This window comes from Ziziphus jujuba, chromosome 9, assembly GCF_031755915.1.
Source record: "Ziziphus jujuba cultivar Dongzao chromosome 9, ASM3175591v1".
Lineage (NCBI taxonomy): Eukaryota > Viridiplantae > Streptophyta > Magnoliopsida > Rosales > Rhamnaceae > Ziziphus > Ziziphus jujuba.
Genome location: NC_083387.1, coordinates 21,749,130 through 21,855,245, shown reverse-complemented (window position 1 = coordinate 21,855,245; position 106,116 = coordinate 21,749,130). Strand labels below are relative to the sequence as shown.

The following is a 106,116-nucleotide window of genomic DNA, read 5'->3' as shown; positions in this document are numbered from 1 at the left end:
ATAGAACAAGTTGACCATATATATATATATAGATATGTATGTGTGTGTTGAATTAATATACCTTTTACTCATCCCCAATGAAGCCATTTTTTATTTTTTTTTAATTTTTTTTAATAACAAATGGGGAAGGAAAATTTTCACCTAAGTCAAAATTTGAACCATCAACTTAAAGGTCTATAGGATTTACCAGTGAACCAAGCCTATGAATACTATCCACGACCAAACTATAAGTCTATAGTTTGAGACTGTAATTTGACCCCCAAGAAAAAAAAAAAGAAGAAGACAAACTTTAGTAATTTGTAGGATATTAATTAGTATGATATTAAAAATTTGTTAAACTAAAAACAATTAATGTAACCTTAACAACCTAAACAAATATTATATATTTTGATAACAATTCTTTTAATTTATACATTCTTTTCTTTGTTGTTATGGGAAAAGCATTAGTAGTTTGCTTTTTAAAAATGTATTGATATATATATATATATATATATACGTTTATCAGTTTATTGTTTTTTGTAAATTTTATATAGCTTAGTGGAAATTAAAAAAAAAAAAAAATTGTAACTAGGTGGTAGTTATATAGTTTCCATGACAAAAGGGTCCTACTGACAAATTAGTGTTTTTGCCATTGAGATGGTTTCTATTTGTTATGAATAGAGTTTTATCGTGGATTGCCAAAAATTAATAAAATAGTTTTGTCATTTGAAGATTCTTCAGTTTAGCATTAACTGTATATTAGAATTTATTCCAATATGATACACGATATGTATATTCATAATAGATATATTTTAAAAATAATTTATATTTAAAAATCTATTTAAAAATTTTATTGTTAATAAGTATATTTGAATCGTTTTTTTTTTCCAACCTACAATACAAAAGTTTATTAGTAACTTTAAATTTAATCTCTATATATAATACTATTTATTTATAAAATTTAAATTTAAAAATATTTACTTATATATTTTTTTCCATCTATAGAATTTTTCTATTCAATTTTTTCTATCTATAAAATTTAAATTCAAATTTAAATACATTTATATAATTTAATTTATAGCTAAATGTTTTCCATCTGTAGAATTTAAATTCAAATTTAAATTTAAATATATTTTTTGATTCCTTGCAAATAATTAATTTCCACGTATTAAATACTTATAATGTAATTTAATTATTTAATTATTTGTTTATTATTATTATTATTATTTATTTATTTATTTAATAAACACATTTTTACCTTATAACATAAATTATTTATGAAATTCAAATTATAAAATATTTGCCTATTTAATGTTTTCCATCTATAAAATTCAATATCATATTCAAATGAATTAATAATTTATTTTAGATATAAATCTTATTTTTCTATATTTAACAACTATATTTATGATATTATATTTTTTATATCCAAATAAAGATATATTTATTAATTTCTATAGAACTATATTTGTATATATAAAAATATTTAAGATATGCTTAATTAAGAAAATTATATATATGCAAATATATTTTATGGATTTGATTTATTTGGTAAATAAAATATTTTGTTTATTTAAAATTTATTTTAAAACAAAAATTGATTTTATATATAATTGGGTACAAACATAAAAGGTAAGATATTAAATAAATAAATAAAATAAAAAATGGAATTCAGAAGAAGATTATGTTAACGCGTGATACATATTTTTCTTCTTTTATATATATATATATATAAGTACATTTTAAATACGTTTTAAAAGATATAGAAAAATACATTATTCATTTTAAATTTCTGATAAAAATATCAATTTTATTATTAATTACCATATATTAGTCTTATTATTTTACGATAAAATTACATTTATTGCATATCCATATATAAATATGTATTACTATATAGAATTTTGTATAAAATATTTTTGATAATAAAAATATATAGATTCTCGTTTTGACCAAAAAAAAAAAAGGTTATAAAATATAAAAATAATTAAAAAATAATTGATAAAATGTACATTTTTTTCAATAAAGATGATTTAAAATATGGAAATCATAGTTGATAAATCAGGTTTATATGTACCTGTATAGCATTCTACGTTTAGCCTTTAACAAACCATAAATTTGATCTTTATATATAATACTATTCAATTATAAAATTCGAATTAAAAAGTGTTTATCTATTTTTTTTTTCATCTATGGAATTTTTCTATCTAATTTTTTTTTCATTTATGAAATTTAAATCCAAATTGAAATGTATTTATATAATTTAATTTAAATTCAATTTTTTATTTATTTATAAAATTCAAATTCAAATTTGTTTTTTGATTCCTTGCAAATAATTAATTTCCATGTATTATAGAGTCATAATGTAATTTATTTATTATTATTATTATAAATTATAGTTGACTTTGAGATAATTAAGTTTCATTAAACGGTCAAATATATAATATGATAACTATAATTTTTCATAGAACGATAATTAATCAATCTATCTAATGACTTAAAGATTTAAATTCAAACATTACTATTATAATAATGATATCTTTTTAAATAATATAATATAATATTGTATTATATAATATTATAATAATGATAATACATAATTTAAAAAGGGTAAAAATATATATTTGGTAAATAAGATAAAATCAAATATTTTATTTATTTTGAATTTATTTCAAAATTATTACCATATGTAATTTTATCAATGTTTGATAGTTATGGATAGTTATATCAAAAATTAATTTTATATATATTTGGTTATATCTATAAAAAGTAAGATAACAAATAATAAATGATAAATAATAATAAATAAAATAAAAATAAATAAGTTACTTTTGCAAAGAATTTGAAAGAAGAGTATGTTGACATGTGGTGCATACACTTCTTCTTTTATATATTATATAGATGATCATTTTGCTACTGATTTGATCAAATACTGTGCACTTTAGTAATAATATTGACTTCAATACATCGGTATGAAATTTATCCCCATAAAAAAAAAATTTGATGTGGAAATATTATAACTAGAAATAAATTTATTGCAGCATATATGTGTATGGCTCAGCACAAAGTATGCATACTCAAGACCAAGAATATTCAAAAAACATGTTTTTTTCTCATGTGATTTTGGACCATATATACATGTGTTCGGATTCGTACAAAGTCCTAAATACATTGATAATTGAGAAGAGAAGCTGAAACTTACATGTATATTTTGATATGAACACACACAAAAAAAAAAAAAAAAGAAAAAAAGAAAAAACAGCCATATCCAAATAAGACTACATGAAAATGTTGACAGAAAACATAAATATTTAGGAAAATATGAAATCAAAACTTGAGTAAGATAAAGTAGGTAAACAAACACATAGAAATATACAAGAATTGTATGGTGGAGACGTTCTGTGAGATCCCATATCGGTTGGAAAGGGGAATGAAGCATGCCTTATAAGAGGGTGTGGATACCTTTCCCTTGAGAGGCCTTTTAAAACCGTGCGGGCTGGGCCCAAAGCGGACAATATCTCATGCGGATGGACTGAGCTGTTACACGTTCACCTTTTTATCATGTGATGTTTGTAAAGATGATGGTTTTTTTAAAAAACCGTAATTTTTGTGTATAGTATTGAAAAATCGTCGTGTTTAAAGAAGTCCACATGATAAAAACATATAGACATCTGCACCATAGAAGACGGATATATATATATATATATTTTTTTTTTAAAAAGGACATTGTTGCCATGAAATATAAATTTGAAATGGATGTATATAATTTATTATGAATTGAAACACTTTTTATTTTTATTTTTTTAATATAATTTGTTGTGATGATCCGTTTCAAATTTAGAAATTAAAATTAAAATTTTATTTGGTTTGATTGGAAATAATTAGTTGCCCTAAATTTGATTTTTTATTGGTTAATAATTTTGATTTGACTAGTACATTGTAGTGTAGAATGCGTTGATATGAGTTTATAGATTGGCGATACATCAAATTCTTAGTTAATTTTAAGTTATGAGTAGAAAGTTATGGTGTATCTAAATTAGTCAAGGATTTTGACTTTTAATAGATCCAAGGTCTATATATACTTCAAGAACTATGCCTTCATTAAATAAATTCAAAAATATCCAAAAATCTTAAAAACTTCCCTAGACCAGTAGAATCCGAATTGGGTCATCTTGTACTCGCGAGAGCCGAATCGGGTTTGTTGGATTTGACCTTTTTCGGCTGTCCCTTACTGACACTCACTGGAGGCTCGACAAGCCCATCTACCGGCAATCTCAAGCGTCAAATTGCATGGCCAACCAGCCAATGGTGCACTGGGATCAGCGTTCGAAAGCCATTTTTAGCTCTCGGTCAGGTTGCTAGAATTTCAATCTTTTTCGAGCCATTTCAGATAGGTTCATATGCCCTTCCATCCTATTCTAGACTCTTTGAATCCATTGACACCCTTCGTTTGTTGAAATTTTTCACGATTTAAGAGATCCATCAATATCAAGTTTGATAAAGTTTTTCAACGTGTTTCCGACCATTGACGATGTTTTTGGATTAAGGGAAGCTTAAATTCTTGTTATCCATCCCACAAATTTCCATTGATATAAAATTTGTAAATTTTGAATGTCATTTGATAGTTTTTCTATTTTTGGCTCAATTAATTTAATGCTAGATAAATTTTGTATGTATTTGGATATAATTGGACAAAATTAAAGTTGGATTAATAAAAATAGGTGTTAGTGGGACCCAATAAAATGTTTAATTTTAAGAAATTGGTCTCTGGGTGAAAAACTCCAATTTTGGATATTGGTTATTTAAGGCTCACAGTATAATTAAACTACTCGTTATCCAATTTTAGAAATTTTAGAGTTATTAAAGTTATTTTGGAATATTAATATGTATTTAGTGTCTTTGGTATGGCCTTTTTTTGTTTTAATTATTATTATTACATAACCAAACTTCTACTTACAAAATAAAGAAGATACATTATATTGAATAAGAAAGTTTAGGCCTGCATGATATAATTCAGTAACAAAATTATTATTTTTCTCAAACAATAATTTCGAAAATTACAATACAACCTATTCAATTTTATTTGTTTTAGTTTGGCTTCATATGTTAGTGATCAATATGCCTATCAAACCATATATGTTTCTCGAAAATAACAATTTTATATCCTTTTACCTTTTTATCTTCTTTATGTATGGGGAAAAAATTAAAAAAAAAAAAAAGGGTATTGCTTTTCTCATATATATATATATACTTGTTTCCTAGAAAAAAGTTTTCTCCAACAATAGTTTCTCATAATATGCAATTATCTTTGTGTTTAAGACATAGCATAATAATAAAATAACCAATTTTCCCTCTAGTAAAAAAAAAAAAATCAATTTTCCCATGTAAAAGTGTTGAATCCCTATTTATAAGATTAAAAAAATGTATATCTAAAGTATTTATTGTTAGAAAACTTAGTGTATGTGCAATTATATATTATACTAAATAATACAATAAACATAAATATGTAAAATCTATGAGCTCGGAATGATGTAAGGTAAGAAGGAGCTAGAAAAGTAAATAATATATTAGATGGATTGTAATGACCATTGTGAGTAGGTAAATGTGGGTGAATGTAGAGTATTGTTAAATCACTTGGCACCCAGTCTCATATTGTTCGGGTGTGAAACGATGATGATTCAAATATAAAATAGTTACTCTTTTAACAACTGAGGCTTTTTTAGAGTGGTTGTGTAAGATCTGTAAATCTTGAAAGATGCAAGGTAAGAAAGGGCAAGATGAGTGAACAATATACTAGGTTGGATTGTGATGACAAATGGCAGTTTGGTGTGAGACTACTAGGATAAGTGTGGAGTGCAAGGCATTGACAGATTATCTTATTAGCAAGGCTAATTAGTGTCCAATCCCATATCGCTTAGGCATAAAATGGTGATGATTTGAATCTTAACAACAGAGGCATTTTCAAAGCGGTTGGCTGATTTTATAAGAATTATGGAGTTAAACATGGTCTAGTGGAAGCAATTTTAAAATGAGTAACCTCCTAAAAAGTTTGAATAAAAAATCCCAAACCGTTTGTATTGCAATGGGTAAATGGCGGATAATATCGGTCAAGAGATAGTGGGATGTTATAGATGATATCAGAGTCTATATTTGACTAGAATCGCCAGCAAGGACGTTGGGTCCTAAGGAGGTATATTGTAAAACTTGTAAACCTTGAAAAATATGAGATACGAAAATAGGATATCATAGATGGTATCAGAGCTTGTACTTGGCTAGAAGTACATTAACGAGAACACTGAGCCCCAAAAAGGGTATATTGTAAGACTTGCAAGCCTTAAAGAATGTGAGACAAGAAAGGGCAAAATCAATGAAGAGGTAAGAATGGGCAAAATCAGTGAATAATATATTGGATTGGATTGTGATAACTAATAGCGGTTCGATGTAAGGTTACCAGAATAAGTGTGAGCAGATGCAGAGCATTATCAGGCTACTTTACTAGCAAGGCTAAATGATGTTTAATTCAACATCACCTGATAGTGGAACAATAATGATTCATATGTAAAGTAGACACTCTCTTAAATAGTTTGATGAGTAACTTGTAGAGAAGTCTGAACAAAAAATCTTATATCATTTGGCATGCGATAGGTCAATGGAGGACAATATCTGTCGAGAGATAGCGGGGGTTACATGTTAATTTCAAGATTTAAAAGAACTTTGAGGTTAAACGTGTTCCAATAGAAGCAATCCTAGTATGGTGACTTCCTAGGAATTTTGAACAAAAGCTTTATACCGTTTGGAGTGAGGTGACTAAATTGGAAGCAATATATTGGTGAAGCAAAAATAGTGAGAGACCCGAAATGTGCCAGCAAGGACGTTGGGTTCTAAAAGGAGGTGTATTGTAATAATGCTGAGCCTTAAGGATGTAAGGTAAGAAGATGCAAAATCGATAAACAATATACTTGGGGGATTGTGATGACGAGTGTGAATGAGTAAGTATGGATTGTGATGATTGGTGTGGATGGATAAATGTGTGTTAATGATGGTTCAATGTAAAGATAGTTACCTTTTTAACAATCGGGATTTTTTTAAAGTGGTTGACTTTAGGGTTCGAAAGAACTTTATAGCTAAACGTGCTCTATGGAAGCAATCTTAGGATTTGTGATGTCTGGGAAGTTCAAAAAGAAAAACATCATACCTTCTTAAACAACTTATATAAGATATATGAAACTCAAATAAAATAGATAAACAAATCAAGGTTAGACATTAGAGTAATACTTTACGTCCTTAAAACAAATTTTACCTCATTTAGTTGGAATGTCTTTCTACTTTGACGGCTCACATGGTTGTAGTGATTTGCTAAGAAGGTTTTACAATTTCAAGAATAAGGAGAAGATGAATAATGTTATAGATACTAAATAAATTTATTAAAATGTATGTCAAATATCATGTATCAGTATTTAATTAGCTTATATTTAATTATATATATCTCTTTTGTATCCATAATTAAATTATATTAATATTAGCTTATATTTAATTATATATATCTCCATAATTAAATGGATATTGATACCTAATACTTGGTATATATCTGGATAAATTTTTTTATATAGTACCTTTAGCATTATTGGGAGAATAGTGGTACTATAGGCATCAAATGGTTTACCAAATTTTTTACTAAAGTATATGGCAAAGATAATGTGTCATTATATTATTGATTAATAGATGTATATTACTTAGATATAAATTAGTGAGCCTTTAAAAAGATAAATGTAATTCAATACAAATTAACAAGATAATACCACTTTTTTTTTTACCACATATAAATAAATTGATTTGATCACATTGGTAATATTGCCGCTTTGCCTATTTAATTTTGGTAGTTTTGCTTTCAATGTGATTTGCAGCTAATATTCTACTTATCATGTTGGCGCTGCTAAATCCAGAACTTCAAGAGGGTAAAACAAAAAGGGAAGGAGAGTAATCAAAATCTTGATGCATATCAAATGTGAACTTTGACCTAAGCTTAAAAATTGTTTGACACTAAATACCCTTGCTGGAAGACACATAGTATGCATATGATCAAATTTCCATCCAAAATTTGAATGTTTGATATCAACTTGAGTAAAGTGGGGAAAAGAAAAAAACATAGTTTAAAATGCAACGTGATGGTTTTGAAAGATTAAGGTGCAAAACGAAAAATATGGGATAGTTTAGGTTTTTTCTTCTCCTTTTTTTTTTTTTTTTTTTTATCCTCGCTTGGAGGTATAGTTTATAGGGTTTACTGATATTTGCCCAATAAATTATTATACATTGACAATGGACGTTATAAACGCAATATATATTGAAATAATATATCATGCAACAATGAATATGTTCCACATCTTTGTCTAGATTCTTAGACCTACCCACAATTTGGTTATTATTATTATTTTTTTTGGGGATAAAATACGTACAGTTCTTTTGATTAGAATAATGAATATAGCTCCTATATGATTTGAACGCATGATTTTTAATATCCTAAAAACTATATGAACGATTTGAGAATTGAGAGAGATTTTTATTTTTATTTTTAATTTTTATCATTAATGTTACTTCAACCCTATATGTTATATGTGTGTGTGTATATATATGTAGAAGAATGTAAACAGGTTGTTCCCTCACAGACTTTCTGTTTGATATTTGTGAGATACTATTATATAAGGTTCTAAAAAGTTTCTTTTATTTTCTTAAGAAAAATGTAGTGTACTATTAAGATTTAAATACCTTATTAAATGAGTAGTAATTAAATTATCATGATTTTTACAAGAACCGATTAAACTACTGAAAGTAATCAGTTTCTTCCAGACTTGGATTGCTACCATTTTCAGGTGGTTGGTAGCATATTCATTGAATCTAGTCATAATTTTGATTCACTGAACATGGACGTATTCTCGCACTTGTACCATACATACAAGATGACTAATGAATGCTCCTAACTTTTGTTGTTGCTGTTTTTTTATTATTTTTTTAATTTTTAGTTTTTAAATTTTTAAATTTTTTATAATTTATGATTTTTATAATTTTGCTTCAATACCAATAATTGTTTAAAAAAAAAAGTTTATATATACATGAATATTAAAAGTACAGGAAAGAAAAAAAAAAAAAAAGGGCCCATCAAAAGAAAACTCCTTTCATAAAAAAGTAAAGGAAAAGAAAGTAAAAAACATGGTACGATCAAGGTGTTTTTTAAGGAAAGAGGCAGAATAATTTTGATAGAGCTTAGGGTATATGTTTTCTTTGCCGAAAGAGCTGAGGGATATATGAATATGTTAAGCTTGACTACTTTGAATTTTGTTTAAAAGTCGAGTACCGTTTTTTAATTCATACAAACCTCTCAAGCAAAGTAATTAAAAAATAAAAAAAAATTAAATTCATTTAAAACATTGGCCATTAAAGCATCTTAAACAAAAACTTGGATGGCTAGCTATACAATAGAAATTAATTTTGTTGATATTTATTTGACCTAAATATAATGTCTAATGTAATTTAGAATTATCGATAGAAAGTAATAGTGTTGCTAAATGACATGTTGACCTTACGAAGTCTATCTTGAACAAAATATATCCAATAATATTTTATGAGCTTAAGTTTGAATCAAATCACTTGTAAAATATCTAAGACTCAGGGCATTAAATTTGCCTTTTTTTTTTTTTTTAATAAATATTGGAGCGAGGAGATTTAAATTCTAGATTTTTATCCGAGTAAAAAGTTACTCTACTATTAGATTGTTCCTATTAAGATGTGATATTCCTCATTATAACAAGAAAATATTGTTTTCAAATTTCAAATGATCAAATCCATATGCATGCATGTTTGTGTTACCCTTCAACATTATCACCATTCCATTATTTAACACTATTTCAATATCTTTAACGAAACAAACAAACACTATATCTTTTTCTCCATTTGTTCAGAGAAAACCCACATCAATACAAGATTGTCTTAACCTTCCACCAACCAAAAAGAAAAAAAGGAAAAAAAAAAAAGAAAAAAGAAAAAAAGAAAAGCGGACAGACAGTATCTTGTGGCAAAAAGATCATTGCAAATAACAAGATGTATTAGCCAATCATTTTTCATATTCATGTCTTGGCTTGGAACCATGAACATGTATTGTTGGAATTGTATAAAACAAAGCCTCACGTTGCACGAATAAGATGAATCTAATAATATTCCTTTAAGGTTGATCGTAACGGTTATAAATCAAATCCCCTATAAGTTTTTGTAACACCTAGTCCACCAATACTAATATCATCCATTTTGAACTCCGTCCACATGGTTTTAATTCGGCTCAAACCACATTAGTTTTTCCCAGAACACCATATATTAGTGGGAGAAATGTCTATGTATATAAATCGTTTAACAATCTCTTTTTTGAGAGATATGGAAGTGTTCATCCATTTTATCCCATTTTGCCTTATATCATTCAAGGTTTACAAATCCGCCAATTTTAGTATCAAAGTGGTTTTGCAAAAGACATTGGGGAAGGATGAAGAAAAAAGAGATCATCTTTAAGGGGGGATTCTGGGGCATGTGTGTGTACTTTGTTTTATTTATCTATTTTTTTGAGAAGATTGTTAAGAGTGATGTGAATAAAGTTCATATTGGCTTAGGTGTTGTTAGATAATATGGTTATTTTTTTTTTGGCTTTTTTAATTGTATGTAATTTTCTTATCTCTAAAATTTGTTAGTATTGATTAGTTTATTAAACATCTAAATAATTATAAATTGGTAAGAGAAAAAGTATTATTCTTCTTCAATTTTGTAGTTAATTGAGATGGTTAACAAATTTTAATAGTCATTAATTAGCATTTGATATTTGATATAAACAAATTATGTACAGTTACATGGGAAAAAAAAAATTAAAGAACAAAACTAAAAGCTAACCATCTTATTAAATAACACTTAAAGAACAAAGCTAAAAACTAACCTGAATTAAAAGTTTGTATAGTTGTGGAAACCTCAATAAACCTACATTTTTTTTTTCCTTTTTCTTTTTATAGTATATTCTTTTGTGCCATATTTTTCAATTAATATACTATTAAATATACCTTTTTATTGATGAGAAAAATAATAATAAAATACCATTATGTATTTCGAAGATAACATGCGTCGTGCTTCCGAAGCCTTGTATGCACATATGGCCTTAGAGGGGTTGAAAGAGCGATGTGTACGATGGAATTTACGTGGCATATTCCTTATTAACTTTTCTTTTTGAAAATAGATTCCTCATTAACCTTATTAAGTAATGTTTTTACGTAGCATATTCCTTCTGGTTTCTTTAGTATTATTATTTTTGTACGGTCCTATATATAATAACCTTTCGCAATCATTCCCCTTAAAAACTTATTGAGCATTTGTTCAAAAAAAAAAAAAAAAAAAAAAACTTATTGGGCATTTGGAACCAAGAAAGCTTGGCAATTTGGAATTCGATAACTCATTTCACGAACATTGCATTATATTCCATACAATTTACCTGTAAACATGTATATATGTAATACCATGTTTTCTGTTTTTTTTTTTTTGGTTGAACGAACAATGTGTACCACAGAACTTCCGTAGCATATTCCTTATTAACCTTATTAATAAATGTATGTACGTAGCATATTCCTTCTGGTTTCTTTAGTATTATTATTTTCGTACGATCCCATAACCTTTCTCAATCTATTAATATTCCCTAAAAAACTTATTGGGGCATTTATTTACCAACACCAACAACAAAAAAAGGAAACAAAAAAACTGATTGGGCCAGGGATGAACCAGGATAGTTTGTTTGGGGTCTTAATGGAAAAGGAAAAAAATTTCAAAACGTAAATATATGTATTTTTTTTAATAATATGATAATTTCAAAATATGATTTTTTTCAAAGAATACAAAATCAGTTTTAAAAAAAAAAAATACAATTAAGGAAAAAATATAAAATAAAGAAAATAGGTAAAAGAAAACAAAATTCGAGAAATTTTTTTTTTCTATTTGAACTAATATTAATATTTTAGCAAAATATTTTATGTGATTACCAAAGAAAAATTACTTACAAGTGAATTTAATTATTAAATTAATTAGTACATGGATGACATTATGAAGAATATATAACAAGTTACACTTATAAGGGCATATAAAAAATGAAACAGAAAAGTAGACTAAAAGCAAAATCAAAATTCTAGATGTGAATGATAAAACGGATTAATAGAAATTCTAAGAAACTCTAATGGTAAATATTAATCAAGCCTATCTTCATTAAAAACATTTATTACAGCTAATATAAAAACTTAAGTATTAAATATATATTACCTTGGTTTATGACAAGTTTTTATTAAGAAGGCCACATGGAATTATTAATTAATTTTATCAGATATTTAAGCTATTAATTAAATAATAATAGAAGCTCATAAGATGAATTAAAACTTATATAGTAATAATCGATTAGATGGGACTCTATTTGGTATTTCAGTCAATGTTTAAAATATCAAAATTTTTCATGAATTTTCTGTAAAATTTTTATTTTTTAAACATATCAAAAGGAAATTTAACTTCCGAGTGAAAATGAATATAATTTTCATAATATCCATTGAAATTTTTGATATTTTTTATAATTTCTATGAAGATTTTCATCCTAATATTCACATCAAATCCTTTATAATCTGATTAAAAAATTCATAATTTTCATGAAAATTTCTAAAGTTTCCATAGATTTCCATGAAAATACATAAAAATTTTGGAAATATTTATGATTCTTTGTTAAGTTTTTTATCAAAATTTTTTATAAATATTATTTATATTTTGTAAAACTTTTTTGCTATATTAATATTATTAATAGTTGTTTTTTTTTTTTTTTACTTTTTAATTGTCTTCCAATAATTAGACATATAAAAATAAAAAAACTTATATCTAACTAACAATGTCGAAAATTGCATTAGATAAGTTTATCTATCATATTTTGAGAGAAAATTAATATTATTATTCTTTTTTACAATAATAAATTTAATATTTGAATAGATATTATAAAGTAAATAAAAATTAGAACATAGATAAAAATTAAAAGATATGAAAGAAATATATTTTTTCAAAACCAATGTTCAAAATTTCAATATCGATAGTATATTAACAATTACATGCAAAATTATCAAGGAAATATATATTTAAATAATTAGTTCTTATGTTTCACATTTTAAAATGAGAATGAGAAAAATACAAACAATTTTCAACCATCCAAGAGTTTTTTATTATATTGAAATAATATTTAAAAAATATAATGTAATTGTAATAATTGTTCTCTATACCTTAATTAATGAATACTTTTATTATATATATATTTTCATTAACAATAGTATATTTTTAACTATTAACGCTCATTATAAATCGATTGATTAAGAGAACTATGATATCCATTCAATAATTTTGCAATTTTAATGGCTAGTTTGATAATTAATTAATTAAATAAGTTAATCCTATAGTTTAATAAAAATAATTCATTTTTTAAAATCAATGTCCATCATTTTTATGTGTTTTTTTTCGATATTCAATAGTTTCTGATATTTTCATAGATATTTTCATATTTTGAACATTCGATATTTCTATTGATATAGAAATTTTTAACATTAATTTTAGTTCCATACTACATATATATATATATTTATGAGGACATCTTGATTTATTCATTAATCCGTAGATTATTTCAAATGCTAAAATTTAAAAATACAGTTGAGATTTAAATAATACTAAGATGGAATTTATTTGACTTTTTTAGGGTTTAGTATGTTACCATACTTATATTGTTCACCAAAATATTTTTAAATCTTATTTTTCAAAGCAATTCAACGATTATAATAATAAAAGTTTTGATAGAAAATTTGTTAAAATGTCCTAAAAAGAAAATTGATTATATATATCTATATATAAATGTTTTATTGACGTTGGACACGTTATTTCATTGACACCCCATTTATCACATACAAGCTAGGGTTATATATAATTAACAGACTTTAGAACAACTTAACATGTCTGACATTGTTCATTAGAAAACTACTATATATGTGTGTGTGTGCGCGTGTGTGCATCATTGAACACCTACAAGGTAGCTATATAGTCTTTTCTAGAAACTTTAATACGTATTGATAAATCGTCAAATATTCATGAAAATTAGAAAGATGGGAGAGGAGAATCGGGAGAGTCATGGAGTAAAAAGAAGAGAAAAGGTGTTATTTTGGCAAAGGAAAAATAATTAAAGAAATTTAGTAGGTTTCAAGTTCTGACCAAATATAAATTGATTATTCTCGTAGAGGAATTCTTTTGTTAGAATTTTCTCGATTAGTCCTGTATTATTTAATAGATAAGATTTGATTATGTGTTAGTGGTTTATTTTTTATATTACAATTTTATTATTTCATTGTACTCATCTTGTCTAATAATACATTTTTAAATATTGATGCTATTTAGTAACATAATTGACTTTTTATTTTTCTCTATCTAATTGTGTATAATATGTTTAAGTTAAGTGTTAATTAATGATAATTAGAGTTTGTTAGGCATCTAAGGTAATAAGTTAAGAAAGATAAAAAAAAAAGGCATAAATATAAATTTAAATACAATTTCAAATTATATTTGTTTTTGTTTTATTTTGTTTTAATTTTGTTCCCTTCATTTAAGTTTATAGTTTTTTATAATGTCTAATAAACTATAACTATCATTAGCTAATACTTAAAATAATAAATTACATACAATTAAGTAGAAAAAATTTAAAAAACATAAACTAAACGCTAATCATATTACCAAACAATTTAAGTTTTTAAAAGTGGTTATGATAATTTAACTATCATGATTTTTTAATAGGAGATCATTGTAAATTTAATATAGGGAACATTTCATTCATACTTCTTGAGGTTTGGAATAAATACAAAAATATCTTTAAGGTTTCCACACTCCTAGGGAATCTAATAATACTTATATCCTTACTTAACTTTCAAAATTCTTTTTACTTTTTTTTTTTGTAATAATTAATTTTTCCATTTTTATAAAAAAAACTATATGACAATTTTAATTACATAAGATTTTTAAGTAAGTTTTATATTTGATAAATTTATTTAGTTGAATATATTTGACAAATTATAATACATTTTAATACATTTAGTAAAATATGACTGACAAATTATCACTTAGTTAAAAAAAATTATCTTATTAAAGTCATCACATAGTGTTTTTTTAAAACTAAAATATTATCGGGTAATTTAAATAAAATTAATTAAAATATAGAGTTTAAAGTTTTCAAATTAGTTATTGTAAAAATAAAAATAAAAAAATAAAAAAAATTGAAAGTATTTTAACTTAAATAAGAGTACGGTTAGACATAAGCTTAATATATATAATAAATTTATATTTTAACAGTTGAAAATTTTAAAATCAGTGATATTTAACAAATATAAGGATAATTTAAAATTTTTAAAAAGTGTGAATAATATTTTCAAAAACTTAAAAATGCTATTTTTATATTTACACTAAACCTAGAGTGTGTGATAGATTATTTCTTTTGACATAATAAGAACTAAAAGTGAACTTTACAAGTCATATTAGCCAAAAGATAATACAATATATTATTCTATAAGTTTAAAGAGAATTGCCGATGATTAAAGTCTTATGTCACGTTCCGTGCAAAAGAGGTAAAAACCTTGAGGTTTAGCCAGAAGGTTCTACACTCTCCATGAAGATTCAAGAGAAGCTCAGAAGATTCTAGAAGGTCCAAGAGAAACCTAGACTAATTTAGATGAGAATCTCTCTAGAATAATCCTTGTAAATATTTAGTAGAATGCTCTAGAACTTCATTTAGATGTATGCCATGTGTACATATCTAGAACCTTGTATTTTTGTGATACGTGCCAAGCCTTCTGTTTAAAGGGTCGGATTCTCATTTGTAAGATATCCAAGTATTCTAGCAATACAAGTATTCTCCACATTCTCTCAAACTCTCCTACTTCCTACTCTACTTCTCTTAGCTTCCGCTTTATGTTAACTTGTGATCAAGGCTTACTTAGCAAAGGAGGTGCTAAGTGCCGTACGGGAGTATCAGAAAAGTTAGGCCCGTGACAGTTGGTATCAGAGCCAATTGCTACTCAAGCATACTGTTGGCGTAACGTGGAAGTAGGCAAGATGGCTGGTTCGGAGGTTACCATCAATGTGGAGGGAGCTATCGAAGTGTGAGGTCATGAAGAGCAGCGCAACCCCAATGCGGGGAGGCAGAGGCATAAGTCGAAGTCTAAGGACGTAATGACTGGCGTAGAGTTACGCCTGGAGGAGCATGCGGCTCGAGTGCATGAATGGTTTGAGGCGCTAGAGAGTCGCCTAGATGGGCTAGAGTCGGAGGATATTGCCATCAATAAGCCGTGAGAGGGTTACTCAATGGGCTAGACAATGCCTTAAGAAGGGAGCTCCGCTTAACACGCGACCAATGCATGGGGGAGGTAGCAGACCTTCGTGCAATATTGGAGAGAGAATTGGATGCTATCTGCACACAAATGGAGGAAATGTAGGGTGATTGGGTTCTTTGTAAGAGGGCGGTGATGTTGGGGACAACCACCATGCGCGAGGAGTCACGAATCGATGTACCAAAGCCCAAGTCCTACTTTGAGGCAAGGAATGCGAGGGAGCTCAAGAATTTCTTTTGGGGCTTGGAGCAATACTTTGAAGCAATAGGCATTGGGGACGATGCTTCGAAGATTAGGACTGCCACTCTTTGCCTCAATGACATGGCCATGCTATAGTGGAGGAGGAGGCAGAGTGACAAAGAGTGAGGTACGTGCATTTTCCATACCTTTGATGACTTTAAAAAGGATCTAAAAGGGCAATTTTATCCGGAGAATGCTGAAGATGAGGCAAGGAGTCGCCTTTGACGACTCAAGCAAGTGGGTCATATCCGAGAATACATCAAGGAGTTCACTAACTTGGTGTTGGAGATCCCAGACCTATAGGATAAAGACTCATTTTTCTACTTCATGGATGGACTACAACCTTGGACAAAGACGGAGTTAAAGAGGCATGGAGTACAAGATCTAGCTAGTGCCATTGCAAATGCTGAAAAGCTTTATCGACTACACCATTCAAAGAGACTCCTCGAAGCCAATGGATAAGAAGACCAACTATGGAAAAGGTGGAAGAGAATCAAGCAAGCCCAAAGAAAGCAAAAGAGAGGAAGGTGCACATAAACCTCAAAGCTCAAAATGGAAGCCTCCTAGAGAAGGTAAGGATGCTTTCAAACGTAAGAACTCTTGTTTCTTGTGCCATGGTCCACATTAAGTTAGAGATTGCCCAAAGAGGAAGGCGTTGAATGCCATGACCACTCAATATAAGGAGAGACAAGAGGAAGAAGCCAACATGGACTCCTTGCAAGTGTTGAATGCCATCAAGGCCGCTCCTAAGGATTCAAAGAAAGGTGGCCTAATGTTTGTAGAAGCAAAGATCAATGGAGTGCTCACCAAAGCATTGGTGGACACGGGGGCTACACACAACTTCCTAACGGTAGAAGAGGCACAACGACTTGGGGTTAAGGCCTTGAAAGAGGGTGGATCAATGAAGGCAGTAAACTCAGCTGCAAAGCCCATCCATGGGGTTGCTAGAGGTGTACAAGCCACCATTGGAGAATGGATGGGCCAACTAAACCTATCGGTAGTTCCCATGGATAACTTCAAGGTTGTTCTAGGCATGGAGTTCATAGACCAAGTGAAGGTCTTCCCACTCCCATTTGCAAATTCTATGTGCATCATGGATGGAGGGATAACTTGCATGGTGCTTATGGAAAGGACTGGCAAGATGGAAGCCAAAGCTTTGCTGGCCATGTATTTTAAGAAGGAGGAGCAAACCTATTTAGTTGTTATTCAAGAGCTCGATGGCCATAGGGACACCCAATATCTTCCAAGGTGCAAAAGGTACTAAAGGAGTTTGAGGGCGTGATGCCTAAGGAGTTGCCCAAGAAACTATCACCTAGTAGGGAGGTGGATCACAAGATCGAGTTGGAACCGAGGACCAAGCCACTCGCCATGAGCCCCTATCGCATGGCACCGCCAGAATTGGAAGAGCTTAGGAGGCAACTCAGGGACCTTGTCAATGCGGGTTACATAAGACCTTCGAAAGCTTCATATGGTGCACCGGTGTTGTTTTAAAAGAAGAAGGATAGGTCGCTGCGGATATGTATTGACTATCGAGCTTTAAACAAGATCACCACCAAGAACAAGTACCCCATTCCTCTCATTGCAGATCTTTTCAATCAACTTGGCAAGGCAAAGTACTCAACCAAGCTTGACCTTTGCTCCGGGTGCTATCAAGTGCGCATAGTCGAAGGTGATGAGGCCAAGACCACATGCATCACGAGGTATGGTTCCTATGAATTTCTAGTGATGCCTTTTGGTTTGACAAATGCTCTTGCAACGTTTTGCACCTTGATGAATAAGCTACTCCACCCATATCTTGATTGCTTCGTAGTAGTATACCTGGATGATATTGTCCTATATAGCAGCACTATGGAAGAACACTTACAACACCTTAGACAAGTCTTCCAAGTGCTACAAGACAACGAGTTATATATCAAGCTAGAAAAGTGCTCCTTCGCACAAGAAGAAGTTATGTTCTTGGGGCACAAGATCAAGGATGGGAAACTTATGATGGATGAAGCAAAGGTGCAAGCTATACAATAGTGGGAACCACCAACCAAAGTACATGAATTAAGATCTTTCTTAGGCCTTGTCAACTACTACCGATGGTTTCTCAAAGGCTACTCGGCAAGGGCTACTCCATTGACCAACATGTTGAAGAAAAACCAAGCTTGGAGTTGGACGGAGAAGTGCCAACAAGCCTTTGAAGATCTAAAAAAAGCAATCACGAAGGAACCGGTGTTGTGCTTGCCTGACCACTCTAGGCCATTCGAGGTGCACACGGATGCATCGGATTTTGTTATAGGTGGGGTGCTAATGCAAGATGGGCACTCAATTGCATTCGAAAGTAGAAAACTCAATGACACGGAGTGGCACTATACGGTGCAAAAGAAGGAGATGATGGTGGTCATCCATTGCCTACGCACGTGGAGGCATTACCTTTTAGGGAGCTTCTTTACCATCATGACGGATAACATCGCCACTAGTTATTTCTAAACCCAAAAGAAGCTCACCCTCAAGCAAGCTCGATGGCAAGACTTCTTGGCGGAGTTCTATTACCAGATGTAATACAAGCCGGGGAAGGGGAATGTGGTGGCGGACGCACTTAGTAAGAAGGCCGAACTTCCATCCATAAGTAGGCCCGAGTGCACCTTGCTGGATCGCATCAAGGAAGGACTCCCACAAGACCCCATGGCAAAGAACATCATGGTCTTAGTCAACGAGGGAAAGACTAGGCGATTTTGGGTAAGACATGACTTGCTCTACACTACGGGGGATCGCATATATGTGCCAAAGAAGGACAACCTAAGAAGAAATTGATCAAGGAGTGCCACGACACCAAGTGGGCTGGCCACCCGAGCACTCGACGCACTCTAGCCTTAATAGGAGCTACATATCATTGGCCCTATATGAGGGATGATGTGGAGGTATATGTAAGGACATGTCTTGTGTACCAACAAAATAAGATAGAGCAAAAGCAACAAGGAGTGTTGTTAGATCTATTGCCCATTCTGAATGGACCATGGGAGAGTGTTTCGATGGATTTCATCACTTGTTTACCTAAGTCGGAGGGCTATGATAGAATTATCGTCGTGGTGGATCGATTTAGCAAGTATTTTACCTTTATCCCTACTTCTATGGATTGCACAGCAGAGTAGACGGCCCGACTATTTCTAAGGCATGTGGTAAAGCTGTGGGGAGTACCTAGCAACATAGTGAGTGATCGAGACTCTCGATTCACCGGAAGGTTTTGGACCGAGCTCTTCAAACTTCTTGGTTTAGATTTGAACTCTTCCACAAGCTTCCACCTGCAAAGTGATGGGCAAACGGAGCACACTATTACTTTATTGGAGCTCTACTTGAGGCACTATGTGAGTGCCAACCAAAGAGATTGGGCTAATTAGCTTGATGTGGCTCAATTCTCCTACAACTTACAAAGAAGTGAATGAACTAATAGAAGTCCATTTGAGATCGTGACGGGGAGACAACCTATGACTCCTAATGCCTTAGCCTCGAGCTATAGAGGTAAAAGCCTTGCTGCCTACAAGTTTGCCAAGTCTTGGGAGGAACAAGCTGATTTAGTTAGAGCACACTTGGACAAGGCATCTAAGAATATGAAGAAGTGGGTAGACACCAAGAGAAGGCATGTAGTATTCGAAGAAGGGGATTTGGTCATGATAAAGCTACTACCTTAACAATTCAAGGCCCTACGAAAGGTATATAAGGGGTTGGTACGACGTTATGAGGGACCATTTCCTATTGTGAGGAAGGTGGGTAAGGTTTCCTATAAACTACAACTGCCTCCTAAGTTGAAGATTCATCCTGTTTTCCATGTGAGTCTCTTAAAGCCTTATCATCAAGACATGGAAGACCCTAGTCGTGCAGAATCAAAGAGGCCATCTACGGCGGTTGTGACTTCGTTTGACAAGGACGTAGAGGCTATACTTGCGGATCGGATCATACGACGTAGAAGAGTGCCTAACTATATCGAGTACCTAGTGAAGTGGAAGAACCTACAGGATAGTGAAGCTAGTTGGGAGCATGAAAGGGCTTCATGGCAATTCAAAGACCACATTCGGAGGTTTAAGGAAGAACACGCGACGAGGGAGTTGCGAGATTAGGTGGAGGAGGGTGTCACGTTTCGTGCAAAAAAGGTGAAAACCTTGAGGTTTAGCCGGAAGGTTCTACACTCTCCGTAAAGATTCAAAAGAAGTCCGGAATATTCTAGAAGATTCAAGAGAAACTTAGACAAATATAGATGAGAATTTCTCTAGAATAATTCTTGTAAATATATAGTAGAATACTCTAGAACCTCATTTAGATGTATTCCATGTGTACATATCTAAAACCTTGTATTTTTGTGATATGTGCCAAGCTCTCTATATAAAGGATTGGACTCTCATTTGTAAGATATCCAAGTATTCTAGCAATACAAGTATTTTCCAGATTTTCTTAAACTCTCCTACTTCCTATTCTATTTTTCTTAGCTTCCGCTTTGTGCTAGCTTATGAGCAAGACTTACTTAGTAAAGGATGTGCTAAATGTCGTACAGAAATATCGAAAAAGTTAGGCCCGTGACATTTAACTATAAAAGCTAAGAGTTTTTTTTTTTTTTTATTTTTTTTGGCCTTTACACTATTATATTATATATGGATGCAAAAATTACAGTTGATGTTGAACCACTAGTTGTGATTGATAACGGTAACAAGACGACCCAAAGTCCTACTTATACTTCATAACTATATATGAGATTTGACAAGGGCTAGTGGATAATATCTTTAACAAACCTTGGTATATAAATTATAGGTTTTTTCCTTTATAAAGTAAAATTGATTGTACGATTCAATCCTTTCACAAATAAAAGGACACTTTGTATTTGTAAACGATGATGACCGTTAATTATAAGGACCCTCGGAAGTAGATCTATCCTTTATTTTTATAGGTCTAGCTACAGTCTTTTCCATTATAGCCTATTACTTTTTCTAAAATAAATTCTATCCCATAAGATAAAATCATATAATAAATTTCTACATTTTCAAAAATAAATTCTATCCCATCGAATAAGAGCATACTTCCTGTAGTGCTAGCGACAATTTGAAAAAATTGTCATTTATGGGAGTGTTTTAATGCTATTGAATGTCAGACAATTTTGTAAAGGGATAACTTTGAGATGTGTCAAAGAATGATCATTGACCTTACTGACTATGGAATCATAGAACATTAATCAAATTGAGGTCCTTTGGCATATTTTTCTTGATGAAATTTTTATAGAAAGAGACAAAAATTTATGGGTATAAAAGGTAGTTTAAAAGGGGTAAATTTTGGCCTCCACATTACTGAAGCTTCTTTTGGACATGAAACGAAACAAAGCATTTAGTTCAGAGTTTTTCGCAGATCTCGGAAACAGGAAATGTACTTTTTTGACAGTGCAAATTGCATCTACTAGTATGAAGAAAACTGTGCTCAGAGTTCTACTGGCCCCTTTAATTTAATGGGTTTTTTTTTTCTTTTTTTTTTTTGTACAACAAAAATAGTCTACTCAAATCAGGCTAATACCTATCAAACTGGTTTACGCTCTTGATCTTTGTTCCCCGTTTCTAAAAAACTTGATAAAGTAGTAATCCTAGTTATATGCAGAAGCTTTCTACTGGGCCTTATTGCCCAGATTTAAGTGACAATGGAACACAGAAGCCACGTTCCATTGGATGATAGAAAGTGGACGCTTTAAAGATTCTAGCTTATTATTATCCCATCATTCTGATAGGGAATTAAATCGTCCTCATAGAATTATGCTAAAAATCTAAAATCAATTAAAAACTTTGATATATCATTATCAGTAGTAGACAGGATAAGAAATTTTCCTGTATTATGGGTGAGTATATATGTTTAACCCAAAAACAAAGAAAAATGTGTGTATTTACTTATTTTTGTTCTTATCCAAGCTAACTACTGATGGAAAAGACAGCAACCAGTTAACATTCATGCACTTTGAAAATTGTGGGTGCTTGGTGACGTGTCCAAACTTAGCAGATAATTCTTGGGTATGAAAAATTAGAGAGAGATCTAGACATAGGATATTTGTAGAAAAATTAAGTCACCAAAAGAATATTCTAGCCCATGACCATTAACACGTGAAAAGCCAGACAGTGTCACTTTCTGTGGCCACGCCCAGCAAGCAGCAATATAGATTTGCAAACCTCATGCTTTGGATACTCATATACCCTTTGAAAATAGTCCACAGTTTTCCTTTCCATCATCAACCACCAGAAAAAAACATTTAAGGTGGTATCCTACTTACAGCTTGGTCTTTGCTCATGTTTGTCTCTCGGAGCTCCAACCTCTTGGGTTTCCATCAGATCTAATAGCCTATGCGCATTTTCTCTCTAGTACCAAATAATTCGCCAACATAGGAAAAATTCCCTTCCAATGCCAAACACACTTTATATACATAGAGCAAGCTCCGTGGAGTCACTTCAAGATTTTCTCAACAACATTTAGGTCAAAACTCGAAATTTCCAATCACATCGTTTTACATTTCTGGTGGAATCCAAATCTATCACTGAGTAATTTATACGGCATGGTTAATGTTATCTTAAGTATTACCATGCACTAAAATTCAAACCAACAATAGGCAGTCCTAAACACAATAAATGGGTTGTAACCAGCGAACATGGAATATAAAGCCATAGATCATGTTAACAAAAGCAATCAAACTTGCATGTATATATATACATACTGCATAAACACGTTATTTGTGCGGATTAATTCGTGAGTTCCGCATCGCCATTTTTTCATCGTCAGTAGCAGCTGATGATATTTCTTGGCCTTTAAGCTAATATAATAATAAAGTTCCTTAGTCCTTACAAACAACATAAATGGATGCAGTCTGCTAACCTACTAAGCTCTAATGACTAACTAGATGATAAAGTTACATAAATAACAAAACAATATTGTACATATATATAGTACACACACTACAACAACAGCAACAACAACAACATCTTACTAAATTACTGCAAGAGTTCTGCATTATCTTCTGCATCCACCATCTCTTCATCATCACTCTCACCCTCTCCTTCTAGAAGCCACTGTTCAAGCTCATCCACTTCATCATAGTCATGCGTAAACAACCCGTCAGAGCTATCCCATTGCTCAGACCCCAGCTCCTCACCATGGCATGCCACATGCAAGAATGGTCTACTCCGAGCTAAAGCATCAACCATGTCTCTATTTACACACCCTGTCACTCCCAACCATCTCAACCTTGGAAAGTATGGTTTCTTTAACCACCGGAAGGAAAGCTGTGTTATGCCACCACAGTTATATAGATCCAACAACCGCAGGCTATTACCATGCCACCGGTCCTCGTCAACCTGCATCGAGGCTAATGCCATGATTGACGTGTCGCCTATGAGTGGGCATTGTCGCATTCGTAATTCAAAAATTGGTATCCTACTTTTTGCCAGTAATAGGACTCCATTGTCAGAGAGATTAGGAAGATTCGATAGGTCCAATTCTCGCAACTCTGTTATGGAGGAGCCATCGAAAAGTGCAGAGAGGCCTTTATCTGTTAGTTTTTTGCATCCTCTAACAGACAATGAAACTAGTGACCGTATAACCCTAGGCCTTAAGTAAGCCAGTCCTGCATCACTTATATCAGAGCCATCCAATAGTAAGATCTTCAACTTTGGGAGATTCCTTATGGCTCGGAGAGCGTCATCCCCAAGGTTTCTACAATGTCTCAAATCAAGAACTTTAAGGTCCTTATTAGATGCCAAATTGGCAACTGCATAGTTGGTTATCAGATTACACCATCTCAAGCTGACATGTAGTAGAGAGAGGGATGTTGCAGAAATATCATGGAAAACCAAATCAGTTAATTGGGTTCCATGAGACACTCTAAGCTTATATAATTTGGAACATGAATGCAAGATCGTTTTGAAACCTGTGTCTGTAACACGGCAGAAGCCACCAAGATATATGCTTTCCATGTTTGCACACTTATCAGCCATTAGGAGGAGGCCTAGATCATTTACTCTTCTAAAATAGGTAAAGAGGAATTCCTGGCTACGGACCAATGACAGATGCTTCAATTTTCCATGCTGATTAATTAGTTGAAGGCCAGCATTTGTAAGGTCAAATGTAACTCTTGGTTCGATGATAGGTGCATCTCGAAGATCCAAGTGACTCAAGTACATAAGACCTTTAGAAATCGTACTCACCATGGCATCAGTTATATAGTCAACTGAAAGGCACAATTTCTGAATGCTTGGCAATATGGAAGATTGAATATGGTTTGGCGATTGATTAAATCCTAAATTTGGGCTAAGCAGTTCAGTCACCATTACAGATGAGATGTAGCCAATCTCAAGAGAAGTTAGCTTTTTTGATGCCAAAGCCCAAACTCGAGCAAAATTATGACGAAGAAATAATGAGACGTCAAACATGAGGACGAGTGCCTACCAGAATAAAAACATATATTAGATGGCCAAAATTAAGTAGTTAAAAGATAAAGCAAATATATCAAACGAGTATATTACAAAAACAGAAATATCTATTAAATATTGGTGATTAAGAAGCAATTAGAACAACAGCCCCATCCTTCCTAGGCAAAATTGTAAGTACTCTTGTTGTCATGTGAGCGCAAAAGGAGGAATATACTTGCAGCCAAAAAAAAGAAAAAAAAGGAAAAAAAAAAAAAAGGAGAAAAAGATTCAGTTATGATAATTCTTTATGAATGCATAAAACTGCATGTGCATTGTAGATATATGCTGAAAGCTTGCTGAGAACCTGATCTATTCATGCTGTACCAAATTGAGTGAGTATTTAATTGCAATGACTGGTCATCTGTTCCAAAAAAGAAACTACTTATAAAAATATAACAGAATTTCATCACTGCAGTTAAGTTGAGCAACAAAGGAACTTCGGCACTTTGCTGTCATTAAGAAAATGTTAAAATCATCAGTTAAAGGCCAACCTAGTCAGATACTACACGTTATGTCTCTTCAGGATAAATTGATGCCATGTTACTTAAAAAATCTTATCAACCACTTGCTTACATAATCTTTCTAAAAGTTCATTTATTTCATTCAATCTTTGATTTTCAATCATTCCTTACTTCTAACTGAGTACAACCACTGAGTAACTCCTCCAAATCAGAAATGTGAATTGCCCGTCCTCTTTTTTCAGCCACCGATCCCAAGCACAGAGACCTGAAGGGAAGTACATACCCATTACCCAGAAAGCAAATAACAAAAGCATTTCAAACAGGAAAGTGGGATTATGATCAACGCTTACACGTATTTAACATCAACGAGTTCATGATCGAGCAAAACATATATACACGTATTTCACACACACACACACACACACACATATAATCCACTATCTTATTAGATGCATATAGCATGAGAGCAAACCTTAGATTATTGCACATGCTTCCAATCTCAGAGAGCAACTTCCCGCTAAAATCCGAGCAATTGACAAGACAAAGCTCTCGCAAAGAAGGCCTTAGCAAAATCTCAATCGCTGAATCATCAAGCTTACCACAGTCTACCTTTAGGCTCCTCAGATATGGATTTTCCGGCAGTAGAGGCCGCAACAAATCCACCGAAGGTGCAATTTCCTTAAACAACAATAAAATTACGAAGACGCATTCAGTTGAAAAATCAAGGGAAAAAAAAAAAAAAAACACGATACCCAATTCCGAAATTGATGATTTTCTAGATACAGATTAAGAGAAAACACATAAAATTCAATCTTTCTTTCATTCCAATTATGCTTCCACGTATGTTCAATTTGAATATTTGGTAGAATCTACAAAATTTCCAACATTTCCTGATTCATACATCAAACTAAAAATTAAACTACAAAAAAAAAAAAAAAAAGATGGGTATGGAGGGGAAATTATCAAAATTAAGCAGATGTATTAAGGGTATTTGGGAAGGAAGAGAAGAATTTACATACAAGGAGGTGGAAATTGGGGATGAAAGAGAGAATATTGGAAACGCAGGACTTGAAAGTTCTGCAAGTGATGGCGACGGAGCAGATTGATGAGACATCGAGCTTCGTCATGATGGTTTCCAGTAGAGTCGAGGGCAGGAAATCCAGGCTCTCAACACCATGACCATCATCGTTTTTCTCCGTCATTTTTTTTTCTTTTTTTTTTTTTTTTTTTGTTTTCCTCTTCTTCTTCTTGTTCTTGCTTCTTGGTACGGTTTTGGTAACGGTGGTTCAGATTGGGATCTGAAGGAAGAGATTGCGTTCCTGCCATTTCATCATGATTCTTTGAACTGGGCTCCACTGGGCCCGCTTTTCTTGTTTTGTTTTGTCTTTTTTTTTTCTTTTTTTTTTTTTTTGTTTGTTTTTAGTATCCAAAATCCACTTTTTTATTTTATCATTTTTTGGTAATGGTCTAAATTTTTTCCTTCCATTTTCTTATTTTTACATTTCTTACTCCCATGATACATTTTTCATCAAATTATAGTATTTTATTTTATTTTATTATTTTTTTTTTTAACTTGCCTCTCAAACAATAGATTTTATCATCACAAAACATGAATCATGAAATCCACAAAAGATTTAAAAAAAAAAAGAACATATTTATTTTGTTCTCAAATTTTATGATATATTTTTCACCCAATAATAACAAATTCTTTTCATTTTTTTCTTTCCCGAATAATAGACTTCAAAAACATAATCATCAAATCAGATGCAGAGGGGTTTTCAAAAAAAAAAAAAAAAAGAAAAAAAAAAAAAGGAGGAACACAAAAACTAAAGCAAACAACTCAGGATGAAACGCCGGCGTTTATAAAAAGCAGAAGATTAAACAACAGCCAGAATTTCGTTAGTGTTCAATTGGCGGCTTCTATTATGAGTTTGGTTTATCACATCTTGAACATTTTCTTCTCCCATTTTGCTTTTCACGTTGAACAAACTCAATTCCAATTTAACATATCCCACAGTTCTATAGGAAAGTGGTCCTTCTTCTTCCCTTTTTCTTTTTATTTATTTGTTATTTATTTGATTATTTCACTTTCTGGTGTGAAAGAGGATTATATATTAGAGAAGAATACAAAAACTAAAAGCTTAAGGCTTGGCTTTTTCCATAATAAGTTAAGAATGATGCTATCTCTTCCTCATTCTTAATGCTTTATACCAATAATCTGATCCAAAATTCTCTTTTTCATCAACTTGATTTAGCCCAAAAAGAAAAAATAAAAATTAAATTAAATAAAAATGAAAGTCATCTGAGAGGGTAAAACAAAATTATACAACATTATCCACAAAATATGAAAGGGGATATCCACAAAAGAAGTAGTAGGGAAAGACAGAACTATGTGGAAAGTTAAAAACTACAATAACATATTTATTTTGTTCTTAATTTTTATTATATATATTTTTTGCCAGATAGTGACAAATTCTTTCATTTAATTTTTTCCCCTAATAATAGACTTCAAGTTAGATGCAGAGGAAAGTAAATTAAGCGAACAACCCAAGCCCGTTACAAAAATTAGAATACAAAAGAGCAGTGAGAATTTGTTGGTATTCAATTTGCTGCTTCTATTATCAATTTTCTTCTACCACATCTAGAACATTTTGTTCTTTCATTTTGCTTTTCATATCGAACAAGCTCAATCCCAATTTGCATATATCCCACATTTCTACAGGAAAGTGGTGCCTTTTTTTTTTTTTTTTTTTTTTTTTTTTTTTTTTTAATCTTTTTCACTTTCTTTCTGGTGGGAAATAGAATTATATCTTAGAGGAAAATACAAACACTAGGACTTAAGGCTTAAGGGTTGGCCTTTTCTATAATGAGTTAAGAATGATCTTACTTGTTCTTCATTCTTATAATGCTTTATACCAAAGTCTGATCGAAATTTCTCTTTTTCATCAACTGGATTTTGCAACACTGAAACCTCTATCAACAGCATAATCCACAAAGCTATAAAGTGGTACAGCAGTTTCTCCATACTCCTCAAACCCATCCAATTCCTTCTTAGCCTTTGTTCTAAGCTCCTCTGCTACCTTCATTGCCTTCTCAATCCCATACAATCTTGCATAGTTCTTCCCCTTTCCCTTCCTCTCACTATCTTCTTCCCTCTTTGACTTCTCTTCAATAATATCATCAACCACTTGATACAATACCCCAACAGCTCTACCATACCTCCTCAACCTCTCTACCTCATCGTCTTCAGCTCCGGCTAGTAGTCCTCCACAAACTGCGGACAATTCACCCATTTCTCCAAACTTCTTTTCTTGCACGTATTCGATGGAGTTGGGGCCGCCTTCCAGGTCAAGAAACTGTCCTGCAGCCATCCCAGTTGAGCCAACTGCACGAGCAATCTCAGCGATTACACGGAGAAGGCGCGGCTCTGGCACTAAGTCGGAAGGTGTGTGAGAGACAATGTGGCGAAATCCCAATGGGAAGAGTGCGTCACCGGCAAGAATGGCCATGTCAACACCGAAGATTGTGTGGTTGGAGGGCTTGCCACGGCGAGAAGGGTCATCGTCCATACAGGGAAGATCATCATGTATCAATGAAGCTGCATGTACCTGTAAATTTGAGATTGACCAATATGAAACAAAACTTCAAACTGCTTCAAATATAGTTTCTATTGGCTCCGAATTCGCACCAAACACTCCATCGTCAAATAAAAATTTGTGTAAAAAAAATGAACTTTCTTTCTTTTAGCATCCCATTCAAGCAACTTTCACTATTGAATTAACGAAGATAAAACTGCCAATTTTGATATTATTGTGCTACGAGGATGCTAAGGGAGGCAATGTTCTCTGTTAAGGATAATAAACAACAGGATTCAAAGCAAAAATCAGGGACATATTCTTAGCGAAAAATCCAACATTGGAATTTGAACCCAATCGTTTCCTCCAGCACCAATTACAGCAAATAAGCAACCTTAACAATCAAAATTTCCCACAGAAGAATAGCAAAGAACAATTTCTAAAAAAAAAGAAAATCTCATCCCCTGAATATGAAATTTCTAACCGAACAAACAGAAAAAATAAACAACAAACAAAAGGTGAAAAATTTATTAAAAATAAACAAAAATCGAGACAAACCATTTCGAGTGCACATGCGGTTGGGAAAGCGGCTAGGCGGTTTCCTCCAAAAAGCTCGCAAGCAGCGACGCACATGACCGGCGGGGCACGCTTGGCTCCCACGTCGAGGACAGAATACCGCATGGCCTCATAGATCCGCTCAGGATACCGAATCGGGATCGCTTCGTCGAGCTTCTGATTGATCTCCGCAATCAGGGTGGTCCAATAGGTTTTCAAATCGAACTGAACCGAAGACCCCGATGTGGTGGTCGAAACCGGAGGAGAAGGAGACGAAGAAGAAGAAGAAGAAGAAGCAGCAGAATAAGCAGCAGAACATCGAATTGGGAGGATGAGGTTTGTGGGTTTTCTTGGGAAATAAAAATGGGGCGAGGATGATAACAGAGAAAACACCATTGTTTTATTTGAGTATTTTGTCGTTGTGGGTCTGTGCTGCTGAGCTCAGTGGAGGTCTTTAATGGTGGAAGATGTTTTTGAGTTAATAAATTTTGGGCTAAGAAAGGAAAAAGGAGGACGTGTGAAGAAAGAGATAAGATGATTTTGATGTGTTTTGGATTTGAAGGGCTTTATTTTTATTGATTATGGATTTTATGACATCGCATTGGTTACTAGGATACGATTTAAATATCCTCTTTCCCACTACAATTCACCTATGTTATTTCTTTCAATTTCACTATTACTTCTTCCACTCTCCTATTCCCTTCTATGGGACCCATGGAAGTGAAATACACGTTTACCCATTAGTGCTTTGTTGTTTTTTGGACTTGAAGGGCTCCGTTTTTATTGACTATGGATTTTATGACTTCGCATTGGTTACAACGGTACGATTTTAATCTTCTCTCTCCCACTACAATTCATCTATGTTATTTCTTTCAATTTCATTATTAATTCTTCTACCCTCCTATTTCCTTCTATTTCCTTCTATGCGACCCATGAAAATGAAATACACCTTTACCCAAAAGTGCTTCGTAACACGGTTTGTCTGTTTGTTTGTTTTTTTATTTTTTTATTTTTTGGTAAATTTAAACGGCATTAAGCACATTAGGGGGCCAAACCCAAGCTTACAAAGGAGGGGTTAAAACCAAGGTTCTTAAATGAATAAAGTGTACCAAGACATTAAGACACATAGACAGAGCCTCAAGTTGGGCTTAAGTGTATATATACGAGCTTTTTTTGGGCTTGAACTGGGAATCCATTGAAACCAAAAAAAAAAAAAAAAAAGATCATACAGCAGCCTTGACTCAGAAGACTTTCTCAGGGTCATATATTCAATACAAATTGATGGCAACCAGCTTGGATCTACTGGACCTACAACAAAGTGAGCTGCTGGCCATTGACAAATACTATGGGCTAATCTATTACTTAACCTAGGGGCCCAAACAAACTTAACACTAAGAAAATTTACACTAAGTTGCAATGTTTCGTTGAAATAGAAATCGGAAGCCTAGTGAAGGCTCTTCTTATCTTTCTTGTTTAGCACTTCAACTACAGCAAGAGCATCTGACTCCATGATCACCTTTGTCCCTCCAAAACTATGTATCTTTCTTGTTTAGTGCTTCAACTACAGCAAGAGCATCTGACTCCATGATCACCTTTGTCCCTCCAAGACTGTGAGCCACCTTCAAACCTTTGCCGATTGCTTCCAGCTCGGCTACTTCAGGAATTGAAGTTTCTGACTTGAATGTGTGAATTGACAACACCTTTCCTCTACTGTCCCGAGCTATTACTGTCAGAAAACTTCCATTTCTTCTCACAGCTGCGTCTGAGTTTAATTTTATTTCCCCTCTTGGTGGTCTTCTCCAGCGAATATTGTTTTGCGCATTTCGTGCCACTAGCCCTTTTCTCACTCTTTTTTCACGGTTGCAAGCTTCCATCAGTTCCTTAAATCTGTTGCTTATCACATGAGGGGACTGATCCATATTCATGACAGCTTCTTCAAAGTACATCTTCCTCATGAACTGGTAGCACTTCTGTTGGATTGGTTAGACAATTAAAAAAGGATAATAGGTCATTGAAACTCACTTCAGCCGATCTTGTGCCCCACTGATTGGCAAACCATACTCTCTTTGCCACTTCATAATGGAAGAAAACATGGATTTCGTTTTCTGTGCTGTTACATCCATGGCTACACTCCTTATTGTCCACATCAATTCCTCTAGCTTTTAGATTTGATACTATTGGGATTCCCACATTAGCTAGTTTCCACAGAAAAAATTTTGTTCTTTCATGGATATGGCTTTCCCATAATGACTTCCACCACTTTTGCACCGTCAGGTGTCCTTCTATGTGCTGACTTCACACTGAAGATTCCCATCTTCGTTTTGGTCCAAAAAAGTTTATCCTCTTGGTTACTCTTAACCCAAAACATTTGCTTGATGCATTCCACCGAAGCTCGGTCGAAGAGGTATACATACGAGCTTCAGCTTATATATACGAAGCTTAGGTATATAAAGACATTTTGCTATTATATTAGTATTTTTTATTATTATAATACTATTAATTAAATAAAATAATTCATATTTTAAATATCAAAATATATAAAAATCTATATCAGCAATAAACTTTGAAACTTAGACTCAAAGGCAAGCAGGTACATTGCTTTGTTTTTTTTATTCTTTCTTTTATTGGTAATTGTAATACTAGAAACGTTTCAGCTTTGTGATGTGGGACTACATTACTCGAATAATTTACATAAATATCGGAAGTTTAAATAAACCTAACCAAACCCCAAAACTTTGTTATATGCAATTTAAGCCAGGCTTGCTCGCTCATGAGTTTGAAAATGACTTTCTTAGACAACAACTAAATTGATTCATTTGTACTTTAAAAAATTTGAGTCCAATCCAAATTGATCTCAACATCCAATCCAACCAACTAATCGATTGATATGGTTTGAACTTTTCAAATTGAATTATATTAATCATTTAAAGTGGTTAATCAGGCTAATAAAGCTTTTTTTACTTTATAAAATGGGCCTATAAGCTAAAGATACTAGTCCCTTGAAACAAATATTAGATGCATATGCAAACCGTCTCCGTATAATTTATAAAAGTACAAAATTTTATATTATAACAATTTATAATATGAAAATTAGCCATTAACCTTTGGGTTTCAGATTGAGTTTATACAAGTTCTGGGCAATTTACTAGACAGCAATTTCAAAGAACTTTACTGTAAAAACCATTAAATAAATTGTCAAATCCCATTGTTGGATAATAAAAATTGAACAAGTGAATCACATAATCAGCATAAATATTCCAATAGAGATAACATATGAGACTGAAAATTCTTAATTTAACGTTCTAGCTCTTGCTTTAATTACTCGAACTCTGAATACCAATATGTGGCCATATACATATATATATGATTAATGCAGTCTTTCTTTCCATTCACAGTTCTTACATGTTACAAAGATAAAGACGTAAGTAATTAATTTCAGTAAAATAAAGCCATAAACAAAATACATGTATATATGCCTTGAATTTTTTTCCATAATATTTGAATTGCCCTACAAAACCACTAACTAATACTAACAAAAATGTATTTAAAGTGAATAAATTACAAAACAATTAAGTAAAAAAAACCAAAAATAAAAAAGCGAAAAAAATGTTACCTAGCAACATCTCATTTCAATATGTGCTACTACTGGTATCTATTTTTTGGCCTCCCACATTCCTTTTCTCAATCAATATATGATCAAATTAACCTTGAACAGAAATCCTACAATTAATAATAAAACAAATTTAAGACTGAGGATTGTAGGGCTTTACCCCGAAGGGAACCCTTCCAGAAATTCTCAATGGCCTGGGCTTAACCCAGGCCAAAGAGGGGGTTTGGAAATAGTTTTCAACCAGCAATAGACGCGCCTCGGTTAGAACCTCATTAGCTGCGTCATTGCCCCAAGCGCAAAGATAGTTTAAATTGGGATATTAGCTTTAATTTTATACATGGTGATGCAACTCGGCCTTTGTTAAATGTATCGATGTGGGACTTTCAACTTTCTCTTTCTTTTCACCTGTTCTTTTGATATTATTGTTGGGGCTAAAGAAATGAGTTTTATAAGCCAAAAAGGTAAGCAACAGCTTACCAAGAAATCAAGAGCTGGCCGCACGGCCCTTCTCAAGATTTACAAGGTCAAAAAAAAAAAAAAAACAAGAAGGAAGGATATCAAGATTGAGGTCTCCGAAAACAGAATTAGCCTACTTTTTGTCCTTTTCAATCGCAAAAACAGACAAGTAACAAATTTCCTCGTTTAATTTGCTACCTGTTTTCATTTACAACTGTATTCTATGTCCTTTTCAATTGCAAAGATAGACAACCATTAAATTTCCTCGTTTAGCTTGTTACCTGTTTTCGTTTACACTGTTCAATTTGGTGCCCAATTTGTTTGGAAGAAACACAAAAATATATTTTGAGGCTGTCCGTAGAAGTAATTAGAATCCAATAATAACTTAAGCAGGCCATATGATTTCAGCCACATAATTGATTGACAGCCATACAATCTAAATTAGTCAATTTGGATTGATTTGAGTTATCTCCATTAGGCGGCCGAAGGAGTTGCTAGTATAGTAGTATATTCAAGATGCAACAACCGGTTATCTTATTCATTTGCAAAGTAGTATGAAATTCAATTAAAGCACGTCAAACCCACAATAATTTTGGTAAGCATGATTGGACTTTGAGGCTGGAAATATTGAAGAGAAAATGATCCAGCGTCTTCTCACAATTGAATAATAAATTAAAGACAAAAAAATAGGGAAAAAAAAAAAAGGAAAAACAAACTGTTGGCATATCTTGATATATATTAAATTCACTCCCTAAACTTTTTGGAAGAATGATATATTAACATGATATCAATCATGATATTAGACTTTAAAATTTTATACACCCAATTCAAATCAAATCAAATGAAGGGGGAATGTTGGAAAAGTTAGGAAGATATAGCCATTGAATTTGGTGATCTTTGTAATTGATAAAATAAAATATGAAATTAAGAGAAAATAGGAGAATAAGACTTTTTAAGGACCAAGATCCTTGTTTTGTTCTGCTAGTGGCAATGTATAATACAACTGGTTCAATCTCATGTTCCTCCACATACTAGATTTAAATCTGAACTTCTGGACTGGGGCAACAACTTGTATATAAAAGCCAAAATCCCAAAAAAAAAAAAAAAATATATATATATATATATATATATATATATTCAAGCTAGATTTTCTTTAGGACGAAAGATTCAGTGGAAAAGACTTTGAAGCCAACATCATCAAGATAGTGGCTAACCTAAGCCACTAAAAGTAAAAAATATAAAAATAGTAATAATAAATAAATAAATATAACAATAATATTACATAAAAATAGTTATAAATTTTGCTCTGTATCTTTGTTTTGAAACAAAATATAAAGCGAGGACAATGTTTACACAACATATTTTTTATAATAATTTTATTATTATTTATTTTGATAATAATAAAATTAGACATTAAAGAGAATTTTTGAGGCATTAATGTAGAATTTGAATGAGCTTGTATATTGCTAAATTTTTAATTTTTGAAATAATTTTAGAGCTTGAATAAGGTTAAAATTTTTATTTTTAGGATAAATCAATATTTATGAAAATTGAAGATTATAAATGATTATTTATAACTATAGTTTGAATTCAAATTTGAAATTGATAAAACCGAAAAGCCATTAAATTGGCTTCACTATAAATATAAAGACGCTATGATAAAGAAGGGAACCCCTCAATTTTCCAACCAGTAAGGGGATAATGCCACAGAAAGAAAGGTTCCATCCACGGGCATTTAATGCCATTTTTTTTTTTATTAATTACCAATTTTATCTTTTGATATAAGAAAAATAAAAAGGGGTTCTTTTAATTTTCCATATTGCCTCCTTTGCCAATTCTTTTAACTTCATCCATGCATTATTTTAATAAAATAAAACTTTTTTATTCGACTTTCTTGTGGATTAAACTTATGCCACAAAACAACAGATAGTTTTATCTTGCCAAACAAATCATAATTATTTTAAGCAAAAAAAAAACATTTTTTTCTAAATAATTCTAATTAGTAAACTCTTTATTTAGTTGAGTATGATGATATCCAGAATAAGTGATTAATATTCACCAAAATAAGTGATTTGCTATCCAGAATGATGTTATTTTCTTTGTTTAAGAAATAAAAGTTTTTATTTTTAAAAAAGAAATCTTCATTTTAATGATTACTAATATAAAATTAATGATACGTGGATATATAATGCCCAAAATAAGTGACAAACATTAATCAACATAATTTAATCACAAATATTGATGGACAATGTGCCAAAAAGATAATCTTGAATTCTTTTTATTAGATAATCTTTAATTTTTTTAAAATGCTAACCATAATTATGATTTCAATAATATGTACCAAAATATTTACCAAATTTATTTATTAAATAACTTAAATATTCATTATGTGAGCTCTTCAATATTGCTATATCATCTATTATGTTATTTGGTCAATAAATTTAGTGAATATTTTAATAAATCAAGTATTATTTTTTAGATCATGTTTGCTATATACAATTAATAAATATATAATTAATGATATATGGATATATAATGCTTGATAAAAATTAATCCAATGCAATGTAATTACAAATATTAATGGATAATGTACCAAAAAGATAATGAATATTTTTTTTTATCAGATAATCTTTAATTGTTAAAAAATGCCAGCCATGATTATGATTAGAAATATTTTTCATTCCGATAACAAAATATATCAGAAACAGCAAATTTTACAAGTATCTTGCCACTCGATCAACATTAAAAGATAAAATAGTATTCCAAAGATAGCAAAGTATTGTCTAAAAATAAATGAACAGAGCAAAAGTAAATTTTTCTTCACCTGCAAAAGAATATAAATGAAAATATTAGAGAATATATTTAAAAAGTTTAAAATTATTAAAAAGTCAATTTGTTTACCTTAATATTCATACAAATTCAGCCAACATAAAGACTAACTTTACAAATTCATCTCTTCAGGAAATTCCAATAACTCAAGATTGAAATTCACTCAACATTAAACCTGCCAAATACAAAATTGAAATTCATTAGGGCATAAACATGTTAAAAAAAAAATTACTTCTACACTATAATATTTAAAATTAATAAAACAAGAAACTGAAGAAAGAAGCAAAGCTGCGCCAAAAAAATTGGGTGAAGAAGCAAAAGGGCAATTATTTATTTAATTTTTTTTTTTGGGGGGGTAATAAAGCAAAAAGCAATTAATATTGCATAAAAGGGCAACTTTGGTAGTGGAGTGGGAGATGAAATCAAAAGGAACATAGTGTAGTGACCGAAATAAGAACACGAATTACTTTTTTTAATTGCGTAGGGGTAGATTTGGCACTTAACAAAAAAATTACAATAAATGCACGGCGATGAGAGTTTTCACCCGGCGGCATTAACGCTTGCCATCAGCAGTGAAGAAAATATCGATGTCGATAAAAATATCGAAGGTATGAATTTACAGAAATATCAATACAAAAATCGATATCGATGGAAATATCGATAAGGTTACGGAAACTGTAAATTTTTAATTTAAAATACAAATTTTGAGATATAAAATAATTAATATAATAAAATAATATAAAAATTCAATAAGTAGAGTACATTAATAATAAAATATAATAAAATACTCATCCAATTAAACATATATACTAAAATCTTATATATTATATAACAATGTTATTTATTTATTTTTAAATAGATAAAATTAAATTTATTAAAAAAAATAAATTAAATTAAATTGAACACTAAAATAAAAAAATAAGAAGATATGTATTAAAATACTCCATATAAAAAAATCATGTATTATCTTTTATATAATATAATATTATCATATTATAATTTTATTATAAAATATTATCCTATTTTATTTATTTTTTTCTTTTTTTCTCTCTCTTTCCTTCCCCCCACGTGGAAGAAAAATTTCTTTCTTTTTTTCTTTCTCTTTCCTTCCCCCCACGTGGAATATCCTTTCTTCTTCTTCCTCTTTTCCCTTCGTCTTCTTCCTCCCTCTCTTCTCTGCACATCAGTTAACAACCAATAAAAAAAAAAAAAAAAACACAAAATTCCCAATTTCAGCCCTCTCCCTTCTCTTCTCTTCTCTTCTCTCCTCTCCTCTCTGTGTATCCTCCCATCTCTTCCCCCTTTAGTTCTTCTCCGGCCGATTACCATAAACCAAAAACACACACACAAATCAACACAAACACACCCAAGGCCGACATATCCCAGAAATTTCCACCTTCTCTCATCGATAACCGGCCGATCTTTCCATTTTATCCACCAAAAACCCGAGATCTTCACCGACAATGGACGATTCCGTCGACTTCCATCGATTCCGGCGATAAATCGACGACACGCGTGCAAGAAATTTCTTCCCTCCCTGTTGGTGTCGAACGGGGTCGATAACGGAAATTGTCGCCGATATTTCCACCGTCTCGACGATTTTTGCTTCCCTGGCCATCAGTCAATACATTTGCTCCTCAATTTTAGTTTCTTTTATATTTATTCATTTCTCTAAAAAATTGTTTTTATTTCACAATCCATCATTTCTCTTTTAATTGAAGGTATTTAAAATTTTTTAATTTGATTGTTTTTTTAAAAAAAATAAATATAGTTATAAATATAGTTGTTTTGATTTTGTTAGATTTAGTTGGTGTAATTTTTATTATTTTTATTAATATATTTTCTTTATTTGTCTAATTTAATTTAGAATGGTACGGCCTTGCATACAAAGACAATTTAAATTATTTAATGTTTGCAAAATACCCAAAAAAATAAAATAAAAAGTAAATGTTAAAGTTTTAATTTGGTCTGTGCACAAACCCTTTCCTGCGTTTTGAGGTTCTCAAAACAGGGCAATTGGAATTGTGTGTAGGCTTAAAAGAACGAAATTTGGCATATTGTTTTCCTTTTCTACATTTCATGATTTTTTTAATATTTTTTTGGTGCATAAGATTAAGAAAAATGGAATAAAAACAAACAAATAAAAGCGGAAAATTTTTTAGTGCTCATGTTGCACTAAGTATTCAGTACTTCATCAATTAATTTAATGTCATGTGGATAATTTTATTCACATCAGACCGTAGCCATGAAACATCCCAAACAATAAAACTGCCATTCTAACATCACCAAACCCTCTAGGCAGTGACATCTACATTATTTCGCTAGTTTTGTTATAATTTTAATAATTTTTTAATATTTTAACAATATCTTTAAATAAAATATTTTAAATAACCTTAAAAATAAAAAATAAAAATTATGAGACACACCAGATATTCTCTCTTCGCTCTCTCTATCTGTTCTCTGCCTCCTCTCTCTCTCTCTCTCTGTTGTGGTCGCCCAGCCCTTTCTTCTTCTCTTCTCGCTCTCTTTTCTCTCTCTCTTCTCTCCCTCACAGCTCTATGACTCTTTCTTACAATCTCTATTCTCTCTCTTCACTCTTTCTATTCTTTCTTTTATTTCTTTCCTCTGTGACCTTCTCTTCTCTCTATCTCTTCTGTAACTCTCTCTCTCCCTTAAAACTCTCTATGTCTTCCTTTTCATGCATGTGACAGACTGCATATGAATTTTTTTTCCCTTGCAATTTGCTGAACCAAACATGAGAAAATTTTTAATTTTTTTGACTTTAATTTTTTTTCCCTCAATTTTTCATTTTTTCTCTTCTGTATTTCAGCCATCCGAACAAAACCTAATTAATGGAAATTATGGTAATTTTAAGTCATTAAAGATAAAATATATATAAATTATTAGTTTAGTTAGTAAAAACAAATTTTAAAATAAATGTATATAAATTGCAGTGCAGCTAGCATATTTTGATAGAATCATCCAAACCTTAGAACCTTCTTTTTCCATTGCCCATATTTTACACAACCCCCTTTCTTTTTTAGCTTTCCTCAATCTTTGTTCTTTACCACCAAATAAATGGAAGACTGAAGCCAACATTATTTATTTAAAATAAAATTTTTTCAAGCTTTCTTTCCAAAATATCTGAAATAGTCCTATTAGAAAAAATCTTATCACAAATTGTAAAAAAAAACAAAAAAAATCTGACGGCATTTCCTTTGTTTTTGTATAAGACCAAACATTTTAAAGCCCAATAAGCCACGGAGAAGTACTGAACATAATTGTACGACAAAACATTTGAGCAAGAAATCTATTTTTATTCGAATCTTTTCTTAAATTGTTTATAGGGCTTTTTATTTTGTATTTGAGTTATCTAACGGTTTACAGATATAAGAGCGAGTGATGCAGAGTTTAAAGTAAAAAAAGCCTAATGTCAACAATTTTCTCATATATATATATATATATATCAATTGTCATTTCTTAGCTATTCATAAAAGAATTATCAATTCCTCGCTCTTTCTTCTAGTTTTGTCTTTGTTGTTATTTGTGTTCTTGCTTTTGTTTCTTTTTTCCTATCCATAAAAAAAAAGAAAAAAAATCAATTATTGCAAGTATAATACGTATGCACTATCACCGCTATTGATCCCACTAATTTTAATCATCACAACTCTACAAAACCTTATCCCTACTGTAAATCATATAGGAGCAGTACTACAAGCTTAACTGTAATTGATGCTCACCAGTAGAAAATCACCATTTTGAGCTATACAACTTTTTCCTTATAGAACATACAGCTATTTGGGATGTTGGATTGTACTGGATTTGCATTTGATAATTTTAAATTAGACAGTATTAAAGTTATTAAAATGCTTAAAAAATTTATTTATCAAATGATGTAATAATAATTAATTGATTTATTTTTTTAATTCATTCATTAATTTAAAAATTTATTATTTTATATTTATATTATATGAATATGCTAATGTATAATATTTTAATATGTATCATTTGATAAATGAATTTGATGAATATTTTAATACTATACTATATTGTTTTAAATTTTTATTGAACTAATTTTAAAATAGTTGAGTCTAATCTGGTGTAGTTCAGCCTCACAAAACAAATAGATAATACTATATATATATATATATATATATATTTAAATACATATAGAAAGAAAAAGACATTTAAAAAAAAAAAAAAAAAAAAAACTACTTCAATAACCCCACCAGTTTTGGCTTTTATATTTATATATACATATATAACTATATGTGGATGGTAGATATACAATCAGAGACTTATTTGAAAACCAAAAGATTTTCCGCAACCCCTTTTTTATTTTTTGGCTAAAATCCACAACCCGATGTTTAGACTTAAGAAAAAGCCTCAAAAACATATATATGACACACATGAATGGGTCTCTCAGTGTCTGTTAAGTCCTGCTTGCAGAAAAATATATTCCCATTCCTTCAATGTCCTTTGTCTGCCTGTATTGGCATGAGCCACCATGGCTATGTCTAGCCTCAGTCTCGCATCGCTTGGCCCATCTTCTATTTTGTTATCGTTTTCTATAACAGCATCTACTATTATTACCTTCCCTTTTTCTTCTGGAACTGCTTCCTCTCACTTCTTTAGTACCTTGATACACTCTTCATCTACCCCCTCGTGAATGCAGACCATATCATTCACAAGGGAAGGAAAAAAAAAAAAAAAAAAAAAAAATATATATATATATATATATATGAATTTAAAAAATGGAGCTAAGACATCTAAGAAATATAGAATTTGCTTGTAATTGTATTAGACAAATTATATGTAATCAAGGGCCACAACAGAAAATTTGTAAATAGTACTAATCATGATAAAAACAGCATCAGCCTTGGGAACAGAATAAAACATGTCAGCCACAACATTCTCAACAACTATCAAAAATGGCATCCCCAAAGTAGTCCCATTTCCTCCACCCACATCCACCACGTACGGTCTCAACACCTTGAACAAGTCCTTACACTTATCAACAGTAGCTTCCACGTGCAGCCTGACATTGCAAGCTATTGCATCGTCGATAAGCTAGCTGGTTGACAGCGGGATTGGCTGTGCTGCATAGCTCCGACTGTCGTCCCCATTTTGCAGCGTCAAATGCGGATATGTCTCCCCCTTGTACTCGGGTGCTCAGGCGCCATGGAGCTAGGACCGGTGGCAAACCCTCGAGCAAGATTGAAGCCATGCGAAGCCGGGAAAGAGGAGTTCGTAAGTTGGTTGGAGAGGATTGGAATTTCGGTGTTTGCTGGTATCTCTAAGTCTCTTGATGTTCATAAATTGTATCTTACTATCCATGTGGGCCTTTCGTAGCAACCCCATTATCATAAAGATTAGAAACTGAGAATTGTAGGGCTCTACCCATGAGGGAGCCCTTCCAGAAATTCTCAATGGCCAGGGATTAAACCAAGGCCAAAGAGGGGGTTTGGAAATAGTTTTCAACCAGCAATAGACGCGCCTCGGTTAGAACCTCATTAGCTACGTCATTGCCCCAAGCGCAAAGATAGTTTTTCTACGTGATACTAGCTTTGCTTTTATATATGGTGATCCAACGTGGCCATTGTCAAGGATATCAATGTGGGACTTTCAACTTTCTGTTTCTTTTTCACCTATTCGATGCCCTTTTCAATCGCAATAATAGACAAGTAATAAATTTCCTCGTTTAACTTGCTTGGGTCCCAATTTGTTTAGAAGAAACACTATGACGTATTTTGAGGCTGTTCATGGAAGTAAATAGAATTCAATAAAAACTTGAGCAGGTCACATTTCAGGCAAATAATTAATTGATTGCAAGTCATTGTGACTATTTTCGATTGATTTATTTATTTTTTTCAATTTGGTGGTGAAAGAGTTGCTATTCTATGCAATATGCCAAAAATTGGTTATCCTATACATTGCTAGAAAGAAAACAGTATGAAATTCAATTAAAGCACGTCAAATCCATGATAATTTTGATAATCATTATTGGATAATGAGGCTGGAAATAATGAAGAGGAGATGAGCCAGCATATCTTCTTATAATTTAAATTTGATAAGAAATTAAAGATAAAAAAAAAAAGACAAAAAAAAACAAAGGAAAAAGAATCACACAAGAAGGTTGGACAATGTTAGAGTGGGAGAAAATAGGAGAATAAGAAGACTTTTTGAGGAGCAAGTGAGTAAGACCCATTGTTTTGGTCCCTTAGGGCCTGTTTGTTTCATTGGATTGTACAGGATTGTATCCCAATCAGATGTTTGGTAGCAACAAATAGCGTAGCGGATAACTTAACCGCTACAGTGAAATAATCCCCTTCGAGGAGGATTAAACTGACCCGTCCTCCCCCTGGGTCAGCTTTTTATCCGAAGCTCACTGAAGGTTGTGGTTTCTCTCGCCGGTGTCTCTTGCTGGTGTCTTTCGCCAGACCATTCTCGCCCGACCGTTCGCATCGCTCCGAGTTGAAACCTCGGTGAGTACTGTTTTTCTTCTTCAGTCCGTACGTTTTCCTTCTTCTCCTCCTCCTTCTTCTTCTTCTTCTCCTTCATTTTCTTAATATTCTTCTTCGTTTTTAATGTGTTTTCTTTATCTTTGATTTGCAAAAATTAGGGCGTCGTATAATTTTCCATTAAAATGGAACCAGTTTCTCTTTTCTTTTTTCTTTTTTGTTTTTTTTTTGCCCTTTGATGCTCGTATATAATATGTGCTCACCGAACAACCTCTCCAGACTTGTTGGATTTGCAAACAGGTCCTTCAAATCCTTGAGATTTCCTGGCGAGTCCTTCGATTCTTCATCACCTTTCTCCCTCACTTATGGAATCCATGCCTTTCATTGCCCCGTAAGTCCTTTCTCTCCACATATATTTTTTATTATTATTGTTTTTTTTCCATTTGGTTCCCAACAAATTTGGAAGGCACAATGCATTCCTTTCTATTTTTTTAATTTCTCGGAAATTACAGGATCCCGTTGTGCAAGAGACTCAGAACCTAGAAGTTGCAGATTCTCTACCCCCAGATGGAAAACGTGGTTCTTCATCAAAAAGCTACATCTGGGTCAATCCCAGTAGCCCCAGAGCTTCATAGCTTCGACGGAAATCTTCGGTATACCAAACTAGTCAGGTTAGCTGAAGCTTTGAATTCTTGTAATTCCACTAAAGATGATGTTGCGAATGTTTTGGAGGATTTAGGTGATAGAATAGTAGAACAAGATGCTGTGGTTGTTCTCAATAATATGGTTAATCCTAAAAATGCATTGCTTGCTCTTAAGTTCTTTCAAAGTAAATTGAAACCTAAGAGGGAAGTAATTCTTTACAACGTAACGTTGAAGGTGTTTAGGAAATGTAAGGACTTGGATAGAGCAGAGAAGCTGTTTGATGAAATGCTTGAGAGAGGTGTTAAACCTGATAATGTTACCTTTTCAACTATGATTAGGTATGCTAGGATGTCATCTTTCCCTGATAAGGCTGTTGAGTGGTTTGAGAAAATGCCCACTTTTGGATGTGATCCAGATGATGTTACCTACTCGGCAATGATTGATGCTTATGGTCGTGCTGGTAATGTTGATATGGCTTTCAGCTTGTATGATCGTGCTGGAACAGAGAAATGGTGCATTGATCCGGTGACATTCTCTACTTTGATTAAAATTCATGGGCAGTCAGGGAATTTCGACGGGTGTTTGAATGTCTATGAGGAGTGAAGGCTATAGGGGCCAAGACAAATTTGGTTATTTATAACACCTTATTGGATGCTATGGGAAGAGCTAAGAGGCCTTGGCACGCCAAGAAGATTTACAAAGAGATGACTGAGAATGGATTTTCCCCAAATTGGATGCCAAGGTTAGTTGTCCATAGTTGGGAGTTCTAATTTATGAACAATTTTTTTATAAAATTCCTATGGTATATTTTATTTGGCTGCTGAAATCTTTCTCTTTTTCTTTCAGATTGAGATTGTGCTGGGGAAGTCTAAGAAATTTGACTCTCTTATGACTGCTGCTGTGGCATCTGAGTTAGCTACTAAAGACAAGGAAAATGTTAATAGAAACCTTCTTTTTCAATGCCTTTTTTTTTTGTTGTAGATTAATATAACATTCTTTCTTACTCTCTGATCACACAGAGGTAAATAGGAGAGTAGGCAGGTGTTCCGTCATTGAAGATGGTAGTATGGAATGGTTAAAAGAGTACAGAAAAACAGCAATTTTAAATAAAATGGCATTGTATAGAGGTTGCAGTTACATGCTACTCTCTAGTCTCAATCCTTTTCTCAGGGAGTTGTAAAGATTTTCTCTGTTACCATACTATGTCTTGCTGGCTTTGTATTCATTTAAACTTACTGCACATATTATGATGAGTGAATGGTTGATTAGGAAAGGAATTGCATTTACCTTTCTTCGGATTAGTCTGCAGCTTGATTTTTGGTCAAATTGGTATTCTTTTCTAAAATGTGTTTATGGGAACAGCTATTCCACCAATCAAAGTTCTGTTTCTTTGTTGCTTATGAAAATGGTCCTCGCAGAACTTATTCCATCCATAATGAGAAAACAGCACATTCAGATGAGTTACCTACCAATCTTAGACTCAGTGTAGAGAGAGATTAATTGAGCCTGACTACAAATCATGTGGATTTAGGTGTAATCAACTGCTTAAAAATCCAGGTGTGATATTGGCCTACAATTTTGTGTCAATTAGGTGTCATCAAGACATATTTTTTTCAAATATAATATTTACAATTTTAATTAAATATAATATTTTTTTAATAAATATAAATATAATTTTTAAAATTTTCACTTTTAAAAAAAAGTAAAAATAATAATTATAAAATAGTCCAATCCAGTCATCTTATGCCAAACATGGGACAATTAGTCTACCATTTAGTCCGGAACTATGCCAAACATAGAACTGTATTATTCTATCCTGTCCAATCCGAACCTATCATATCCGATCCGGTCCAATCCGGACCTATCCGGCGTACCAAACGCCCCCTTAAGGGACAAGCTGGCTAACTAACTCTTTTTTCTTACTTCGAGTCTCCCTATTTTCTAAGATTGAAAAAATAAAAAAAAATATTTTTCTTAAATATGTATGCTTTAGAAGAAGTTTATTGCAAAATTAGCAACAAAATTAGCAATAAAAATATGTGTTTTTTTATTTTATTGCAAAAAAATTAAAAGAAAAAACCTCCAACTTCTATTTTACTATGAATTATATTATGACTCTGAAATCATCACTTTTTTGTACTCGCAAATTAAATTGGGTTGGATGGTTTTGAAGAACGAACATAGATAATGGATAAACCAAATTATGTAAGGCAAAGTATTGCAGCCTAAATTACATAGCTCAAGGAAAAGTGATACGGAAACTTGCCCTTTATACCAAATACTTTGAGTTTCCAATAAATGTTATGGAACTCAAATATCAGTACTCTTGGATTATTATTTATTGTCGAACACAAGACATTGTGATGGAGGAACTTAGAAGAGAGGGAAAAGAATGGTGAAAGAAAAACAGAAGGAATGATTAATTTGCCTCCAATTGTTTAGGATTATAGGAAATCTTATTCGTAATTAAACAAAAACTGAATAAATGATGAAATAAACACTAAAACATAACAAAGTAAAATTCCATAATATCGATAGGTACTATTTCCAATAAATTTTTGATTATGCTTTTTTTACAACTTCTACATCATAAATGTTCCGAGAAGTTAACATTTCACTTTGGTTTTTTAACCATTCTAAAGGCCAAAAACTATTCCAAAAAAATTGCTCAAACATTCTCAAATGCTGCTGCATTCCATAAGTCGTAACAAACAGGGCCATAATTTACTTGTTTCTTAAGATTTACATATGAAGTAAATGGTGAAGTTTCAATCTTGGTCTTTGTACAAACCCTTTTCTGGTTTGTTAAGGTTCCCAAATGAGTGCCATTGAAACTATAGGTAGACAGTAGACTTAGAAAGCATAAAATCGACTCTCCTCGTTATTTTGAACCAAATTTTTAGTAATGTGGTGTATTTTACCCCTACTCATTGTTTGGGTCCAATCCAAATTTGTACCTTCGTCCAATTATTGAATTCCCTTGCTGTTATGTAAAATGAGAAAGAGTGATGGAGGTGGCTTGACATACCTTTGCCTCGTGTTACACATTTTGATCATAAGGTGGACAAAGGAATAAGAAGGTTAGAAATAAAAATTTTGTTACATAAAATGATTGTGGCAAGGGTGTATATATATATATATATATACACAATCATGTCAGATTGATCTGATAGTTTTATTATTAAAACTTTCTTTATCAATTATTAAATTATTTTAATAGTTAAGATTTAAATAAAAATACATTTATAGTTCACACTAACATCTTATAAGTTTATTTTTTCTAAATAAAATTTTAATATGTAACTAAATTCATATATTTTCAATTGATCTAGTGAGTAATTAAAAAAAATTTGATGATAAAAAAATCAGATCGATTTAATGTGAGCCTAACTTTCTCTCTTGCCATATATAATGGTTAGAATTTAAAAATCAATATATTGTTGTAGTGATAGAGATTTAAAAATTATTTAATTGTTTCGGGAGTTAAAAATCAATTAATAATTTAATATGAATTTAATAAAATATTAAAATGAGAAAATGAACCTATAGGGATTTAATATATTGTAAATGCATTTCTAAACTCTTGCAATCTAAACGTGATTAGGAATGTCAACGAAACGGGGCGGAATCGGTTTTTAGAATCCTGTCCCCCCTGTTGTTTCCGTACCCCCCCCCCCCCCCCCCCCCCTCTTTTTTTTTATCATTCATATAAATTTTTCAAAAAAAATTTATATAATTTTTTTTTATGAATAAAATGTAAATAAAATGACCAAAATACAACAAAAATATAATAAAATACACTGATGTTGGCGGTCAAAGTTGAGGACTTAGTGTTGGAGCTTGTAAGAGAAGAAGAAAATAATATTTTAAATAAATGAAACTAAAAAAAAATAATAATAAATATATATATTGGACCGGGTTCGGGGCAGAGTATTTATTTTCCCTCTTCGGTCCGAATTTTAAAGCTTTGTCCCGAATCCATCCTGTAATCCTGATTTTTCGGGAAAAAAACCACTCCATTAGAGATGGTGCATCACAAAAACCGGGTTGTACGGGGAAAATTGCCATTCAGAACGTGATAAAAAAGTTATGGTCATTAAGTTGATCCAAACGTGAGCTTAGCTAAATACAAATATATAATGCTTTTATTGGACGTTTCAATTGGGCTTAGACCTTGGGCTTGTAACTGGTTAAGGGTGCGTTTGGTACGCAGGACAGGTTCGGATCGGACTGGATCGGACAGGATAGGTTCGGATCGGATCGGATCGGACAGGATATAGTAGTGCAGTCCTATGTTTGGTATAGATCCGGACTGAACGATGGACTAGCTGTTCCATGTTTGGTGCAGGATTAGACTGGATTGGACTATTTTAAAATTTTTTAATTTTTTTTAAAAGAAAAATTATAAAATTCTATTTATAATTACAATAAAAAATAATGTACCTAATTAATATTGGAAATTGATATAAAGTTTATTTACATATTTCATTTACCATTTTTATTACATCCACAAACTATATTAATTTGTAATTTTAAAATTAAATGAAAATTAAATTATAACATAATATTTTATAAATAAAAATTAATGAGAAATAAAGTTAAGTAATGAAATTTTGTAATTGTAATTTTGTTTTTACATTGTAATTAAATTGTAATTTTTTTTACACCCACAAATTATGTTAATATATGGTTTTCAAAACAAATTAAAATGATATTATAATATGTTAAATCATATGTACAAATAAATAAAGTTAACATCATATTTAATTAAAAACTTGTTGATAAGTACGATTTCACATACTTGTCTCCATACAAATGTATATATTTGATTTTACACCAATAATTTACTTATATGCCAAATAAGTAAATACACCCATTGATAGTAATCCAAACAAACATCCGATTATAAAACCATTACGCCACTCATTATTCAAGTTGGCACGTGTATGTGCGGTGATAGGTTGTATTGGATTTGCCTCATTTAGATTCCTCATCATTCGTTCTACATACTCAGCATATGCTATTTCAGCTTCTTCAGTTGTATTATATGCTTGATATAAATTATCCTTAAATCCTTGCACTTGTTGATGACATTCAGGCCAAGAATTATATATTCCTGGTTGTCTACCTTCAAACACAACATAAACTCTTCTCCTTGCCATTTAATGTTCCTGCATATTATAATAAATTATAACATAATATGATAAGATAATAATAAAATTAGACAAAATAACAATTAACTAAATCAATCAGGTGCATATTAATACACTAAAACATAACACATGCTTCATATAAGTGTCTTTACATACATAATTAAATACTAACATCCATTACCATACCACATGTCCATAAACGACCATACAACATATGTCCATAAAGTTCACATCCAAGTGTTCATAGTTATTATCCCCTCATACATAGTCTTAAATATATGATACACAGCAACACCTAGTAATTTAAAAATTTTCTAGCAAATTCAATCTTGCCCGTATCCGTTCTAATAATCTTAAAAACCTCAACGTTCGATGGATCCAATCTCATTGCCTTAGAGATTTCGAGATTGTCATCAACAGAGAAGCCTAACCTGTCTAGCTCCATAGCTAAGTATTGTGGATAATTGGCTTCCGATTTATCTAACTTTGCAGCCAATTTATCAAACAATTTCTCTGCTACATTGCCAAACCCGCTCACAATGTCATCATCCTTCATTCCAGATTTTCTCTTACCTTTTGATTTGGGTCGGGTAGACGGTTCACTATGGATTTCATTCACAGACATTGGAGAACATACATCATTAAATTGTTCATTTCCACTCTTCAAATTCAAATCATTGACCATATCAATTGGAGTTTGTGCTCCATGTCCTGTTGCCCGATCCTTTCCAAAAATACTAGCAAGCCTCTCATATAGCGGAAACGGTTTACTTCTCCATGCCTTTGCACTTGGGTTACTCTAAAATAAAAAAACAAACTTTTAATTGTAAACAATAGAAAAACATAACTTCATATATCAAGTGAAAAAATTCAATGAAAACTGATGTCCAAATTTTCAAAACCTGCACATATGCTTTCCAAACTTCGTCACTATCAACGTCCACACATTTAAGAGAGTCATTCCATCCGAAGCCACTTTTGTTTAGCATATCATATATTATACCGTATTGTTTCTTCCACTTTTTCAGCTTTGACTCAATGTGTGGATTTGCTCGCAAGCCCGAATTAGGACATATCTCAGCCAATCGCCTCTCAATCATAGTAATTGTGCCAGGCTTGAATGATCCGGTGTCACACCGCTGCCCACTAGCTACAACCTCATTTAAAATAAGCAGCAAAGCATCTTCCTCCCCTTTGCTCCATGTACGTCTAGATTCAATCCCTCGGATATCGTGACTGCTACCTCCAACTTCCATTTCTATTAAAATACAAATTTTTATGATTTCAACAATACAATAACAGCAAGCAAATAACAGCAAGAAAATAAGGAAAAATCATTCACATATGACAACAATGGCATATAATATAAATTGGTTTTCATACAAATGATCCAAGATGTTTAACAAACAGTATAAAATAAAACATCTACAAGAGCATTAAAACATGCGACCACTAATGTCCATGACATCTCCTCTCAGCAAACATTTGCTTAGCTAAATCATTTCTCCAGTTAGTCCATTGGTCCGAGGAAGAAATCGATCCTATAATGTCATCGTCAGTACTAACGGCAACATCTTCACTCCCATCAAACTCAACTTCCCCAGGATCAATTATCATTTCTCTTCTAATAAGATTATGTATAAGGCAACATGCGGTAATGATCTTGATTTGTGTTGCAATAGGATAGAAAGATGGACTTCTTAAAATTGCCCACCGCTTTTTAAGAACCCCAAAGCATCTTTCTATGACATTCCTAGCAGATGCATGCTTCATGTTGAAATACTCTTCGTGATTTATGGGTGCACAGCCCTCTCTCCACTCAGAAAGATGATATCTTGTTCCTCTATATGGTGCAAGAAATCCTTCACCATTAGTATAACCAGCATCCACTAAGTAATAACAACCTAAAAAACAAAAACATATCTCCTATTAGTGTATGCAATGTTGGTTACTACAATTTAAATTTAAAAAATTAGCCTTACCAGTTGGTACTCTTAACCCATTTGGCCTACTTAATGCATCACGGAGTACTCTTGAATCTGAAGCGGAACCTTCCCAACCAGGTAATACAAATATAAATTCCATATTTGGATTACATACACCTAAAACATTTGTGGCTATCTCACCCTTTCTTGTACGATATCTTGGCTTATCGATTTCTGGTACATTCACCTTAATGTAAGTTCCATCTAAAGCTCCCAAACAATTCTACGCCATTAACAAAGTTACTAACATCAGATAATGTTCCAACTAATTGAACTATAATATTAATAACGAAGCTATTCCACAAACGTACCTTAAATACTTTCCATCTATCATCCAAACAATTATCTGATATTGGTTTTGGAGGGCTCAACAGAATCTTATGTAAGCGCAGTACTCCATGCAACACAGAATTGAAATATCGACTTATTGTCTCTCCCGATCTAAAAAATCTAGTGATAATTGTACGGTTCTTGGTATGGTGAGCAATTATGTGCAGAAATATACACACTTGCTCTTGCAATGTAACAATGCCATCACTTTTAACATATCCATCATCGTCTAATAACTGACATAAAGTATCAAATGTTCTCCTATCCATCCTAAGCTGACTAATACAATTAACATCATTATCTAGCAGACTATTTAGAAAAGACATACGCAATTCTGCATTCCTAGGTAATTGATTTCTATAACCTCTAACATTTCGCCTTATATATGCCCAGTACATATACATAAGCAAAAGTAACATAAAAGCCGTACAAAAAGACTCTAATTGTGAATCATTTGGAAGTAAAAGGAATGCAGCGACTTTTCTTCGATCCATATGTACTACAAAAAAATAAAATAATAAAATAAAAAACAAAAAAATGCTTCAAGAAAAATAAATAAATAAATAGCATATTAAATTTGATAAACATAAACTACTTTGGACTAAACAACGCAAATCAATTCCAATATACATCTATTTATCAGCATGCTAAATAAATAACTCAATTTGAGAATTGGTAAATATTGGCAATAATGTCATGTCACTTTTCCAACACATAAAAGGATCCAACCTTTTTTTTTTTTTTTGGTGAATAATAAAAGGATCCAACTTGTTACCAAAAAAGAAAGGAAAAAAAACAAAAAAAGCATCCAAACTTTGATTTTCATATATAGAAATAGATTAAACGATAGCAGAAATGTTTTTTCCAAGGATGAATTTTTTAATTATAAGAATACATGACTGTAATGATCAATATATATATATATATATATATATTATAGTTTATTTAATGATCATGGTCAATATATTTTTTTCTGTAATTTGCAGTGGTCAACGATAGTAGAAATGTTTTTTCCAAGGATGAATTTTTTAATTATAAGAATACATGACTGTAATGATCAATATATATATATATATATATATTATAGTTTATTTAATGATCATGGTCAATATAATTTGCAGTGGTCAACGATAGTAGAAATGTTTTTTCCAAGGATGAATTTTTTAATTATAAGCATACATGACTGTAATGATCAATATATATATATATATATATATTATAGTTTATTTAATGATCATGGTCAATATATTTTTTTCTGTAATTTGCAGTGGTCAACGATGAAACACACCTTTATAGCTCGTTTTCTTTTACTTTTAAAATTGTATTATTTTAAGGAATTAATTTTAGCATAACGCCTCGTATTATTTCAATATTTTTACACGGTGTGCATGAAAGTAGCATAACATCTTTAACGTAGTTTGAAGCACAGCTATATCAGTCCAAAACTTTCATTGTAAAAACTTTCAATATTTTTTTAACTTATTGTAAATGATTGCAGGAGGGGGAGCAATATGCTCAAGAGAATGGAATGTTCTTCATTGAAACATCAGCAAAGACTGCAGAAAATATTAACGAGCTCTTCTACGAAATAGGTGAATTTTTAATACTTCATCATAAAGAAACATATTGTTCCACTGTGCAGCAAGACAGATGAGAGATACACCATGACCATTTGAATTTCAAAAATAGGATATTTTGTTCATAAAAATGCACAACACAAGTGCCATAGAGATAAATATACATCATACATTTAGAAATAGTTGCAAGCATTTTGGCAAATTCTGCTGTGATTTGGAAACTAATATCTGCAATGTGTGGTTTGTTGTTACTGCCCCGTGCAGCAAAGAGACTCGCAAGAGCTTCTCCACTAAAGCGTACAGGAATAAATCTAAACAACGAAACACAGAGCAGAAGAAAACTATTTTGCTGTTCATCCTGATCTGTGTAGCCTTACCATTTTCAAGTCCTATCAGTAATAATGCTTAACACAGTCCTATCATAAAAATTCAGTATATTTTTTTTTGTGAAAATATAGAGTGAAAGTGTTTAGGTGAAGGTTTTTGTTTTGGAACCCATCAGGCAGTGTGTAAAATTTGCAGATTATCTTGGGTGCAATAATTTGTATTGGGGGAAATAAAATTTCACAAATGCAGAGAAAAAACTAACAATTTGGGGTTCTTTGCACGACAACAAAACAGAGAGGAGAGGAGAGACAGATCCCACGACAACAAAACAGAGAGGAGAGACAGATGAAACTTACCTGGGTTCTTTGCAGTTTGGGGCTTTGCTTGCAAATGGAATCCGCCTATAAGATGGCCTATACACGAGTTTGGGAACAAGAGGCAATTAGTCTATCGCATCACCAGAAAGAAGAAAGGAAAAACTAGATTTTTGGGTTTTAAAACATGAACCAAAAAATGCAAGTTTTTTTGAGAACAAAAATGGAAATGGTTAGAAAACATCTGTATATGCAGATATCTCGGTGAGAGATCAAAAGTGGGTTTCAAATCCACACCCATGACAACATAAAACAGAGAGGAGATGGAAGCCCTTTCCCAACCCGAAAGAAAACACAAATTGAGGGAAAAAAATTTCCCACAGGCAGAGAAAAAACTAACGATTTTTTGGGTAACATTTTTAAGCAAATTTTTTTTTTTTTAAAGATATATCGGCGAGATCCCACGACAACAACACAGAGAGGAGAGACAGATGACACTTACCTGGGTTCTTTGCAGTTTGGGGTTTTGCTTGCAAATGGAAGCCCTTTCTCCAGATCGACTATAGTAGATGGCCTATACGAAGAAATGTCACAATACAGGAAGAAATAGAGAAGAAAACAGATAGAGATGCAGAGAAGAAAACAGATATAGAGATGTAGATAGAGATACTCACCAACCGAGCTGTGATTTTTCCTTTGATCTTCCATGCGAGGCAACGATAAGCGAGAGAACAAGGGCTTTTTGAGTTTGGGACAAAAATGACCTAGGGGGAGAGACGGGTCAGCTGTGTCCTGATCATTTGGGATTAATTTACTGTTTCGGTTACATCTGTCCCGAGCTCAAAATGATCAACCAAACAGCAGACTGGGACTGTGTCCCATCCAATCCTGGCCAATCCAACAAACCAAACACACAAGGGTTTTAGGGTTAATGATATTTACCCCTTCTTTGTCAAGTTTTTTTATCTACCCCTTGCTTCCTATTTTGCCCCTAATAAAAACAAAAAATTACTTTACTTTCCTTTTCTCATTCTCAAAGCCAATAATTCCGAGTTCCTGCACCTCTGCTTTCCTTTCTTTCTTCTTGCCTGAGAAAACCCACAAATAATCCCATTAAAAATCCTGCTCGACCTCTTTTTTCCTTTCCTCCGTGAAAAATCAAATTTACGTCTTTTTAATTTTTTCTGTGTGAATTCTTAGCTAATATTGCTATATCGGTGGCCTTGATATGTAATTGGTGCATTGTAGGGTAATTTGCAACTTGCAAATTTATATGCTGATACCGACAATGTAGAGCTCAAAGGCCTGAAATAATTGCTGAATTGAATTATTTCTTAAGGCATTGTATCTGCAAGTTGCAAGTGTATATTCTTTTCTCAAAGAAGCCGTTCCTGGTGTTTTAAGAATCCACTGGCTACTCTCAAGAAGATGTGCTCCTTCAGAAGCCCAAAGCTGGGGTATGTATAGCTTCAAATCATTCTTAATCAGAATGCCTAAATTACCCTTGAATTAGGCTTTCTGATCTAGATTTGGATGTGGGTTAGTATCAGTTACTGAGTAATATAATGCTTGCAGCTCCTGAAGCCTACTTTCACAATTATATGTGATAAAGATTCAAAATGCTTCCTTTGATAAAGATTCAAAATGCTTCCTTTTATTGATTTATGGAACCCATAGCATCAAAGATACACTAACAACAGCTAGTGGTGTAGTGGTACCTTTCCTCTCTTTTATTTTGCATGATGGTGGGATTTTCATATTCTGGGATAGTTGTTGCTGCTCGTTGGATTGCTAAGGTCAACACTCCTTCCTTCCTTAAGGCTCTCAATGACTATCCTGACTACAAAGTTAAGGTAAACAACATTTATTTTATTTAAGAAATAAGTTAATTTCTTATTCAATTGCATATGATCTTGTTTCTCATTATGATTAATATAGGTTTGTAAGTCTGATACTATAGGAATGTTGTCTGAAATTTCACATGCTTGGGCTTGATTGGGTTACCCCCTTTATAAAAGGTTACATGAGTGTAGAAAGATATATCTATTGTCACTTAGCACACAATACTTGCTTTGTAATGCATTCATGTAAGGTTTTGTTTGAAAACTCATTGTTTTAAGGTTTTATGTCATATGTACCAAGTTGTTACATAGAAAAATACATTTAGATGGCTGCATAAAAAGTTTCTAAGGGCTATATGTAAATGAAACTAGTTCTGTATATTGACTTCCTTTAAATGTTCTAGGCTTCTAGGATCACTTAGTGTACAAAGGACAGCAAATATTCTTGTACAAAAGAGAACAAATATCTGCCACAGATTTGTGGGGTGCATTCCAAGGCCAAGGATATGCATTACTATTATGGTCGATTATATTGTTCCAGCGGTTCTTCAGCAACTTGACGTGCTGAAATACAGTTCAAAGCTTGCCAAATTGATTGTGGCTAATAATGAAATAGATTCAGGCAGTGAGGAGGAAGTTAAGCTATGGACTTGCTCCATATATGCTGTGGAGAGGATGAAGGAGTTGATCAGTAAAAAATTAGGGAAGCAAGTGTTGCTGAATTCCTTTGACATTTCTAGCAATTTTGTACTTGTATATTTCCTTTTGGTATTTCAATGATTTTCACTCTTTTTGTTTAGATCAATGTATGTCTTTTTATTATTTTTCTTTTCCTTTTTTTTTTTCCAATAGTATATATAATCTTTCTCTTTGTTTTCTTAGTGTTTTCCCATTATTTTTATTTATTTATTTATTTATCTTTTGTATTTAGGTGCTTAGTGTGGAGTTAGACCTTTGGCTTTGGTCTTTTGGCATTCAATTTCCATCTTTGCTACACCACCGAACACTTTCAACATATTACTGAGCTCACCATATCCGATGGTGTCCTTCTTAATTTATGCTTCTGACTGTAAGATTATAGGAACAAGCATAGTAAGTTTTGGGGCGAAGTCATTAGACAGATGTGTCTATAAATTCCTCGCATCTATTTTTCTTTTTGCATGGTTGTAGCTTTTCTTAATTTTGAGAAGTACTACTAATATTAGCCTTGAGTTGATGAACCAAAAACTTATTGTTTTAAAAATTGAACATTTGATATGTTGCTATTACCTATTTTGAGATATCAGTCACTTGTATTTTTCTATTCGCTGTAAAATATTAGTGGCTTTGTAATTTCGCAGCAGGTGTCATAGGATTTTATGTTATTTTTAATTTATGTTTAACAACTCTATATGTACATGGAACCTCTAGATTATATTTCATTGTTTGCCCTTTAAAGATGACAAAATAGAGTTGCTAAAACTTTTAAAACATCTTCAGCAGGTGTCTGTTTATAGGGTTTAGATTCATTAAACATTTGATATTATACAGAATTACATGTAGTAGCAACGAAATTAATTATTTTTGTACGTGGATTGGATTAATATACATTAATTCAAATAACATAGTAAAAAAAAAAAAAGCGTTGGAAGAAGTAAAAAAATGACAAATTAACTTCATTACCCATGGGCAATCGGTATTACCGATGAAAAAAGTCGGTAATCCAATTAATTCTTTTACTACTTGATGGAAAATTTACCGATGGATCAATGGTAATTATCAGTTGTTAATTTTTAAATTTTTTGACTCCCACAAGTCTCCTAATGTGTGTTTCATGCAACATGCAAAATATACATTCATTAATGATCCTAAACAGCAAAATCCCCATAAAGTTCGAAAAAAGTTCTAAAATTGCCGAAAAAATTTGATTACCGTCGGGCCTTCGATAATTACCGATGAAACCTTCAATAATTTTTCCAGCAAGGGTAATTTGATTACCGATGGTTTCATCGGTAATTCCCGAAAGCCCAACAGTAATAAATTTTTTTTGGTAATTTTAGAACTTTTTTCGAACTTTATGGGGATTTTGCTGTTTAAGATCTCTGATAAATGTATATTTTGCATATTGTTGCATGAAACACACATTAGGAGACTTATGGGAGTCAAAAAATTTGTCAACTATAATTACCGAAGGACTTTCAGTAATTACCGATGAAACCTTCGGTAATTTTTCCAGCAAGGGCAATTTGATTATCGATGGTTTCATCGGTAATTACCGAAGGCCCTATAGTAATCAAATTTTCTTAGCAATTTTAGAACTTTTTCTGAACTTTATGAGGATTTTACTGTTTAGGATCATTGACGAATGTATTTTTTGCATTTTGTTGCACGAAACACATATTGAGGGACTTATGGGAGTCAAAAAATTTGTCAACTGTAATTACAGAAGGGCCTTCGGTAATTACCGATAAAATCTTTGGTAATTTTTCGAGCAAGGGCAATTTGATTACCGATGATTTCATTGGTAATTATCGAAGACCCTACGGTAATCAATTTTTTTTGGCAATTTTAGAACTTTTTCTGAACTTTATGGGGATTCTGCTATTTAGGATTATTGATAAATGCATATTTTGCATGTATTGCATGAAACACATATTAGGGGACTTGTGGGAGTCAAAAAATTTGTCAACTGTAATTACCGAAGGCCATTCGATAATTACCGATAAAACCTTCAGTAATTTTTCCAGCAAGGGTAATTTGATTACCGATGGTTTCATTGGTAATTACAGAAGGTCCTATGGTAACCAATTTTTTTTGGCAATTTTAGAACTTTTTCCGAACTTTATGGGGATTTTGCTTTTTTAGATCATTGATGAACGTATATTTTGTATGTTGTTGCACGAAATACACATTAGGAGACTTGTGGGAATCAAAAAATTTGTCAACTGTAATTACCAAAGGGCCTTTGGTAATTACCGATAAAACCGTTAGCATCGGTAATTACCGATGCACCTTTGGTAATTACCGATGAAACCGTTGGCATCAGTAATTACCGATGCACCATCCGTATTCATTTTTTTTATAAAATGTTTTCACCATCCGTAGTCAAAATAATTGCATAGTACAAGACAAAGTTTATGCTTCATAAGAAAAAGACTATTGGACCTGAATTCATCCACCATATCAACAAATAAAAGAATTTTTCAAAAGCTGTGAAAGTAACTCAATACCATTGGAAGTTTTGCCTTTGAAAAAAAGAAAAAAAAAATGTCAAACTAGATGCTCAAAACAGCTTTCATGGAATGAAGTGGAAATTTATGGCTTTAATTCTCTTTTGTGAACAATAAATAGCCTTGTGGAAGACTTGACTCACAACCAATTCAATACTAACATTTCTCAACTGCATTGAACCACCAATGGTTGGCTTGCATATCTCTTCAACGGAAGAATCAATTCCACCCACCATGCATCCTTTAAAAGGTGCAACATAACTCATCCGCATGAAAGTTCTATTCCATGGACACAAATCTTTTAAATTTCTCATTTCTTGATGTTGCCACATCACCATCTGCTGGAACTCAAGCAAGTTCACACGATCTAACTGAGCATTGACTTGCATTCTCCTCAAAGTTTGCTCAAGCTTCATAAGCACTTCTTGCTCTTGTAATAGTTGTGTTGTAGCAGCGACAAATCTTTTCATTTTCTTCACTTTCCTCTCCATTTTCTTCAATCTATGTTCCTAGCCAAACCACTGAAAACCATTCTGAATAGGATCATTACAAAATTGTTCAAGACGGTGATAAACAGGATTGGCACACGTCCTATGTATGCACAATCATACAAAGAAACCAAAAGATATTACATGTTACTGTTTGCATTTAGATGGAAATTTCAATTTTTAAATAAAGAGAAGCACTAAAACAAAAGTTAACATCACACTGATAGAACATATTCTCTAAATGAATCAAAGAAACCAAGTTGGCCAGGAAGAGTTTCCAATAACCTACTAAAGGGTGGCTAATATTGATTTAGATTTCCCATTTTCAAAAGAAAAAGTCAAAGAGTAGTTTTAGATTCTCCAAGATTCTTCATATGCTATCACCATTAATGCAAGTACCTTAAACATTTTTTAGCACAAGAAGAATTACGTGTATCATGCAATCAGATTAATCCAATCAAACAACCAATATCAACCAGGAAGACCAGATTGTTTATACCTTTATGTACCTTCCAAATTTAGTTCCTTGATCTTTTCTAATAGTGGAACAACAGGCTCCATGACAATATAGATAGCAACCTTTGTTGTATTACCACGAAAAGTTTTAGTCTCCATACTATAAAGGAATGATAAAATATTTGGTTGTTTGACCTGAAAAGAACAAACGTGACCTTTTTATACTGGTAGATATCGCAGAAAAATTCCTTTACAGAAGGCTAGTAACAGAAGGATAAAGTAGCTAGACAGGGAAACAAAACATGTATTAAAGCTTTAGAAAAATAGGCATACTATCAAACAAAATCTATGGACTCTGAAAAAACAACCATGTTGAGTTAATGCTTGATAAAATCAAAAATTTAAACATTTTGTTACAAAAATATTACACTTAAATTTTATCAGATTATTGGATTTCAAATTTCAGGGATGTGAGAATCTTTCATATCAATTCCCTCTTTGATTTTGATAGGTGTATGTGACAAGAAAATCCATAATGCATCAATCCGCTAATATCTAAATTCAAAAAAGTAGCAACCAAAATATTGAAAATTGCAAATAGAAGAATATTTAAACCAATCCAAGAAACCAAAGAGAATAAGAACATTCTCAAGAAAAATACTAACCACATCAAAGAGTAAAATAGATGAGAACTTATAGTTCTGAGGCGCTTTACACCATTACGACCAGCAGCTAAATGTCCATCTTGGGCATTACTTCCAGAAAGAGAAAATATACATATAACAAATCCATCATCCTAAAATACCAATTAAAAGTATATCAACATATCATGTATTTATATATGATAAAATTTTCTTAGATTAGAGAAACTGGAGATTGAAATTCGTAATTGACGTATAGGAAATAGCCAAAAATAAGATCTTAGGAAGATCTGAGCATATAGACACATCCAAGACTTTAACAGAACAGGTTATGGAATAGCTTCACTACTAAAATTTTCTCTTCATTTGTATGAGCAAAAGCATTATATAATTTCTACCACACACACGCAGCCCAATAAAACATATCAACAAACAGTTAAAATGCATATGATTTTGGCCCCAAATAATAAAACCCAAAAATAATAGCATTCTAAAAACAAGTTCAGTAATTAATAATTACTATATCCCATGTATAAGATCCATTAACTTAATATTTTCAATTGTAATAATCAACAAAATTTCCAGAACAGCTAATAAAAACAAAAATAAAAGCAGACCCAAAAAACTGAACGGAACAAAAAGTAAAAGAAGATTTAAGGGGGCTGAATGATCATCGTCACCTGATGAGGTTATTGTTTTAGTTGTCTCAGTGAGTCAGTGAGAAGCAGAGGAATGGGAAGAGTGGTGAGAAGAAGAAGAAGAAGAAGAAGAAGAGGAAGGAGGAGTTTGTTGTAGACCTGCTCGTCGACTCTGAGGCTAAGACCGAGAAGGGCATGGCAGAGCTGATTGCTGAGCCTTGGATGCTTCCTCCACTCGCTCCTCCTCCTGAAGAACTCCGATTGTCCTAAAACGCTTCGCCATTCTCTCTCACTTTCTCTTCCTCTTCTTCTTCATGCTCCGTTTAGGGGAAAAATGGCGTAACCTTACATCTTCATTCTTCCTTTCACATTTGCAAAGGGTAATGTGGGGATATTTGAAAATAGAAGGGTAAAACAAAAAAGGTTGGAAACGGCTGGGTAGTTTTCATTAAAGCCTTTAAAACAAGGGTATTGGGCCAAATTCCCCTTTAAAATATCCCATAAACTCACAGCTTAACAGAATGTGCAGAACTCGATCCTTACTCGTGCGCGTATTAGAAATTACAGTAAACCTGGAATACTTAAAATTTTGGTTTTCTGCTCTTTCTGAAATTCATGACCAGGAATATGTGAAGGTGATGTAGAAACTGATGTCTATTATATCAATTCCCTAGCTCCTCTCCTAGTTGTGTCTTTGCTGTTATGTGTTTTCTTTTCATTTTTCTTCTTCTTCTTCTTCTTCTTCTTTATTATTATTTTATTTTATTTTTTTCTTGAGCAAGAAAAGAGGGAAAATGGAGTATAAAAAAACAAATAAAAAGCCTCAAATATAATTACAACGAATGACCATCCATCAACTTCAATATGACTGAATTTTCACCGTTTGACCCAATTTTCTTGTGAGTACTAATTCCTATCCTCTCAAGTGTTAGGTTGTGTGCCTAATTAGTTTAAAGGTGTTTTAGGTTTTTTTATAATTGTACTTTGGTGCATTAATTTCCCCACCATATAATGAAATATTAGACGTTGGTTGTTAAAATTAGAGAAGAATGAGATACTATATGAAAGTTCAGTTTGTAGTGTTTGAGAGACAGGAGATCTACATCACAAAGTGTATATATATGCACTCTCACATTGAGGATGAGCCACAATAAGTCTTAAGTATTTTTGCTTTATGCATATTTTATTATGGCTCTGGTAATTAAGAATTAGGGTTTAATCCCTTAGATTAAGGACAGAAAATTAATTGTATGCTAAGAAAAAACTAACATACTGTGGAATCTGGATTGTTTTTGTATGAGACCAATATTTCAAGCCCAATAATCCATAATTTGAAGCTTCACGGATCATACTAATTTCAATTTAGCCACTGCTGACCTATGAGAGTAGTTATTGGTCACAAAGGAGAAGCAATAGAGGATCAGAACCTGAACATAAAAAATTATATGAGAACCCTAGCTTGCATAACAAAACATTTGATAAAGAATTCTATTTTTATTTGTTTCTTATTGTTAAATTTCTTATGGAAGTTTAATGTTATATCGAGTTACCTAGCACTTTTCAGATATAAAAGTGAGTGATATAGAAAGTAAAATAACAAGAGCCTGATGTTAGCAATTGTCAATTCCTAGCTTTTTCCCCTAGTTGTTTCTCTGTTGCTGTTTGTCTTTTTGCTTTTGTCCTTTTTGCCATCCATTAAAAAACAATAAACACCTCAATTATTGTAACTATGACATATATGCATCGCAGCATTATTGATCCCACTAACTTGAGTTGTCACAACTCCACTAAATATTATCCTTACTGTAAATAATTTATTGAGCAATACTATGCAGCCCACTGTAAAATTCATGGTATTATCTAAGTGCTACCTGTTCCTTATAAAACTTACATCTTTTTGGCATGTTGGACCATATTGAATAACCCATAAATTTTGGCTAATTTTGATATAATGTATCTAAGACATACAATCAAAGACTTATTTGAAAACAAAAATTATTTTACAACCCATATTTTTTTCGATTTAAGGGAAAGCCTCAATAACAGATGGCACAACATCAATGGGTCTCACTATGTGTCTGTTAAATCCTGCTTGCACAAGAATGTATTCCCATTCCTTCATTGTCCTTTCTCTGCCTGTAATGGTATGTGCCATCATGGCTATGTCCAGCCTCAATCTCGCATCACTTAGCCCATCTTCTTCTTTTTCTTTTTCATTTTCTATAACAGCATCTACTATTATCACCTTCCCTTTTTCCTCTGGAATTGCTTCCTTGCACTTCTTTAGTACCTTGATACACTCTTCATCTCCCCAGTCATGAAGAACAGACTATACCATTTAAAAAATAAAAAAATAAAAAAATGGCAGATTAATGAAACAAAAATATGGAGCGAAGAAATATAAGAAAAACAGAATTTACATGTAATTGTATTAGCCGAAATTATATGTAATCGAGTGCCAAGAGCACAATAGAAAATTAATAAATAGTACTAACCATGATAAAAACAACATCAGCCTTAGGAACAGAATCAAACATGTCACCTCCAACATTCTCAACACCTTCAAATTCCTTTGCATCATTTATAACATGAGGAAGATCAAAGTTTATTCCTCGAATCCATGGAAAAGCCTTGATCAGCATACCCATAGTAGTCCCATTTCCTCCTCCCACATCCACCACAGTCTCAACCCCTTGGAATAAGTCCTTGCACTTATCAACGATGGCATCCACATTCAGCCTTGCATTGCAAGCCATTGCATCATTGATAAGCTGGTTGACAGCGGGATTGGCTGCTGCATAGCTCCAATAGTCCTCGCCATTTGCAGCCTCAAATGCTGATGAGTCTCCACCCTGTACTCGGCTGCTCAAGCCATGCCATGGAGCCAGCATTGGTGGCAAGCTCTCGAGCAAGATGAAGGAACCCATGCTGTGTTGTCCGGATCTCATGAGCAGCCGGGAAAGAGGGGTTTGTGAGTAGGTTGGAGAAGATTGGACTATATTTGTTGCTGTCTCTTTGAATATGCCCCGGTGGACTAAGAACCTCATGATGCGGTGAAGGTGGGAAGCAGAGCAGCCTAGTGTGGATGCTAACTCCGGGAGTGTCATGGGGTTTCCATGTGATTCAATGGCGTCGGCTATCTTAAGCTCCACGGCACATTTCACCACTGCCATTTCTGCAAATCCCAGTATGTATTTCCAGATTTCTTTTTTGGCTTGCTCATGATCTAACACTTCTTCACCTACCCCTTTCAGCTCTCTTTCCATTTCTCTTGTGGAGCATTACTGTTTCTGATTTCTGTTTGAGCTAGATGATCTCTCTCAATAAATTTATATTTTGCATACAGATTGTCACATTATGACCCTTGGATTGCTGCAACGCCTGGGATTTAATCTTGATTAAAAACCCAAAACATACAGTGTATGAGTTGTTAATAAAATAGTACGGACAAAAAATGAATTGTTGGTGGGCATGTTAAGATTCCTTTTTGCACATGTCAAGGTTATTAGCAGAGCATCTCTCTCTTTACTTTTTATTTTTTTCTTTATCTTTATTAACTTGCTTGTTTGTCTGTTTTGTGTTTTGTTTGTTTTGTAGAATATTAATCGCTTATAAGTATTTAACATAGTTTTTGGTTTTTCAGAACTGTGGTGTTAATAGTACTCTAACTTTTATGACCAATAAAAATCTGCTTTTCCTTATTTTACTTTTCCTGCTTTTCCTCTCTCCTGCTTTTCCAGCGAACACTACTGGGCATGAAAATGATTGACATTGCAAGGCTCAGAGATCAGAGGACTCAGCATGAGTGGGCCAAACCACACACCTACTAATTTGTATCTCCAACCATAAGATGAAAGGGCATCTTTTGCAAGAAACTGTGACTAAGCGTTAAAGGCGCTCAAATGGGCTAAAAGCACTTTCAACAACGTTTGGTAAAATATAAAAAATATAAGAGTGGCTTGTAAAGATTTTGTTTCGTAGAAATTTCTTTCTAGATGAGAAGTGATTCCTAAGAAATCATAATCCCAAACAGTTAAGACTGATATCTTTTAGTTATCGATTATTAGCTTCTTCTCTTAGTTGCATCATTGCTATTCTATTCTGTTTTTGTTTTTGCTCTTGTTCTGTTTGAATTTTTTTGTTTTCCAGCATGAAAAGAACGAAGAATAAAGAAGAAAAAGGAAAAAGAAGGCTCAAATCTACCGTTTAGGTGCATAATTTATGACTATTTCAACAAACTTTATTGAGACTGAATTATCAAATTCCCAAGACACAATGTTAAGTCCATAACTTGGAAAAACTAAAATATTCTGAATATTACAAGTGTTTGGATTCCATTTATAAGACTGAACCTAAGAAACCTGAATTTGAAACTTTCAACTACACCATTTTAGCTACTTATGATGGTTTGAATCATTGCAGCTCACAGCAGAGATGCATAAATGGATAACCTGAACATACCATTAGACTCTAATTTTGAAGACAACAATTTTTCTATACCCCAAACTTGTAGCCTACAGATCAAGGAAAAGCCTCAATAACAGATGGCAATGCATCAATTGGTCTTACAGAGAATCGACTAAACCCGGCCTCATTAAGGACATATTCCCATTCATTCAATGTTCTCTCTTTGCCTGTATTAGTATGTGCCATCATAATCATGTCAAGCATCAGCCTTACATTGCTTAGCTTGTCTTCTTTCTTATTATCTTTTTCAATCACTGCTTCTATGATTATCACCTTCCCTTTGTCCTCTGAAATAGCTTCTCTACACTTCTTTAGTATTCTGATACACTCATCGTCTCCCCAGTCATGAAGTACCGACTGCCAATTCACAAAAATATAAATAAAATCAGTGAAATATATATATATATATATATATATATATATATGGAGCTAGAGAGATTAAGGGTATTAATTAAATCAAAATTAGTCATATGGAAAAACAGAGCTTTCTTTGCATATGATGAAAATGAGCAAGATTTCATTAAGTACACTAACCATGATAAAAGCAACATCAGCCTTGGGAATAAAATCAAACATGTCACCTCCAACATTCTCAACACAATCAATCTTCTCTGCCACACAAACAACATGAGGAAGATCAAAGTTGATGCCTCGAATCCATGGATAAGCCTTCACCAACAATCCCAAAGCCGTCCCATTTCCACCGCCAACATCCACCACGGTCTCAATCCCCTCGAACAAGTCCCCACACTTATCAACTATTGCGGCCACATTCACCCTTGCAATAGAGCCCATTGCTTCATTGAGAAGCTGGCTGTGAGCAGGATTGGCCATTGTGTAGCTCCACAAATCATCACTGTTTGCAGCCTCGAACGCGGACGAGGCAGTGCCAAGTATTCGGGCACTTAGGCCATCCCAAGGTGCCAGCATAGGAGTGCTGCTTTCGAGCAGAAGTAACGCAGCCATGCTATGTTCCCCTGACCTCATGAGCATGTGTGAAAGAGGTGTTTGTGAATAAGCTGGGGAGCCTAATTGGGATGTTTTTGTCTCTTTGAATATTCCGCGGTGGATTAAGAACCTCATGATGCGGTAGAGGTGGGAAGCAGAGCAGCCAAGTGTGGATGACAACTCTGAGAGTGTCATGGGGAAGTTTCCATGTGTTTCTATGGTGTCTGCTATCCCAAGCTCAATGGCAGATTTCACCACTGCCATTTCTACAAACCCGAATACATATTTCCATATATCTACTTTGGCTTGCTTATGACCCAACTCTTCTTCCTCTACCCTTTTCAATTCTGTGTGTATTTCTCCCATATCTTGAGTGTTTTTGGTTTCTGTTTGTGCTAGCAAAGTACATATATTAATATAAACAAATTTTGTACTGAGCTAGATCCAATGCGTAGATAGAATGCTAAGCGCCCAATATAAGATTATTTATATATTAATTTGTATATATAAACACATGTATAAATGAGGAAAGAACTATTGGCCAAAGAAGGAAAAAAAAAAAAGAAAAAAAAAATGAGGAAAGAACTCCAATTAATAATCAAATGGCACGAGGATCATTTGATCCTTAACATTCTTGCAAGATTAATGAATTAATAGAATTTATTTTTCCCCAAGGTGGTATATATCCTCTCAAATCTGCATCCATATCTTTGTGTGGGACAGATTTTATTTTATGCATATGACATTATGTCAGGAGCGTTAATAATGTATAATATATAAACAATGGATAACATGGAATTGGAGGCAATTGAGGCTTGCGTTAGTTAGATTTAGCGGATCTTCCAAGGCAAATCATGTGAGTTTTTAAATTCTTATTTTATTGATCTTGCTTTTCTTGCTTTATCCACCACTATCAAAATAATAAATATTTAAATTGCAATATATATATATATATCAAGTTCAGCTTCCTTAGAAGTTTTCTCAAAAACATTCTAAATAGCAATGTTCGGATATATGGAGTTGATTGCAGTCTCTATCGCTCATGTGTTTCTTTTCATTCACTCCTTGCATGTTGTAAGATAAAGGTGTCTCTAATTAGTTATTTTGGGGAAAAAAAAAAGAGTAATAAAAAATTACATACTGGACCCAGTTCTTCCCCTTTTTTTTTTTTTTTTTTTTTTTTGGAAATAATAGATATTTTTTCTTTAAAAAGGATTTTGATGAACTTGATTTCTAAACAAACCATGCATTTTGACTGGTAAATTATTTGTTTAATCATATAGTGAACCTTATTCATAATTAATTAAACTCTTTAATTTCTTTGGTTTTAATTTATTTTATTATTTAATTATAGAACATTATTAAAGGATAATTTTCATAGAAATATATTATATATTATTTTGATTATATTTTGGGATTGTTTTTACCTTAAAAGTGATCAATTAAAAATTCAATTTTCAGTAGCCATATTTTATTAATTTATTTTTAATTTTAAATCATATAAAGCAATTAGCATCAATCAATAAGTAATGAAATTGTTTCCATAATGAACGGTGATGACATGGATTAAATATAACCATTGAATTAAAAAAGTTAACTTGACACAATTTGGTTAACCTAGATCCTTTAGTTCAAATGAAATGGAAGGATCTTTGTCCTTTTGATAATTGTCTCTATTTCAAATGTATTTTAAATGAAGTGGAAGGATCCCTGTGCTTTTGATAATTGTAATTGTTCTTTTGGTCGGTAATACTTTTGAATTTTGATTGGAGGATGCCCGGTGTGGTTATCTTCTATTTTAGGAGATGATTGCTCTAGTTTGTCTTGTTTTAATGCAGTTGAGGTATTATTTCAAAAAAAATTAAATAAATAAATAAAAAAAAGTCAAACACTTTATTAATTTATTGTCCCCACACCCAGATAAAAAAGATATATATATATATATATATATATATATATCTTATTTATCAATATTAGAGGTGGATAATTGGATCTTAAGCAGTGCCTTATCCACACGTACCCAAACTTAGAGCTATATCTAAAGAGATATCAAGGAAAAGCCTCAATAACAGATTGAATAGCGTCAATGGGTCTAATGGTGTGACGACTAAAACCGGCCTGGCCAAGAACGTAGACCCAGTCCTTCAAAGTCCTTTCTTTGCCTGTATTTGTATGAGCCATAATCACCATGTCTAGCATCAGCTTCACATCACTTAGATCGTCTTCTTCTTTCGCATCATCTTTTTCAAGTATCACTGCTTCTACCATTATCACCTTTCCTTTCTCTTTTGGAATTGCTTCCCTACACTTCTTGAGTATTTGGATACATTCATCATCTTCCCAGTCATGTAGGACCCACTGTCAATCAAAATATGGAGCTAAACTAGATATTTATATATTTACAAAAAAATAAGTTACTATCCCCGTCACATCATAACATAAATTAGTTAAGATAAATTTATCAATCAATGACTATACCTTAACTTTTTTTAAAATCACGATACTTGTTTTGATAATTGTTGAAATAAGATACATAGAGTTAAACACAAATAATATTTTAAAATTATAAATATTTATATGTGTGGATTTTAATTTTAGTTGTTCTGTGCTTCTCATTTGTCATCATGGCTCGTTATGCCTAACATCAACTTGACAAAAATGTGCATACTCTAAAGTGGAGACACGGTAAATAAAGAAAAGAGGGACAAACCGGAGAGAATAATAGAAAGAGAAGTAGAAATAGGAAAATAGATGGAAAGAAGTACAAAATAATAATAATAATAATAATAATAAAAATAAAAAATAAAGTAGAGAAAGAAATTTAGGGTAAAAAAAACTAAAGAAAAATAGAAAGAGAAACTAGAGATAGGTAATATTAAATTGGAATAGTTAGTCAATAAATCCAAGCAGGAATTCTGTCCACAGTTTTAGTATACCAATGGGAATAAGCATTCCATTGGAATCCCTATTTGCAAATTTCATTAATCAAAGATGAAATATAAGTGGTTATTAATTAGAAGTAGCATTATGATCGATGTTTTAAAAATGTCCAACATTAATGTCTTGTGAAAATTTTTTTAGGCATGTCAAAGCTAGCATGCATACTAACCATGACAAAAACAGCATCAGCCTTGGGAACACAATCAAACATGTCACCCCCAACATTCTCAACACCCTCAGTCTTCTTTGCAGCACAAACAACATGAGGAAGATCAAAATTTAAGCCTCGAATCCATGGAAAAGCCTTCACCAACATCCCCAAAGCTGTCCCATTTCCACCACCCACATCCACCACCGTCCCAATACCTTCGAACATGTCGGAACACTTGTCAACTATGGCCGGCACGGTCACTCTTGCCCCGCAAGCCATTGCTTCATTGAAAAGCTGGCCGTGAGCAGGATTTGCGATCGTATAGCTCCACAAATCTTCACCGTTTGCAGCCTCGAAAGCCGATGAGCCATTGCCAAGTACTCGGGCACTCAGGCAGTGCCACGGTGCCAGCATTGGAGGGCTGCTCTCCATCAAGACGAACGCAGCCATGCTGTGTTCTCCGGTTTTCATGAGGAGGCGGGAAAGAGGTGTTTGTGAATAAGATGGAGAGGTTGACTGGGATGTGTTTGTCTCTATGAATATCCTGCGGTGGACTAAGAACCTCATGATTCGGTGAAGCTGGGAAGGAGAGCAGCCTAGCATGGATGATAATTCAAAGAGTGTGATGGGGTTTCCATGGTTTTCAATGATATCGGCTATCCCCAGCTCTATAGCACATTTCATCACTGCCATTTCTACAAATCCAAATATGTATTTCCATATTTCGAATTTGGCTCTCCTATGATCTTCTTCATTCTCACATTTTAGCTCTTTTTGCGTTTCTTCCATCTCCCTTTGTTTGTGTTTGTGTTTGGGTTGGTGTTCTCGATAGCAATTTACATATATTTATACACGAGTAAAGAAACTCTAATTTTTATTTTTCTAATTTTTTAGTCAAATAATTACAATTAAATCCCCTTGACTTTGAAAATTACAGCTGGTACTCTTATTGGGGGGGTGTGAATGATATCAATACAAAACATGTGATTGAAAATGAAAGGAGGTTAATGATATTTTTAAAACAAAATGAATTAAATTATACATAATTCAAACCATCTGTAGAAGAGTTGGATGGTGTATGGAATTAATCGTTACTTTTCTAGCATTTGTGCAACTTAAACTAAAAAAACGTTAAAAAGATCTTTAATTAATTTCAGGTGGTCATGTTAATTGGAAATGTTTTAGAGAATATATTCGTCCTATTCAATTTTTATTGATGATAGTTAAATAAGGTTAGCTTGATTAGTATCTTCCTTATCTATTCTACATCTATATGGTTGTAGCTCTCTCTCTCTCCTTTAAATTAGTAATGATAAAAAGAAAAATGTTTATGGATGACAAAGATGTGGTTATCCATGCCTTATAATTTTGATAATGGGATTGTGTAATAATTGGTCGGTTCGTCTTTTCAAATTTGTGCCAATTGATATGGTTATCCATACCTTCTAATTGTGTCAATAGGGGTTTTGTAATAATTAATGCCATTGATTTCAGGTGTTATGTTAGTTGGAAATTTCCTAAAGAATATAGGTTCTCTTCAATTTGAGCAATATTATAGACATTATCTAATTTATCAATATGTTTATCAAAAGTACATGTGTCACTATTTGATTGATTGGTTAATATATTAATAGAACCTAGAATGGATAAGTGACTCGTTGAAGAAATAAGTATTAGTAAATATAAACCAATTAAATAATGACATGTATACTCTTGGTAAACATGCTGGTAAACTAGATGGTATTTGTAGTATTATTTTTTCAACTTTTATTGATGATAAGGTTATGGATCTCCATGTCTTTGTAATTGTTCCAATATGGGTTTTGTAATAATTAATGGTATGTGTGTCCTTTTCAACTTTGTGATATCTTTAATTGAGATTTGATATTGTTTCATTTCACTATAAGAAAAACATTGATATGAGATGTAGTCTAGGTGTCATATGAAACAAAAGTTGATGCTAGACGAAGCACCGCTCAAAAATGCAAAATAATAGCCAACACTGTTAAAAGTGTCTCAGGATTGATACGTTAAATGATGCTTTTAGCATCATTTGAAGCTATCAAAAGCATTTCCAAAAAGATTAGAAAATATTTAGACAACAATTATATGATTTTTAAAGCATCATCCATAGATAAAAAAGTGTCATTAAATAGAACAACAATGACACTTTTTCAAAAGCAAAAAGGATCTCTTAAAGAAAGGTTAGCAATGCTTTAAAAAAAAAAGTGTCATTACAAATACTTCAAAAAAGTGTCACTCGAAATATGTTTTTATTGTAAAGCATTGCATAAAGTTAATTTAACGACGCTTTTTATGTAAAAGTGTCGCTTGAAGTTATATTTAGCAACACTTTTGTATTTAAAAATATCGCATATAGTATGGTTAGTGACATTAATTGTTATGAAAATCGTTTTTAAAAGTTATTTTAGAAATGCTTTGTATGAAAAAACGTATCCTATAGTTATTTTAGTGACACCGTAAATAAAGAAGTGTCTCCTAAAGTGAGTTTTAATGATGATTTATATCTAAAAGCATCATTTATTGTTGTTTTGTTTTCATTTTTTTAATAAATATTATTTTTAATTTTATCCATTTACGATTGTTTGATTAGAAACTATTTAGAAAACAATTATATGATTTTTAAAATATCATCCATTGATAAAAATGCATCGTTAAATATGAACAACAACGACGCTTTTTCAAAAGCAAAAAGTGTCTCCTAAAATAAGGTTAGTAATGCCTTAAAAGAAAAAGTGTCACTGTCACCTGAAATATATTTTTATTGTAAAGCATCGCATAAAATTAGTTTAACAATGTTTTTTTTATGTAAAAGCATTGCTTGAAGTTATCTTTAGCAACGCTTTTGTATTTAACAGTATCGTGTATAGTATGGTTAGTGACATTAATTGTTATGAAAAGAGTCTCAAAAAGTTATTTTAGCAATGCTCTGTATGTAAAAAACATCTCCTATAGTTATTTTAGTGACACTTTTCAATAAAAAAACCTTCCTAAAGTCCTAAAGTGAGTTTTAACGATGGTTTATACCCAAGTTTTGTTTATTGTTGTTTTATTTTCATTTTTTAATAAAAATTATTTTTAATTTTTTCTATTTACAATTGTTTGATTAGAAACTATTTAGACAACAATTATATGATTTTTAAAATATCATCCATTTATAAAAAATTGTCGTTAAATATGAACAACAACAACGCTTTTTCAAAAGCAAAAAGGGTTTCCTAAAGTAAGATTAGTGATGCCTTAAAACAAAAGGTGTCACTAAAAATACTTCCAGTGATGTTTTAAAAAATGTCACCTGAAATATGTTGTTATTGTAAAGCATGACATAAAGTTAGTTTAACAACACTTTTTATGTAAAAGCATCCCTTGAAGTTATGTTTAGCAATGCTTTTGTATTTAAAAGTATTGCATATTGTATGCTTAGAGACATTAATTGTTATGAAAAACATCTCCAAAAGTTATTTTAACAACGCTTTGTATGAAAAAACATCTCTTATAGTTATTTTAGAGATAATTTTCAATAAAGAAGCATATCCTAAAATGAGTTTTAATGATGATTTATATGTTAAAACCATCGTACATTATTGTTTTATTTTCAATTTTTTTTTTAACAAATATTACTTTTAGTTTTGTCTTTTTACAATTGTTTGATAGTTCCATGTACAATAATAGACAACAAAATTCAGATATAATTTTAATATATATTTGCTTAAAACATGTTCTAATAATTAAATATTAATTCAAACAATAATTTTACTATTTTATTAACTAATGCATATAGTCATGCAAATTTTAAACGAAAATAAACTACTATTTAGGTTGAGATAAAATGTTTGAAATTATGATTAATGCCCACTTAGCTCTAAACTAGTTGACATCATCTTCTAACAAACTAATACCATTATACTGTACATGAAACAATTAAATTAAAAAAATTACTAGGATAGAAAACAATTAATAAAATATTAGTAGCAGATAAATAATATTAGTAGCAGATAAATAATTTATAAAATGTTATACTCACCATTGTTCATAATTGTTCACGCTCTACATTTCTCCTAGTGATGTCGTTTATTATCATCATGACATAATAATCACATTCTATATTTTCAGGCTACCTGCAAGTCTAAATTCATAAACATTTAAATATATTATTAGATAACAAATATATAAAATAAAAAAGAATCATGCTCATTGTAAAGATAACAATTACTTTTGCGTTCTTTTACCAGCGAAGGCTTTTTTTTTTTTCCTAGTGTTTCAAGCAAGAAATGCACTATACAAATATTAATATTTAAATTAAATTTAAACATTATTTAAAATTATTATAAATTTATTCAAATAAAATATTATTTAATTAGTTTGCTTATTGAGCAAAGATTTAAAGTCTTTAGGAACATAATTTTTTAATGAATCATAAAAACATATCACAGCTTTATAGAGATCAACAATGCCTAAAATCCAATGATGGAAAAAAAATCCATAATTATTAGTTAAGATTTATGTAATTAAATTAATTATGCAACAAAACATATTATAACTTAACAACACATACCTTGCCCAATATGGAAAGAACCATAGATGACAATTTCTTGCATGTCGCTATTTACTGAATATTTTAATCATTCTCTCATGAGGGTTTGCCTTCTCATTAATTGGTGCAATGACAGTAGCAAACATTTCTTCCGCTTGTGTGCTTGTCAATGCATTATATAAGTGCATACATAATCAAATTACAAGTAATATAATTTTATATAATAACAAGTATAATTAATTGCTTCTAAAAATTAAAACTAAACAAAATTAAGTTTGAGTTACCTTATGTAGAACAAGATGCACTCAGAAACTACTTCGTTTATTTAACAAAACTCAATTATGTCCTTTTTTGATTTGTACAACTCTTGTTCATATCCTATGATTTTTTCTATCAAATGAAACATCCTAAAATGATTGATATGAACATCATCAATTCGATGTAATAACTCACGGATTGGTGGAGCAACTATTGATAAAACAACATAATCATCAGAAGAATCATCCTCATATGGTACTCAGACATGCGAGATTTCGATGTACCATTCGAATCAGTTGTAACTAGTTCTTTACCTATAGAATGTTTTTTCTTCATGCTTCCCTATAAACATCAACAAAAAAAATGTTAGTATAACAAAAAAAATCATTATTCACACACATATGTATATATATGTTAGTATAACGACTCTCATATGTTATTATTCACACACATATGTTAGTATAACAACTCTCATCACATACTGGACATCTTCCTAAATCAGCATTCCCTTTCCAAAACAAAACACAATCATTTTGACATGCATGAATCTTCTCATACCTTAATCCAAGTGCACGTAACATCTTCTTCATGGAATATGTATCTTTGGGGATATTTGCACCTTCTGGAAAGACATCACCTAATAGTTGCAGCAACATGTCAAGTGATTTATTACTCCAATGGTTTAGAACCTTGAGATGCATTAACTTAATCACAAAAGTTAATGTCGAGAGCTTACAACCTGGATATAGTTTTCTTCCAGCCTCAACAAAAAGATTGTCAAATCCATTGTTATCATTTCTGATTTCCTCATTGGAAGTATTTGGCTTGACATTTTCCATATCATCCGCTTCATAAGATTGATACACATCATTCAAAATGTCCAACATATCATCATCATAATATTCATCCATATCTCCTATTTGTTGCTCTCTAACACTCGAATTGCTCATGAATGCCACATGTTCTTCTCCATGGAGCACCCAATTTACATATAATTTAGAGAACCCATACTTATGAATATGTTTATGTACAACCTCAATAGATTTCTAATAGGCATTAAGACAATTACGGCACGGGCAACGTGTCTTCCCCTCATCATCCAAATATTATTTAGCGACTTCAATAAAAGATGCTACCCCATTAACATACTCTCTAGAAAGTCGATTTGGACATAGACATAATCACATCTAGCTAATTCATACATATACATATAGGCATGCTCACCATTATCAACATCCTATGGCTCACTAGCAACTTATTTTTTTGATCCAAAGCTAGCTAGAAATATAATAGTGGTAATAAAGAATTGAGGATAATGATGACAAGACAAAACCATTTGAAGCTTGTCTATGCCTTTTGATTACCTATATAGAAAAAGCAATTAACAAACTTAAGTGCTTTAATCTAAACCTGGGTTTTTGCATAAGCTCAGAACTGTGTACTCCTTTAGTTATTATATGCCTTGTTGGTGGAGTTTCCATTAACATTTTGGATTTCTTTCAGTGTGTTTATTTTTCCAGCATTCACTGTTCATATCCTGCAGTTAGAATTCTTTTTAATGTTTTGTTTTTCCAGCATTCACTATTCATATCATGAGGTTAGAATTCTTTTTAGTGTTTTGCATTATGTGTATTATATAGTAGAGAAGTTCTATAGTTGAGTTGGGATCCTTATATATTGATGAGTTTCTGCTTGAAATAATGTTGTTGAGAATGAGATGCTTTGTTCATTATCTAAACTTCTTAAAATCCAACTTTAAAAGTTCGTGATCTAAACTTTTTGTATGGCCAACCTTAATATGGCAAATCCATGATCATAGTACAGTTTCGAAGCCTCTAGGATTGGTTTAGATTGTTTTTATTCCTTTCATTTCTTAGACTTTTTTTTTCCCCTTAATAGTTAGATCCTTGCATATTATATCCGGATTTCCTTTTCTAAGTATTTTACATCAGTGTGCGTCTGTTTACATAAATTTCATCAATCTATAGGAAAGGATCTTCGGGACTTTCTCGTTTTGTGTGTGAACCAGATGAATGCCATATGAATCATTTAGCTTGACTCGCTTCATTTCCATAATCACATCTAGCTAATTCATACATATGCATATAGGTATGCTCACCATTATCAACATCCTATGGCTCACTAGCAATACACAATTCAGTCTAAAATCTCTTTCTTGCCCTTTTTGCCTCCCAATTACTGTTTCAATATAAAACCTACGTAGGAACCAAACACTTATTTTTGTTTTAAAAACTGTAAGTTTTTAATCTTGTAATTTTTCTGTCAATATTTTTATTATATTATTTAATTTTATTCAAACATTTTCTTTTCTATTTGTATTTGTAAGCAAAATCTAAATTATCAAACATATGTATGTGGATGTCGATGGGATTTATTAGCCATCATCTATAGCAACAAAGCCTTTCATCAGCTAAACTTTCTTATCACAATCAGTGTGTTTTAGTTATATGAGTATTATTCGTCCATTCATTTGTTTTAGTAAGTCTAATACTATCACTCTCCATCTAATCCGATCCAAACTCCTAAGACTAACATTCACATAGTGATTTCAACGAACAGTTCATGGTCATGAAATGTAACAGCATCAACACCATGACAACTCATAGCAAAGGCAGAAAATATGAAGACCATATCAAAGCAACACCAAGTTTCCCAACTCCTCACATTTTGACAAAACAATGCAACATTTCTTTCCAACCACAATGGCCAAGACAGCACGGCAAAAAAACAAGGAAAAAAATAGAGCGGCACAAATTCAAAGATAGACAGAGAGAGAATAACAAAAGGGCCACAAAAAAAAAGGCACAACATTAAACTAACCTTCAGAACGGCAAAAACCAGATCGGCAACCAGAACGGCATAAACGTCCAGAAGATTGGCTACCTACAGAAGAAGGAAAGAAAATCAAAGATAAATTCGAAGAGAAATGCTAAGACGAAATTCAAAGAGAGATATGAGTTGCTTCAACCTTTGGAGATACAGAGAGCTGCTATTTTGACTTGCTGTTGAAGCAGATGCAAACCCAAAAATATTCAGCCACCAAGAAAGTCAAAAACCACAATCTATTGCAAAGGAATAATAAAGAGATCAAATGGAGGAGAAAAATGAAAAGCAAGGAGAAACTATTGTATTTTCATTTATTTTCCCATTTGAAGAATGGTGGGATTGTGTGGCGGGATTGGGGGCGCCTAAACTATTGCAGACGATTTTGTTAAAATTGTGCCCAAAAATTCCACTTTTTACTGAGGAATAAACCCTTTTGTTGGTATAGGATATTGACCGAGGAATGCAGTTCGTCACTAATGAACCTTTTTCTGAGAACAACCATATTTCGTCGGCAAACACAGCCCTTTTATTATTTTTTTTTTCTGAATTTATGTGCTATATTATGTCAGTAAAAAAATTATTTTCCACACAATTAACAATACATCTCAGTTTTTTATTTGGTAAACAATACATGTCAAATTTACGTAAATACAAAAATAAAAAAGCAATACCTTTACCAAGTAAATAAATATAAATGTCATCAACAAATGTTTACTATGTTTTAAAAAATGATATAAATATATAATGAAACAAATATAACTGCTCTCCACCACTAGCATTAACATCAATATAACTTACCTGCAAAATTAAGGGTAAGCTAAGATAAAAAGTAACTTGTAAATAGGTTGATTCAATTTAATTTTATAGCTAATGGGCCAAAATAATAGTACTCTTATTAATACTAATGATAATAACACTAATAATATAACTTCTATATTATTATGATACTAACTAATAAGCATATGTCATAAAAGTGTTACAAACATTAATAAAAAAGTGTACACATATGCCATAAAAATAGACAGTGGACAAATTAAATATTTGAGATTTTTTCAAACAATACATTTTTTGGGAAATAAAAATTCCAGCACCTTTTACCAACATTTTCAAACATAGTATATATTAATTACAAACAAATCAAATACATAAATTACCTAAGTAATAATAATACAAAATTTTATATATTGGGATATTACCTTTTACCGACAAAAGTATGCCATTTGTTGGTAAATGTAAATGTTTTGCCGAGATAATTTCAAATTGTCGGTAAAAGATGCTACTTTTGCTGACGATGTTAACATTTCATTGGTAATTACCACTTTTTCCCAACAACATCAAAGCTCATCAGTAAAAGCTATTACAATAGCGGCGAAATTGTGTTTTCATTGTTGAAAAGATATCATTTGCCCACGACTTTTATGTTTTGTCGCCAAAAGTCTCAGTGTTATTGAGAAAATATATTTTCATGGGTAAATGTCACTTTCGCGACAATATTATGTGTCGTCGGTAAAAGTTTCATCGGTAAATGATCATTTTCTTGTAGTGATATATAGTTGCATGAAAAGGTACCTCTTCTAATCGTAAAATAACAACATTTTTAGGCCTTGCAATAAATGCTCTTTTTGCATTGCTTAAAAACATATGATATCAAATGATGGTATAGGAAATGGGGCAAATTCATTAACCACTTTGTTGACAGAAGCTTTTACATTTTCTTGACCTAACATAACACCATGACAAACGTTGAATGAGAAAGAAGGAACTAAAGTATCAAATGCTACTATATTTTCAACACTTGCTTGTGTAAAATTGCATTTAATACCTTAAATTTCAAACAAACAGAGTTAGGATAACTAATTAATGCGATAAACTTAATTAAATAATAGATACTAATTGTTAAAAAAAAAGATGTATATTTTCATGGCAATAATAAAAATTAAAAGCAACAAAAATATATTCATATATTTCTCATGGCTCAAATTTTAATAAAATTAAGCATAACAAAGTGCATGGAAATAATAAAAACTAAAAGCATTTATTAATTTTAAATATATATTGATTTTGTGTTATAATACCTCAAAAGATACTATATGTGATGGATCAATATGTGGAGCATCAAGTTTAGCAGTAGATAAAATCCCAGGATTGGTAACATGGTCGCCATGTGCAGGGTTTCCAATATGTTACCTGAGTATGAGAATGCAAAATATGATATACTTAAGTATAAGAATGCGATACCCCTCCATGCAAAGACTATTGACTAGTGCATAAAGTTGAGACTGTAGGTTAAACTATATGCAGATACTAATTCACCAATCTTTTTCATGTTGTCTTTCCTTTAAATGATCTCCAAAAGACCACTAACTACAAGTACTAGCTTTGTAATCCTCTCACTTTCCTCTGTCTTTCCTTTAAATGATCTCCAAAAGACCACTAACTACAAGTACTAGCTTTGTAATCCTCTCACTTTCCTCTATTTTTTTTACGAACTTTGTCTTTGTGTATAAAAAAAAATTGGTCATTGTATAACCTTTGCCTCCACCCTTATGCCAAACTTTATATTCATCAATGCCTAATGCTTGTGTAAGTTTATTGTTTAGGGGCGAATATTCAATTGCCCATTCTTTTGCCTACTTCCTTAGCTCATTTTACAATATATATATATATATATATATAAAAAAATTAAATGATTAGAAAATTACAATATATAATTGAAAACAAAACAAAAATATTCATATATTGTGCATGACAAACAAAGACAATAAAATTAAGCATAATTAAGTGAATGGAAATAATATAACTTAAAAACTAAATAAAAATATCTATATAGTTATCATACCATTATATAAATATGAAATTAATCATATTTAGTAAAAACTAACAGTTAGGTATTATAATTAGACATTTTTTATGTAAATAAATACTCACGATTTTTTCCACAAGATTTTCCAATTTCTTCATTTGTATATTTTCTATTTTTCTCCATCTGTCTCCTTGTCCATTGCTACTCACATTCTTCATATTTATTAGTGCCTCTTTCAGTTTGCTACAAAATTTACAAATAAATATTAATAATACCATGTGAACAAAACATAAAAATCATATATACTTAAAACAAAGTTTAAAGCTAAGATATACCATAATTTTTTCTAATCTCATATATCCCAATGCACTCGTTCTGTGTGATACTTATTTAGTTTTCTTCTTTGAGATTGTTACTTATTTTATGTAAAATTACAATCATATATATATATATATATTAGACATAGAAGTAATTAAATATAACTATACATTTAAGTAATTAAAACTATATTATATAAATAAACTAAACTTTGTACATTTGCAAAATACACATAAATATACATAACTTTTCAATCAATCTTTTGTTATAGAAATTCGTTACATGTCTCTTGGATTATGAATTGATATATCATAGATGGATGCTTAAATGTTTGGGGTGTCTAAAAATATGGACGAACAAATTTAGTGTACAAATCTTCATTTCACAATCTTTGAGTTTTCTGCTTAAGTGTCACATCTTTGTTGGAATATTTCTGCACCTTAAAAAAAAATAATAATAATATTAACTAACATATATGCATTTGTTAAGTTAATGGAAATAAGAAAAATTAAATATTCATATATTTCTAATAAAAAGGCATGACAATGAACGTAAGTATAAGTTAAGTTAATGGAAATAAAAAAAATTAAATATTCATATACTTTTAATGAAAAAGAAATTAATGGAAATAAGAAAAATAAAAAAACTAAACAAATATTCATATATTTTAATGAAAACGTTGACAGTAAAATTAAATATCACTTAAGTTAATAGAAATAAAAAAAATTAAGCACTAAATATGCAATAAACAATTAATGTATTACCTTTTATTGAATCTTTATGTTGTCTTTCAATTATTTTGTCACAACTTTTTAATTAGGTATACTAATTATACTAAATAGTATCGTACGTATGGCTAGTGAGCCGACCGAATTATTCATTTGCATGATGCATAGTTGAGAGCTACTCCAACTTCATTATATTCAAGTTCCAAATTTTTTCTTCCTTCAACATCCTTCCTAATATCTTGCATAATTGTAGGTCCTCTTCTTTTATATTCTTTAACTATAATGCTCAGATTGTCAATATGCTGATCAAATGGGTCCATAAATATGCATTAAAAGAATAGGAACAATAAAAATTAATTAAGCAACATAGTCGTAATGATATATATATATATATATATATATATATATATATATATATATATATTTATACATACATATTTTGTATGACAACAATACCAATGAATTTAATTAAGCATAAGTTAATGTACACATAACAAACTAGAATATCAAAAAAAAAAATTATACATATATTTTTCATGACAACAATAACAATAAAATTAATTAAGCATAAGTTAATGTACACATAAAAAATTAAGATATTATAAAAACTTATATATATATTTTTCATAATAATATTAACAATAAAATTAATTAAGCATAAGTAAATGTACACATAAAACTAAAAAATAATTAAATAAACTATTCATGTATATTAAGTCGTCGGAACCTAATTACTAATTCATTTAGAAGGTGATAGGTTTTTTTTTTTTTTAAATCCAAATTCCCTCACAATCATTGTGAGCATAACTCTCCTTGCATTCTTCATCATTATCACTTTCAACCACATTTGACAATTGAAAGACAAATGGGATATGAATCATTATCGTATCTATAAACATCTTCCTCAATGAATTCATCTTCCACAAAAACAACATGTTGTGATGGATTTAATACTACAAATAATCTAGAATCAAGTTGATCTTCAACATAAAACACTTGTTATGTCTATGAGACCATAATAAATGAGTCAGATTTATATATAATTTTATCTATATTAACACATATAAAACCCATCTTATCAATTTTCATACCATTATTGTCTACCTAATCACACTTGAATATTGGAATACGAAACCAATTGTAATAATTGACATCCTAGATTTCTCTTATTATCCCATAGTATGTTATCTCAACTAGTTTAGGGTTATTGGCCTTTATATTAGTATAATGATCACTTTTAGAAATTATCTTAACACAACTATTCTAGGTGCCACACTTATTATCCTTATCTAAACTGTTAAATTGAACCCCTTTAATCTGCTAAAATATTATAGATGAATATTATAATTATAATAAATTTGATTATGAATAAGTGATAAACAAATTAAAAGATATTTAGATAAATGGGTAATAAATTTAAACCCTAGTAAATGTAAAAAAAAAAAAGAAAAAAAATGGAAAAAAGACTAATAAGAATAGACATAAGGGGGGCACCATTATACTTTGGGGATAAACTTGTAAATTGAAAAAAATTACTAAAAATATAAAAAAAAAATTTTAGGAATGCATATGCCTTCGGGTGGGTTCACCTATTAATGAGGATTTTGACATATGAGCCGGGTAAGATTTAAAATTTTGATATCAATAAAAATATTGAGAGGGTTCAAAGTATAAAAATATCTATAAAAATATTTATAAAAATATCGAAAAGTAACAAATATGATAAAACTAATAAAAAAATAATGAAAATTGATTTGAAAAATGAAAATTTTTATCAAAATTTTAGGAGTAACTTATTTAATAAATTTATTATCAAATTGACTATAAACATTGCTAAAATATTGAATATTATATTTTTCTTACTAAAATAATTTATAGTAAATGTTAATTATCATAAATAAACAATTATGAATAAAAATATATAAAAACAATTGATAAAATTATTTGTTATTTAAGATATATGAAAACAATTATTATGATTATATTGTATTTCATGAATGTCATTCCAGTACTACATAGTATCAGAACCCTCCCAGAGTTACTTATTGGAAATCTGAGGATGGATGTAACACCCCGTCCCGAAGTACACCGGAAATTTCTCAAATTTGATCAAGGTTGACCGGGTTTGACCATCATTGACCGAGAAGGGATCAAATGTTGACTTTTTGCTCCTGATGAAATTTCATATTAACTAAGGTACCGTTAAAAAGTACACGTTGTCACGAGTTCATAGACTAGTAGTATGTTGAAAACGGAGCTACGATTTGAAAGTTATGAGCAAAATAAGCTGAGGTCCAAACTGTCCAAGGGATGCCCGAGTTGACTTTTTGTTCATGCAAAGTTAAGCTTTGACTCATGTATGGTTGTGAAGTACTCGTCGATACGAGTTTATAGACTAGCGGCACGTTCGATTTAGACATGTGGTTTGAAAGTTATGGACTTGTAGAGTTTTTCAAATGCAGTATTATTTTAATATTATTTTTAAATATGTGAACAGTGTGCCACGTGTTACTTAATAAAGGGTGCCATGTGTCACAACGGTGAGATGCCACATGTCAACCATGATTAAATACCATATTATTTTATACAATAATATTATTTTAATATTATTTAATTATTTTCTTTTATTTTCTTTTTCTTTTCTTTTATTTTTTTTCTTTTTCTTCCCTTCCCCACCCAGCCCCCTGATCCTTCTTCTTCTTCCTTCTTCCTTCTTCTCCTTTCTTTCTTCTCTCCCTCGGGTCCATCGGCCTTCACCATTTCTGGCCACCCATTGCTCAGACGCGCCGGCCATAGACATAGCCCAGCTGTCGGCAAGCTTGTCTACCAAATTTGGTGGCCGATTAGGTGGCGACATGCCCAGATCGGGTGGTGGAAGTGGCGGCAACTGTCCTTCTCTCTCCGGCCGAATCCGCAGTGTTCCGTCGCACCCAAGCTGCACCGACCACACCAACTGGCAGTCCATCATGTGAGCTTCGTCGAAGTGTGCTTTGGTCGCCGAGGAAGCTATTGACGCACCGAGAAACCGCCATGGAAGCCGGCGGCAGCAGCCCGTCCGGTCACCGGATTCCCGCCGTTTCTGACTGTGTTCTCGGTCCCTTCCCCTTAATTTGGATCCTCTGAAGCTGATGGTGACCTTCAATTTCTCCAATTCAAGCTTGTTCATGGTGTACCGGGGGGGCAAGTCGGCAGTGGCTTCTGACAAAAATTCCAGCCACCCCCGACGGTTTCAAGCCAATCGAAGATCAGAATTGCATTCTCCATATCCTTAGCTTCGCATTGATATCTTGTTTGTAAATTATGGATGTGTATTTGAGAGGTTGGTATTTTTGATTAAATTATTAAATTAAATATGAAAAATGGAGATTTAAATTAAATTGTATATTAGATATATATATATATATATATGTGTGTGTGTGTGTGTGTGTGTATTTTCTGTATACATGTATATGGGAGTATTGATAAATACATGCATTATATATATATATATACATGTGCGGTGACGTATATAAATACATGGTGGTATGCGAATATATATTGAGATGTGTGAGTGGGTATATATATATATGTGTGTATAAATATGTATTGTTGAAGCCTTTGATTATGCATATCAAAATGTATTCATACATATGTATCTGGACATTGCGCTTGTTAAATTGGTTGTTAAAGGTTTTACCGTGTATATATATATATTTAAATGTATGAAAATGTAAATATATATATATATATATATATGCGAATATATACGTAGATATCTATGGATGACTTATAATAAACTGTATTGCGATATCTTTAATGTATTTCTGTATCTTTACTTGTATGTGAAATTGTATGTGGCCTTGATGATAAATTTTGGTATAAATTGAATTGAAGAATTGAAACGAAAAAGATAATTATATTAAATTATTGTGATCAAGGATATATTTGTATATTTGTATATTTATTATTTATTATTTATTATTATTGTTTATGTATTTGATAAAAGCATATGAATTGGATTATATTTTATCTAAATTTAATATTTAATATTTTATAATATTATGAAATTTATAGTTCTTTTTAAGATGCACCCATACACATACCGGTATTCTGTATTGTATATGTGATTATGATAAGCGCGCAAGTTATAATGTCTCCCGTGAGTTGCCACCGGACCGGGGGCAGGCAAATTTGATATAGTGCACATAAGCTGGCCCCCTCCATGGCCGGGATGACGGTTTAAGCAGCGGCGCTGTCGGGACGCCGAAGCGACCGTATGCAAGTTTCTCTCTTTAACCTCCCGTCAGTTGGTGCTTGAGACGCTGGGTACCTTCGGGCACCACTGGTATATAGTATGCTGCATCAAGTATTTTTTTTTATATATTCGTACATATATTTGTATGTTATATTGTTTGATATTATACTGCATATACCGCACCATATGGAAGCGGCGAACCAATGTGGTCCATGTAGAGCTAGCCCCATAATCATGTTGCCTACGAGTCCAGGGGATCGGACAGCCAATATAGGCAACCACCCTGGTTTGTATTGGTAACAAAGTGCCGGTGTCAGCTGAAATCATGGATCACGTAACACGTTAGAAGGTATCGTACGTATCTCCATTACGAGGGTGCATATTTCATTTTATGCTATGGATTTTAAGATATGATTTTATGTATTTATGTTATGTTATCTATTTGTGATTTAATTTCTTACTAATATTCTTAATCGATGTTATTATATTCTTATTACTATTAATTGTATTTAACTATTTATTTAAATTATTATTGTCACTGTTATCGGGATTGTTATTATTATTTATAATGATTATTTTTATTGTAATTCCAATTTCTATTATTATCATTATTATAATTATGGTTGTTATTATTGATTATTATTTTTATTTTTATTAACACTATTATGAGATCTTTAATTTTAATTTTGTTATTGTTTTTATTATTATTACTACCATATGGTACCTTCGGATAAGTATCACAGCCTATGGGCAAGAAAGATAGCTATCGGGCAAGTATAATAGTCCTCGGACAAGTGGTAGTCTTTGGGTAGGTGAGATAGCCTTCAGGCAAGTTACATTAACACATGTATGGGAATATGGCAGCCCTCAGGCAAGTTACGTTAATATATGTATGGGAATATAATAGCCATTAGGCAAGCTACATCAATACCATCATCATTAAAACGTTTTTTATAGTTTTTTTTTATTGTTAATGTGATGTTGTTTTACCTTTCTTTCTATGTTACGCATTGGCATATTTGTAAAACGATATTTAAAGTGTATTTGACATGTGTAGCACTAAGTGGGTGGTGTGGGCGGACGAGAATTTGTGATGGTATATTTTAATTGGTTAGTTACTAAATTAATTCCATTATATGCCTTTTATATAATTTGTTATCGAAGTGCTGCCAGTTGTGGAACTTAAATTGTAGTAATGTGGGAGGAATAAGGTAATGTATATAGAAGTGTATTTTCAGTGCAGGAAAATTGTGGTAAGTCCAACCTTTAGGGGAGGTTCTGCCGGATTTTCCATTGGAGGGTCCGGTAGGCTTTCCCTGGGATCAGGGCTTGTCTAGGGTTCCGGTGAAGAATTTTGGACGGATCCTGACAACGGACCCGATTAGTGAAAAGTCCATCAAAAATTCTACAGAAAATCTGACAGCATTTCTCCTATAAACTAAACGCCTCCAAATGTACTATGTACAGAAAACTTACTCCGAAAATATATATCCACCTTATTCCTCCCACCTTACTACAAGTTTCCACAAATTTGAAGGATTTCAATGACAATAGCGTAAAAATGCAAATATGATTGAAAATTATTAAATCGTAAAAAAAAAAAAAAAGACTTTTTTATATGTCGAGATCCTTTTTGGAGCTTACTACTTATACCCCAAGATGGTCTTGATGCTTTCCAAGCATTCACTCATTAAAGAAATTACGTACCTGGATAACTTATGGCCACCCACACCTCCCATTTATTATAATCTCATATTTTTATATATCAAACACATAAATGCAAATAGAAAAGTAATAAAGATGATGATAATAATAATAATAATACAAATAATGCAACCTTGGTTCTGGAGTCTAAATCATTTAGTCTGCCATGTTAACATCTGGAAAATGTACAGATACAATTGTACGCTAATAATTGACAAATAGTAAGACAACTTTTAATAAAATAAATTACATTTAAAAAATACACGTAAGAGAACAATACTTTAAATTGAATGATTGAGATCTTAATGATCACTTTGATAATATCATTGCTATCCAGAACCAACTTAAATATATATATATATACACACACATATATATGCACATGTTTCTTACATATCCATATGCAACCTCTCTAAGAATTTAGATAATCTGCCTAAGAATGCAATACTCGTTTAAAGGCTAATACACATGCCTGAAGACTAACTCATCAGCTTGAAGGCTACAATACTTGCTCAAAGGCTAATACATTTACCCGAAGGCCGAAGGTTACGATACCTGCTTAAAGGCTACGACACCTGCCAAAGTCTGCAATACCTGCCCGAAGGCTAATACCATTAAGACATCCATTTGGACAAATATGACAATTGTGCAATTGACAATAATAATAATAATAATGAATAGGTAAAATAGACCTAAATTTGATAAATACATTACATAACCCACACATTTGTAATGGAGGTACACCTGATGTACCATATAGTATACTAGTGCATGATCCCACAATATCAACTGTCGATAGGTACACTACTACCAATATAACTAGGGATGGTTACCTATAATGACTATCCTAACTACTAGTCTCGTAGGTAGCAAAAATACGATACTAAGCTATTCATGAGCCGTGCTAGATCATTGCCCCCATATGATGTAATACACTATAGCATAACATAAACATAATATATATATATAAATTCATCGAAAAAAAACCTGATGCACCATACCATATATCAGTACTGCCAAGTGGTACTTGGTATCCCAAACACTACTTGAAAAATGTGGGGAGAAGATTAGTTGCATATGGCCTCCATTAATGTTCTAACGGTGTCAGTGCTAAATAACCTGCCATCTTACGGCCAATGGAAGGTGGCTAATTTCACCACAATAAAAATACTTGCCTATCCTCGCTCACCTTAGCACCCATAGAAGTGGCTAAACCTGCAGTCTTTTAACCATAGGAAAGGTGGCTAATACTACCACTGTAAAATATCTACCTTCCATAGATTACCATAGTTCACAATAGAAGACTAAATACAACTTGCATGCTAATCCATAAATATAACAATACAGAACATCATTACTGTATAGTGCATCTATAAACTAACTAGTTACATAAAATATACGATTAAAAAAAAACATCAACTCATCATAATTACATTTTTAAAACTGTAATTTAATTGTTTTAAGCAAATAAATAAATAAATAAATATTTATGGAATCCAAAATATAATTTTAAGAAAATGCACTACGGTAACATCATTTTAATGTTAAGTATTTTTACAACTTTTAATTCTCTTACCATAGCATAAATAAATGAATAAATCAGTAATTAATAACAATTAGCCTTACAATAATCATATGCACGTATTCATTTATACACACATGTATAAATATATAATTACATAAAATTATGTGACCATATTTTAATTACATATTTACCTTATCAAGGCTAAAATTTATGATAAATCGTTTTGCAATTCAAATATAGATTGTAGTAAAAATTAAAGCGTGGAAACATTTAAAAGAAACCATATAAATTAATATCCTTTTAATTCTATAACTAACTCAAATAAATAAATAAATAAATAAATATAAACAATTAGTCTTGCAAATTCACAATTATACATACACCCCCCCCCCCCCCAACACACACACACACACACACGCATATATATATATATATATATATATATATATACAACATGATTAAGAAAAGCTACGTTAAAAATTCAAGGTCAAAATAATAATAATAATAATTAAATATTTAATTATAACTAATTTACTTAGGAAAACCAAATCACCTTTAAACTAGCCTAAAAAATCACATTCTAGCATTTAAAATTAAACTAACAAGTAAAACTAATTAAACAAAAACATTTTCATTTTCTATTTACAGTAATTCATAAAATACATTTGCTAATATAAATAACATACTAGCTCTAAACTTCAGAGAATATTCCCAATTAAACACAACAAATATACTTACAAAAGTCCATAAAAAGAATGCATTTACACATTCTATTAGTATAAACACCACAATCAATCAAATGTTTGTTATAAATATTTTATAACTCAAAGATAGAACTTAAAAGAGACGTACCACTCATAGTATTGACGCTGCTTATTTTTGTTCCACTATAGGGTCAGCCACAGCCTTATCTCAGATGCCTACAATGAACCAAAAACTTTACTTTTGCTTCCATTAAAAAAAAAAAATAGATAAATAATCATGACTACCAATACATGTTTAAGGTCCAAAATTTAATCATCAGCGATCTAACTATGCAACAAAGCCCAATGGCCTACTGCCTTAAAATTTCTCCTAGTCGTTAAAGACCTAAATACACTGAGAATTACTTTAGAAAACTTCCAACACAGGACAATTTTTATAGTAATTTCAAAGTTAGCTAAAAAATAGTGAAATCTTAAATAGTCAACCATAGTTATCAAATTATATATCAAATGAAAGCTTGTAAGAAAAAATCAAAGATACTTAGCTCAAACATCCCTAATTCAATGCTACTGGTCGGAAAGTTTAGCCCAAATTTCTAATCAATGTATCTTTCAAACGACTAAGAATTTGGAAATATAAGGCTAATATTTGGGATCAAGGGGTCCAAAATAGGGAGGATGGTTCATAAGATCGGGCTAGATCAGTCAGAAAATGAGAAACCAAAGCGGCTAGATCTAGGTGCATCCGGTTGTAGCTGGCCATGAAAATTGGCCACCGGCATCACCATGAGGTGGGCTTCCCTTAGGGCTGGTGAGTGTAACCCATGGTGGCCGAAATCGTATCCAAATTAGTCGAAGCCTAGAGAGAGAGAGAGAGAGAGAGAGACCTTGTTAGTTGGGGGGAGGGAGATGCAAGAGAGAAAGGGGGAGAGGAGGGAGGGGGAAGAAAAAGAAACAGGAATAAAAGGAGTGCCACATGGCAACAATGTGTTGGTGACACATGGCGCCCTTTGGTATATTTCTTAAAATCCTTTCATATGCCTTAAACAAAACTACCCAGTTAATTTAGTTTTAGAAAAATAAATGTAAATTTATATATCCATATTTTTTCAATCGTAGGTCCAATTTAAGTGTGCTGTTAATCTATGGACTCATATCGATGAGAACTATCATATGGTACATAAGCCAAAATCAAAACCTATACAAATAAAAAATTAATCTTTAGTTTGCCCAATCATTATGGACCCATCTTATTATGACCATAACTTTATAATCTCAGATCTTATTTTGCCATACTACTAGTCTCCTAACTCGAGTCAACGCTTGCTTTGCCATGATACCTTGGTTGAAGTGGAATTCTTCTCATAGCAAAAAGTCAGCCATGAAGCTTATTAGGTCAACCCTAATTAAACTTGATTAAAAATTCAAATTCAGAGCGTTTTCTTGAGTTAAGATGTTATAATCTACCCACCTTATAAAATTTCATCCTTGTAACTTTGCACATCCCACTAGGAGCAAAATTGTGAAAGATTTGCACCCACTACTCGAGCTACATGGTGACATCATCCTTTTAATCGGCAATAGGGAGTACATACTAGTTCTGAGCATAACTATATGATAGTGGGTAATAGCTAGGGATATGCCACCATATACTAAAGCCTTCTAGGAGTAACGGAATCGAGAGCTTTGATACCAAGTTATTAGGATCCTTCAGAGTTACCTATTAAAAACACTAAGATGGCCTTGACTAGGGGAAACACTACCAGACATTCTATAGAAAATCTGACAATATCTCTCCTGTAAACTAAACTCTCCCAATTGTACTTTCCATAGAAAACTCACTCTGAAAAAATACATTCTCCTTATTTCTCCCACCTTACTACAAGTTTCCACAAATTTGCAGGACTTCAATAACAACAGCATAAAAACGCAAATGTGAATAAAAATTAATAAACCGTAAAAAAAAATAAAAAATTATGTGTGTAAGGACCCCTTTCGAAGCTTGGTATCTTACTCTCTTAACTCTTCCCTTTACTAAGCATAGGAATTACGTACCTTTATAACTTACGGCCGCCCACACCTTCCATTTACTTCAATCTAAAATTTCTACAACACTTCATGAATATATCAAACACACAAATGCAAATAGAAAGATAATAAAGATGATGATGATGATGATGATAATAATAATAATACAACCTGAAACCTAGATCCTAAATATTTTAGACTACCTTATTAACATCTAGGAAATATAAAGATACAAATTAAATGCTAATAATTGATACATAGTAAGGCAAATTTTAATAAAATAAATTACATTTAAGAGAATGCACATTAACAACACAATATTTTAAATTGAAGTAGGGCAACTTTTAATAAAATAAATTACATTTAAGAAAATGCACATTAACAACACAATATTTTAAATTGAACAATTGAGTTGTTAATGGTAACTTTGATAATATCATCACTATCCAGAGCTAACGTAAATATATATATATGTATACACAATCTTTCTACATATCAGTATGCAACCTCTCTAAAAATTTGGATAATATGCTTAAGATTACAATACTTGCTCAAAGGTTAATACACATGCCCAAGGACTAACTTGTTTGCCCGAAGGCTACAATACCTATCCCTAGTATAATACATCTGCTTAAAGTCTATGATACCTACTCAAAGGCTACAATACTTGCCAAATGCTGTGATACCTTCTCGAAGGCTGCAGTACATGCTTGAAGGCTAATACACCTACCCGAAATTTGCAATACCTATCGAAGTATGCAATATCTATCCGAAGGCTACGATATCTTCAAATCCATTAAGTCATCTATTTGGATAAATACAAAAATTGTGCAGTTGATCATAATAATAATAATAGTAGTAGTATAATAATAATATTATTATTATTATTAATTATGATCATAAATAGGTAAAATAGTACTACAACTGATAAATGCATTACATAACTCGTACACTTGTAGTGGAAGTACACCCAATGTATATAGTACACTAATGCATGAACCCATCATATTAGCTGTCCGTAGGTATACTACTATCAATACGGCCAATGGTGATTGCTTATGATGACTGTCCAACCCACTGGTCTCTTAAATAACAAAAATACGATATTAAGTCGTTCATGAGCCTAGCCAGATTGCTGTTCCCGTATGGTCTAATACATTATAGCATAACAACATAATACACATATAAATCCATTAAAAAGACACTTGATGCACTATAAGATATATCAGTGCTTCCAAAAGATGCTTAGTGTCTCAAGTATCACTTGACATATGTGGGGAGAAGAAAACCTACACATAGGCACATCAGATCTCAATGGTGTCAGTGCTAAATAACCTACCAATTTTAGGGCCAAGGAAGGGAGGCTAGTGTTGTCATAGTAGAAATACTTGTCTACCTTGCTCATCTTAGTGCCCATAGGAATAGCTAAACTTCCATCTTTCGGTCATGGAGTGGGTGTCTAATGTTATCCACACAAAATACCTACCTACTCTCTATTGCCATAGCTAACAAATGGCGATTCAATAAAACCTGTGCACTAATCCATAAACAAAACGGTATAGAACACTAATAATGTTTGGTGCATCTACAGATTAACTAGTCACATAAAATATACAGTTTAAAAAAAAAGTCAACTCCTTATAATTATATTTTTAAACCATAGTTTAATTTTTTTTAAATAAATAAATAAATATTTATGAAATCTAAAATATAATTTTGAGGAAATGTACCACGGTAACATTATTTTAGCATTAAGTAATTTTAGAATTTTTAATTCTCTTAGCTTAGCATAAATAAATAAATGAATAAGTAAAAAATAAATCAATAATTTATAGCCTTATGAAAATCATATACACATATTCATTTGTACACACACATATAAATATATAATTATATAAAATTATGTGAATATATTTTAATTATATATTTACCTTATCAAGGCTAAAATTTATGATAAATCATTTTACAATTCAAATATAGAATGTAGTCAAAATTATAGCATGGAAACATGTAAAAGAAACCATATAAATAATATCCTTTTAATTTTACAACTAACTCAAATAAATAAATATAAACAATTAATTTTGCAAATTCACAATTATACCTACACCCCATGCACATACAATCAAACACGCGCGCGTGCGCGCACACACACACACACACATATATAGAGCATGACTGAGAAAAGCCACGTTAAAAATTCAAGGTCAAAATAATAATAATAATAATTAAATATTTAATTATACCTAGTTGACTTTAGGAAAACCAAATCACTTTTAAACCTACCTCAAAAATCAAATTCTACCTTTAAAATTAAACTAACAAATAAGACTAAGTAAACAAAATCATTTCCATTTTCAATGTAATTATTTTTTTAGATCCCATTTTGTTAGCGTCTAAACGGTCTAGCCGGCCATAGCACACGGAATATGTGATCAATTTTTAATATTGTTATTTCCAAAAAATAAAAGCAAATGTTTAGCATTGTCACCAGGTTAATTTAACAATATTTTCTTTCCTAAAAGATGTATCCCCATGTATGTAAGTAACAATTTAGTGGATGTTATTCGATCATGTACAAATCATTGCGAGGCAAATGCATATGACTTGCTAATTAATGTATTTTTATTCAGACATGTCCCGATTAATATTGCAATCTCTTTAAATTACCGTCCACGAGTTTCTAATTCATTTGTTAGTTGGATAAACATTGATTTAATTCTTTTTTTTTTCCTAAAATATAACCTATAAACAGCTACATGTTTTAAAATAAACACCAAATTATTTAAATACAATATACTTGGATATAATCCTACTCTACTCTAGCAAATAATTTTCTATTGTTATTGTGGCTTCAAAAGTTTGTTTTCAAGAAACAATTGGTAAAACACTATTCTCATTTGGATTATTATTATTGGTAAACGTGTTCATTATTCGCTATATAAACTTATCATCAGTAGGCAATTTACTACTGTGTTATTTTCACCAGGATAATTCAAAAGGTGCTCAACATCTATATATGCGTTGGATAAAATAAAAATATAAAAAATTTTTAAATTCATAAATATTCATTTATCAATTTATCGATAAACAAATTAAACCTTTAAATTAATAAACTTTGATGGTCTTATAAATATTCATTTATAGGGGTTTTATTGTATTTATCACCATGACTAGTCATCACCAATGGGATTCATGTAGATTTGGTGAATATATTAATTGGTTGCATTTAATATATTTTTTAATACTAAAATTGAAATGTGAACCTTTTAATGCGGTAGCTAATTAAAATGTTAAAGATATTATGGGTTCATGTAAGTGCCATTGATATTGGAAAAAACTTTTATATGTAGGTGTTATATATGGATGGTGTGGTGTAAATATAACAATCAATCATGGTGATATTTATGTAGAACCAAATGTCTAATTTATTTTCATGTGACGCTGTACATAATTATAAATCATTAAATTTACATTACACGTTATGGTTAGAAGTGACACAAATAACATGACAATAACCATTACATGTAATACTCTCTTGCAATACTTATTGTCCAATACTTCTTTTGTTTTAGTAGAATGATAAGTTTGAATGCTTGGACTCTTTTAGTAATTTTTTTTTTTTTCCTGATGAAGAAAAAATAATATCCTTCATGCTTGTATCATAGTAACCAGATTGAATCCCCATGCCATGGAGATTAACAACATAGTATTATTCGAAGCAATGTCGAGGCTTGCCAATATTCAAACTTCAACTCCCATCCCAAATCTGTAGGTGTGAAAGTCAGATGGTTTCCTTTTATTAAACTACTACCCTCAGTGATATATTTCTTCTTTGATCTAGGACTCTAATTTTTTTCTTTTTTCTATGGTTTTTTTTTCATTTGTTTTTTTAAAGTGTTGGACCTTTGATGTCTTTGTATCCATCGCTGTCTTCTTTGATCTAGGACCCTTTGAATCTTTTAATTTTAATTTTTATTTTTTTAAATGTTGGACCTTTGATATCTTTATATCCATCACATTCTTGGAAAGATTGACGTGATATTAGATAATATCTTTATATCTATCACATTCTTGCAAACATTAAGGTGATAATTTTTTATTTCCTAAGGTAGCATCCGCGTGCATACGCCGAAATATTTCCCTTTTTTCTTTTTGCTTAAAAATCTTTCCAGATTTTGTTTTATATTTGTATATAATTAATATACTCTTTGGTGATTCATTTGTGAATCTACTTTGATTTTTTGTGGACATTCATAAAAAAAAAAATAGTGTGGAACTTTTCACACGGTTAAATATGTTGTCCTATTCATTAATTTTTAATTTATATCTACTAAGCCAAATCATATGATAGTTGAACGTTCTGATCGATCATGTTTTTTCTGGCTTTAATTCAAAGTATCCAATTGATTGCAATAAAATAAGCTATAATCAACACGTCTGTTTTGAAAAAAGTGTGTTTTCGTTTATAATTATTTTGGGAGAAGACACAAAACGTTTTTTTTATGATGAAACGCAAGAAAAAAAATTTAAAGAAAATATTTTTGAACGCCCGATAATGTTTTATAGAAATCCTGAAATAAAATTAGTTTAAAAGTGAGAATTGCTTATGAAGAAAAATCATACTTGATTGAAACAATCAAAGTATAATCATCCAACTCATTTTTTCAGTGGTAACAATCAAACACGATCTCTGTGCCATATTAAATACAAAGTGTCAAAAAATTATAAAATTTTGTTATATGGGTGGCAACACATTAATCATGTACCATCCGTTCAAGAAACCCAAAAAACAACTAAGATGAATTTTCTATTAAAACCTTATTCATCAGCAATTAAATTTTGTTTAAAGGTTAAGATTTAAATATATATTTGGATATAAATATAGTGAAACACTAAAATCCAAATAGGACAAAATAAACTTTGTCAAAACTTACTTAAATTCCATATGTATTTTTAAATCTTACCGTTTGAAGGTATCAAAATTGATAAGTGAAAATTTATCGGACGATCTAATAAAAAACTAACTATATATATATATATATTTATATATTCATCACTTTTCCAGTTTCCAAAATCACCAACCCAATTTTGAGAGTATTAAAAAAAAAAGGTTGGTGATAATTTCATAGTGTAATAAAGTTGATAGCTGTCCTAATATTAAAATGGATGCATATCCTCTCATTTGCTTCAGCTATATATACAAAGACGCTCCGATAAGGATGTGTTTAACTTTTTAAATTAAGGATAAGTATTTATCATTATATATACACAATCCTATATGTAGTTATCATTTTTCAAACAAGTTCTATTAGTTACCAACTCATGAAAATTGTATCAAAAGCATGGGCAAAATGTTCAGATTGGGAAAGGATCATGCATATAGTGTTGTCCAATTAAAATAAGTCTTTTTGCTGAATCCTTCGTTCCTTTTCTGCATTTATTCCCAACTATCAACAAATACAAGTTTATTTTCTAGTTTATTTGTATTGTTCGTTTCATCTTGTTTGGCTGCTCTTTCTCTATTATTATCTTTTTTTTCATCTTTATTTCTTATCCAATCATCCCACTCCACAATTCCAGCACCACATATGGTGCTTGGTCAAATATCCCTATCGAGGACTATATAAGCACACATTAGTCACAATACTTTATCCCCATTTGGTAAATTTATGTTTTCGGTTTCTACCTTTCTTTTTCTATTGAAACATCAACTGTACATGAATGGTAATTAAAGTAATTTATAGTGAAACAAATATCAGCATTTTGTGTCAAAATGATTTGTAACTGATAGTGTTGACAACAGTAACAAACATTATTGTCAGATGTGCTTCATTAACCTATAGTGACAGAACAAGCTGTGGCCAAACACGTGTTGTTGCAGTGAATAGACGTGCCTCGGTTAGAACCTCATTAGTTGCGTCGTTGCCCCAAGCGCCAAGATACTTTTCCTTTTCAATACTAGCTTTTCTTTTATATATGGTGATGCAACTCAGCCTTTGTCAAAAAAGCAATGTGGGACTTAAACTTTCTCTATCGTTCTCGACTATTTCATGCCCTTATGAAACGCATCAGTTGTGGCCAAACACATGTGTTTTTGCAGTGAATAGACGTGCCTCGGTTAGAACCTCGTTAGTTGCGTCGTGGCCCCAAGCGCCAAGATAGTTTTCCTTTTCAATACTAGCTTTTCTTTTATATATGGTGATGCAACTCAGCCTTTGTCAAAAAAGCAATGTGGGACTTAAACTTTCTCTATCGTTCTCAACTATTTCATGCCCTTTTGAAACGCATTAGTACACAACTAATAATTTCCATGATCAACTTGTTGCCCATTTCCATTTACATTGTTCAATTGTGGGGGCCAGTTTGTTTGGAAGAAACACAAAAATCTATTTTGGGCTGCTCGTGGAAGTGATTAGAAACCAATAAAAACTTAAGCAGGTCACATTTCAGCCATACAATTGATTGCCAGCCATTGTGACAGTTGTTTATTTATTTATTTTATTTTTTCAATTTGGTGGCCAAAAGAGTTGCAAGTAAATCCAATATGCCAAAAGCCGGTTATCCTTGTCAGAAAACAGTATGATGTCTGCATGAAGTGTAGAACCTTGATGAGTATGGAGGTTAATCCAAAGTACCAAGATTAGAAGCCATAGACAATACCAATGTTAGAAGTTTTAAATTGGTCATAAATTATGCCTTAGCATGGTATGTCAGTTTGGGCTTATAACCTCAAAAGCAACTTGATTAGTATTTTTAGAATAGGCTTGTAAGCCAGGGCCATTACATAATGCAAAATTTTTAATTTACATAAATAAATAAAAAAAGCGAAAAGAAAAGAAAAGAAAAAGGAAAGTCCTATGCTTTTTTTGGAGTCAGAATTTAGATGGTCCACGTCATCCCATAATTGGATAAGAAGACCAGAGTTTAGAAGATCTGGCATCTTCCCATAATTGGATAAGAATTTAAAGATAAAAAAGGAAAGACACACAAGAAGATTGGACCATCTGAAACAGTAGAAAGCAAAGTTGAATTGGGTGATCTTTGTAATTGATAAAATATAAAATATGACAATTAGAATAATAAGACTACTAATGAGCAAGTGAGCAATACCCCTTGTTTGAGTCCCCTAAGGAAAGCCCAGTGGCTATAATTAACTCTGCTTTTTCTGACTTTGAATCTCCTTACTTTCTATTTTTTTTTTTATAATATAAATATTCTTATATATGTATGCTTTAGAAGAGTTATTGTAAAATTAGCAATGCAGATATCAACTTTCCCTTTACTACGAATTGTTATGATTCTGACATCATCACTAACTTTTTTGTACTCAGAAACTAAATTGGGTTCGACGGTTCTGGAAAACCATAGATAATGAATAAAGCAATAAGGATTACAGGCTATATTATACATATAGCTCAAGGAAAATATATTCTCAGTTGCATAGAAGAGATACGTGAACTTGCCTGTTTATACCTTTAATGAGTTTCCTCTAAATTTTATGGAACTCAAAAATCAGTCTTGGATTATTTAAGTAATTGCTTGGAAATGTTTATGTTTTTGTTTTTCAATTTTCGTTAAAGGTTTTACTTTAATTGTGCTTTAAATAATATTAAGATATTTCATCACTACAAGACTAAAAGCTTTAAATAATATTAAGATATTACATCACTACAAGACTAAAAACTATTTCAAACTCGTTATAAAAGAAAGTTTATGTTGATGAACATTCTTTTCTGGTCACTGTAAATGACTTTAATTACCATTTTTATATACTTGATCTTTCACATAGAAAAAGAAAAGTAGGAAACACAAAACATATATTTTACCAAATGGGGGTAAAGTATCGTGGCTAATGTGTGCACATACGGTCCCCACTAGGGGCAAAATCTTGCTGAAAGATATTTGATCAAGCACCATATGTAGTGAGAGGATTGCGAAGTGGGATGATTGGATAAGACAATAAAGATGAAAAATAATAATAATAATAAAAATAAAATAAAAAGAAAAGAAAGAGCAGCAAACAAGATGAACTGAACAATACAGATATGCTATAGAGTAAACTTGGATTTTTTGATAATTGGGAATAAATGTAGAAAAAGGAAAGAGGGATTCAGAAAAAAAGACTTATTTTAATTGGACAACACTAGTATGCATGATCCCCTCCTAATCTAAACATTTTGCCCAAGCTTTTGATATAATTTTCATGAGTTGGTAACTAATAGAACTTGCTTGAAAAATGATAAATACAAATAGAATTGTATATCTATATAATATATATATATATATATATATATCTATATAAAGCGTATGTACCATATGTCATCATACTATTTTTTTAAATTCCCTCTAAAAGCACCATTTTTGTTTATTATTTATTATTTATTATCTTATCTTTATGGATATAACCAATAACCAAATATATATAAAATTAATTTTTTATATAAATATCCATAACTAATTGATAAAATTACGTACAGTAATAATTTTAAAATAAATTGAAAATAAATAAAATATTTGATTTTATTTTATTTACCGAATATATATTTATGGCCTAATTAATATACATATATATTATAACAGAATTATACATATAAATATATATATATATATATATATAGCTTAATATATATACATATATTACAATGGAATTACACATATATATGGCTTAATATATATTATAACAGAATTGTACATATATATAGATTAATATATATACTTATATTATAACGGAATTATACATATATATGGTTTAATATATATTATAACGGAATTATAGCCTAAATATATATATATATATATATTATAACGGAATTATTGTCTAATTGTAGCCTAATATATATTTTAATAATGTCTATTTAAAAAATACAAAAATAAAATAAAAAAATTAATTACTAATAAGAAAAATGTTGAGATATTTAATTAACCCTAAAACTATTTAAATTTTAATTATTTTACTTGAAGATAAATATCAATTTATCAACGAAATCAACTCTTTCCATGATTATTTGATTTGTAAATTTTGTTTGCCACATAAATTTATTGATGCATAGATTTCTCCAAAATATATAATAGTTACTTTTATTGGTTTTTTTTTTCATTAAAAAAGGTACTTCTAATAGTTACGTTTATTAAACATGTATGTAATAAAATATTTTCTTATTATTAAAATATTTTACATAATAATTTCACAAGCTAATACATATTCATATATGGATATGTAAGAAATGGAATTTCGTTATAAAATAATAAGATTAAAATGTGATAACTAATAATAAGATTAATCTTCTTACTAATAAATTTATAGTGAATAATGTATTTTTCAATATTTTTTAAAAAATGTTTAAGATGTACTTATATACACAGATATATATATATATATATATATTAACAAAGGAAACAAATGTTTAAAATTACTTATATATATATATATATATATATACATATATAATATATATATATATATATATATATATATAAAATTTTTTTTTCTAAAGTTGTATTTAAAAGATAATATTAAAATTATGATAATATATGCATATATATGGTCAGCCATCATTTATATTTTATTTTGTTATTGTAATTCATCAAAACATTCTCTTCATTATTGTAGTGTGTATATATATATATATATATATATATATGTAATAAATAAAATTTCAATAATAAGATTGATATCTTTATTTGATAACTTTAAAATTTATATAAACAAAAATAAATTAATAACGAGATTGGTCTCCTTATTTATTTATTTTTATAAATCTTAAAGGATAAGGTAAAAAACATATATATAATAAATTATTTTCTTATTACTAATATATCTTATCTAAAATTTCCATATATCAATAGATATTCATATATGTATATTAATAAATTGAATTACATTATAAATAGTCAGATTAAAATATAGTAATTAATATTGATATTGATCACCTTATTAAGAAATTTAAGGTAAATAATGCATTTTTAAAATATTTTTCAAAAAATATTTAAAATGTGCTTATATATATATTTATGTCAACAAAGAAGACAAATGCTTAAAATTACTTATGTATATATATATTTAAATTTGTTTTCAAAAGATAATCTTAAGCTTATGATAATAGATATATAGAAAATAATATTGTATGTATATATACATATTCATACCATATACTCAGTAAATAATAAAAATACAAAAATACAAATATTATATGTATTTCAATTTGAGTATATAAATTTTATATACTTAAAAGAAAATTTTTAAAAAATTTATAATCTGAATATTAAATATTTTTATTAGTTTTTATATTTATTTTATTGCAAAATAATAAGATTTTATATACAGTAATTGATAATGAAATTGATCTCCTTATTTTATTATATAACAAAAAAGTTCTTTTTATTAAATATATTTCACATAAAAGTTCTATATACTAATTCATATTCATATATGTATATATCATAAATGGAATTTCAATATTCCAATATATATATTTTAATTATAAAATTAATATTTTTATTTGATATCCTTAAAATATATATAACCATAATTAAATTAATAATAAAATTAATCTCCTTATTTTTTTTAAAATTTTAAAAGATAAGGTAAAAAACATGTATATAATAAATTCACATAATAATTTCATAAGCTAATACATGTTCATATATAGATATATAATAAATGGAATTTCATTTTAAAATAATAATATTAAAATACAGTAACTAATAATGTGATTGATTTTTTTACCAATAAATTTATGTTGAATAATGCATTTTTTAATATTTTCCAATTGATGGTTAAGATGTACTTATATATATAAATATATATATATATATATATATATATATATATATATATATATATATATATATATGTTAAAAATGGAAACAAATGCTTAACATTATGATAATATTAATATATAATAATCTTAAATAATAATAATAATAATAATAATTAATTAAATTACATTATAAGTATTCAATATATGGAAATGAATTATTTGCAAGGAATCAAAATATGTTTGCATTTCAATTTAAATTCTATAGATAAAAAATATTATTTAAATACATTTGAATTTGAATTAAATTATATAAATGAATTTGAATTTAATTTCCATGTATGGAAAACACTATATCGGTAAATATTTTTAAATTTGAATATTATGATTGTATGGTATTGAATGTAGATGTCAAATTTATAATTTTTAATAACCTTTTATATATAGATTGAAAAAAAAAAAAGATTCAAATATACTTAATAACAATAAAATTTTTAAATGAACTGTTAAATATAATTAATTATTATAGATTATTTTTAAAATCATATATGACTTTTAGATATACTGTGCATCGTATGGAGATGAATACTAAAATATATAATAATAATTACTTACCCTTAATTTAAAAAGTTAAACACATCATTATAGAAGTGTTTTTGTATATATAGCTGAAGTAAATGAGACAGTATGCATCCATTTTAATAGTAAGACAGCTATCAACTTTATTGCACTATGCAATTATCGCCAATCTTTTTTTTTTTTTTTTAACTCTAAAAATGGGGTTGGGTGACCTCACCATTAAAACTTTGTTCCATTTAAAAGTTAAGATTTAAAGATCCATATGGGGTTTATATGAGGCTTGACATGGTTCAATTTGCCTTCTTAGGGTTTAATATTTCACTAGATTTATGTAAAACTCCAAATATATATTTAAATCCTAGCTTTTGAAGAGATCCAAAGGTAGATAAATGAGATACTGATGGAAAATTCTCCAGGACATCTTGATGAGAGACTGGTTGTATATATATATATATTATAACACCCCATCTTGAGAAAACACCTTAAAGTTGAAATTTTTGGTGGTTTGGCGAAGGTTGACCAAATTAGACTTGTAAATGGGATCAAGTTTGACATTTCCTTGGGAATAAATTTTGGCTTTCACTTTTATGTGTAGAGCACATCGATGCGAGTTTATAGACTGGTGACAAGTCTAATTTCGAGCTACGTTTAGAAAGTTATAATTTTGAGAAGTTTTGATTATTAATATTATATCTTTGTCCACACCAATATCGAACTTTTATTTGTTAGGGACTAGAGACCAATATATACCTTGGGGATAATGCCCAACAAAAGAAAAAAAAAAAAAAAAGAACCTTAAAAAATGAAAGAGAACAAACAGACCCTCGACCCTTCGAACCTTACTTCTCATTAGATTTCACTAGAATTGACCTACTTTCCGACCAAATAAAGCACCATGCACCACATCACTAGAAATCCCGTTGTTGTTGTTTTTTGTTTTTTGTTTTTGGGTCCTAGTCACCAAAGTTTCATGAGCCGGGATCGGCAACTTAAAGTTAACGATGTACCATCCTTTCTCTCTCTCAAATTCCAACCAAATTGACCTCATTTTTGGCCAATTAATTCTCACTGCCTCCACTATGTTGTTACCCTCCTCATGAATGACCAACGACCAAAATTAGGTATTGAAATTGTGGCCCACACACCAGGATCGTGATTAGAAAATCGATGGTAGCATTGCTTTGATCCTTAGATTCCGACCACTTTTAGGTCATGTGACTTCTTAGTCCACTAAATTTAGACCTCTTGAGTCTACATATGGCCTCTATTTTATCAAATTCCAAGCCTTTTGGGAGATATGATGATTTGAAGTTTAGTTGAAACTTTCCATTCATTTTTGGTCATCACCAATGACAATTGACCAAGGTGAGTTCACCATCGTGTTATCCACCTCTTAAGCTTTTTATTGATATGAAGTTTTTGAATTTTGGACACCGTTTGAATATGTTTCCATTTTTGGATTAATTAGTTAAATATAGGGTAAAATTGGATAGTGTTTGGACAACTTAGGACCAAATTGGAGTTGATTTTTGTGTAATTAGATGTTAATAAAATCCAATAGAAGGTTAAATTTCATAAAGTTGGTCTCAAGGTGAAAAATTCCAATTTTAAGTATGGTATTAAAGGCACAGTACAATTGTACCCTTTGGTGACTAATTTTGATAATTGAAATGTTGGAACATTTATTTTAAGATATTTGATATGCACCAATATCTCTAGGTTAATTTTTGAATGCATAAGAAGTGCTATTGTTGTAATTTAGGCACCAAAATGAGAGTGAAGGTGAATCAATAGTAGATCAGGAGTGAGCTGTATCTCAGTGAATGGATCTATTGTCTTAAATACTTTTAGAACATGTTAAATTAACAGTCCATGGTTTTTGAATTTTTATGAAGTTTTATATAAATTTTGGCAATATAATTATATATATTTATATATGCGAATATATGTAAAAGTTATTATGTCATGTGATTTTTGACAAGTTTTTAATTGTTTCCAAATTTTAATATGCTTATAGTGAAATTGTGGATCTTGGTAATTGAAAATTTTTGATTCTTGGACTGATTACTGCTATATAACTTTTCGTGGTAATATTTTTGGCATCAAAGGAATAATTATGATTTATTATTTTATTTGGCTTATTTATATATGATTTATATATGATATGTCAAATAGTTACATTGAATTTTTGGATATTGATATAAAGAAATAAATGATATTTTGTTATAGGATATATGTGGGATAGGGATTGGTGATACAGTAAGGTTACAAATACAAACATGAATTCAATTATAGATATAGTTATAGTTATATATATGACTCAAACCCCCTACTATTATCACGTGAAGTAAAGGTTGACTGAGAGGTCCTACCTTTGCGACGCTTCGGAAATACCAAGGGTTGTACGATAGGAGGTTATAACTGGTATCATATTTATAAATATGTTCATATGAAATATGAGATTGCTATATTGAGATAATTCATGGGTTTTGTGAAAGACATTTTCCAAAATAAGGAAACTTTCAAAAGAGTGAAAGTAAGGCTTTGAGAGATTTGTATTAAAAATAAATGATCATTTTCATATTATTATTTTATTCCATTTATTAAGCTTGTTTCATAGTTTGTTTTTGAATTGTTTCCTTAGACTTCAACTGAAAAATTATGCTATCATATCCAGACATCTTCATTGTTTGTTTGTTGTTCTGCTGTTAATGTAATTGTCTTTTTCATTAACTTTAATGATAGTGAATATTCTTTCTTTTGTTGAATTTTTATGCATACATTATGTTGAGCACTTTTGATATTTTGCATTTATTTGTTTTTATTTTTTAGATTGCTCTAGTTGATTAACCTAGTATATGTGACTCCTGTATTGTTTTTCGATTTTGTGACAATTCTATTAATTATGTTATTTCATTTTATCCATACCATTGGATTATATCCAAATTCGAGTAAGTTTTATCAAATTTTCAATAGGAAATTCAGTAGGGTGTCCCTCCACATCAGGTGTCCGAGAAGGACCCTTAAGTGTAATATCCCCTACCATAAATAATGGTTTAAATTTGAATTTTTGACCAAGTCTGACTAGATTTGACTAGGGTTGACAGAGCAAGTCCCACAATCGACATTTTTGGAATAGTTGTGGTTTCATTTTGACCAGGGCACCACTGCAAAGAACACATCACCATGAGTCCACATACTAACAACACATTTGATTCTAAGCTAGGATAAAAAAATTATTGTTAGAATAAGGTTTGATCCGGATTAACAACATAAGGCCCAAGGTTGATATTTTTCTGAGTCCAGGTTTAATATTTACTAGTATTCTATTGCGTAGAGCTCATCAATGCAAGTTCATAGATTTATGGTACACTTGATTTAGAGTTAAGAGTGAAAATTTATGGTCAAAACCATTCAAAGGGCTTTTTAGTCATTTATCAAATGGGTCGACATATTTTCTGTTAGTGTATTTTATTATTAAAGTATATTTATACAATTTATACAAATGTATATGTATCTATATATATTTGCTCTGATGAAATAGATATATATATATATGATTTTGCTATAAAGAGGATTGGGTTCTCTCCATAAGGTGAAAATCTAATATTAAACATTATTTTCGGAGAGCTAATTTCGTGCAAGAGTGAACATTCTTTCAGGAAAATGCCTATAAAGTGGACCTGTCTACGTTGATGCAAAACTGACCCTTCCAGAATAATGTTTAATGTTGGGTTCTCACATTATAGACAGAACCTGGTTCTCTCTATAGCAAAACTGATATATATACTATTTTGCTATAGAAAGAACTAAGTTCTCTCCATAAGGTAAGAATCTAAGGCTAAACATTATTTTGGCAGGTCCAATTTCATGCCAAAGCG

General features: G+C 31.1%; 9 protein-coding genes and 2 non-coding genes across 27 annotated transcripts; 2 read left to right on the top strand and 9 right to left on the bottom strand.

The window, feature by feature from the left end:
• Positions 1-23,344: 23,344 nt before the first annotated feature.
• Positions 23,345-26,924, bottom strand: LOC107427409 (F-box/LRR-repeat protein 10). Of its 3 annotated transcripts, XM_048480464.2 has the most exons (4): positions 26,616-26,924; positions 26,069-26,274; positions 25,768-25,861; positions 23,345-25,108 (listed from the first exon to the last, which is right to left on the bottom strand). In XM_048480464.2, the coding sequence occupies exons 1-4, from the start codon at positions 26,796-26,798 to the stop codon at positions 23,660-23,662; spliced, it is 1,932 nt and encodes a 643-aa protein (XP_048336421.2). In that variant the 5' UTR covers positions 26,799-26,924; the 3' UTR covers positions 23,345-23,659. The 3 variants fall into 3 exon arrangements, with proteins under 3 accessions (XP_048336421.2, XP_048336422.1, XP_048336423.1); XM_048480465.2 differs by lacking the exons at positions 25,768-25,861; positions 26,616-26,924 and having other exon boundaries at positions 26,069-26,209; XM_048480466.2 differs by lacking the exons at positions 25,768-25,861; positions 26,069-26,274; positions 26,616-26,924 and adding an exon at positions 25,440-25,457.
• A 1,065-nt stretch (positions 26,925-27,989) lies between these two features.
• On the bottom strand, positions 27,990-30,316 carry LOC107427376 (heterodimeric geranylgeranyl pyrophosphate synthase small subunit, chloroplastic). The gene is made up of 2 exons (XM_016037754.4): positions 29,730-30,316; positions 27,990-29,204 (listed from the first exon to the last, which is right to left on the bottom strand). The coding sequence occupies exons 1-2, from the start codon at positions 30,120-30,122 to the stop codon at positions 28,542-28,544; spliced, it is 1,056 nt and encodes a 351-aa protein (XP_015893240.3). The 5' UTR covers positions 30,123-30,316; the 3' UTR covers positions 27,990-28,541.
• Positions 30,317-33,488: 3,172 nt separating this feature from the next.
• On the bottom strand, positions 33,489-33,639 carry LOC112493006 (U4 spliceosomal RNA). The gene has a single exon (XR_003057422.1). It is a non-coding gene; the product is annotated as a U4 spliceosomal RNA (small nuclear RNA).
• Positions 33,640-42,013: 8,374 nt separating this feature from the next.
• On the bottom strand, positions 42,014-42,165 carry LOC112492992 (U4 spliceosomal RNA). Its single transcript, XR_003057409.1, has one exon. It is a non-coding gene; the product is annotated as a U4 spliceosomal RNA (small nuclear RNA).
• Positions 42,166-43,649: 1,484 nt separating this feature from the next.
• On the top strand, positions 43,650-45,011 carry LOC125419551 (pentatricopeptide repeat-containing protein At4g16390, chloroplastic-like). The gene is made up of 2 exons (XM_060811228.1): positions 43,650-44,469; positions 44,574-45,011. Exon 1 carries the CDS (start codon positions 43,650-43,652, stop codon positions 44,328-44,330), a length of 681 nt encoding a protein of 226 aa, XP_060667211.1. The 3' UTR covers positions 44,331-44,469; positions 44,574-45,011.
• Positions 45,012-48,693: 3,682 nt separating this feature from the next.
• On the bottom strand, positions 48,694-54,318 carry LOC125421440 (protein ALP1-like). 2 transcript variants are annotated; one of them, XM_060820283.1, is made up of 6 exons: positions 54,088-54,318; positions 53,916-53,987; positions 53,456-53,512; positions 51,177-51,694; positions 50,863-51,088; positions 50,203-50,784 (listed from the first exon to the last, which is right to left on the bottom strand). In XM_060820283.1, the coding sequence occupies exons 4-6, from the start codon at positions 51,687-51,689 to the stop codon at positions 50,333-50,335; spliced, it is 1,191 nt and encodes a 396-aa protein (XP_060676266.1). In that variant the 5' UTR covers positions 51,690-51,694; positions 53,456-53,512; positions 53,916-53,987; positions 54,088-54,318; the 3' UTR covers positions 50,203-50,332. The 2 variants fall into 2 exon arrangements, with proteins under 2 accessions (XP_060676267.1, XP_060676266.1); XM_060820284.1 differs by lacking the exons at positions 50,203-50,784; positions 50,863-51,088; positions 51,177-51,694 and adding exons at positions 48,694-49,679; positions 49,783-50,138.
• A 145-nt stretch (positions 54,319-54,463) lies between these two features.
• On the top strand, positions 54,464-56,530 carry LOC107419466 (uncharacterized). Of its 2 annotated transcripts, none has more exons than XR_009634209.1 (2): positions 54,464-55,266; positions 56,186-56,530. XR_009634209.1 is itself a non-coding variant. In XM_060811520.1 (2 exons), exons 1-2 carry the CDS (start codon positions 55,241-55,243, stop codon positions 56,032-56,034), a joined length of 402 nt encoding a protein of 133 aa, XP_060667503.1. In that variant the 5' UTR covers positions 54,464-55,240; the 3' UTR covers positions 56,035-56,530. The 2 variants fall into 2 exon arrangements, 1 of the variants encoding a protein (XP_060667503.1); XM_060811520.1 differs by having other exon boundaries at positions 55,659-56,530.
• Positions 56,531-58,513: 1,983 nt separating this feature from the next.
• LOC112492532 (acetylserotonin O-methyltransferase-like) lies at positions 58,514-64,232 on the bottom strand. 10 transcript variants are annotated; one of them, XM_060811527.1, is made up of 5 exons: positions 63,182-64,232; positions 60,729-63,015; positions 60,073-60,203; positions 59,451-59,602; positions 58,514-58,996 (listed from the first exon to the last, which is right to left on the bottom strand). In XM_060811527.1, exons 1-2 carry the CDS (start codon positions 63,950-63,952, stop codon positions 62,710-62,712), a joined length of 1,077 nt encoding a protein of 358 aa, XP_060667510.1. In that variant the 5' UTR covers positions 63,953-64,232; the 3' UTR covers positions 58,514-58,996; positions 59,451-59,602; positions 60,073-60,203; positions 60,729-62,709. The 10 variants fall into 10 exon arrangements, with proteins under 10 accessions (XP_060667510.1, XP_060667508.1, XP_060667511.1 ...); XM_060811525.1 differs by having other exon boundaries at positions 58,514-58,984; XM_060811528.1 differs by having other exon boundaries at positions 58,514-58,972.
• Positions 64,233-64,964: 732 nt separating this feature from the next.
• On the bottom strand, positions 64,965-66,718 carry LOC107410146 (acetylserotonin O-methyltransferase-like). Its single transcript, XM_060811524.1, has 2 exons — positions 65,688-66,718; positions 64,965-65,510 (listed from the first exon to the last, which is right to left on the bottom strand). The coding sequence occupies exons 1-2, from the start codon at positions 66,465-66,467 to the stop codon at positions 65,208-65,210; spliced, it is 1,083 nt and encodes a 360-aa protein (XP_060667507.1). The 5' UTR covers positions 66,468-66,718; the 3' UTR covers positions 64,965-65,207.
• Positions 66,719-68,013: 1,295 nt separating this feature from the next.
• LOC132799264 (acetylserotonin O-methyltransferase-like) lies at positions 68,014-73,191 on the bottom strand. The gene is made up of 2 exons (XM_060820177.1): positions 69,211-73,191; positions 68,014-68,459 (listed from the first exon to the last, which is right to left on the bottom strand). The coding sequence occupies exons 1-2, from the start codon at positions 69,979-69,981 to the stop codon at positions 68,151-68,153; spliced, it is 1,080 nt and encodes a 359-aa protein (XP_060676160.1). The 5' UTR covers positions 69,982-73,191; the 3' UTR covers positions 68,014-68,150.
• A 752-nt stretch (positions 73,192-73,943) lies between these two features.
• On the bottom strand, positions 73,944-77,335 carry LOC107410174 (uncharacterized). 4 transcript variants are annotated; one of them, XR_009640786.1, is made up of 5 exons: positions 76,995-77,335; positions 76,847-76,909; positions 74,745-74,852; positions 74,564-74,642; positions 73,944-74,347 (listed from the first exon to the last, which is right to left on the bottom strand). XR_009640786.1 is itself a non-coding variant. In XM_060820179.1 (3 exons), exons 1-3 carry the CDS (start codon positions 74,953-74,955, stop codon positions 74,338-74,340), a joined length of 300 nt encoding a protein of 99 aa, XP_060676162.1. In that variant the 5' UTR covers positions 74,956-76,821; the 3' UTR covers positions 73,944-74,337. The 4 variants fall into 4 exon arrangements, 2 of the variants coding, with proteins under 2 accessions (XP_060676162.1, XP_060676161.1); XR_009640787.1 differs by lacking the exon at positions 74,745-74,852; XM_060820179.1 differs by lacking the exons at positions 76,847-76,909; positions 76,995-77,335 and having other exon boundaries at positions 74,745-76,821.
• Between the last annotated feature and the right edge of the window lie 28,781 nt (positions 77,336-106,116).

Excerpts from the sequence above, each read along its gene's own strand:
- LOC107410174 (XM_060820178.1), bottom strand. The coding sequence starts at position 74,955 with ATGAGCAATTCGAGTGTTAGAGAGCAACAAATAGGAGATATGGATGAA.
- LOC112492532 (XM_060811527.1), bottom strand. The coding sequence starts at position 63,952 with ATGGAAAGAGAGCTGAAAGGGGTAGGTGAAGAAGTGTTAGATCATGAG. Across the intron at positions 63,016-63,181 it reads CTGATGTTGTTTTTATCATG|TCTGTTCTTCATGACTGGGG; the intron begins GTTAGTACTATT and ends TAAATGGTATAG.
- LOC107427409 (XM_048480464.2), bottom strand. The coding sequence starts at position 26,798 with ATGACGGAGAAAAACGATGATGGTCATGGTGTTGAGAGCCTGGATTTC. Across the intron at positions 25,862-26,068 it reads AGCATGTGCAATAATCTAAG|GTCTCTGTGCTTGGGATCGG; the intron begins GTTTGCTCTCAT and ends ACTTCCCTTCAG. Across the intron at positions 25,109-25,767 it reads GTGGTTGTACTCAGTTAGAA|GCACTCGTCCTCATGTTTGA; the intron begins GTAAGGAATGAT and ends TTATTCTGGTAG.
- LOC125421440 (XM_060820283.1), bottom strand. The coding sequence starts at position 51,689 with ATGGATCGAAGAAAAGTCGCTGCATTCCTTTTACTTCCAAATGATTCA. Across the intron at positions 51,089-51,176 it reads ATAGATGGAAAGTATTTAAG|AATTGTTTGGGAGCTTTAGA; the intron begins GTACGTTTGTGG and ends TTAATGGCGTAG. Across the intron at positions 50,785-50,862 it reads TGGGTTAAGAGTACCAACTG|GTTGTTATTACTTAGTGGAT; the intron begins GTAAGGCTAATT and ends TTTGTTTTTTAG.
- LOC107419466 (XM_060811520.1), top strand. The coding sequence starts at position 55,241 with ATGACTATCCTGACTACAAAGTTAAG. Across the intron at positions 55,267-55,658 it reads ATCCTGACTACAAAGTTAAG|GCTTCTAGGATCACTTAGTG; the intron begins GTAAACAACATT and ends TAAATGTTCTAG.
- LOC132799264 (XM_060820177.1), bottom strand. The coding sequence starts at position 69,981 with ATGGAAGAAACGCAAAAAGAGCTAAAATGTGAGAATGAAGAAGATCAT. Across the intron at positions 68,460-69,210 it reads CTGATGCTGTTTTTGTCATG|TGGGTCCTACATGACTGGGA; the intron begins GTTAGTATGCAT and ends TTTGATTGACAG.
- LOC107427376 (XM_016037754.4), bottom strand. The coding sequence starts at position 30,122 with ATGGTGTTTTCTCTGTTATCATCCTCGCCCCATTTTTATTTCCCAAGA. Across the intron at positions 29,205-29,729 it reads CCGCATGTGCACTCGAAATG|GTACATGCAGCTTCATTGAT; the intron begins GTTTGTCTCGAT and ends TCAAATTTACAG.
- LOC125419551 (XM_060811228.1), top strand. The coding sequence starts at position 43,650 with ATGGAAAACGTGGTTCTTCATCAAAAAGCTACATCTGGGTCAATCCCA.
- LOC107410146 (XM_060811524.1), bottom strand. The coding sequence starts at position 66,467 with ATGGGAGAAATACACACAGAATTGAAAAGGGTAGAGGAAGAAGAGTTG. Across the intron at positions 65,511-65,687 it reads CTGATGTTGCTTTTATCATG|TCGGTACTTCATGACTGGGG; the intron begins GTTAGTGTACTT and ends GTGAATTGGCAG.